Source organism: Colias philodice, chromosome 21, assembly GCF_061535455.1.
Source record: "Colias philodice isolate Cphi_HAF_F1 chromosome 21, ilColPhil1 Martin Lab GWU primary, whole genome shotgun sequence".
Lineage (NCBI taxonomy): Eukaryota > Metazoa > Arthropoda > Insecta > Lepidoptera > Pieridae > Colias > Colias philodice.
In genome coordinates this window covers 1,808,189-1,929,592 of record NC_143106.1, presented here as the reverse complement: position 1 = coordinate 1,929,592, position 121,404 = coordinate 1,808,189, and the positions used below count along the sequence as shown (strand labels likewise).

The following is a 121,404-nucleotide window of genomic DNA, read 5'->3' as shown; positions in this document are numbered from 1 at the left end:
ACCGCCAAACAAAACGGACGTCGGTCGATCGTTATCAATGGCGATGGCGTCGGATGACGTGGCTAATACTGAAAAAAGATTAATAATATAAATTTTAGAACTCTACAAAATTTATGATATGACTGCATATGTCTGAATGAATCCCTGTCTTTTGAATATAATTTTGCCCATTATTTTCTCTTCGTTTTCTTCTTTTCAATGGTTGTAACTTGTACTTGTACTTGTACCAAAAGAAGCCTTGAACTGAGGTCTACATGTGAAAAAAATACAACATTCTAACCACGAATTTATTACGAGAAATAGATTTTCAAAGAATTCGGTTTGACTTTTAATGAGATTACTATGATCAATGCTCAAAATATTCACAAAAAAAGGAGATTAATTTGTATTAATTTGATATTATTGAATTGTCTTATAAATCTAAGATATTTTTTTGTTCAGTTAATTTATTACATATAAAGATTGTAATAAATTAACCTTTTACCTACATATAATAATATATTGAAATATCGACTATAACTAACGACTAAAACATAAACAAAAACTTGGTAATAGATAGTATGATATATATAATTTTATCTCGTAATAACTTCGTGGCTAGAATGTGGTATTTTTGTCACATGTAGAACTCAGTTCAAGGTTTCTTTTGGTACTAAACAGAGCTTCTACTAACGCCTGCATATAATATAAAAAAATAAAAACGAAAATCAGTAAAAATTACAATACTTTCGCCTCTATCGACAATATCGAAAATTTCAAAAGGGATAATTTGCGCCTTTAATCACTTCATATATTAGCAACGTAATAAATTATCTAGTCACTAGTGTATCTATTTTTTTATACGAATTTATTTAGCTCAGTCGGCCGCGAAAATTCCAATATTTTAAATGTTTTTTTAAAAATCGTAAATTTAATCATAATTTTTAAACAAAGAATATTTTCTTTGTGCGGCAATGCCTGGACGGATAGCCGAAACCAATTGAATATTGAAACTGTAAAGGCGAAGCTGCAAATTAATTAAATGTAATTTTAAATTATCGTGCAAAGATTTTTATACATTCGCTTTAGAAAATGAAGAGCTATTAAAAGCTGTTTCTTCCAACAGCAAATATAAATGCCAAAAATAAATTTTCTCTATTTAACATTGCTGTTTTAATTATCTCCCGTAAAAAATAACTAAAACTCGTATTTTTGATGCTGTTAACCCTTAAATCCTGGCATCTTAAATACTGGCAACCCTAGGTGCGGTGCGGTCGTGTGGCGAGTCGATCGCACCGCACGAGTACGGTGGTCCGGTCGCACCAGTTCGAACGTCTGTTTATAACATTAGACTCGAAATGAATGACCATAGATTATAGAAATTCAGGAATCGTTCTTTACTTTATTACAAATACTCAAAAAAGTGTTGATGCTTTCTGTAGTAAATCACAACCACCATCAACTAAACATCATTTTTTGATTATTTATACGTGTGTAACAAGTATAGTATCACAGAAAATTAAGACAATAGTTACATTTGTTTCACTCAGAAACCAGAAAACTTTTAGAAAGGACTGTCTACAGATGGATGTGTTCCGTGGTCAAGAAAAACTTACAACCTGCATAATCAGCTGTCAGTGAGATAGATCATCTGTCCCTGTAAATATAAAAGCTAAAACAATCACAACACGTTTTGGACTTATAAGTGTAAATAATGAAGTGAATGAGTACATTACAATGTGACCTCGACGCTGTTCTCAGCTGGTCCTGACGTGGGGAAGAAATGGGATAATAACCTATCAAGGTGTAAGGAGATCACAATGACCGGGCTCCCGTGAGGCCACGAGGAGAAATCGTGTACAGAAATATAAGTTTAAGTGAAAATGTCTGGTGACTTCCCATTCGCGGCGAAGATAGTTAGTCCATTGAAATGTAACGAGAAACCATGGGATTTGTGGGTGAGCGAAATCGGTCACTTGTCTCCGAGACGAGACAACGATGGAACGTTTACGACGCCGGCGGCGGTGGACAGCAAGAGCTCGTCCACCCGCCGCGTCCACGACTCCCATCCGTACAAGGTGGCGGAGCGGGGCCAGGCGCGCTATCGGCGCGCGGGCCTCAACCGCCTGCGGTACGAAAGCATGAGCCTCCATGGACTGTTTCCGCAAATGGACAATTTAAACGCTGCAGTGTGTCACATGTGCGGAGAAATAGTGAAGTGTAGTGCAGTGTACAGACATTTACTTGAATCCCACACTGGTGCTGAGCCAATCCTTCCACCTCCACCTCCTACAGTTAAACTAAAATCGGCCCCCGGTCGAAGTAGGCATAAGAAGGAGCCACCACCTCCCGTTCCTGTAGATATCCACCCCGTAAAGATGGAAACCTCCCCAGTGCACACGGCAGCCGCTCCTTTATCTAGGATAGTTTTGCCACAACCTGATTTACAGTACCTGGAAGAAGCGAGCACCTCTTCAGCGATAACTGGTGAGGTGCAGATAAGCATGGAGAGCGGAGAGTTACCTGTTGTCAGTATACAAGATACGGAGGATTTACCACTGGGAGAAAACCTCACTGATGACATTTTTGCAATAATGAACTCTGAAGGCATACAGAGTGCTGATGACATCACAAATGCTGCAGACTGGAAAAATATAATTAAGGATATACATGACATAAATTTTCCTACGACTAGTGAAACTATGCAATCACAAGACTTGTATGCAGCCTCATTAGATACATCACTAACTGGTTATACAATATCAGACACAGATTTATCAAATTTATCATTTCCACCGAACACATCTCCCATGTTATCGACGGTCGTAGACAATGTACAAACTGCTCAAGCTTTAAAGGCTCCGGCGACGCCGAGCACGAAGGCGCAAACGCGCAAAACGAGTAAAACGAAATTTAATCTACGAGAATACGATCCAAACAAGCACTGCGGAGTAGTCACCGCCGAGAACCCCAAGCCTTGCACGCGGTCACTCACGTGCAAAGCGCACGCTCTTTCGCTGCGGAGGACTGTGGAGGGCCGCGCGAAGCCCTTCGACACGCTTTTAGCAGAACATCGCGCCTCGAGGGATGCTGCGGCTTCGGGGAACACGTACACCCCTCCGGTCACTCACCCCCCGCCACCGGCGCCCGTAGTCACCCCTGCGCCAGTAACGACAGTTCCTGTCAACCTCCCACCGCTCCTAGTCAATACTTCAATAGACCTCGGCACTTTCAACGGCTTAACGACTGAGCAGCAAGTGAACGACATCTACGCGAGTTGGCTAAGCGTCGAAGATCCCGTGTTACCCGATACGTCAAGCATCACATCTCTCCTCAGCCAACCACTGCCCACTGATTCTTTTCTGTTACCGGACGACGCGGATATCCCCACGGACGTACCTATACTAAGTATAGCACCGCCAGCGCAACCGACTCCTCCTGTGAAGGAAGAGAAGCCGGAAGGTCCGCCGCCATTGGTGCCGAGCGACGTCTGTTGGTACTCCTCGTGTCCGCGGCCGCTGGCTCTCTGTACCTTCAACGCGTCTCACGCGGGCAGTGCAATAACTTTAGGCAAGAAATTCGCGACCGTCCGGAGTAACATAAAATCGTCGTTAACGCGGTCGTCCAAGGCGTCTGGTGTCGCGAACAATTACTACAGCCAGAGCCTGTCGTCGCTGTCAAAGACTTTACATATGAACAATGCTAGTAAAACGAACAAGCCAGAAGTGCGCAAACTAATAGTGACGTGTAGTTCAACTAGTGGTGGTAGTAAGGACGTGCAGCAGACGTTGAGTGATCTATTCGGTGGTGACGTGCGGCACACTTTAAACGGACATTTGGGACACTCGGAGCGCAAGCCTCGCGCTGCGACTATCAAAACCGCCAAGCGGCCTTCCTCAGCAGTGCTCGATCTGGGTTTCTCTCTAGATCCGCTCTTAGCTGACGAAAAATGCTGAACAATATAAGCAATCACTGGTTGTGTAGTCACATAATTGTATATTTATTTTTTTTTGTAAAGAATCGAATCGGACTGGCATTGTAAATGTTGAATAATCACGAATTTTGTCCCCCAACGGAATTTAAATGTTATGATAAAGTTAAATCTCATTTTTCTTTGAAAAACGAACTAATGTTTGTATTATTTTGTATATTATTTATAAGATTTTTTAAATCGGTCCGCCGACGTGAATGTCGGCGCGTCGACGAACAATTATGAAATAGATAATGCAGAATGGTTGTATTTTTTCGATATGACATAACTCATTGTTGATACTGAAATGAATACTGAGAAAATGGCCTAGGATTAATGTTTAATGTGATGAAAATTTCCATGTAAAAATATAAATATTATTAAAATTAAGTTTATCCATAATAGTAAATTGCCTCCTTTTGAAAATACCTCAGTAACCAAATTGTTTTAATTAATGAAAACCTTTAATGGATTTGACATTGTTAAAAATTTCCCACTGTTTTGTGAAAGTTGTTTACACAGTGTTTGTTAGCGAAGTTGGTCGCGTATCCGATTTCTTGGAACCAATACTCAGTTACAACACACTTCATACATGATTGTGCAAAAGGATTTTATAATAATTTTCAATACATATATTAGTACTGAATTACTGAGCTCAGAATGATACAATTTTTACTAGGAAATTAAAAAAGATGGACGCTTATAGTGGTATTTTCCCTCATTTGTTGTTAATCGAAATATAATTTTTACATAATCTATTTACACACTCACTTTATTTTCTTCTGTATGTTCGCATGTACAACACAACTGCTGAACTGATATTTTTTTTATCAATTTGTTTTTTTTTTCTTCTATCTAATTTAGTAGCAAGATATTGCCTGTACTTAGGTACCTATATTTTTCCTTTTACTTTTCTGGAGTCAATAAGCTGTGTCCTAAACAGTTTTTTTCGTCTATGTCTCTAATAAATATTTTCTGATGTACCTACACAATTAACAAGCAAATAATAACATTTATTACAGTTAGTTTAAAATCTAGCTGCAAGATTTTTATTACTTACATTTTATTTTATTTAGATGGAAAAAGCTCGATGAAACGCACAACTTCAAGGCGTGGCCGTGGGTTCAACTCCCACGAATTGTTATTGTGAGATCAGATTCTATCTAATTACTAATTAGGCTATTATCCAGAAAATGCTTTTCACTTAAAAATACAAAACTCAACAGCAGGCAAGTCCTGTGATGGCGAAGGTGGGTAGGCGGAGGGAGAGTAGGAGGTTCCCTCAGGTATCGGAGAAGTATACTGACTACTAGACTGTATTTTTATTTGGGTTTGTTACCTCAGAACTTCCGACTGATTGAACCGATTTCGATGATTATTTTTTTAAATTGAAACTTTCGGTTGGTCCTTTTTAAATTTGATGCAGTTCTGATCATTTCAAGGCGGTTTAAGCCTTGTATGAAAAAAATGAGCCGCTCATTCGCCTGAGCATGCTCAAGTGGATACAAGGCGCAATATTTCGTCAATGACTATTTTATTAATGTTTGGTACTTGGATTGGATCAATTTGGCAAATGAAATAAATCGTAGTTTTATGTAAGATTTCAATCGCGTTGTTAATATTTTTTTCCTGAACCAATGTTGCTATTCAAGTTCATTTCGTTAAATTCGATTCTGGCTTTTCACTATATTTGCATAGAAAGACATAAAAAAATGTTGGTCTAGAATCCTAAAACTGTTATCTATATATAATAATATGTGTTCTTGTAAAACACGGTGTTTAACAAATAAATAAATAGAAACTTCAATTTTATTTAGGTACCTATATCAATAAATGTATGTAATGTATAATAAGAATCATATATAGGTACCTACCTACTTAATACAAACATTTCATCAAAAAGGAGAAAATTAATTCTATAGAGAAGAAACGAAATGAATTCTGGAAGGTTTTCTTTTTAAAAATAAAAATATCAACGTTGATGCCTCAAAGCGTGCCAAAAAATAGACATTCATACATACGCTTGAAAAACATAACCCTCTATCTGGCACAGTTGGGTAAAAATAAATATTTTCAAGCCTAGAAAACATTTAATGAATGTGAAAGATTGTGAGGATGTGTGTATGTATGTACATACACATGTGTGTACATATGTGTGTTCTCCTTCACCAGAAAACCACTGAATGGAATTTGATGATACTTGACGATGATGTAGACTGTAGCTTATGTACCAATATAACTGAATACGCACGGCACCTATTTTTTATTTAAAAATTAAAAATACTATTCTAGAAGAGAATATTTTTAATTTTAAAATATTCTGAACAGTTTGTTTTTTTTTGAAGGCACTAATCTCAGGAACTACTGGAACGATTTGAAAGTTCTTTCGGTGGTAAAAAGCCACAGTAAATAGCCCATTTATCGAGGAAGACTAGGTACAAGTTTTTTCATTATTCAGTATTATAATATCATCCCGACCTACCAACAGGAGCGGAGCAATGTGGGTAAAACCGCGGGGCACAGCAGCTAGTATTCTATAAAAATTAAGTATAGAATATATTTTAAACTAATGTCAATACAATGCGATTTTAATGCATTTAACATTTTATTTAAAACACAAATTCAATCATTAAAAATAATTCCGAATTACAAAATAATCCATGACCATTTATTTATATATTTTCCTTATTGGCATAATCTTTACGTAAGTATCATTGAAGTTAGTAGGTAGAAAAATAGATGTAATCCTGTAAGATATTCAAGACAACATCTGCTGATTGTGTTTCTAAAATAGTTTCTGTATCTTTCAAATGCAAATGTAACACACACAAAGTTCAAAGTTTACATTTGATACTGCCTTTACGTAGTTAGGTATATCTAATTTAATCTTCTTCATCACTACATAGTATAAAACAAAGTCGCATTCTCTGTCCCTATTTCCCTATGTCCCTATGTCCCTTTGTACGCTTAGATCTTTGAAACTACGCAACGGATTTTGATGCGGTCTTTTTTAATAGATAGAGTGATTCAAGAGGAAGGTTTATATGTATAATAACATCCATTAAATAGTGGAGAAGTACCGTTATTTTTGAGGTTTCTAATGTGATGTCGTAAATAATTACATTTCTTCCGCTTACATTGCAAACGCAGGCTGAACCCTACGAGTTTTATCAAAATAATGTACTAAGTATTGTACACATTGAAAAGCTCTACAGAAAAGTCCGCGATGGCATATGTCTATCTCTTATGGATAACCCACAATAACTTTTTTTGTCATTTACTTTTTACGACAAATAATGGCTAATTTTCGAAGCGATTTTAACCAATACAGTATTAATCCTTAACGAATAAAATACCTTGAATACATTGTTCATTTAATATAGATCTATATGGCCCTTTACACCGTATGATTTAAGTGAATATTTTCGAAGATATTACAGATTTAAAAATTGCGGGACGTACCGTTTGCGGCGGTACCGGCCGGCCGGGCCGCTATGTTTTTATATACAACGTTAAAAGTTTTTCTGTAGTGTATTTAGTATCAGCATTGCACCCGCGCGAAGCCGGGGCGGGTCGCTAGTATATATAAAAATGAATCGCAAAATGTGTTGGTAAGCGCATAACTCGAGAACGGCTGAACCGATTTCGATAATTCTTTTATTATTATATTCCTTGAAGTACGAGGATGGTTTTTATGAAGAGAAAACGTAAATATGTACCACGGGCGAAGCCGGGGCGGACCGCTAGTTTCACATAAAACTTATGATTTATGAATTGGTTTTGGATACCTACGATAGTTAAAATTTTTGTAGTCATTTGACCAGTTTATTGGAACAGTGGTTAGTGTAGTACGTGAGTGTAGAAACAAGAAGCCCGGGGTTCAGTCTGGTAGAGCACAGAAGGCTGATCAGTGATCACATGCTTGTCCCTAAAGACATTCGATCAGTGAACTGTAAAATAGATGTGAAATTTCTGTCCTAAGCCTACAAGGCGTGCTACGTGTGAGCTTATGATGTAGCCATCCTCTAAAAATGCAATAAAATGGGGAATGAAACTTTATCCCATTCAGAACATTTATTTTGATCTCGCGAGCGAAGCTGCAAGCAACAGCTAGTTTATAATATTTTATATTATGAGGATAAAATATGATAAGTGGTTAGAGCAACCAAAGATTCCTCGAAAGTCGATTAACACCGAACAATAAAGCTCAATTATAGGATGCAGCTGCTTTGGTTTAATTTTAATTTACTCCTCTTTTGTTACTAAGTAACTACTTAGGTAGTTATTTATATTGATATTTATATTGACGATCTAGGGCTACCGGCTTTGCCATTTAAAATAAGTATAGGTACTTAGTAGCTACATCCACTTGGCGCCTGGCGGTCATAATATGAGGTGATCCTATACCATTTCTTACTCTTTCATTGGTTGTTATCCTATCCTTAGTGACATATCACACTAGCGGATTGCGAGCGGTTTCAAAGCGGAGCGGGTGCGCAACGAATACGTTGCGGGCGCGCAACGAACACGCCGCGGTTGCGCAGCGAATTCGTTGCGGACGCGTCATTTTGTATACTCTCGCACAAAAGCCAGCCCTTCCGCCTTGCCTAACTTCCATTCAATATTTCCATCGTTTCTGTAGCACTCAATTTTTTAACCGTACTGTGGAAATGCACTTACTTAACAGTTAACTAAAGATGTAATAACAACTGGAGTTGTTAAAAAAAGGTGCTATAAAATTGAATTACTAGGACTTTTAGAATGTACCATACATTCCAAAAGTATGTAACGACTGACCAGTATAATCTCTCCCATAGCAACGTATGTTATAAAGAGATTTTGTGAACCTAATTATGAGCAAAGTGATAGTGAGTTGCTGGTTGCTTGATAAAATTTTCTATTCACTGCTATTTATCTAATAATAAGATAGCCCTGTTTTAGTTAAGGAGCTTTAACATTTATTTCACTAATGAACTTTCTTAATGAGCAATTAAGTTATCTGATTGCATTTCGACCAAGATTTAATAGATAAAACAATACCCTAAACATTAACATGTTATGAAACTCGTAAAAAATAATGATCTCATAATTATTATACTATCACAAGTTATAAGTAACAACCAGCACGGATTCCATTTTGTTAATGAGTGTACATGACTGCGACGTAAACGTTGCGCATCTGCCACGCGTCCGCAACGAATTCGCTGCGCAACCGCAACGTATTCGTTGCGCACCCGCTCCGCTTTGAAACCGCTCGCAATCCGCTAGTGTGATATGTCACTTAATCATTTCCTTAATAGGTATTATTATGCGGGAAATTTATTAGAATGCATGGATATTGGTTTTTAATGGTTCGTTGTTGGTTGTTGCTCTTTCCCGGAAAAAATATTGAGCGATACTTTGCAGTGATGTGTTCTATGTTTCTGCCATAATACATTCAGATAATACTTAACACTGTATTGTATTTCAGATACATCATGTAAGTACTTATTGCCCGCGAATGAAACCGCGCGTCACAATTATTCGTATTATAGTGTATGTGAATATGAGAACTATAATCAGATAACTAATGCGTTATTGAAAACGTTGTTTCAGATGTATTATGATATTGCAATTTGACTTGCCATCAATCTTCGTATTGACCTAGATCGCGATTAGTGTTGGCCCGAGGCATTAAGTTTGTAATTGGTTATTGGCTATATGCTGATTTCAACAAGTTTACGTTACTGTACATACGAAACTGGATTTTAAACACTTTGTATGACTCGCCAAATTTAAATTCATTCAATACTAATACATACAATAATATATACTTTTTTCATCAATTAAGAATGAGAATCTCGATAAGTCCGTTATTTTTTATTGTTGAATTAGGATTACTCATCATATCAATACATATTGGCCTAAGGCCTTCCTTAACGGGTCTTTTTATGATGTGTTATTTTAACTTATTGGTTTATTTTATGGTGATATATTAATTGTTAGCTGTGACATAAAATATAAATATAACGGGGAAGTTTTGATTATAATCTTACTTCTTAGACAGAGATAGTATTCTCTGTCTACGATTAAAATACTTGGTAACTCATAGAATTAACGAAAAGGGGCTTCCTATAGGTGGTAAATGTTATGACGATTCAAAAGTGCTTTTATAAGAAATCTAATTTAAAAGCGTTTTATTAGAGGTCCTAGACTCCTAGAGTATTCGACCGTAGTCTTGCTTATTCGAACTCAATTTATGATGATGAATCGAAAGTGATAATCAACCGTTTGATGTGTCATCGTGCTACGCGATGAAACCGGAATATTTCTGGGCATCACATACAGGCTGAATGTTTACATTAAAATTCGTGTAGCAGTTTTTATAATTAAAAAACACATAAAAACGAACAGACAAACCGTAAAAAGATATATTACTACAGGTATATTAGTTGATTTAAAAAAATATGTTACATATAGGTATCAAGGGTTGATGATAAAATAAAACAAACAAATTGATAAGATTTTTTATTAATAAATATATTCTCTGAATAACTACATTTATGGTTAACATAACAAAGCACAGGATGAATATGACAACTTTTTAGTTATAGTACGATTCAAACTTAATGGCGGCTCGGAAAATCGTATGATGCGCAAATTTTAGATATTAGCGGGACGATAAGGGACCGCACTCGCACCTGCACCACAGAATACATAATAGTAGCTAAACGCTACAGAACGGACACTCTCCGCCTCCCGCCAAAATTAAACACTTACCTCACCCCGCACGATCACGCTATAGATGGTCCGCATTTTTCCGTAAGGACGATACGCAACGAAGATTGACAACATTAATCAAATTGACTTAAAGTAATTTTATTATTTTGGATTTGTGATTATCGTTTTTCGTAGAAAATGGTTAGATATTGTGCTGTTTACGGAAGTATTTCAACAGAAAAACGCGAATTTCTTTACGCTAGTCACAATTAATGTGCGAACCCTAAAGCGTTAACACACACATTTGCAGTCTCTACAGTGTGACTGTCAAAACGATAATTTTGTATGGAATGTCCGGGGTGTGCCTACACCTAACTTGCGAGCCGCCATTAAGTTTGAATCGTACTCTACCTATTATAAGCTATATCAAGCAGCAAAAAAAGTTATAGTAGAATGAAATCATATGGACAAAAAGTGAAGCTAAATATTACCATATATCAATAATTCGTAACTTTTTATAGAACAGTTAATACAATAAACATGTATAATTATGAAAGCTCTATTGCAATAAAGTATATTGTTTATAACCAGGATATTTTTAGAATTTGGACTATCAAAACCTCCTCACTTTTTTTCTACAAAACCTTAAAATATAACAAACTTAAATAACTTAATCAATATTATTTTTTATTCGGCTTTATTTTAACTCCTTTTGTCTTCGACTTCACTATGCCTTTGAATTGTTTCGTTGTAACAGCCTTTTTCCTGTAAATAAAGTCATGGAGTTAGTAACAAAAAAAGATACAATATATGTAATAGTTTAAATAATCTTGTTAGTACGATATTTTTAAAACTTTATAATCCTTTCACAGGCATTGATATAAGAAATATTTTCAGAGAAAGATCGACAGTTTAATTTTAGTTCAAAAGATATTTAAAATACTAGATGTAGTCTACTAAACTCCAAAAACCAGTTCGAACTCGATTTTTTGTTTTTATGGCATTCAATTGCTCTATAAATATAAAATTTTAAAGAATAGAAAAAAATTGATCACTGCGCGGGATTCGAACCCGCGTCTTTCCGCCATTCCGGGGCGACGCCTGGACCAACTCGGCCGCCCATGGATAGGTTTTAACGTTTTTAAAAATGATATAATATAATATGTAATACCTAACATCACTACATAGTATAAAACAAAGTCGCTTTCTCTGTCCCTATGTCCCTATGTATGCTTATATCTTTAAAACTACGCAAAGGATTTTGATGCGGTTTTTTTTAATAGAACGAGTGATTCAAGAGAAAGGTTTTAGTATATAATTTGATATGTTTTAGACAAAGCGGGCGAAGACGCGGGCGGTAAGCTAGTATATATAGTATATATGTATTAACTTTTCACCAAGTGTAAAAAATTTAAAATTAAATAAATATACCTCTTATTAAGATTCTTCCTCGACAGCGGTAGATACGCGTACGGCTCCGGTTTTCCCTTCTTCTTAATATCTCCCTTCGCTTTCTTGGAGCGGTAATCTGTTCCTACAGATGTTACAGATGCTCCTGAACCAAGAGGTCTGGAAAAAATAATATATTGTAGGAAATTAAAACGGGTTAAAACACGTTTTCTATATCATAGATCGAATTTTTTGTGAGTATTTGAAATGCGAGAATGTGTTTTAAATACTTATGAATGTAAATATGATATGTATAGCAATAATATAATAAGAATGTTTATCCATTCTTTCCGGCTTATATTTAAAAAGTTTGGAACAATTTCAATTGCATTTGCAAAAATTATAAACAAAAGAAAATTTTACCAATAAAAAATACAATTTTTTGTTCATAACTTTTCTTTATTTCTTTTGGGCCTTAAAAATAATTTAATAAGTAAACACTAGAAAATAAGAAATACGCGATCTACAACAAGATATTTAATACTTTCTTTAAAAAATTGCATAAGTTATCTTTTAAAGTAAATTCATCAAAAATTATAATATAAATTTGTTTACCTGTGTATACCCTTTCCTCCAGCCTTATATTTCGAAGCCACAGTGACAGTGGAAGCTCTACTTCTATTTGTCCGTCCGCTCTTTATACTTAGAATATCATCATAACGTCGTTTCGTGCCTGGTTTAACTAATTTCGACGGTTTCTCATTATCTTCACCATCTGTGGAAAAACAACAATTATTTATGTGTAAACATGAAAGTACTATACAAAAGAAACTTAATCTACTTATTAAAAGGAAGGTAAAATAAGCCGAAGCAGCGTAATATGAAATATTCATTCAAATTAACACCTTATCTCGTGGCAATAAGGTCCAAAGTGTATTGTAAAAAATATCTTAATACCTAACCTACCAACTTAACTTTAAAATTAACCGATTAAGTAACATTAAAATTATTGTCTTAAATCAACATTATATACCTATATTTCTAAGTTAATAGCCAAGTTTGGCGCAAATTAATCCTATGTAGTAAAATAGATAATAAGGAGATAATAAAATTACCTGTATCATCAGTATCACTGTCTATATCACCACTGGGCTTGGGCTCATCATCACCATCATCACCGAAGTCATCATCAGCTATGATCAACCTGCCATCGGGCGCGGTACGGAAGCCGCCATCTTTCTTCTTTTGCGACTTTTCTTCGATCGCGCGTTTCTTCTTTGGATCCGTAGCTAAATAAAACGAAAAAATTTAGAATAAGTTGGAAAAAAAGTCGAATCTGATATTTTGTGAACATGTTGTCTGATTTTTGTATTTATGTAACACTGATATTTTGTTATTTCGATGAAAGGCAACAATATTTATAGACCATTATTTCTTGACATAAAGATTTTTTTCGCTTTTTTCACATTTATTAGTGATGAAGTAGATGGGCATTTATTATCCAGAATGGCAACTATTGACCTAATTAGGTAAAATTTACAAACATGTTGATGGTACTTCAAAACTTCTTCACTTGAGAAAAGCTTTCTCAATAGTACGAAAAGTATCAGTTATTTTATAATATGTATATATAAATTATAAATCTCGTGTCACAATGTTTGTCCTCAATGGACTCCTAAACCACTTAACCGATTATAATAAAATTCGCACACCATGTGCAGTTCGATCCAACTTGAGAGATAGGATAGTTTAAACATGTAGGTACCACGGGCGAAGCCGGGGCGGACCACTAGTTTTCCTATAGAATTTAAAAATGTATCTTCCATCAAAATGTAACATACCAGTAATCTTCCTAGCGGAAGAAACATCAGCCAAATCGACAATATTCTCCGGATCATCTTGAATCCAAGCCTGGTTTCTGCCCTTTTTGGCCTTCGCTTTAGGTCTCTCTTCGTCCAAGTACTCCATCTCTGAGTCCGAGTCCTTAAGAATGTCCTCTAGAGTCTTGGACGTGCCTTTCACGGCTATGTCCGTTTCGGAATCGGATTCCTGTTCTCTGTAAAGGTTTTTGGGCAATGCAGTATGAATAAATGGTTATTTTTATTTGTTAGAAAAGTGTTCATTAATGGGAAAAACTATGCTTGTTATCCTTTGATCGACTTTTTCTAGTTCTTCTATGGTTGTTAAAAGGTAGACATTTTTTTAAATATGAAGTTAATTCAAGATAATATAGCCATTATCAAACATAATCAAAATCACAATCCTGATTATTAAGGGTATTTAAAAGTAGGCATAGGAACTATGAGTCCATATAATGACCAATCGATATTAAGACGACAGTTTTTTTTTAATTATAACTTCAGAAGTATCATTTCAACTGTTAGCATCAAAAACTTTTGTTAAATTTAAATTTAATAACTTTTGTCCTCTTAAAACCCAGACCCATAATATCACCAGGTTACTAAATACATACCTTCCTTCCTTCATTCTCTTCTTGCGATTATCCATTTTCCTTATATTCCTAAGTCTACGCAACATAATTTCATCCTCCCTCGGTATAAGCTTCTCAATGGTTTCCGAACCGAACTTCCTCGCCATACGAGACAGGAAATATCCGATTTCCAAACGTGAATGACGCTTGCAATCCTCCGACATTGTGGATAAGGTTTTGAACAATAGCGGTAAGCTGCCGGAGAGAACTTCTGTGGGGAGCACTTTTGTGTATACCTGTAAAAATTGTTATAAAAATTGGAAAATATTTTCTACGATATTGGAAATCCAACATTATTCACGGCATATTGATATTTTGTTAAATATCGCTTATAGAATTCATCACCTGTCTATTTTTCCTTAATTGAAGATTTTTTTAACAAACTCGCGAAACTAAAAACTTAATATTCATCATACATACACAATTGCCAGTGGACTATAGTCTTAAAGGGATTGTATTAGAGTTCATTCTACAGATTGCTTTTTATCAATATAACTTTTCACACATTCATACAATCTCTATCTCTTCTTACTTCTACATTTATTACAGCAGCAGATACATAAATTCTACATTTCAACGCCACAAAAAGACCCAAACCTTCAAAAAACTCATAGCCGCAGCCACAATCTCCCTATTCCCGTTCATCATCATTCCAGCCATCATCTCCAACAACCCCTGGACCAGTTCCAAGCCCATTTCCTCGGAGAAATTGTATAGAGCTGATGATAATGCTCGGATTGTGGCACCAACTATACGGGGAAGGGGTGCGGAGAGACCCGATTGTAACATATCTACGAACGCTTGCATGCCTGGGAACGAAAATGTTATTTATTTATTTTTAAGGTTCACCAACAGGTGTTACATTTATTGAATCACATCGAGTACTATTTCATTGAATTTCTTATATATTCATTGCTTATTCAAAGAAATTTACCGAGAAATGCGTCGTAAATATTAGTTTTTAAAACAATTGGCAATTTATTTATTTTTTTATGTACCTAGCTAAAAAAAAGAAAGAGATGGATAGATTTTTTACGAATATTTTTGTTCTAATTACAAGGTTTACCAAAAAAATACCTTTAATTTATTATTTATACTTTACACATAAGATAATACTCATATTACTGATGCTTATTATACATAATTTTGAAGATTTCATAAATATTTTTAGACGTCAAAAACAAAAAAAAAGACCTGTCAAAGAAAACTCACCTCCATCCTGTCCCTTCAGTATATTCCCGATCGCGGTTATAACACTAAACGCACATTCCCTACACTTAGTGTTGATGTCTTTAGTGCATATAACCGATTCGGCTATAGCCGATTTGATGAGTTTACTTTCCGCGTTGAGATTCGACGATTGCATTGTTATTAAGTGTTCTATGCATCTGTAATAAATGTTAATGTTTGAAATATAATTTGAATCAAAAAAGGTTAATTATTATTATGAATATACACTAAAATCTAAAAAAAGCGCGTGTTTGCCGAGCACACGTGTCAGAAGTGAAACTCCTTTAGCAAGATTCAAAGATATCAAAATCGTCGTCTTACTCGTGACGTGACATTATTGCCATGACGCGACCTTGAAATGTTACTCTCAACGCACCTAAAGAAATTTCACTAAAAAAATATAAACATTCTTTCTTCAAAACTTTTTTATTGGATCTGCATATTGAATTGAAGTTGTTAAAATAATATTAAACTATAGAAATTGAGAATAATTAGTTTGAAATAATTTTACACACAGTTAGAAAAACGACTAAATAATTTTCAATATCGCCCATAAAAAATAATTTATAGAGCCTTAATTTACTATTTTTCTAAGCTTTTACACTAACCTTAATCTAGCCGCCTTGCTGCTATCAGCCACTTTATTGAGAGACGTCATCAACAGTTTCTTTATTTTCTTATAATTCGACTTCAAAAACTCTTGACAACTATCATTATCACTTTTGAAGATCTCTTCCAATATCCTGTACGCTTTTTTGTGTTCCATTTCAAGCAATTTCGCTTTGTCCTTGTATCGTAATTCTTTTTTATCCTTATCATCTTCATGATTCTCGTCGTCCATTTTGTCTTGGTTTTCTTTTTTAGTTTTTTTATGTTTTTTCGGGTTTTCCAATACTGTTTCGCATAATGGGTATACCCATTTGTCGAAAAGATTAGCAATTTGTTCGCTACTTTGGTAGAGTACGAGTAGACGGATTATATCGAGAATCGATTCGCGTTGGAAATGATTGTTTTCGGAGGTCTCTAGTTGTTGGAGCGCGTTTGTGAATAGCTCTTCGCGTAATGATTGATCACATATTGTGAGATATACCTATGAGAAAATTTGTTTTTAGATATTTGAGATATTTTGTACAAAACATTATAGTAGAGTAATATGTAATTGTGATACATTTAGTTAATAAAAACTTTTTAACGTTTTTTAAATTATGTCATGATAAAATTCCATTAAATAGCGGTTTTTATATAAGGATATTAACTGAAAACTAGAGGCATTGTATTAATTCTGCCTACGCATGTAATTGGCAGAGTTTCTAATGAACGATACAATAAACTTTGAACATTATTGCCACGAAATAAGGTTTTAATTTCAATAAATGCTAATACATCTGAACATTTTTTGACGACCTTTTAAAGGTGATTAAATTGAAATTATAAATGCTATAATCTTACCTGTATAGTCTCCAAAGCGGCTAGCCTCTGTCCCTCTGCCGTGCTCCCTTTAGCCGGTGACATATAAATATTCAACAAAATCGGCACATAATTCTTAGCGAATCTCCCCAATTCTGCCTTATCTTCATCACTATCTACAGAACACGCGATCAACTTCCTCAAAGCCGCCATTACAGACAGTCTAAACTCAGGATTATCCTTTAAAACACTCCCCAAAACTCGGGCAATCACTTTAAAACTGTCCTTAATGTCTTTAGGAGAATTACAGAAACTGGGCAATAAGGCCCAGAATTGGTTGCACAATAGATCGTAAGTATGAGAGCCTGGAGTATCATTTGCTTCGGCTAGTTCACGGGATTTTCGCCGACAAAAAGTGGCCAATTCTAGAATATCAGTTGCAAAGTATTTCAGGTTGGAATTGGTTATTTTTTCCTTCATAACGGGTAGTAACCAACTTCTATCCAGGTTTATTGTCTCTCCGTTTCGTATGGGAATGATTTTCAATACGAATTCTGGTCCTAGGGATTTAATAGCACATCCTGTAGCGTATTCAGCTTCTTTTTCGTTGAAAAAGTTGTGACTTTCGCGGCGATCGTTCAGTTTCTTTAGCAATGGTCCGAGAGAGTTTGCTACTTTTTCATTTCCGATCTGTAAAGACACTTTAGTATTAATTGATAATACTAAACATGGTAATAAAAATATTCACAAAAAATACACACGCTATAGAAGTATTGACAGAAAATTTGTCTTGTACAGAAAACTTCAAATATTTATATTCAAATTCTACAATGCGACAGCACGGAACAAAAGTTAAAGTGCAAGCGAGAGCACGATATTGCAAAATTATCTTACTCATATGTCCATCTCACTCATATTCTAAGAGGGATAGCATTTTATTCAACACCAAAGTGCGTGAGGGATAACATGAGAATTCATAGCGAGATAACATGATGACTATAATAGTAGTGTAGAAACTACTCTCCAAACTAGTGTTAAATAATTATTTTTCTTTATTTTTACGATTTAAAAGCACTTCTCAAACGAATTCAAGTAAAATAAAAAATATGGATTTGATACATTACCTCAAAACAAACAGCTATAGTTAGAATAACATGTTTGATCGCCTGGTTGAACGGATTATCGAGACCCGTTCCGATTGTTTTAAAGATGGCGTCGATATGTGACTTGTGTTTTACCAAACATTCCTCCGAGTCTAGCGCCGGCTTCACGCAGTCCAGAAGAATTGCCTTAAAGATAAAAGGAATAAAGAATTAATAATTGCTCGTATAGCGATATCTAATTGAGATATAGGTAAACCAGAATCTGATGGCAAATTGGGAAATCAAAATTTTGAGTGTGCAACCCTAGGGAAAATGGACTGAACGATCTTGATACTGCTTATTTTTTATTTTGTCCTCAAAATCATTAGGCACATTACATAAGTGAACAATACTGTACTTAATAATGAGATATCCACTTAATATTATGTAGGTACATAGTACATACTTATATGTATAATATACATATTACTTTTATCTATGTAATACATATTATTATTTACACATACCTATATTTGTATATTCATTATCATTATGCCATGTAAAAATATGGATGTAATGATAATGCAGATCAAAACTAGATTGCTAATAATTTTTTATAAAATAAAATAAAAATAAAATAAAACTATGTTTATTTTCGTAAGTATTAAAGACACACACATTATAAAATTGACTTGGACAGCTTGGACTTGACGAATAGCCGTATTGGAAAAAAATTATATTGTAATCAACAAAAAATATTATAATTACCTACTTATAATATTTTTTATTTTAGGTATCAAAACGGGTAAGTCCAATTTACCAATAAAATATTCAAAATTGAAAATTATGATGTGTTTGACCCTTCTGCATCGAATGTTTTTCTATGCACATTATAAACAACTCCTCTTGCTTGTGATCGCAGCGGCTTTTTCGACATTTTCGAAGATTTTTTAGACAAAATCCTAAAAATTATTCATCAATTGCAAAGAAGACAAATAATTTGACAACCAATTTGATAGTTGTCAAATAAAATTGCCATATGAAAATCTTTTATTTCGTAAATATAAATATGCCATCAGATTCTGGTAGACCTATACTAACTAAAAATGTATGTATATTAATTAGGTAGTGTTGAAGTAATATGGTATTATCATAAATATTAAGATTTTCAGAATCTTTTGTAGAAGAAAGCTTTTATTATTGTTTTTAAAATGGGTGTGGTACAACAAATTATTAATTAAATTTTATTATTATAGATTATTCATAAACACTAACACAAGTTGCCAAAAAAAAAAAGACGGGTTGCACTCCGGGAGTGCCGGCAGAAGTGAAAACTTGATTATTAACGTTCAGCATGTTTGATATTTTGGAATGGTATCCGTCTTACGTATTGAATATAAGGTCTAAAAAAAAAACATCCGTCTTACGCTTTTTCGATCAGGCCACGTGTCTTGACGCGAGTTTAAGATTTTATACCCAACGCCGCTAAAGAAGTTTTCACTTCAAAAATAGTTTTAGGGTTCATACGCACTATGCGGGTAGCCGCATTGCGGGTAGCCGTCCGGCTGACCGCAGGATGCGGTTGCGAATGCGGCTAGCCGGACGGCTACCCGCAATGCGGCTACCCGCATAGTGCGGTTGAAGAACCGTTGCGATTTGCGGTCATGTCAATCCATTTCAAAGATGAAAATGGAAGAAGTTGCAGCTATTTACTACATTTACACACGTTACGTAAAGAAGAAAAGCAAAGAAAGAAGTACTGGGTGCATCCTTATTTGCGAACACGAGATGAGAGCAAGCATTTTGCAACCACGTGCACACACTCACTCAATTGCGGGCAGCCGCAGACTGAACCGTACAGTGCGTATAGCAACCGTCCGGCTGGCCGTCACTCGTGACGTAGCTCTCCGAGCAACCGGAGCGGTCTGCGGGTAGCCGCATCGCAGTGCGCATAGAAATGAATATTACGTACATAATTGTGCTTGCGGTCAGCCGGACGGCTACCCGCAATGCGGCTACCCGCATAGTGCGTATACGCTCTTAAAGTTTGACCAAGAATAGATATTTGTATTTTACAAATATGTTATTACACATTTCTTATGTTCTCTATTTATTAGTACATAACCATCAAATTTTAGTTATTCTTTTACTTAAAAAAAACAACTCACTTTCAGTGCGTTGGTAGAAGCTGCGTTAACTTCAGCAACGTCCGAGAGCCACAGTTCCGACACACAAATGCCGACGAACGCTGGCAGGTTTGGTATACACAAGTTTATATCGAGACTGGAATGAAATAATAATAATTATAGTTATGATATTTTAGAAACCCTTTTCTATTAAAAAAATAAAATTGTCTATGGTTTATTACAGAGGATTATAGAAATGTAGCTTCACAAAATTCTTGATGATATTGCAGTAAAAAAAATGTGTTAAATATATTGTACTCATAATATATTTATTCTTAGGGCCGATTTTTCAATGCTTGGATAAAATTTATTCGTCGAATAATGTATAAAACTACCATTTTAAAAACGTATTCTAATTGCCCGTATTTGACAATTTACGAGACATTTTAATATTGTCGTGTAATACTTTATTGGACGGATAAGTTTTATCCAAGCATTGAAAAATCGGCCCTTAAGGTAACAAAAAAATAGAATTAAATTCTGTTATGTTCAGTTTAGTTTAAAAAGTTAAGTTTTGTTAAAAAATTCTTCAACAACATATTTATAAAACTTTATATGTATTCATAAAAGCGTTAGCCGGCAGTCTAGACGCTATCGTATCAAAATTGGACAAAAACATTCGAGTTTGAGTTGGGCTACATACCCAGCAAGACATCCATATCCCTGTTGCAGTACTGTAGCCCACGCCAATATTTGCCCTGTATCATTCGCAGGTGGTCTGGCCGCCATTAACGCTCTGTTCAACTGTATCGCAAGGTTTGAGGTTATGTTTGACGATTCTTTGGGCGTTGAGAATAAAGCGTGCAATGTGTGGAGACAGCACGTTTTTATGTATATATTGTTGTGTGTCATTAGTGAGAGGATCGCTTCACAGGTTGTCTGAAAAAAGAGAAAGAAATATTTATTAATACATTTTTGGTAGAATTAATAATTAAGTTAAGGATAAGAATATGTATCATATTTTATGAAAGGTGCCATGTATTTTTTTTACATTTTGCATTTTATGTAGTAATACTTTGTCTTTTTATGTGAAGTTATTGTTAAAGCAAAACAAAACATATCTGGAAGTTGTGAAAAACCTTAGTTTTATGAATTAAAATATTCTAAAATATGTTATTCAATAAGAGACCTTATATAATTTTAATAAAGAACACTTCAATTAACAAACACAACAGTAGAAAAATTCAAAACATTTTTTAATGCAGACGTGATAAACCTTAATATCAACACAATTTATTATATTTTAGTATTTACCTTAATATTATCCTTACTGAAAGCTGGCAACACATCGCGCAGCATAGCTAGTGTGTGCAACACAGTCCTGTGTCCTGAGAGCAAGGCTTCCGGTTTGATTCCTTGGAGAGAGTATTCCGCTACACGATTTGCGGCGGGATGGAGTTTCACCTAAAAGTTATTATATTATTGTTTATATATGTTTTACAATTAAGTGTAAAAATTTTATCACACTCTTAAAATGTATATTTAAATTAAATTAAGCTTTTAGACATTCGTATTTATCGTTTTCTTTTTACAAAGGAGAATGACCACGGGTGGTATCGGTAAAATTTTAGTTGTGTCACGTATTCGTGATATTGTTAATTCCTATTTGTATTTATAATGATCATATTTATCACTATTAAGTCGTAATTATACCGAATAAATAGAAATAAAAGTAAAAGTTTTTGTTTTGACACAAACATATAATATATCTCTCTCTCTATCTCTCTTGCAAGCGTCCTGCGTCATATGTCATAGTTTCTATTTGAAATGAATGTTCAATGAATGTGTTCGACGCATTGTTCGACGTCATTTATTTTGAAATAATGTTTATTACGATTTTCTTTTCACATTTGTCTTGTAAATTAAAATATTACCTATGTAATAAATGTAAAACTTATCGTTCATCGTTAGTTTAAACTCGATAAAGTATTTTTTGAAGTGTTGAATAAAACTATTGTTTTATTTTTATTGTTGCGAACTGGGGCTTATTTACATAAAAACTTTAATCGTTTCTAAAAGTACTAACATCAAGCTTTAAATTGAGCTATATTTCATCTTGACACAATAAGTTTGATTGCGATACCAAGTGCCATAGTCACTTGGGCAATCTCCTTTGTTAAATTTAAATAATAATTCTAAATTAAATAGGTTATATTGAATTTGTTTTCACTGAATAATAATTATAAAAGGCTTACCTTATTCTTCTGATCTTCTGACGGAATCATAAAACAGCTGCCTCGGAGGATTGATGTAATTCCATGTTGGGCTGCTTTTCGCACCTATAATTTAAACATTATTAAACCACAAAATAATTTAATATAAAAAACTCAATTGCAATAAAAAAATTTATTGTTTGAAAATATTCAAAGCATGTAAATGTTTTTGAAGTGACGACGACGATTTTGGTACCTTTGAGTCTTGCTAAAGAAGTTTCACTTCTGACACGTGTGTTCGGCAAAAAATTTTTTACTATCAATAATTATACCGACACATACCTTTGGCTTCGAATGTATAGTAAAAGCGAGCACACAGTCAAACACTTTCATTGTCGACGAGTGCCCCCAGACCGCATACTCTTGCGCCCTCAACAAAACCGATAAACAACCTATAGCACTACGCAATAAGGTCCCGTTTTCAGAATTCGCATTCTTTTCCAATATATCCATGAATATCGCCGCAGAATCTGAGAACTGTTTACGTAATACTGCTTGTGGGACGGATTTGATTCCCATTGAAAGCAGGGATAATGTGGCTACTAGGCTTTCTTCGCCTTCTGACGATTTTAGAGTTTGCATCTGGAATAATAAGGAATTTTTTTATTATGTATTTCAAGTTATGCTGCACGGTCTAACGCTTATGACTAATTTTTGGTATATAAACTACATCACCGCCCAGTATCAACAAAATTTGTTTAGTCATTTTTGCATGAAAAAGTAAAAACATCCACACGTGGACGAACCAGCCGGCAAAATTAAGTAAATCTTTCTAATTAATTTTAGTTAAAAAAGAATCTTATTATATTATATTGTATTCATTGCAAACATTTTTCAACAATGTCAAGCAGTTTGTTTAAATTGAAAAGAGAGACATAATCTTGAAATATTAGTGATTTATAAAAAAGAAATCAAATACACATTAATATTAATTCAAAATTATCCATTTTTTTCTACTAACCAAAGCTGCAAAATACTCTGTAGTGGTTTCCTTGCCCCCTTGTTCTTTGATAACTTCGGTAACTGCGGCTAATACAGCTAACATTTCCTTGTGTACTGCATTGTTTGAATCGAACCTTGTTAGGAGTCTGGTTTATGGAAGAAAGCAAAATAAATAATGAGCTTTGAACATATTAATATTAATAGTGTATATGTTTATTATTTATTATAAGCTTCATATTCTGTATAGCTTGGAAGTCACATACATCAAAAGTAAAAAGGTAACTGATAAAAATATAATTTAAGTTATCTTTAATCTAGAGATTTGTATTTGAAATAAATTTCCAAGGAATAACTAAAAAACAACCTAATCTAATTTTATTAGCTATTAACTAATAAATTAAAGTATCTTAACATGTAGTTAAAACTCTAAATATAGCAAATCAATATGAGAAACTGTGAGTAAACTAGAGAATAATTCTAATAAAAAGCAAACTCACTTGCTAAAACTAATATTAGAGCACTGACTCCAATCTGAGGCAAACGTCTGAAATGTTTTGAACGTTCCCGACTTCTGTGAGCCAGTGTATTCTGTCTCTGTGTCATCATCGCCAGTACGCACTGACATACTTTCAAACTCTTTAGCTATAGTCAGCTCATCGTCAACTTTCTTGTTATGACCGTAGAGGGTCATATAGTCATGCTTCTGTAGCGCTTGTTGAGTTAGTCCTGAGTTACCTGATGAAGTTTGAGTAGTTAATTTAAATACCAGTATTTAGACTGATTGTAATTTGTATTATGATTTGTAGATAATATAGGTTTAAATTTTTAAATATTACTTTTTGCTGTTAAGTACTCGGCTGCATATTACATTCGATGTCCCCGAATTTCATTATTTTGTGCTGTTTAATCGATAGCTGGTAGTGGATTTTCTTAACAAACTGCTTTTCTTTTCCATCAAAAATGCGTAGTTTTTGTGAAAATCGAAATTGAAAATGATATTTTTTAAGGTTATTTTTGTACTAAAAACGCAACTTAAAGTAAAATCTTAAGCCATTATAGTATAAAAATGTCTAATTATCACACTCACACGCATTATTTTTAAATATATTTACGTACCTATTACTTTATTTACATATTACAATTTATTTTGTTAAAATAGTATTTTAACAATTTAGTATAGCCAAAAATCGTTCCATATATTTTTGTATTCACAACAAGCCACAGATAACACAGATTAGTTAATATGACGCAGATCACAGATTAGCAATACAAATATACTAGCTTATCATAGAGTATAAATGATACATTTTAATTTTTAATGTTTTTTTATAGCTCACTTGCTTCAGTTTTTAAAATCGATTAACTTTTACTTTTAGTATTCAAATAGGTAGCGAGGAGCGAAGCGACGAGCGTGTTAGGTTAACTGTTGAACTGCCGCACGAGCCGAGCGAGCGAAGCGAGCGTGCCGCGGCAGCGGCCGGCGAGTGCCAGAAGCGACTTTAGGGCGATTCCCACTCAAACAAAAAAAAACTACGTAGGTTTAAACAACCTGTTTGTATTTTATTTATGTATCGTAAAATTTTTGTTATTATCAAATGCTATCTAAATTAAAATTACGAAGTGTCTAGTCGTCCGCTAAACGGATGAATAAAATAAATTAGTCGTCCGATTACCGGATGAATAAAATAATTTAATCATCCGATTACCGGATGAATAAAATAATTTAATCGTCCGATTATTCGGATTACTAGATAACCTTTTAACACTAAAGCTAGTTGGGTTGGACTAAAGCAAAGGGGCCTCAGGACTTAGAAAATTTTTGATGGAGTTGGTGCATTATAACATCTATTTATTATTGTTTTATCGTAAAGATTACGCTAATATAAGCATGTTTTATAGGAACAACTTTTCTCTAAAATCAAAAATGGCCGAGATATTCGTCCTCAATTCGTTAGGTTAGGTTTAGGTTAGGTTAGCCTTTGGGTTAGGTTAGGTTAGGTTTCTTAAAAAAAAAACTACACAGAAATAGGAGCCCCGCGAAGCGGGGCTCCGTCGACGCCCAAAAAAAAATCAAGTTTAGGTTAGGTTAGGTTTCTTAAAAAAAAATACACAGAAATAGGAGCCCCGCGAAGCGGGGCTCCGTCGACGCGCAAAAAAAAATCAAGTTTAGGTTAGGTTAGGTTAGGTTTCTTAAAAAAAAAACTACACAGAAATAGGAGCCCCGCTAAGCGGGGCTCCGTCGACGCGCAAAAAAAATAAAATACTTCCTCCCCCCTCTCCTCCCCCCACAAAAAACCTATAATACGTGCGGCAGTTCTCTAAAGAATTATCGGACGATTAAATTATTTTATTCATCCGGTAATCGGACAACTAATTTATTTTATTCATCCGTTTAGCAGACGACTAGCGCTGTCCTTAAAATTATTTTTGACCAATTCATTTTAAAAATCACTTTCGAATTATATTTATTATCTACAATTGTGAACGCGTCATTTAACATTTATTATCTATAATGGCATGTCGTAAATACGTGGTAAATACAAACTTACATTTTTGGTAATATAATTTAAGAAATTGTTATAAGTAAATAAATTAATAATACGGCATTATATTTAAAAATATTGCCTGTGTGCGAGATTACTAGAAGTTTTAATACGACAATGGTATAAAAGTGTCGTTTTTAGTACAATAATAACCTTAAAAATAATAATTTTCATTTTCGATTTTCACAAAAACTACGCATTTTTGTTGGAAAAAAAAAGCAGTTTGTTAAGAAAATCCACTACCAGCTATCGATTAAACAGCAAAAAATTATGAAATTCGGGGACATCGAATCAAATATTTAACCAAGTACTCAATTGAAATTATATCACACTTCTATTTGGAAGATATCTAGTACAAAGATATCTGATAGATTTACTGCTACTAAAAGCACAGGAAGCTAATACAACTCTGTATAGCAATAGGAAAATATAACAACTAGGAAAACTGTATTTACTAAAACTACAGCTGTTTATTATGACTATTTTTTACTCACTAAGGTTCTCCTGGAAGAACCGGGATTTTGCCATTTCCCGGTATTTCTGGGTTTTCGGGTTTGAATTCGATGACTGACCCTTCTGCCATCTTTTCCCCTTTGAGGAACCTTTTATTTTGGATCTGAATTTACCCATGGTTTTTATTTCATAGCATTTAAATAATCAAAATATAACACACACTTCACACGTGGTTTTGGTTATGTTGAACGAACTGAAGTTAGCTGATATCGTCACATGTTTGTCAAATGTCAATGCCAAAATCCAGGAATACCAACATTACAAAAAATAAAATAGCCTAGGAGCCGGCTCACATTTTAGATACTTAATTTGTGGAAACATAAACTAATTATGGTTAAATTAATAATTAGAAGAATCGATAAAGGGATAAAAGTGTGTTATATTTACTATTCATTACTTAAAAAATTCTTGGTATAATTAAAATTCTTAATGAACATAAATCATTATTGACGTACTGTAACGGAACGTCATTATAATAGAATTTTTTATCATAAATTTTTCTTCATTCATCTCAAGTAACATTCTTGTTTCATTGACGTTCCCCTTGTTTGTAAATAATAACCGCTGAAAATAGTACGCAATGTGAAATGCACGCATTCCTCAGCACAGTGAACATTACGTAAACTTTGCTATTACACCGTATTCGTATTAAACTGTGTTAATGTAAACCTAACCTATCGGTGTGTGATTTGTGAATATTTTTTGTTTTATTTAGGAAATGTGATTGAATAATGCCGCCCTTTAGAAGGAAGAAAGCTTCTAAATCATTTCCTGTGAAAGTGTGTACATTAGACGCTGAATTGGAGTTTAATTTAGAGGTAATTTGTTAAATAAATCGAATGAGTTTGTGTAGTGTTTTTAAGGTTCAAATTAGGGATCTGTTAACATGCATAATTATCACAATAAGCTTGTGTTTGTGAGTCATTCAGTGACCCTCAGGTCAACTGCTACAAATTTGCACATAACTATACACTAGTCATGATAAAAATGTAACATTATTTGAATTTATATGTGTACATTTTTAAATGTTTACATAAATAGTTATCCAGTAATAAATTGTATTTCTTATTTATGTTTGGAAATGAGTAGTATCTGGTTTATTATATTTCTATTGTACAATAGTTAAAAATACTTTTACTTATAAATATGTGCTTATACTTATATAAAAAATGAACTGAATATTATTTGATATTAATTTTAAAACATATAATAATTCAACTGAAACACTGACCATTTAATAATCATAATTATGTGAATTTTAAAGTATCTGTTCGTAACTGGTTTCTTTTAAGTTTTGTAATATTCATGCTTGACAAATTAACAAATTATGAAATTTGTCTTTAGTGACTTTAAACACAATCAACATAATTATTTCACTAAAAATTATTTGTTACTCAGTCCTGTTTTCGTCTAATGTATTGGTATTAATATAATTTTAACAATTTTAATCATTTCATAGTGGCGAGCAACAGGGAGAGATCTATTTGACTTGGTGTGTAGAACAATAGGGTTGAGGGAAACATGGTTCTTTGGCTTGCAGTTCGAAGACACAAAGCACTTTATCAGTTGGCTGAAGTTGGATAAGAGAGGTAATTTTGGAATAAATTTACACATTTAATTCGCTATTTTTATTATCAATCATGTTTATTTATGTATAAGTAGATGACACATGCAAAATAATGTTGTTGTAGTATTTTTCATTACATTGCTCTACTATTAATGGTTGTAAAACATGTTAATATAGTCTACAGTCATCCCTAAAAAATTACCCAAAACAAAAATAATTATTTCAATAAGGTAGTAGTTTATGAGATTAGCATTATCAACCTACTAAATAAACATACTCTTCAGCTTTATGAGTACACTTGCCCCATGAAAAAGGGATTAATATTGCCATGTCAAAATTTCAAATTCAACAGCAAGAAATATAAAGGCAGATTGGTACACCATATACATAAATAAATTAGCTGCTGAACTGAATGGGGCACTGTGAGATTTTCTTGCCCGAAGAGAAATAGCATACCCGATCTTGCGATAAGATTCGCAGACAAATGATGAGCTTTGCGTCACTGGATGCAAATCTCAGTGTATAAACATATTTACAGATGAAAATCAGAGACCATATTAGAGTATTGTTTACATAAACAGATGGCTAAGTTGCAGTATAGAAAAAAAAAATAGCCATGTCAAAATTTCACTTTATTAATCTTACAAAACTTTCAGTGCAAGACCAATGCGTCTCCCAAATGCCGGGTACACCGTTCATGTTGCTATGCAAGTTGTACCCCGAGGATGTTGCCGAGGAACTAATCCAGGAGGTGACGCAGCACCTGCTGTTCCTGCAAGTGAAGCAAGCGATACTGAGCATGGATATATACTGTCCCCCGGAGGCGTCTGTGCTGTTGGCTAGTTATGCTGTACAGGCTAAGGTTAGTCCTTTCGTGTGTTTTTTTTTTGTTTTTTTGTGATCTGCAATCAGTCGCAAGACTTTAATCAGATGAGGTGACTTAAATAAAATTAGGTAGGCCTTTTGTGGATTTGATTGAAAATTTGTTCGACTTTCATGGTTTTTAGGTAAATAAAGGAAATAATATTTTTTTGTGGCAGTGGTCAAAAAATAAGTTATTATTTCGAGGTGTGATGAGATGATTGTCACTTATAATTTTGGATATTATTTTTAATTTAACAAGTGGAATTCATATCATAAATCTTTAAACTTCTATCTACGATTGTAAGTAAATTTCAGTGGTAGTCATATTTTTTTTATATATTTCGTTGATTTTTATATACTTGCAGTAGTCCTATAAATTTATTCAGCTACCATATTAAATTCTCCTATAATTATAAATTACAGTATGGTGACTATGACGAAAGTGCATACAAACCGGGCATGCTGGCCAGCGAGGATCTGCTGCCGCAGCGAGTCATAGATCAGTATCAGATGACGCCTGAGATGTGGGAGGAGAGGATCAAAATATGGTGAGTGATACTTATTTAAAAAAATAATTGAGTGATATTTCAGCCATGTCAAATTTTTGCGAAAATGGGCGAATCTTTTGCCTCGGACCTTCGATTCTTTTTGGATACAGAGCTAAGGTAGTCCACTATAGGCAGTAAATAACTTAAAGTTTAGTAATTAAAGGCTTATTTATTCATTATATTATTTTCGCTTGCTGTAAAGTATTCGAAGTGTCAGGATAAATAATAAAATGAATGATAAATATACTCGATTAAAAAATCGTTACATGTTAAAGCCCTTATGAAGTCTTTAATTTCTAAATATTTAATACTCCCTTAAAATAAAACAAAAAAGAGCGTGTGTGCCGAGCACACGTGTCAGAAGAGAAACTTCTTTGGAAATATTCAAAATACCAAAATCGTCGTCTTACACCATGACGAGACGGTATTGCCATGACGCGACCTTGAAATTTTACATAAATTACTCTCAACGCGCCTAAAAAAGTTTCACTTTAAAATTTAAAGTTATTTCGAAGATTTAAAATTATTTTTTACTTGGAATATTACAGGTATGCCGATCACAAGGGAATGTCTAGAGATGAGGCTGAAATGGAATATTTGAAGATCGCACAAGACTTGGATATGTATGGCGTTAATTATTTTGCTATTAATGTGAGTTTTGGAAGTACTACTATTTATAGGATTGATAATTTTAATTTTTTCAAGTTTTTACCTTGTTTTCTTTCATCATTACAAAAATTATGTAAAGATTCAAATATTTACCAGATTTTTTCTCATTAGTGATAATTAGAGACATTTAAAAGCAATAGGTACGGTAAAGTAAAAAAAAAATGTGTGCGTGTACTAGTGTACACACGTAGGAAGTGAAACTTCTTTATGACCTTATTTTTCAAAAAATAATTTACTATATGCAACTTTACAGAAATACGTCGAATCACGCGTGGTAGGGATAAGAAAAAGATGGCGCGTAACGGAAAAATGTCACGCGTAACGAAAAAATGTTACACTAAATTTTTTTCCAACCCCGATAAAGAAGTTTCACTTAAAAAAAAATATTATTTGGACTTTTCTTCTACTTTTTTATTTTTTAGATGAATTATGTATCATGATTAATTTTTCAAAGACCAAGTATTACTATCATTATTTGCTTATTTTTTCCAGAACAAAAAAGAAACGGACCTCTATTTAGGAGTGACAGCGCTCGGTCTCAATATATACGAAAAGGACAACAAACTAACACCAAAGACAACTTTCCCCTGGTCAGAGATAAAGCACATAAGCTTTGATGATAAGAAATTTGTTATCAAATTCGTTGATAAATCCGCAAATAACTTTATTTTTTTCTCACCGAAAGGAATGAATAAGTTGGTAAGTCATTGTAATTGAACCATTTTTTATGCAAATTTTTGTAGTGAAACTTCTCTAGGCGTGTTGAGGGTAAAATTTCAAGATCGCGTCATGGCAATACCGTCACGCCATGGAGTTATGGAACGATTTTGGTATCTTTGAATCTTGCCAAAAAAGTATCACTTCCGACACGTGTGCTCGGCACACACGCTCTTTTAAATACATTTGTTTTTTTCCGCCTCGCACTTTACGAAATGTGTATTATGTAGTGGTAATTATATAAAGGTAATTTTATTCTTAAGCAACATAATATAGTACTTTTAATAATAATAAACATATATTTCCTCAAATAGACGCTATTCGTAAAAAAAGAGGGGAGGGGGGAAACAGTGCAAGTATTTCTTTATTTATTTTTTAGTTTAGACCGTGGCTCATAATGTTAAGAATAACAAGTATTCAAAACGTTGGGATAATAATATAATAATAAATTGCGTTTAAAATCCGTTAAGATCTTTATTTCCAAATACTCGCGTAAAATTAACACGAAAAAATATCATAAATCAATGGTGAATACAAATAAATTGCTGCCATTTCTTATTTTTACCTATTATTGTTATATTACAGATACTAGACTTGTGTATCGGCAACCATGATCTGTACATGCGTCGAAGGAAGCCGGACACGATGGAAGTTCAGCAAATGAAGGCGCAGGCTAAGGAAGAGAAATTGGTAAGTAAGCATTCTATAAAACTCCAATTCTTTACTGAAACTTCTATATTCTCTATTAGAATTGCATGTAAGCATTATTTTACATACATGCTACTTGGGAAATCATATTACAATTTTCTGTATACTTACTGTTTTGCTACTTGTATTATTTTCCAACATGGCAATTGGTAAAATTTGCAATTAAAGTCTCGTCAGCATGATTGAAATTCAGCATATTGACAGATAACAGTCAATCAGTGAATTTCATAAAATAGTTATTGAATACACTTTCTGTCTTTTTTTTAATAAATCATCACTACATAGTATAAAACAAAGTCGCTTTCTCTGTCCCTATGTATGCTTAAATCTTTAAAACTACGCAACGGATTTTGATGCGGTTTTTTTTTTAATATATAAAGTGATTCAAGAGGAAGGTTTTAGTACCTTATATAATTTATAAGGTTTTAGACAAAGCGGGCGAAGCCGCGAGGGTAAGCTAGTTAAAATATATTTTTACGCTTGTATTCAAACTTGATTATAGTTTTACCAATAGAAATGATCTTTTGCAAGGAATTTTCAGTGCACTTATTTGTTTAGTTTAAAAATTAATATTATTTTTTTCTAGCGTCGCCAAATAGAGCGCAATAAGCTAGCGCGAGAGAAGCAGCTGCGTGAAGCAGCGGAGAGAGAGAGAGCCGCTATGGAGCAGCGGCTGCTTCAGTACCAGGAGGAAGTGCGGCTGGCTAATGAGGCGCTGGTGAGTGAGAGAGAGAGAGGAAAAAGAGAAATACAGATAGGACGGATTCTGATATAGGAAAAAATGTGTACGTGTACTAGTGTACACACGTAAGAAGTGAAACTTATTTATGACCTTATTTTTCAAAAAATAATTTACTATATTCAACTTTACAGAAATACGCCGAATCACGCGTGGTAGGGATAAGAAAAAGATGGCGCGTAATGGAAAAATGTCACGCGTAACGAAAAATGTTACACTAAATTTTTTTCTAACCCCGATAAAGAAGTTTCACTTCAATAAGCCGATAACATCGACTTCGCCCGGGTAGAAATTTAAGCCATTTGTCTTCTTATATATAAAAATGAATCGCAAAATGTGTTGGTAAGCGCATAACTCGAGAACGACTGAACCGATTTCGATAATTCTTTTTTTATTATATTCCTTGAAGTACGAGGATGGTTTTTATGTAGAGAAAACGTAAATATGTACCACGGGCGAAGCCGGGACGGACCGCTAGTATTTTATAATATTCGTTTAGAGTGGTTTTCACATTAAGATAAATAGTTCTGTGTTTTAAAATATAAAAAGTGAAAAAGGAACATGAATAAGTGGGAAAAATGGAAAAGTCTTTGTTGACAGAAATTTGCAGATTCGCTGTAGTTCTTGCTTATATTGTTATCCTTATTATTTTATCTGTAATTTTTTTAAAGTGAAACTTTAATTACATCGTCTCAAACTGTTTGGTCTGTGTAGCGCATGTCGCGTGTATCGCTACTGTAAGTAGGTATACCTACTCGGCAGCCGACCGTCACGCGACATGCGCTACACAAAGCAGTGTTCGGAACCGTTCGAACAGTTTCACTTTTACCGTGGTTTCATAAAACCACACAACATTTTTATTATTAAATACATATGTTACGGCTTGTAGAAAAGAATCACACTCTTCTAATTAATTAATTTAATTAACTTTTTATCTATAAAAATGTTCACAGCGTCGTTCAGAAGAAACGGCAGAACTTCTAGCTGAGAAAGGGAGAGTTGCGGAAGAAGAAGCGTCTCTCCTTGCACAGAAAGCGGCAGACGCGGAGAGAGAGAACGCGAGACTGCGGCTGTCGAACATACGGACTGAGGAGGAGAAGGTTAGAGAGAGAGAGATATATATAACATAACGTGAGAGAGAGAGATAACATAAGGTGAGCGAGAGAAAGATAACATAACGTGTGAGAGAGAGAGATAACATAACGTGTGAGAGAGAAAGAGATAAAATAACGTGAGAGAGAGATAACATATTGTGAGAGAGAGATAACAACGTGTGTGTGAGAGAGAGAGATAACATAACGGGAGAGAGAGATAACAACGTGTGAGAGAGAGAGAGATAACAACGTGTGTGAGAGAGAGATAACATAACGTGAGAGAGATAACATCACGTGAGAGAGAGAGATAACATAACGTGAGAGAGATAACATCACGTGAGAGAGAGAGATAACATAACGTGATAGAGAGAGATAACATAACGTGAGAGAGAGATAACATATTGTGAGAGAGAGATAACAACGTGTGAGAGAGAGATAACATAACGTGAGAGAGAGAGAGATAACATATCGTGAGAGAGAGATAACATAACGTGAGAGAGAGATAACATATCGTGAGAGAGAGATAACATAACGTGAGAGAGAGATAACATCACGTGAGAGAGAGAGATAACATAACGTGAGAGAGAGATAACATAACGTGAGAGAGAGATAACATAACGTGAGAGAGAGAGATAACATAACGTGTGTGTGAGAGAGATAACATAACGTGAGAGAGAGAGATAACATAACGTGAGAGAGAGATAACATAACGTGAGTGAGAGAGATAACAAAACGTGAGAGAGAGATAACATAACGTGAGAGAGAGAGATAACATAACGTGAGGGAGAGAGACAACATAACGTGAGAGAGAGAGAGAGATAACATAACGTGAGAGAGAGATAACATAACGTGAGAGAGAGAGAAAGAGATGTGTTGTGAGATTTAGTTGTTTAGGGAAACTTAGGGTAAGAATTAAAGCGGAAAAAAAGCGAGACTGCGGCTGTCCAACATACGGACTGAGGAGAAGAAGGTAAGAGAGAGAGAGAGAGAGAGAGAGAGATAACAAAACGCGAGAGAGAGAGAGAGAGAGAGAGAGTGTTTTGTTGTTTTTATTTGCGAATAAAAATAACGGATTTTAGAACGTGCTTTCAGTTAGATCAGATTCAGTTTTGTATTTTTTTTATTGTTTATAAATATTTTTTATTTACTCAAATGAAATATCATAGAATCGATCATAAAGATAGATATACATACCTATATCGGTTATTGTAGGTAAACCCAATTAAAACGATGATACCCGTTCAGGTACCATAAGAGCACTTCTTATTGACTAAAAACAGATAAGGGATATAATAGCGTATACTATTAACAATTTATAAAAAAAAATGTGTGCGTGTACTAGTGTACACACGTAAGAAGTGAAACTTCTTTATGACCTTATTTTTCAAAAAATAATTAACTATATGCAACCTTACAGAAATACGTCAAATCACGCGTGGTAGGGATAAGAAAAAGATGGCGCGTAACGGAAAAATGTCACGCGTAACGAAAAAATGTTACACTAAATTTTTTCCCAACCCCGATAAAGAAGTTTCACTTCAAAAAACAAACACTAACTAATAAAATCCAAACTATTCCAGGTACATCTAGAACGCAAGACGCGTGAAGCAGAATTCCTCACAGCACGACTCGTAGAAGAGTCAGAGAAAAGAGCGGCAGAAGCAGAAAGACTTAAAGCAGAATTATTAGCCGCTAGAGTCGCGGAGAAGCAGGCCAAGGAGAAGTTACTCAACTTCTTGAGTAGGAACTCTACGGGGTCACTGCCACCAAGTTCGGTTAGTTTAAACATCCATACTAATATTATAAATGCGAAAGTAACTCTGTCTGTCTGTCTGTTACTCAATCACGCCTAAACTACTAAACCAATTTTCATGAAATTTGGTATGGAGATATTTTGATACCCGAGAAAGGACATAGGCTACTTTTTATCCCGGGAAAATGACGTAATCCGGGAAATCCCACGGGAACGGGAACTATGCGGGTTTTTCTCTGACTGCGCGGGCGAAGCCGCGGGCGGAAACCTAGTGCTTTATAAGTGAAGTCCCATGTCCCCTAGTGGGGTAAGGGACAGATGCAATACATCTGTTTTTTCTTTGGGGACAAGTAGGTGATCAGCCAGACCGAGACATTTTTTTTTCTTCGTCTCCACCGGGAATCGAACCCAGGATCCCTCGGTGCTACGCTCACGTCAACCACTGTACCAAGGGGGCGGGCAACACGCTTTATTAGCTTAACTTGTATGTTTGTATGCAACTAACTCCTTAGACTCGATTTTGACTCACATTAAACGGACTAGATTTATTTAAACTTTACACTTATGAAGGATCGATTACTATTTCATGAGATTATCTTATTAATGCGTGTTTTATAGTTTTTTTTAAACTGTTTTTATATTTTTTTGTTAGAAATTTTCCATTTTGAACCATTCACGTGCAATAAGCAATAAGACTTACGATCTCACAAAATTGTTTACATAACTGCCAATAAATAAAGTGTTCATTTGAATGAATGTTTTTTACAACACTGTTCCGACATTGTTTGACGATAGGCGATTGTTATTTTATATTATAGTACGTCAGCGATCATAGTTTATCCCCTATCTTGATAAATAATATTCAGATTATAAATCCATAAAAAATCTTAAATTTCCCATATTATTTCCAGACATCAACCGTGCCCCTCTCCCTCTTTCCCTCCACGTGTTCTCTACCGGCAGAACTAAGTGCTGGGGCTAATTCTACCACCACAGAGTTAGTTTTGCACAACGGGGATAGTACGGAGACAGAACTTAACTCGTACCAACTTGTCCCGGATGACCCGGACCCGCATATACATAGGTTGTCCCTGGAAATTGAGAAGGAGAGGTAATATACCATTTATATTGAGTGTTAAGTGAAATTTTGTTTATTAAAAATTGTTGGCTCAGAATAATGAGGATATAAGAAAAAGGTACTTAAATAGAAATATATTTTCAAACGATCATGTCACGGACAAATTGATATTTTATTATGATAATTGTTAATCACAATTTTAGGATCGTATTCGCCCCTAATTTCTGATCGTGACCCTGATAGCATAATTGACGTATTTTTTCATATATTATGTGTCATTTAACATACTGATAAACAAAATAAAACATCCAGAAGCTGTGAAACTGGCCATAAATTTGATTAAATGTTCTACTTAATATTATTCGAACCCTTCTTTTTTTGCTTAATATTATTCCAACCATTTTAACATATTTTGTCCATTCTCCAGGGTGGAATACCTAGCGAAATCAAAGCATCTGCAACAGCAATTAGACGAACTGCGCTGTGAATTTTCCGTGTTACGAGTGGAACAGCAGCCCGGAGCCACCCTGGACAGACTCCATGAGGCACAGGCTCGAGCTGGTGATGACAAGTACTCCACGCTACGGAGACTGAAGCAAGGATCCACGAAGACCAGGTTGGCCTTCTATGAGGAGCTTTGAGGTAAGATTATATGGCTTTCTGGGTCTTTTTCTAGGTCTTTACGAGTTTGAGCTGGTGATATGTATAATAGCTCCAAGATCAGAAAATGATGAAAGTTTCCAATAAAACACACCTCTATAAGAAGCTGTGAGGTTAGATTCTTGTATTTTCATTTAGGACTTCTAGTTTTCTCAGACAAACATTTTAATTAATTTTCTCTATGAAGTTTGTAAATAAGATTTGCAGTTGCAATTTTAGAATAAATGTAAAATTCAACGGCAATAGTTTTCAGCCAATAACACATTTTTAATATTTTTTTCTTTTCTGGAAAAATTTATCCAAAACCTTCCAAAAATCTATAATCATTATAAATAATATTTCAGGAACGCAGTACAATATAAGACGTCTCACAATTCCGCATCATTCGCCGCTAACATTAGCTCTAAGTTATACTGTATATGCCTATTATATAATAGTGAAATAATAAGTGTCTCAAATATTCTATTAAGTTAAGCCCGATGACAATAATTTTATTATATTGATTTTATTTTAAATTTTCTATTGGTATATGTTCTCTTATTATTGATTATTGACTTAGAAAATAGTAGTTTTGTTGACAAATACAATATGTAAAAGTAGACCTAGTTAGACATCATGTAATTTTACGGTTTAAGACATTTATTTCTCAAAAAGATTACATTTCAATCACTTACAGAGAAATAATAATTTAAATCACAAGAACATCTCACACAAATATTATGTTGTCTCCCTCTGCAAGTATCTTGTCTATCTGTACTTCACTAATACTTCTAACATTAAACAACTAGATACACAATTCTTTACAAAAACCTTAAACAATCCTCAAGGGTTTGTCAAAATTCTAGTCGAAAGAAACAAATGTTAAAGCAAAAACGAACTTATTTCTATTTATTTAAAGTGTATTCGCAAAATGTACTAAAAAATACGTGTGGCACTCGAGGACTGCCGCGGTAAAGCTATTGCATAGCATCGCTGTGCCGGTTGGAGTGGGGGGTGTTAGGTTTTTTCGTTACGGAATTTTTACATTCGGTCGCGGCGCTCAAAGCCCGCGATAGAAGCAATGCAATAGCTTCAAATAATTTTAACGATCTAAACTAGTTGGTGAACATATATCAATATAAATTCAACTTTATTTCAAACCATTAAAGTCGATTTTACAACGCACATTTTTCGTTTGAGAATATTTTTTATCAAGATTGAGTATCTAGTTGTTAATAATGTAATTTCCCTATCAGATTATTGAATTATAATCAATATCTACAAATATTCTTATCTTATAGATCTACATCCAACATTCAAACTTTTTTTAATACTTGACATAATCTATGCAGCTTGTCATGTCACCAATAATTTGTGAGGATGTATTTGTAAATAACCAATAATCAAAGATAATCAAAACGTTAAACGCTTCTAAGGGCGTATTCAGAAAGAAAGCTTGAAACTTATAAGCGCTTATCGGCGCTTGTCATGTTCATATATTATCCTGCGCGGGTTACCAGCGCTGACAAGCGCTGATAAGCGCTTATAAGCGCTTATAAGTTTCAAGCTTTCTTTCTGAATACGCCCTAACTTAAAACTAAATGAAGCGATATGATTTTTTGATGGAAAAACACCCTACAGGGGAAAAAAAAAGGTACTTGGCCAAATTTCTTCCGCTCGTAGTTCGTACATTATATTTATGAATATAACTTCTGTTATTATACTGTTTTATCACAATCAATAAATTCTCAAAAATATAAGATTAAATATATATTCTACTCTCTTTAGAATATATATTTACAGAGAGGCGCATAATTCTTTTTTTAGATAGTTTTAAATAAGTATACAATCGTTAAGATTGCCATATGTATTAATGTGATACCATATTGGTTATTTTTATACGTTTCGTTTATATTTTTATATGAAAGTAGTTATGAAATAAATATTAGAATAGTTTTCCTAATTTTGAATAGATAGTATTAATTCTTCAACATATAGAAGTACATAAAAAATACTGTTCCTATAATACCTTAATATATTTATATTATCTGCAGGTATTTTAGATTAAATAAATGACTGACATTACAGTGCCTATGCCTGTATTTATAGAAAAGGTTTAATTTCGTCTTTGTACTATATGCTCTATATAGAAACTCTTAAAAAATCAATTTCAATCATTTCTTTCTATTTAACAAAAATAATGAACTTCAAACACGCGAAACAACATTTGATCTTACTCAAAAGTTATGACAGTCTTGCTTCCAAATTGAATTTCTAAAGAGTACAACGTACAAGAGTACAGCATAAAGATATTTTAATTGTATCTATTTGATCTCATATCATCCACTTTTGTTAATAAACAAAATATAATTCGGAATATTAATATAATATGGTCATTCGAACAAACTCTTACACAGAGTTATAAAATTTTCTCAATTCTTTTTATATATTTTTACAAGAAACTTTTGAACAGAGCTTATTCCAAAAACTATAAAATTATACTAATGAATTGTTTAAATTATAAATGTCTTTTATTAACAATTTTTTGTATGTAATCATGTTTTGGCTTACCTTGGAAAAATACTTTGTGTAAATTATTTTAGCTCTAGTTCGTTTGTATACCTTTTGTGCCTTATTCAAATGGAAATTGTACTAAATACTTTGACGTACAATAAACAATTAGACCTACAAATACATTTAAAAGATGTCCGCAGAAAAACTCTGCTTACGCCTGTATAAGGCAGAGTGAATGATACGTCATTCTTCGAACATTACTATGTATATTTAAAACATGGTTTTATATTAAACTAGCTTACCGCCCGCTTTGTCTAAAACCTAATAAATTATATACTAAAACCTTCCTCTTGAATCACTCTATCTATTAAAAAAACCGCATCAAAATCCGTTGCGTAGTTTTAAAGATTTAAGCATATTCCCTATGGAAATAGGGACAGAGAAAGCGACTTTGTTTTTTACTATGTAGTGATGAATGTATTATAAAACATCGATTGGATATATTCTGCCGACCTATTATTGGTCAATTATTGTGAGTTTGGTTGTTTAAAGTACGTCAATGACTGTATATTATGTAAGTTTGTGTGATAGCCTTTTGATATGCAATGCACACTGCTGTCTACTTACTAGTACTACTGTTGCTTCAGTAAAAGGATTCTGGATATATTGATATGACGTTTGTAAACTAGAGAGCAATTATTTATAACTAGCTTTCTGCGCGGCTACGCACGCTTTGTAGAAAACTTTACAATTTATAATTAAAATATTATTTCAGAACCGCTCTATCTATTCAAAAACGCATTCAATTCCGTTGCGTAATTTTTAAGATTTAAGGATAAAACGGACAGACAGCGACAGTGTTTTATAAGTCTATCTAGTGATAGTGTTGCATATCAAAAGGCTATCAATTTTTTTTATAGATTTAAATATCTCTTGAGAAATGTAATACCTGACGTATTGTGATGTAATAAAAATAAATGTTCAATGACGTGCCTTGAGACATATATTTAGAAGCTGAATTTTGTAAATAAATATATTTATGATTTTTTATTAAACAGTTGTTTTATTTACCGAGTTCTTCATTTTTCTATAAATCCACAGAGCATATTGATTTTGAACTTATGTTCTGATTTAATGAGATTTTGGCTAGGTTGTAGTAGTAGTAGTAGTAGTAGAGTAAGATGAAAGATCCCAGAGCCGTAAGACACCACTTATTTTCAAAAGCATATTACTTTCGTTTCACAGTAGTCTCTAGTGTACTTTTTAATATCTGAATGTTTGTGGAGCTCTACCAGTGACACCCACGCCACCTGAGCCAAAACTTTTATCAGAAGCTTTAATATCTAAGCTTTAATAATAAATTAACTTAATTTCTTTTTAAATGTCTGATTTTTTTATGTTATTAAGATAACTATTACAATGTTATATTTATTCAGTCAGACAAATTGCAATGACCAAATATCCCCTAAACACAAAAATTACTCAACTGTGAGTATGAGCGCGAGGGCACATGAGCATGCGCTTCAGAGTAAATACATATTTGAAAAATACTTAACTGCTTTCAATATATGCTTTAATATCTATTTGATTAACACAAAATTTATTATTATTTAAGTAATAATTAATCATTTTAAAATTATTTATTATATTGCATGTATAGGGAAAAATAAACTAACATACTAGACCCGAGTTACCATGGATGTCTCATTCCATCTAAAAGGCATGTATAGTGCTCTCGCGCTCATACTCATGGTTGAGTAATTTGTGTTTAATAATGATATAAAAGTTTTGGCTCAGATGGCGCGGGTGTAGAGCTAGCGGTAGAGCTCCACAAACATTCAGATATTAAAAAGTACACTAGAGACTACTGTGAACAGAAATTTATATGCTTTAGAAAATAAGTTGTGTCTTACAGCTCTGGGATTTGGACTATAGGTTCTCAAAAGGGTCCAAGTATTTCATAAATGTTGAGACTAATTATTATTATTTGGCCATCTATGATAAAATCATTTTTTAATTAAGTTTAAGTCCATTGAATAGATAAGATTATTATAAGTACCAACTACCAAATAAAACGACGACAAACATTCAACTTTTTATTAAAAAATTACATTTTTAATAACAATATTATTATATAAATATTTGTGTACTTGTTATATATACAACATTAAGTATCTATTCCTAATTTATATTGTTATCTTGAATTGTTATGTATTTACATTTTGGAATTGCGATTACATTATTATTCATTATTTTACCCATCTATTTGGCTTATTGTTATTTATTACAGTCAAATATTAGCGTTACGGTTCAGTTTCTATGATTCTCTAAGGGGGGGGGGAGGGGAGATTTTCCATAAGAAAATTGATTCAATACTAGAGATTTTAATTGGTTCTTCATTGAACACAATCTATGGAGATGCTTCTGAGTGCAAAAGGCAATATATACTTATAAACATCCATTTGTCACAAGCATATCAATTTTGTGAATACATTTCCTTGATAAAAGCAGATTTTTTGTAATACATTTATAACACTCCTGCATATATTTGGCAGTGGAGTTGCTCATTCTTCAGAAAGCTTTCGTTATATATTATTTTATATGAAGCTCGCATTTTCTACATCACATTTTGATGTACTTTAAATCGCAGCATAAATTAAAAATGGTTAATTATCATGAATAAATCTTAGAATACATATATAAACTGACGTAGAAGCGATGTATGCGGACTAACTAGCAGATAAAACTGTTCCGCATTAGACAAAGATAGAATATACATTTAAACCGAAAGAGTTAGCAATGTGACCGACTAAACGAAACCAAGCTAATTAGCTGACTTCAAACGGAACGCGTTTTTACGTGTATGCCGCTTCTACCTCAGTTAATACATATATGTATTCAATGGAATAAATAATGTATTTGTGATGATAAGTGAATTATGTATCTTACTCTATTCATTCTCTTTATTGTTGTGTGCTGTCTGATCACGAACACAAATTAATTTTAATTAAAATTATAACAATCCAATTAATAAATATTATCTATATTGACCATATAGAAATTGGCATGTGCAAATCACACAAGATTGATAAAAATATACATCAATAAACATTACATATGATAACATAAAATACTGATGTAAATACATGGGGTGTTTTTATATCAAAAATAGGGTTCCACATCTCAATGACTTGCTAATATAATATTTATAAATAATAAATGAGGAATGCTCATATTAGAAATCTATCTGATATAAATACACCCAGAAATTCAGTCCATTACAACACAATGTTCATGCTTTATTATAAAGCCTCTTATAGCTAACATTTGTACTGCTATCGCAGAACTCGTTCATGATTATCCTGCAAAGGAATAAATGGAACATCACTATCAGGAGTATGATTGATACCCAGAACAGTGGGTTTAGTCCTCCTAAGCTGTGGCCATGCTTATGTAGTGCTATGACGTGCGATTCATGAGGTGGAGCTTCGACAACCTCATGTACATGTATCGCGTGTTTTAGATCCTCCATATGCTGTTTATCGGCTGTGATATACAAAATAGATGTTAACGGTTCTGTCAGTTTCACTGGGAAGTATTTTCTATAGGGCCCGAGTTGAACAGCGGAGTCTAAACAACCCGCGTCACATGCGTAATAAGTTTTGTCTGAACGGTCCAACGCTACAAAAATGGCGGCTTTGTTATCCTCTTGCAAAATAACACTTATGTTCACGTGCGTCATGTTTCCATAGTTAACACGTCTAAATAGAAAGTCTCTATGAAGTTTTGATGGATGAATGTTGTACTCGAGGTGTTGGTTACTGAATCGTAAGCTTCCGAAGCTAAGAATCATCGCTTGGTTCACGCCACTCGCTCCTGCTTTGAGCAGGTTGTGACAACCCTGTTTCTCCAATGTCAACATCCAAATACTAGCCACATTATTCAAATTCTGTAAAGAATTCAACGGCTTCCACAAATTGAATGCGTCTAATGTCGAATAGCCTCCATAGCAGCCTTCTGAATATGTAAGGGTGCGGAGTATTTCTGATTTTGTTGCAGGTTTTATGTGTGATTCGTGTTCGTAACTTCGTACTTGCGACATAATCGCGTATATGGTTGCATTAATTCTATCGCCATTTATCACACCCTCGGCTTTAGAATCTGATATATAAAACCCTGTGTCCCACAGGCCTTGCCAGACTCTAGCGTGGTTATCTCTTAATGCGCGAACAGCTGCATGATCATTCGTGAGAGCAATTACTTTCTCCATTTCTGCAATAGCCTTTTTTTCAACCAAATCTTTTTGCTTTGCATAGTCTGCTTTTTTGATTGGTCGACTGTACTGTACTGTTGTTAATATCATTATATCTAGACCATCCCTGGCCTCAACTTGCACTTTATTACTAAGTTTCCTACACACTACAGAAACTGCCATAACATTGTCACTGTCAGGTAGAGAGATCATTCCAGTAACTACTTCATATTCTTTGCTGTCCACTCCCTGGTGTAATTTTATAGTTTGTTTCACAGAAGTAGGCCAATCAGATAACCTTGGTACTGTCATGTGTAGTGTTTTAGCAACATTTAATGGGTTGCTAATTAATATCTCTTGAACAAACAGAGACGGTATTGTCCTATGTGCATAGTATTGATAGGAAACCTTTATACCTGAATTACTGCACTGAAATCTGTGCACAATGCCTTTTTTATAATCAACCAATGTTGATTCTTTCATATCGTAATCATCGATAATGTATAGAGGATGATAGTATACCGGTAGAGATAAAGTACGTCCATGTTTTATGTTTAAATATGAATCATGCTCCAATGCCATACCTATAAGTCCATTCCCAACATAAGGCACATAGTTGTGGCTAAGAGACGATAGAGTAGCTGCTGATTCTAGTCTTAAATAAGCGTCATATTCGTTTAAGGCATCTTGAAAGGGATTTATAAAGTTTCGATGACATACAGACTGGCTGCTCGCTAAAGAGCCTTCACCACTAAATAAAGAGTTCAATATTGTCGGTCCAAGGTATAAAATTAAAAACACTAAAACGAGAACTAATATAACTAGCTTTTTTCTAGTCAACGGACCATCTGTAAGTCTATTTAAGCGCCGAAAAATTTCTCCGGCTCTCCGGCTCAAATCACTATAGTTTACGGGTCGCTCCATTATAATAGCCTCAAAATTTGTATACAGTACAATGAAATACAACTTGGCGAACACAGTCTTCAAGTCAGATCGTTAATTATCATTATAAACAAGATATCATATTGTTAAAACATTTTATAAAATTGCAATTGTCTTCACAATAAACTTATCAGCAAAAACATAGACAATTTTGACAAGTCGCCTGATGACAAGTCAAGTGATTGTTACAGATAAAAAAATATTGTGATAACGTTAAATAATAGAGTAGATAATTAATATATATTTTTTTAATTGGAATATTATACATTATACAATGCTAAGAAGAATTTTTAAACCAATTTTAAACGATATTTTAGCACAATCTAGGAGGGCAACGAACTTCAGCTCTGGCCTCTGAACTGCACTGAATATCCTCGCTCTTTATTACATAAAATTTAATTTCAATAAAAGTAGAAGAGTACTAGGGTACTAGAGAATAGAGTTATAGGTTAGCGCTCCCAAAAAAAAAATATATTTCACATTTAATATTTTTCATGATAAGTAATCTTGTTTCTAAAGTATTATGTAATGGAGCGTTTTGAAATTTTCAAGTATTTTTATATTAACTCCTCCTAAACGGATCGATAATGGCGTTATAAGGCGCAGTAACGTAAGCAGTATGCAAGACTACAAATCCCTACACCGACGGTCGCGGTGGGGCACCTCTATATTAGATTGCATTTTCTCCTGAATAATATACAAATCTTCATTGAGATTTTAACGTGATTGAAATTTGTTATTTAATACAACTGTAGTGGGAAAGGCGTAAATAAAAGACCATTTTGTTACATTAATACTTTATTTTACCTTAAAACTGAACTATCACATGTAAGCGATATTATAATAAATATAATTTTAAAAACAATAGCACCTCCAATTATTTTTATATCTTAATGTAATGTATGTATTGCTTTGAATTGAGATTCGATTTTAAAATACAATAAAGAAATTTAAAATATTATTAGAAATACAATAAATATGATTATAAATACAAAAAACATTAAAACAGTAGGTACACAAAATGTTACCATGTGTATATGAATATAAAAACATTTAAATGTTACATACAACATTACAAGCATCAAAGTCACATAGTTATATAACTAAAAAGTTTAGGTACTTATTTATTATGTTAAAAAGTAGGCAAATTTCTTGAAATAATTTCTCATAATTAAGGCCTGTTCAAACTGCTATAGGGTACCTTAAAGACTTACCTTATAAGATAAAGGTACTCGATTAGAGTCTCTATAATATAGTACATAAGAGATTTAATCGCGTGCCCATCGGGTTACCGCTACCCACGGCGGTAGCGGATACTGCTGTAGTTTGAACAGGCCTTTACTTGGTTGTATATTTTCTAACACTGGAATGTGTTCCATAAAACCATTTGTAAATGCAATTACAATATATTATGTAATAGACAAAGTGTAGAACTTTTTACTAGGAACTAATAACTTAAGTTATATAAATAAAGATGTAAAATATAGAATGATGAAGAAATAAGGAATGTTTATTTTTTTTTATTTACGTATAAATTCATGTTGATATCGGAATCCATATACTGATAATTGTGATAACATTTGTTCAAAAATATTTCATGATAATATCATTTTAATCAACCTCAAAATAAATCTTCCGCAAGGAGAGTTTAGGAATTTAATACATTTTATTATAAATATAATAAATAATTTAGTAAAAACAGAAAATTGATATAAATTAGATTTGTAGAAATAGATTTTTATAATACTTAAATTTATTATATTTATTAAAGTTATATGCTATATTATTTAGGCAATTATTATTATTGTGAGGAATTAGAAATGAACTGAATTATTAATTCGTATTTGTGCGAAAACGTAAGTATAAGCGAGAAAAAACTATAGTATAGTAATTTGCCAGTATATAGACAGAATATTTGTATTTTAATAAAAATATGGTACCCACTTGAGTTACCCAGTTCATTCCATTCATATAATATTATAATTTTAAAATCACCACATTCCATAAAATATATACGTGATATATGGAACGGAGTAGATTTTGCACGCCTCATAAGCGAAGCGTTGAGGTGGGTACTACTGTCACTTCGCGCAAAACATCTGATTTTTCAAACTTAAAATGTCTTTATGTATCATACATTACACTTGTAAGATAATACATACACACACATATTAAGAAAAAACACTATTTTTAACGTTCATGATATTTTTGATGTCATTTTTGTTATTTAAACTAGTTAAAAAACAGTTTAAAAAAGTTCTGTCTTGGACGTCCGTGTGTCTGTATGTGCGGATCCTTTTTCTTGTTAACACGATAGCGACCGAAATACTTTACTAATCGAGTCTTTTTTTTTCTCTTACGCTTGAGTATGCTCAGGAATAGAACCCTTTCATTTTTCAGGGTCTGATTCGATGTGGTTTAATTGTTATTAAATAAACAAAAATAATAAATAATAAATATTTATTAAAAAAAAATTATGAGGCGTGCACTTTTGGATTTTCCAAATTATATTTTATAAATACCCTCATCAGCCTTATAAATTCGATCGGTCAAGTCTGAATGTCTTCTCCGATGTTTTATTGCATTCACTCTCATGTCAAATAATATTAGAATGAAAGAGACAGGTTTAATGTTAAAATGCAGATTCTTATGCCGCACTCAGAGGTCAATATATTAATATATTTTAAATATTTTGAGGGTAAACATCACACCAATATGTAAATGAGTCCGATCACAAAAAAATATTACAGGTTATGTTTATTTACGTAAAATAACTAAATTGTGACATTGATTTGTTCGTGATATCTGTACAAAGTACTTCCTAGATAATTAAAAATTTCTGAATGCGGCAGTTAGGAGTCAAAATTATGAAGTAAAACACTATACACGTATACGATTCTAAACGCACAAAATGCAATGATGTTATATGTAGAAAGGTATAGATAGATAGGCTAGAAGCGAGAGCGGCACGTTGAAATGTAGCTAATTAGCCAGAATAGGCTCTCTTTTTCTTGAATCATGACATCTCTCTTTGACGTCGAATCGAATGTGCTTTTGTTAAGATCGAATGTTGTTTTGGTAACCTATCTAAACCTTTTTACTTTGAAAAATTGAAAAAATGTTACAAATGTTACAAAACTTGTGACCTACATCATTAGTACTTTTTATAGAACATTCTAGAACAGTTATTAGTACTTTTTATAGAATATTCTAGAACTTTCTATTTACTCTTTCTCCAAAAGCACAACTTCATCTTCCGAGTCCGTTTCTGACGGTGGAAGATCCTCTTCATCATAATACGGCTTCCGAATAATATCTGGTGATAAATTGTTTAATAATCATTATTTATTTATTTATTTGATTACTCTTTAATAAAACTATACATGGGAAACTTATTGCTAATTTATACAAAACAAAACAAGAAAAGTATAGTTTATTAGGCGGCCTTATCACTAAAATGATCTCTTCCAGGCAACCTGGGAAAAAAGTAACAAGCTTACTGAAATTACGATGGTAGGTAGAAAAAAGGCAACTAACAAAAAAACAAAACAAGATAAATAATAATAATTACAATAGATATACAGATAGATATGTATATAAATAAAGCTACATATAGATATGAGATATATTACTCACATTTAAGCCCATTATTGTATTGAGATAAAGGTACCCTATGTGTAAATGTAGTTTGAAAGAGGATATTCACACACACACACGTATATGCACATTCTTACGAATAGAAGCACGCACGCACACATTTAAGATCATGAATTTAATTTAATTTACTTTTTATTTGAATCTACTTGTTTAATTTGAATTCATCAATTAAACAAATAAATACGAACATCTGAACAAAGAGTTTTTAAGTAAAATTTTATTGAATACAACAAGATCCTATCTCGATGAATGGATTATATATCAGAAAAAATAATCAATTCAAAGCAGTAGTTTTTTTTTTCGAAAATAAATAAAATTCATCACCAACCATAAGCTCCATCATCACACAGCGGTCTCTTATCATCAGCCGGTAATTGTGTGAACAGATATTCCCGTCTCGAGTCTTTTCTTTCGCGGCAGGTGAAACACCAAGCGCCTATCGTCACTACGAACACGCCTAGGATACCTGCGAATTGAAACCTTATTTGTATAGAGGTAAAGTTGAAAATCGAGTAATCGAGTATTTTAATTAATTTACCATTGTATAGAAGAACAAAACATGAAAATATGCAGTAAAGCATCACATAGATCAGTACGATTGGATCATAACAACGCCTCTTACATATAAAGGCACTTATTTATATTAAGTTAAGGTTGATAATTGAATAACTAGATTAGTGAGATTTAGTGGTCAAATTGATATTAATGGAATAACAACGCCATTGCGTTTTATTTATTTGGAGATAAGGTTGAAAATTGAATAGCAACGCTACTTCGTTTTACGCTTTTAGTATGATATTTTTGATGCCTCAGACTATCAAAAATACAGATTTAAATAATAATTTTTCATACCTGCAACCATAACAAACACAAGTCGCGGCATTCCCAGCACTTTATCATCGGGCTCCAGTTTGAACAAAACATTGGGCGTCACGTTCTCGCTGCTGCTTATCTGTATTGGTTAGAGAGAGATCGATATAATATTTATATGAGGATAGATGACCATTTTATTTCATATCAATTATTTAGGGACATATTAGTACATATGTAGATTGTATTAATAAATTTAGGATAAATTAAAATAGATTCCATGCCACAATGATGCCATGATAGACCTTAAAAAGTAAAGGTTTATTTAGTAACTGATAAATTAAAAAAAAAAGTAAAGATAAAATTCAATCATTAGAAAATATACATTAAACACCGTTAAAAAAGAGCGTATTTGGCGAGCACACGTGTCAGAAGTGAAACTTCTTTGGCAAGATTCAATTATCCAAACCAAAATCGTCGCCTTACTCCATTATATGACGGTATTGCCATGACGCGAAATTTTACTCTCAACGCGTCTAAAGAAATTTTTCTTCAAAAATGTTTAAACTATCTTAGCCCTAAAGAAGTTTCAGTTCAGGAATACTTAAACTATCTTACCTTAATATGCCGACTAGTCGGTATATACCCTTCGCTATCTGCCACAATCCTGACCTCATGTCCCATATATGTCACGGGTAATGTGACCACGAATCGACCATTTACATCCGTAGTGTTTGAGGTTAGGGGTCGTTTTGATTCTAGCGGGTATACCGTCAGATCGGTGGGTAGGGGCAGACTGTTGTGGTCTAGAGCTAACCCTGGAAATAAATAAATTGGATTATTTGGATGGACCGCGTCTAATGGAAGGTAAAAATGATGAACGAAAAACTGACAAAGTTAAAATATGCAAATAATGCAACATTGAAAACGTAACAAAATTATAATTGACTTAATAAGTGGTCATAAAAAGGACTTAATTCAAGAACTCGATATTTTTCATTCATGTAATATTTGATAATATAAAAAATTTCGAGTTTGAGTTCGAGTTTTTCCATGCCTCACAGATTACAATTGAATATGCGAAACTTCAACAACACACCGAGTATTTTTAATGGGCTATTTTTTAATATATATCGAAATAATTTACTGCCAGTATCTATATTCAATAAGCATTCCCTCCACAGGACGCTCATTTTCTCAAGTTAGAAATTACTTTCTAGACCTACAAATAACCCTTAACCACTTAAAACTTACCAGTTACATATACTTGGTCCGGATCATTCTGCAACTGTATCGGCTCCAGCTGTCCCGGTATCGGATCAGTGTTAATTCGCTTCATAATAATGTCCTTCTGTTTAACTACTCCTTCCACTACTCGCCATTGTAACATCTAGAAGAAATTATAACCGATATTGTAAAAAGGTTTTTAACGATTTTGTGCAAGGAATTTTTCATATTATCCACGGAAAAATAAAATAAGTCATTCTCTAGCTCTCTAATTATATCCAAACACAAATACATATTACACTTAAAAATCGCTCCGTTGTGAATTAAAAAAGGCAAATATGTTGTCATTTTTATGACATTAATTAAGGACATAATATAATGTCATATTATAGTATACATATAAGCATTTTCAACTAATGACGTATCAAATGATAGATATGTATTTTAAAACGACCACGGCCGTTTAAAAGCCCCGTTCTTTCACTTTCACGCATAAAATATCTCGTACGCTCACACGTGAGTCAGGCAATTACCTGACTTTCGTATTACCATATTTTTGGAGCGTGTACAACGTGTAAATCTGTAACTTAGTATCGATATTTTTTTTTATTGGGAATAGGGATGCGCTTGACCACAATGTTAACTGATGTTAAGCTGAGATGTTGTCGAAGAACGCGCTTCCCTAGAAGGTACCTGTTCACTATTCTACTGTTCATAAATAAATAAAGTAACACCCAAATGTAAAGACGCTATAAAAAAAATTGGTTGTCTGTAAAGTCGGTTTACTGACGACAGTTGAACGTGACAACGTCCGATTGTGCTTCTTTGTCACTCGTTCCGCGCTCTCGCTTGCACTTCAAGCCTTACATGGAACGCCTCAGAGCGAGGTAACGCCGCATGAGTCATGTTTTTTCGTGCGTGCAGCCGGCTCTATCGAATTATAAGACGTTGTCACGTCAAAATAGAAATAATAATAATCACCTGATCATGATACCCATGGCACCGCACGATAACCCGATAGTCCCCCGCCGGCAGCAGCGCGCGGTACAGCGCCATGTTGGCGGACACGCGGTACTGCCGAGATGTGCCCGCTATAGCGAGGCTTGCGCCCCGCATTGCACCGCCTTCTTCGTTCTTTATGTAGCCTGTTATACCTGGAATTAATTTGTGAAAAAGTTAAATAAATAAATATAAAAGGACATTATTACACAAATCGACCTAGTCCCACAGTAAGCTCAATTAAGGCTTGTGTTGTGGGTACTAGGCAACGATAAATATAATATTTTATAAATACACAGATAGCACCCAGACCCAAGAACAAATAATTGAGTTCATCACACAAATATTTGCCCTGACCGGGGATATACCTAGTTGGATCGAAGACAACAGAAATACTGAACTAAGAGAAAACTCGAATATTCAAGAAATTTCAAGCAGGTATGGAGACTGGCAGACGAATATCATAGCTCCGAAAATTTTGTCAATAGTTTGGGAAGAGCAAATCATCATTTAGAACGGCGATTTTCAATATTGAAATAGCACTAATTATCGCCAACCTCCCAAAGGAGAGTAGGAGACGATTAGACTGATTTCACAATTTAGGCGAATTTAAAAATTTCAAACGAAATTTCATAATTTAAACATTAAAATAATTTCTATAGTTTAACTAGCAGTCCGCCCCGGCTTCGCCCGTGGTACATATTTACGTTTTCTCTATGTAAGAACCATCCTCGTACTTCAAGGAATATAATAAAAAAAGAATTAACGAAATCGGTTCAGCCGTTCTCAAGTTATGCGCTTACCAACACATTTTGGGATTCATTTTTATATTATAGATAAATAATTCAGAGTGTTGAATAGCGAGGGCAATCAAATTCTACAAAATAAATCTTTCATTACCTGTGTTAGCCGATTCGATAAACTTCATAATTCCCCTCAAATTATCTCGCCACACCCAAGCGATGTCCTTATTCGACGGCATCTTACAACAACTGAGCCCAACAGAAATCACTGGAGTATTGAATCTTTCGAACAACAAATCTATCAAATTCCCATGAACTACATTATTTCTAGTTTTACATTCATATCGATCTACAAACGCCCTATTATCTCTGTATCTCTGTGCGAATTTCTCGTTTATATTCTTGGAATATTCTGGAAAAGCGACGTCTTCTGTCCCGGAGGAAAGTTCTAGAACTAAATCGAACTTCTCGCTTTGCAGGAGACTGATGAATGCCTTTTCCCTTGTGTAATTCGATAGTGGATTAGGATCCTTCTTAGTTAGGTAATTGTAGACACTGTCACCAAATTCTTCTTCCAATACTTCCACGTCACACTTTTCTGTTCCGTCGAAGGATTTCAGGACTTTCTCGTAAAGGGGATCTAAGTTAGGTATAAAGTGGAATACAGCGTTTTTGAGTAATCGCCTGTGAATTGGCTCCCCAATTTGATATGCGGTGGAGAGATGACGGGCGAAGTTTAAGAGCATTTCTTGACCTAGCGGCTGAGAACCATAGAGGTTACTAATTATTCCGATGTGGAATTTCGCTTCTTCTGGTGCACCAGCCTGAAAATTGTGAGTCACATATTTTAAACGGATCAATGGTTAAATAATATCCAATATTGGTACGATAAATAGTAACTGTCTTAACAGTATTTCGACTAAATTTGTACAACTAAATCTAATCTACCTTTGCGAACAGAAGTAGTTTAGATAACTTCTTATTAAGGTATAATGTATAATACATCTCTAGAAGGACCAAGTATATTACAATACTATTATAATATAGAATATAGATCACATAAAAAGGATAAAAGTCTTACATCATCAGTAATCTTCAACTCATGTAACGTAGCCGTCTTTAAACTATCTCCAGCTCGAAATTCCGCTATATCCGGGAATCTATTCTCCAACTCAGCGAGTGCTGCGTACATCTCAAGCGGCGTGTGGTACTGCGTGTTCACTATGTTCTCTAATACTCTATGAATTGAAAGGTTTGTCTATGGTAACTTGTGGTGAAAGGTTTGTTTATGGTAACTTGCGGTGTTTGGAATGATAATGTTAGAATTTGGAATAGTGTAGGCTAGTTTGTCGACGGATGTGATATTTGAATTTAGAATTGTATGCTTGTTTCGATGGATAGGTTAAATCACCACATTTGCACAGATTAGATGGTATAAGTTTTGTAATGTTAGAGGATGATATTTTTCTATGAAATTTTTAAATAATGAAAACTTTTAGAAGGATATAATACTCCGATAATAGATATAATATTTTTATCACATTTGTGTACCATTGACCCATATGAAAAATATTGAAAGTAAAAGTTTACTGAATATGACATGTATGTCCATTATAGAAGAATTAGCTCATAATATATAGATTCCTATAAAATTGAACTTCTTATTTTCGAGTCTATTCAGTATAACGATTCGTTTTACCTTCGGATATATGTAATATGATTTTGGAATTTGTTTCGAGGAAGTTATTTCAAAATTTGGTCGTCACTACTTTAATCAGTTATAAATTACGTCAAAATACAACTTTCCCTAAGGAAAATGAATCTTTATACTCGATAGAGAAAGAACGATAGCAGGGTTAATAGTTAGTACATGCAAACAGTTAGCGAAAGATAATCACAACACAAATGATTGCAATAAACATTTATTATAAGAAAATAACAGATAAAATATAATATAGAAATAACACAGATCACAACCAATATTAATTACAAAATATTAACACAAATAGCATGCCAATTATGAGATCGATTCAGTCGAAGAGGGACGGAATACGTTTTTAATTTAAAATTTAAAAATACAATAAAAAATATAAATTAAGTAAGAAATTTAGCCTCAACACAGACAATATAATACACGAATACAACATTTAAAGCATAATTATATTAAAAACTGTCTATGGTCTATTTCGCGCCATTTTCATTTGTCAATAACCATGATAACAACCATCATTTTCTATCTATTTATATTTTATTACAAAAAATAATAATATAAAGCATAATATGTAGAATATAAACCCTTCACCATTATTATTAATTAAATATATTTATGAGTTGATTAACCAACACCAAAAAGCGAATAGTAATTGAAGTTTCAGATAGGAATACATATGCCAGATAAAATTGTTAGATTATAATAGTTATTATTAAGTTTAAAAACTGGTTTACTAAAAAGCGCTCATATTAATTATTATTATTAGTATTAACAACTTGATTTTAATGTGAACAACATCAAAAAAGACAAGGACTTCTGAATTTAAATCACCATATTTTGCAAAAGTATCAAAAATATTTTGTTAATAAGACACTAGGGGGTAATTTATAAAATCGTAGAGATCAAGTTATTTGAGCAGTCTACATAGATGACTAAAGTTCTAAATAGAAGGGATATATTATATGAGCTAAATTCATTAGGCTCTATGCATGCAAAATAGAAATATACAAAGAATTAACACAGATCAAAATGAACCTTATAAGGTAGATAATAAGGATGAAAATACTGTTAAACAACCAATCTACTACTTTTAATATATTCTACGCATTTACCATGTTATATTTTGGTCAAATGGCATATGTAATCCCTATATACCCTTCTTAAAATGTATATAGTTTTTAAGACGGGTTACATAGACATCAGCTTAATATAGAATGAATATAGAAGACTTAAGAATATAACCAGGTCCGTAAGTAGAATGCCAATTAATTTTTGTGACTTGAAAATATTTATATTTTTATGTGAATCATTTTGTGAAATATAATTATTAATTTATTAGGACCTGCCTCCGTACTACGATGTCTTAAAGCAGTATTATTAAGTGTGGAAAAATGACAGAGCTATCTATATATATATATAGGTCGCCTAGCGCCATCACTTTCACACACTGGAAACAATACTGCTTAAAGACATCATATTACCCCTTCAAGACGATATTAAAATTGAAATTATACTATTAAGGCAAGATCTATAAATGTTTTAATTACTTAACGTTAATAGTCAATTTTATATTTAAATCATAGAAATCAAACATATAACTAAAACTTGCCTATTATTTTTAAGCTATACAGACCTTTTCTAATTTTTATGATCTGAACAAAACATTCTTTAAAGTCAATTTGCAACAAATCCATATTTCTTATTATTATTTATTAAAATTTAGATTTATATTTTCAAGTCACACACCCGTTCTGCACTCACCGGAAGTCGTACGCGGATGACCAATGTTGCGGGTCGTCTGGCATTAGGGTGAAGTTCACACTGACAGACCCGTTCGCTGGGACCGTCACTTGCTCTGTTATGTTTTCGTATCTGTAGAAAAAATCGGATCTATTTAATCGAAAAATAATTAATATGCACATATTATGCGGGAATAATTTAATTGGAACACAGTTTATATATTTTTTGTACTTTTTGGATAAGTTCTTTTACTCTTTTACTCTCTCACTAAAGAACATTGTTGTACTTATTTTGAAGTGAAAGTTTTTAAGGCGCGTCGAGAATAAAATTTCAAGGTCACGTCATGACAATGCCGTCAAATGCTTTTAATAATTTTAGTTAGTATTTTAGCCAAAGAAGTTTCACTTCTAACACGTGTGTTCGACACACACTCATCTGCATTTTTTCACACTTTTGCAATATTTTTCATTGCTGCTTCGCCTAATGATCGTGATAATAGCGTGATTTTATAAAACACTAGCGGTCCGCCCCGGCTTCGCCCGTGGTACATGTTTACGTTTTCTCTACATAAGAACCATCCTAATACTTCAAGGAATATAATAAAAAAAGAATTATCGAAATTATTCAGCCGTTCTCGAGTTATGCGCTTACCAACACATTTTGCGATTCATTTTTATATATAAGAAGATATAGCCTCCTCTATCCAAACTACCTACCTGTATTTAAAAGAAAAAACAAAGTTTTTTTCAATTCTAATTATTCTTATGAGTACTTGTTGTGATTAGCGCATTCCACAAAACAAACATCATCACCATCATCATCATCAGCCCATATACGTTCCCACTGCTGGGACACGTGCCTCCTATGAGGGTCCTGGGGGTACAGGCTATAATCCACCACGCTGGCCAAGTGCGGGTTGGCGGATGACATATTATGTCATCAAACTTTTGATTCTTCGACATGTCGGTTTCCTTACGATGTTTTCCTTCACCGTTCGATCAGTGGTGTTATAACTAACTCACTCACCCGTCTTTGCTCGCGGTGATGTTATACGTGCCGGGCACCAGCAGCCGCCAATAGTCGCCATCTTTGGCAGACTTCACGTTGTGGTTTATACCGGCCACGCTTATGGTCACGTTGGCCAGTCTGTGACCAATGTGACTGTGGACGAATCCGTGGACTCCGTGGTGCACCTGAAAGTATTTTTAACGGGTTTAAAACACGTTTAAATTAAGATTTTTTAATTTTAGGATGAACAATTATAATGACATAAATAAGATTCAATTCTCCATACATTTACGTCAGTTATAGTATAACTTCGGAAAGATTATGTAACGCACCAAAATTACGTGCATATGCATATCAACTAAATTAAAAGTTTATTTGAAAACATGTAAATTTCTGCCTTGTATGCTTGGTAGACAAGCATTGTATTATTTAAAGGCTTTAAAAAATTTAAAACGTCATTCATTCATTATTTGACAGCCGGTGTAGTCACATATATGTATAAAGAACATTTAGAGATAAATTTTCAAATCGAACCAGTAACAAACAAAACCTTCAGCTTTATAATATTACTAGCGGTCCGCCCCGGCTTCGCCCGTGGTACATATTTCGCAATAAAAGATAGCCTATGTTCTTTCTCAGGGTCTAAAGATTATCTGTGCCAAATTTCATCAAAATCGGTCCGGTAGTTTATGCGTGAAAACCATACATACATAATTACAAACCTTTCCTCTTTATAATATTAGTATAGATAGTATAATAAAGTTAGATATCATGATGATGAAAGTTCTTATTTAAAATATCCTACCATTTAACTTTATTGAAGTATTTAATTTATAAATGTACGATCATTTACGCCATTCTTACCTGTTCAATGAACGCCAAAAGTGCGTCCTTATTATCTTCCCAGTAAGACGGTAAATCGCTTGCAGGCGGGAACTTGTAACAGCCGAGTTCTAAAGTTATTTCCATGTCATTTGTGTGGAGATAATTCCAATCTTGCATACCACCTGATAGAACATACCTGGGGAATATGTGTAGGTTTTAACTGTTAAGTGTATTTTTCTATAAATAAATTATTATTATCTAACAATATTTGAATATGTATGTAGACTTAAGTTTGATCTCAATAAAAGGCTTTATCATTATTAAGTATCAATATTCATACATCTATTGAAAATGGTGACCCATGTTTTGTATGGAAATTTCTCAAAACGATTGGAGTAGGCAAACAACCTAAAGCCTCGTCTACGAACCTGAATATCGACCAGTTAAATACACATTTTTCCACTCCTCCCGTTCTGTTTGACAGTGTCGATAAACAGGCTACCCTTGATTTCCTTTCTTCCTTACCTCTTTCTTCTAAACAACCTTTCAACATTTCACCTTTCACCGAATGCGATGTTAAGAAGAACATATTATCCATATCTTCTAAAGCTGTCGGTTGTGATAACATTAGCCGTGCTATGATCGTTCCTATCCTTGACATCATCCTTCCTACTATCACCAACATCCTTAACCACTCTATTTCTTCCAGCACATTCCCTGAAGTTTGGAAAGATGCAAATGTTATCCCACTCCCAAAGAAGTTGAATGCTAGCTCACTGTCCGATTACCGTCCTATTTCCATTCTCCCTTTCCTCTCTAAAGTTCTTGAAAGACTTATCCATCACCAATTAAGTATCTTCCTAAACTCGAATTCCATACTCAATCCTCTACAATCCGGTTTCCGCCCCGGGCATAGTACGGCTACTGCTTTAGTAAAAATAACTGATGACATCCGGTTAGGTATGGATAATAAGCAGCTCACGTTACTAACTTTGCTTGACTTTAGTAATGCATTTAACTGTATTGACTATGACGTACTTCTGAGTGTGCTGCGTTCTATTAATATTTCTGCTTCGGTGTTAGAGTGGTTCCGTAGCTTTTTGTATGGTCGCCGGCAGAGGATAAAGCTAGATGAATCCATTTCATCCTGGAGTTATCTGACTGCAGGTGTACCACAAGGCGGCGTCCTCTCTCCTCTTCTTTTTTCACTCTTCATTAACTCCATTACGAACAACATCTCATCCCGGTTCCACATGTATGCTGATGATCTTCAGATTTATACGCATTTTCCTCTGTCTGATTTGCCTACAGCCATAAACTCAACTAATACTGATCTCGATTTTATCGTTAGGTGGAGCAAGCTGTACGGCCTTAAAATTAATCCCCACAAAACGCAAACCATTATTATCGGTAGTCCGCAGTTCATGTCTAAAATCGTGTGGGATAATTTACCTTCCATTTACGTTGACAACACTAAGATCCCTTACAGTCCGTCTGTCAAAAATCTCGGTGTCCATATAGACCTTACACTTTCCTGGCATGAACACATGAAAAATGTCAGTAAAAAGTTATTTGCGGCATACCACTCCCTTAAGCGATTACGAAACTTTCTTCCGATTCCGACCAAAATTTTGTTAGCACAATCACTCCTTCTCCCTATCCTCGACTACGCCGATGTCAGTTTCTGTGACCTTACTGAGATACAGCTCGATAAGTTTGAGCGATTTCAGAACTTGTGCATCCGTTTTATCTTCGGGTTGCGTAAGTATGACCATGTCTCTGCTTATCGTCGCAGGCTGAAATGGCTGCCTATCAGATATCGCCGGGATGCTCATGTGCTGCATCTGTTGTATGGAATATTATTCGATCCCAGAACCCCACCCTACTTAAAAAACAACTTTGAGTACGCAAGTAACCACGGATTAAATCTTAGATCCAGTGATACTTATCTCCTTAATGTACCCATACATAAAACTAAATTTTTCAATTCCTCATTTACAGTGAAGGCTATTAGACTATGGAATGACTTACCAATAGCTATACGCAAAGCGAGTTCCATTGATGCTTTCAAAAACTTGCTTTTTAATTACTACATATCTTTAATTAAGTGATGACCTTATATATTTATGTATTTTCTCTCATCTATTAGTACGTATTATACATATTTATTTATTCTTTATCTTTTTATTGCTTCAGTGCTTCAGTATACACCACCTACCTGTATTCGTTGTTTTTGTCATTGCTTTCCTTGGTTGGGTTACCTGGAAGAGATGGCTCTGTAGCCATAAGGTCGCCCATTGTGCAATTTATGTGTATTCTATTTTATGTAATGTCTGTAATTTGGTGTGTACAATAAAGTTCTCATTCATTCATTCATTCATTCATTCATTCATTCATTCATTCATTAAGTATATTTTGAAAAATTAGCGAATACTTTATTTCTAGAAAAATGAAGAGAATATATTAAATTTGCAACTTTATTTGAGAAATTGAAATTTGACCGGTTTACTTTAAGGTATCCTCGTTTATTCTCTTTGGAAATTGTTAACAAGCAACATACTATTTTACTATTTATTTTGTAATATTCTTACCATTCAGCACCATTAACAATTCCTTCGGGGAATCTTTCAAGGCTCGCTCTAGAGCACGGTTGTCCGAGATGCATTTTGTGATGAGTCTATTAAAATATATACACATGTTTTAAGCTATTTCATACATACTCTGTATATATTTAGACTTTTTTCAGTGACATATCATACATTAGTAAATAATTGAAATAGTTTTAAAGTGAAACTTTTATTACATCGTCTCAAACTGTTTGGTCTGTGTAGCGCATGTCGCGTGTATCGCTACTGTAAGTAGGTATACCTACTCGGCAGCCGACCGTCACGCGACATGCGCTACACAAAGCAGTGTTCGGAACCGTTCGAACAGTTTCACTTTTACCGTGGTTTCATAAAACCACACAACATTTTTTAAATAATAATTTAGGAGTGTTTGTTAAATTTCTTTTATTATTTAGTTATTATATAGAATAAAGTTACTTATACATAAAACAAAAAACTTCAAACATTTGTGCAAAAAACCACGAATTTAATATTTTAGTTCGTTTTGTTAACAATATATAAATTCAAAGTAACTCACATCAGAATAAACATGCGCCAAATGAACGAAGACATCATTATCCGGGGTGAGATTCTTGATCCCATCCTGGTTCACCGCATTCCCATCATACGGGTAATTGGCAACTAAAGAACCGCCGTGAAGATTGGCTGATAGTACAAACGGTATGGTTAGGGACCAGTTCATGACGGCTAATGTTTCTGGCTCTGCTATCTTGTTCTCCTGAAATTTGGTAATTATTTGGGATTAGGAATCCGTCAGACCGCCTCCTTGGTACAGAGGTTGACGCATGAGCGTAGAACCGAGGGGTCCTGGGTTCGATTCCCGGTGGAGACGAAGAAAAAAAATGTCTCGGCCTGGCAGGACACAGAAGGCTGATTACCTACTTGTCCCTAAAGAAAAAAAATCGATCGGTGAAACAGATGTAAGTATGCATAATACATCTGCCCCTTACCCCACTTGGGGACACGGGACTTCACTTTTAGGAATTCGTCGAATTTCGATTTTACTAGTGTAACAATAGGAAATAAGACAAGGCTCGCGCCATTAGTCAATACAGACCCAAGCTGGGACAATAAACATAGTTACTCATAAAATTTTAGTGTACTTACTTGAGTCATTCCAAACTGATCGGGGAAGTTTCTGTTCAAATCAACATCGTGACCGTTGTTCCGTCCGTGCGTACTACCGTAGTCCTCTGTAAGCATTATTTATTATTTTTTTCAATATACACTTGTATAAATTAAAAATGTTTTTGGTTAAACGGTACAATATAGCTCGACAGTTTATTTCAGTTCTAGTTTATAAAAAGAAGACATACAGGTTGATGTTTGATTTGTCTCATTGTCTGAATACTTCAATGGAAGCATTCTAAATTCCTTTAAGACTTTTCATACATGGGGTATCCAAGAACTTGGGATGTTAAATATCAGGATAATTTATAGTTTTAATAAGAAAACTTACTAATCCTCGAATGTTCGTATCCATCAGGGTTCATTGATGGCATTATATGAATCCTGGTAGAGTTTAAAATCTTCTGAACCCTGTCATCTTTGTTCACATATTGCTGGCAGAGGTACTTGGCCAATAGGAGTAGCATTTCACGACCTACTACTTCATTACCATGCATATTTGCTACGTACTTGAATTCGGGCTTGCCTGGAAAGTAGCGAATAAGATTAGTTTAAGATTCCATTACTTGAGAATGTAATATTTCTTTTACTAATATACTAAATGCGAAAGCTCTTTCATGTCGCAACGGAGCAATTTTATGGAATGTTTTTATTTTGTGTTTGGAGATAGCTAGGGGACTAGAGAGTGACATAGGCTACTTTTTACATCTCATTCCCATGGAAAGATCTATTATTAATTACAATGAGCATTTTAATCACTCCGAAATTCAGAAATTCCAATAGATGACGCTATTTTAAAAATGTAACATGCAAGTAAGGCCGCATGCAATAGCTAGTAAGTAGTAACATTATAAATATTAAAATAGACCGTCAATATGTATCAAACAAATACTGCTTCTATAAATTCTACAAATCTATTTAGGGCCGATTTTTCAATGCCCAGATAAACAGCTTGATAGACTTTATTCTTCAGTTAACAAAATATTCAATTTTTCAATAGACGAATAGGACTTATCTATCCAATAACTACGTTATTTGAGGAATAAATCTATTTGCCGCTCCAACGGCCAGATAGCGCGCTATTCGACTGTTTGCGTTTGAGTTGACAACTGACGCGTCAAATTTGAGATATTTTCGTATGTCATAACATAGAGCGTAGAATTATTAACAATTAAACCTCTTTCTATATAATTATTATCAATTAAAATCATATTGAAATTGATGTTTTTGATAGTACTGATGACCATGCCATTGAAAATTTGCCGAACGCTGCCTTTAAGTATGTCGTTTCCATCGTAAAATATATAAATTGAAACACAAATTTAACCAAACTCTTTACTCGAATCAAAACAACAATCAACAATCATAGAAAACAAGTGCACTCCTGACGTGAGTCATAATGACGGTTGTTGACAAATTGCAAGATTTGACTCTATCCCGCTCTAACCTGACTAATTTAATATGTTTGTTTCGCCACTCCGAGAGCAGTGCTGCCAATATGGAAATATTTGGTCAGATAGTTATTCATCAAATAAATCACGATTGAAAAATAGGCGAGCCGTAATGAGTTAGATAAATAATTGAATAAATCTATTCGAGGGGTAGTTATTAGACTGTTTATCTCGCGATTGAAAAATCGGCCCTTAATGGATTATTAGGTTAGAATAGGTGCATTAAAAATATTTGTAAAGCTTACCTTGTATCTTTGATTTCGGTAGCATGCAAAAATAGTCACAGATTGAATATGTCTCTCAACATTTACATTAAGATCAGAATAAGTGATAAGTTATTCCATCAGTTAAGTTAATTCTATTAGAGCCAAAGTTTCGCCGGGTTGACCCTAGATAACAAAAAATAGCCTATGCTGCTCAATGCAGATGCAGAGAGAGAGAGAGCAAAAGAAGTTTTAAAATCGATAGAGTAGTTATTGAGACTATTCTTTACATACAAATCTTTCTACATAATATTAGTTTAAATAATTACGCACCGGGTATATGTTTTCCAGGATTTTCCGTCACCTCCAGGACATACAAATCTCTTCCTTCTACAGACTTCCCTATACTTGTCAGCCTGGTTATGTCCGGGTACTTTTCATTGAGATCCTTCAGGAATTGTACCATTTTCTCGTAGTTGTGATGAACGAAGTCTGGCGAAGAGAGACCGTCGATTGTGTGACGCGCCTTTCTTTTAACCTCTGAGGATTTGCCATTTATTTTTTCGAATGCTTTTCGAACGTTATTTTAATTTTAAACTCGTATCAAATACAGTGTACTTACAAGGATAGATATCAGTGTGTAAGAAGTTTTAGGAAAGTTAACTTCAAGTTGTTTTAGTTAAGAGATAAGAAATTTTTATGTTAGTTAACAAGGAAGTGAAAGAAAACTACACATAGTAACTACGTAATTGTGTATATTGATAAAATATTTACATTATTAATACAATGGCAGTTTTTTTACAGTTTTAGAAGTTTCTATATACAATACATAGGAATAAATAGTGCATCTAGTGATAATCAAACACCTGTCCTTGTCTGTCATTGTTTATTTATAAGAACAAGAGAGGGACAACGCTAATTTTGTTAGTTTTTATTATAACTCATTCTTTCTTGCTTCATATATTTTATACATTGACTAGATTTTGTGTGTTTACGATGGTTACAAAATTTTTCTAAAATTTCTAACGTATATGAAACTGTGTTTATTTCTATTTACATAAGGTAGGGTAAAAAAGGACACAAATAAACAGAAAAGGCAAATCAACAGAGGTTACAAGAGGCTTACAGAAAAAAAAAAGGATTTTTGTACGGACAACAAAAAAATACATTACATCTACAGGACAGATAAAAACCAACACCACAAAAGAAAACCAGAAGGAACGATTGGGGTTAACATTTTACACATAGAAATCTATTGTTAAATTATTCCCAAGTATTTCTATTTAATAAAAAATGTAAATAATTAAAAATACTTGGAATTAGTTCAAACAATGTGGTATAGTGATTATTGTCATGAAATAAATGCAATTTTAATGTTACCATCACCAAATCCACGTTTCACTTAAAATAAAGAGCCAATTTTTATGCAAAAAGACACACAACCACAATAATATCAATAATTAATTAACATATAAAATTCGATTTACTTTTATAATTAATTTTAATTACCGTAACAAATCTACAAACATCCATTTTCCTTATCCTATATTATAACAAGATAATATGGATAAGAATTATTTGCCGAATTGTGGCCGAATACATAATCTAATTATTTCTATAGTTTACCAATAATCATTTATATATTTGTATGTCTACCCACACCAAAGCAAGTTATACCATATGTAGTATATCCACATAATAATATTATTTACATATTTATGCGTTATTTGTCTACTTTCTTTGCTGAAATTCTATTATTTATTCTTATATGAGGAAAATTTTGCTATAAACAAATTATTTCGTTAAAAATACTTGCTTTTTCTTAAATTTTTGCTACTATTAATAATCATAGGAAGTACATGTTAATAGTTTTCACTAAAAAATAATAAGTAAATATTAAGTATGCCAATAATATATAGTAGCAATCGTTTTAAATTATATCACAAATTATTACTACCTTAAATTCACATTTTTTAATTGGAAGAATTTATACTTATAGATATTGAGCAATATATATTCAAATATTTTTCATAAAATTAACATATTATTGTTTTCTTTTTTTATCACGCATACTTACATATTTTTTAGGTAAAGCATTATCTTGTATTATAATTAGAGCTTTTTATGTGACAATTCATAATATAATAATTTAACAATAATTAGAAAAATTGGGCCAATTAATTTTATACTTAACAGTTGTGAACGAATGTAGTTAGTAAGCAATGGTTGAAATAATGAACACAAGCCCCAATTCCTTGAAACAGTAAGTGTATTTCCCTTATAAGATATTAAACTATATATTATAGCTAATATAATTATTTGTGTTAGTCACATCCGAGCCCCTTTAACACTTTGAAATACACTTCGATATCAAACGACAGTCGACACTCAACCCAAACACAACAAACATAAAGTTTATATTCGTCTATCACGTTCACTTATAATATTTATCGAACAGCTATGTTAGTATTAGGAAATAGGCAAAGGAAATTTTCCAGCCAAACTACCTTCCACTTCTTTACCATACTACCCTCACATAAAAAAAAACTACCAATCCACATGTTTCTTTTGAAAAGTAGCTCCACCAACATCTTACAACCCTCTTGTTATCAAATTTTTTCGCAAATTTCTAACAATATATCCTCAATTAAACCAGACATCCCACCAGCATTCAACACGATTGTTTGAATGTACCTTCAAAAAATCACACAACGAAAATTAGCCCACATTAAAGAGCAATCATATGATTTTTCCTTCACCGATCAACATATTTTTCACAAATTTCCATCTACCCTCAAAATTACATTTCAAAATTAGCCCTCTCAAAATATCTTTTCAACAACCGCCTCCCACTAAACTTCTATGACCAGTATTAAAGAACCTATTTTTCACTCATTTTTACGAAATTTTCCATCTACCCTCACAAAGTCTACCCCACTACGCCTGTACAATCAGCACGAACAGCAGGTGCAGCAGCAGCCAGCAGTGTGTGAGTGTGACCGCCGCGTTGTCATGGTAACGGAGCGACTTACCGTCGGTCAGCGTGCGCGGGTGTCGGTGTACCGTCAGGTTCAGGGGTGTCGGTGTGTCGGTCACTTTTATAGTGATGGGTGGGGGGGTGGAGTACCTGGAATATAAATAGGTTATATTTAATAAAAATAAGTCTAGTACTAAAGTATAAATAAGCAAATTAGAAATAAATAAATTATACTATTTTTTTCAAATCCAATGTGGTTCCGAACATGTTAAAGGTAAAGATAAAGAAACAATACATTGAAAAAAAAAATTAGTTCAGTTCGAGAAAAAGAAAGATAGAAACAACAACAAAACATTCAACAAAATTGATCTGAATGAGATTGTCTCCACAGTTAATTTTTTATTAAAAAAAATTACACTGCCACGTACTGATCTATATAGGCAGATATTAAATTACTTATTCAGTGCCGAGTGCGTAAAATTAGAAACAATACTTGAACATATAACGGTAATTAACAGTAAATACTTACCCAGCAGCAATTGTTGTGATATTATATTCTCCTGGCATTAATAATCGCCAGTACGCTCCATATTTGGTAGTTCTTACGGTATGACTGATCCCATCCACTTTTATTTGTGCATTCTGAAAGTAAATTTTAACATGATAATTTACTTTATATAGTTTATACATTGAGTGTGTTGAATAATAAAGTTACAACTAAAGAGCGCTTAGTTGCTTATCATAAAATCCCTCAATCTATATTAATATTAAAAAGAGGAAACGTTTGTAATTATGCATGTATGTATGGTTTTCACGCATAAACTACTGAACCGATTTTGATGAAATTTGGCACAGACAATCTTTAGACCCTGAGAAAGAACATAGGCTACCTTTTATTGCGAAATATGTACCACGGGCGAAGCCGGGGCGGACCGCTAGTATATGAATAATGTTGAATTATCTTGAAAACACATGAGCATATTTTACCATTGAGGAAGATATACAAATCATCATATCTACCAACACTTCGAACTAATTTTCGACCTTAACATCATGATAATAAAGCACACTTTACCTTAACAGGGTTCCCGCTTTCATCCAGCACAAAGCCCCTGACTCCCATGTGGGTTTGCTCCATGAATGCTAGCAGAGGTTCTCTATTAACCCTCCAGAACCTTGGCAGTTCCTTCGCAAAGGGATACTTGCAGCAGCTCAGTTCGAAGGTCACTTCGAAACAATTTGAATGGAGGTAGTTGAAGTCTTGCATGCCGCCTGGAAATTTGCATATTATAGTTTAAATAGAATTGTGCTTTTTGACACAGAATCATTATTTATATTTTATGATTTACTATGAAAGGCTTATAATTTTATAATTTTTATTAATTTCGGTATTATTAGCTATGAGTTAAGGATTAAAATAAGTACATATGTGATTATGAAAATAGGCAACAAATAATGGATATGTGTTTTCATAACACGTATCTTTTAATTTGCAAACATTATATTTTATCAAGTTTACGTCGATAGCCATGTCCATGATAGTTATATTTTTTTATCCAAAAAACATTTTTTTCACTTTTTTTCTACAAAAAACTTACCCTTAACAGAGTACCAATAAGCGCCATTAGTCAGACCATTATTAAAATGTTCCGGCTTGCACGCACTACCCCCTTTCATATCTTCATGTCTAGATGCGTATACGCTCGCCAAGTGTTTGAATATGACGTCATCGGGCGCACGATTCTCGACGCAACAGTCTTGGTCGAAACTGAAAAAAATAAAAGTTATTGTTATATAAATAAGTTTGAAAATAGAAAATGAATTGATGCAAAAATTGAAAGCCGATTAGTTGCAGTCATTGTAAAGTTATTAGTATAACAATTTTTTGGGTTTATTCTAGCAAGTCAAAGGTATGAAAGTAATGTATAAAAATACGTGATTTAATCCTACAAGCCAGTTGCATAATAATAATCGAAATGAATCATATCTTGTTTCTCTGTTTAAATTTGTATTATAATGGTTGTGTTTAAAAAACAGTGATAAACAACTTGAAACCTCTACAACCACTTTATATAAAAAATCTTCAATAGCTTCTTGTTCTTGCTTGCGTTTTCGTAACTAATTCAACAATTGTCAATATTAATGAAATAATTCAGTTCATTCATAAGAAAAACACAACACTTAAAATCTTATTACCATACCTAGAATCATATGGATAGCTGGCCACCACAGCACCACCATGTAAATTAGCCGACAGCGTGAACTGTTTCTCCATGAGCCACCGCATCATGGCCGCAGTCTCCGGCTGTCTCCCCCAGAACAGGTACTCCTCATCGTTCGATTTGTTCTTATCGTACTGGTCTGGGAAGTCGCGGTTCAGGTCTATACCGTTCGCGTTGTTCCTGCCTTTGTAATCGTTGGGAGATTCGCAGGAACCTTCCTGAAAGTGGGGTTTTTTGGATAAGTAAAATAGAACAATACTTTCTACTTATAAAAAAGAGCGTTTGTGCCGAGCACACGTGTCAGAAGTGAAACTTCTTTGTTAAGTTTGTAAGATACCAAGAACGTCGCCTTACTTCATGATGTGACAGTACATATTGCCATACCTTAAAAAAATAGAACATCAAAAAATTATAACAATTAAGATTATAGTAGCCATTCCATGCTTATGCAAAAGTCTGACAAACTGAAATATTTGTTTAGAATCTGGTTTTGCAGACATTATACTAAAAAAATACGTCATATTTACGTGTACATTTTTAGGTATAGAAATAACACAATGAACTTGTACTAGTAAACAATACAATTTTCATGGCTAGATCTATGTGATAAGACCCATTGTTTTTCAATATTTAGCGAGTTCATTTAACTTTACAGTAATTATAATGAAGCATGTAGTAGAATTGTTAACAAAAATAAAGAAATATACCACACTAGAGTCTAGAGTACCCTATACCTAATTAGTTTTATTACATTTTCTACTAGCATTCTATCTTTAGTCAGACCACTTCCTTCGCGGTTAACAAATTGGTTGAATGTATACAGAATATCAATGAGTGAAATGAAATCAAGTGTAAATATGCAAATAATAAAAGACTCATGTAAGTACGTCAGTTTTAACTCGAGAGCGGGTGAACCAATTTTCCGCTTGGATAAGGGTGCACTCACACACATCAGTCACCGTCACGGCACGTCACCGGACAGGATTAAAAAAAAATATGTATCAATAGTTCTAGTATGACTCTATTCCCACACGACAGTCGCCGGCACGAAATCTATCAGTGACGTCCCCGGTCAGGCACGTCAAATAATCTTTCCATACATGTATCATACTTTTATCCCCACTCACCCGGTGCCGTCACGTCTCAGTTCAGTCAGCGTCGTGCTACCGTCAATTGCTACATGTTCTCTAGCGTGACGCACGTCTAATCACTCACTAACCTGATGTATGTGTTCAATGATTCAGTCAAACCGGCGACGTGACTGACGGACAACATGACGGTGACTGGTGTTTGTGGATACGTACACAAACCGTCACCGATCAGTCATCGGTGACTTGACGGTGACTGATGTGTGTGAGTGCACCCTAAGGAAAATAAATCTATACATTTTTGTAAAATAACAAAAATATTGACCCGGGGAGATCAAGCGAGCGAGAAGCTAGTGATTACATACTTATAAATATACTAGCGGTCCGCCCCAGCTTCGCCCGTGGTACCTACATGTTTAAACTATCCTATCTCTCAAGTTGGATCGAACTGCACATGGTGTGCGAATTTTATTATAATCGGTTAAGTGGTTTAGGAGTCCATTGAGCACAAACATTGTGACACGAGATTTATATATATTAAGATTTTTTCTATTATTTCACTAAAGCAAAGGTACGTAACATAGACAAGTCACAATTTAAGGAAACAAATGAACAAAAATTATGCTACATTATCTATTATATAAACAAATAAAATGACTTGGGGAGTTACCTACAATCTTTGATAATCCCTGATCTTGTTTACACATTTTTGTTACATACACATAATTAATTTCTTACGTCATAGTATCTTAAATATCATATGACTGAGATTTGCAACTATAAACAAATGTATGAGTCATTACAAAAACAATTTTTGTAGTTAATATTTGCAAGTCAATACAGTTACAAATATGTAATGTTTGAATTTGTTTGAACTATAATAATCTGCAATATGTTTTAAGATTTGTTTTGTGTGTTTGGAAGTTATTTTTTTTATAAATTTGAAATGAAACCTGATCTAATTCTTAAATAAAGTTAGTTAACATTTTATTTGTAGAAAGGACCAACTCAAAAAAACAAACGGTAGAAAACTCATATAGACACAAATAAATAATTTATTTTTAGAATTGCAAAACTTTCTTTTTATTTGAATTAATTAACTTCCTGTTCTCATGTCATGAGAGACCATTTTATATTTGTCCTCATTTTATTATTGAAATGAGCTCAATTTTGTTTTTCTTTTATAAGTTTAATATAATTATATATTATAAACAGTAGCGGTCCGCCCCGGCTTCGCCCGTGGTACCTACATGTTTAAACTATCCTATCTCTCATGTTGGATCGAACTGCACATGGTGTGCGAATTTTATTATAATCGGTTAAGTGGTCTAAGAGTCCATTGAGGACAAACATTGTGACACGAGATTTATATATATTAAGATGTTCATATTTACTAGTATATGTATAATAATTATTATTTCTATCAAAATAAACATAAATAACAAAACTATATTTATTAAAGGCCAGTAGTCAAAGGTCCTTGATAAGAAATTGCAGGCAAGTGACCTCTTGTTGATATTTGCAGTGTTTACATATTGTTCATACCTACATTTTCATACATTAAAATCTAGCTAACACTCTATGTAATTTTCCTACATATAATTAAACTAGATTTCCGCCCGCGGCTTCGCCCGCGTTTGCAAAGGAAAACCCGCATAGTTCCCGTCCCCGTGGGATTTCCGGGATAAAAACTATCCTATGTGTTAATCCAAGTTACCCTCTATATGTGTGCTAAATTTAATTGTAATCGGTTCAGTAGTTTTTACGTGAAAGAGTAACAAACATCCATACATCCTTACAAACTTTCGCCTTTATAATATATATTACATAAAGGTTTGCAATAAAAATAAACTGTAAATCATAAAAAAGGTTGGTTCAACTGCATATTTTTGGGTTCTAAATAGAGAATCTAAAACACCTTTATTTTCTGTAATTCAAAAGTTTATTTTTAGAATGCATATGACATGAAAAGGATAGAAAAAATATAACAATGAAAATGCAGGAAATTCATTAGATATATATATAGTTAATCAATATTTTTATCTAAGGTGTCAGTATCTATACAGGGTGTACCAAAAAGTAGTGATGAACGGAAGCTGAGAGGTAGAGGACCTAGAGGGCTATCCGAATCACCCCCATGTATGTAATGCAATTTTTCGTATTTTCGGAGTTATGACGTTTTTTTCAATTTTTCACCTATCGCCGAGTACGATGATATTTTCACTCATGCTGACGTCAATGATTGCGGAAGATGCTTGATTTTTTTTGTGTGCTAAGCTGAAAGATAGGCCAATTCAGTATGGTAACATTTACTATCGCTAGATCTTTGAATGGAATAAAAAAAAGAATTAAATGGCAAGAAAGATAAAATTACCCAGTATGTTCACCACTTCAAGGGCCCGTAAAAAAATAAAATCACATAAAAAAAGTTTTCCGTTTGACTTTTAAAAACTTGCTCTATCTATCAGATAGCTACCCTGAAAATTTCATTTACTTATTCAGAAGGCTTCAATAGAAAAATTTAAATCTAAATGTGGTAAGTGCAAAAATTGAATTAACATGATGATCATTAAAACCAATAAATAGGTGTTTAATTACCAGAAATTTTTAAAATAACCCCGCTGTTGCTCAATGCAAGTGCGACATCACCGTAAAAAGTTGTATTTTAAATGTCTGAATGCCCTTTTATCATTTTTAATGGTTTCTTCTGCTACTATGAATTTCCGGGTTATTTCGTCCAAATTGTGGCATTCTCTCAAGTAGCCGAGGTCTTTTTAGTATTCCCATTGAAACAAATCAATGGGGTTTAGGTCGAGGGACCGTAGAGGCCAGGCTTTAAGGCAGGCGTCACCGGCGCATGCGCAGGCTGCAACGACCAATCCATCTTTCAGGGTATCTTTGCCCTTTAGCCTGGCCTGCACGGTCTCCGGACATAAACCCTATTGATTTTTTTCCGTGGGGATACTACAAAGACGAGAGACTGCCACAATTTGGACGAAATAACCCGGAAATTCATAGTAGCAGAAGAAACCATTAAAAATGAAAAAAGGGCATTGAGACATTTAAAAGACAACTTTTTACGGTGATGTCGCACTTGCATTGAGCAACAGCGGGGTTATTTTAAAAATTTCTGGTAAATAAACACCTATTTATTGGTTTTAATGATCATCATGTTAATTCAATTTTTGCACTTACCACATTTAGATTTAAATTTTTCGATTGAAGCCTTCTGAATAATAAAATGAAATTTTCAGGGTAGCTATCTGATAGATAGAGCAAGTTTTTTAAAAGTCAAACGGAAAACTTTTTTATGTGATTTTATTTTTTTACGGGCCCTTGAAGTGGTGAACATACTGGATAATTTTATCTTTCTTGTCATTTAATTCTTTTTTTTATTCCATTCAAAGATCTAACGATAGTAAATGTTACCATACTGAATTGGCCTATCTTTCAGCTTAGCACACAAAAAAAATCAAGCATCTTCCGCAATCATTGACGTCAGCATGAGTGAAAATATCATCGTACTCGGCGATAGGTGAAAAATTGAAAAAAACGTCATAACTCCGAAAATACGAAAAATCGCATAACATACATGGGGGTGATTCGGATAGCCCTCTAGGTCCTCTACCTCTCAGCTTCCGTTCATCACTACTTCTTGGTACACCCTGTATAAAAAAGGTATTTCATTTCTGAAGATACTGATAACCTACTTATTGGCTTAACTATATAGATTAAAAAAGATTTAAAAACCATTAACTTTCTTATATCATAAATTAAAAAAAAATACTTACTAAAATGAAGTGAGATTCTATTTGAAATATAAACTATATTTTGTTGGATAAAATTTAGAATATGGACCGTCGAGTTGGATATCGGCGATTTTATAGCGATAAGATAAGACTCTGAGAAGTAATTTTACGAAGTTTCAACTTGTAATAGAAGAAAATAATTGTGTTTTATTATATTTCCTCTAAAATATAAACATAGTAACAACGCACAAAGTTACATTAAGTATTTTAGTAAAGATAATGACATTACACAAAACACTAGTTTACATAATTATAGCCACATCAGCAATGTAGCTGCTCGGCTATTAATTAATAATTCAGTTCAATTACATTTCATTCTAATTCAATTTAAGTTAGTAATTCTAACAATAACAATTATGGGTAATGTAACACACATAAATCCATTACACAAAAGATGAACAGTCACATAACCAAATCTGTCAACCCCGACTCCACGTGGTCCTTCCGCTGTTACCCCTAGAGTGTATCTAAGGGGCGCGCGGGACGTGGCTACTCGCAGTCCACTCGCAAAAAAATAGAACACGCTTCTATTCACTTTACTACACAGCCTACTAAACACTTGCACTAAACAGTCGCTGTCCACACATAGTCACACTAATCACCTGCACTCGCACTAATCAAAGTGTGAACCAGCCATAAGTGCAGGCACCGTACGAGCCGAAGCGGCTGAGGCTGGTCGCCGAAGGCGACCAAACAGCCGAAGCTGCGTAGGCGAGTTAGGTACCTGTACTTAGCTACGCAAGGGTGATAGGGCTGCACTTCCCGCAGCACTGGAGCAGAAGCAGAAGCAATATAGTGAAACTGGAGGGAGTTTGGGAGTGGAGGGAAGGGAAAGGTTTATCCTACCATCCATTATTTGTAACTTTAGGCCCAATTATAACCTCAAACTTTGACCTTGAATATCTCAGGAACTACTGGTCTGCGCCGGTGGGGGGTGGTACCTAGGAGTTCCTAGGAGAAGGAAATCTTTGAGCTTCTTATTTTAAAAGAAAGGATTGATACATTTTTAATACTATGGATTCTTCTATCATATTACTTTAAAGAAGCCAATTGATCATATTTTATAAGCTATCTTACCTTGCTAGCTTCAAATCCATCTGGGTTCAGTGTCGGCATCAAATGAATATCCGTACTGTTAACAAGTTTCGTTATTCTATCATCTTTGCCGTAATTGAGCAACAAGTACTGAGCCAAGTAAATAACCAGCTCTCGACCCACAGATTCGTCTCCATGCATATTCGCGACATACTTGAACGAGGGCCGCTCTGGATGAATCTTGTGTATACCCTCACTAATCTGTATAACTAGAAGTCGGCGTCCTTCAACAGACTTTCCAATCGAGTAAACTTTTACTAATTCCGGATATGCGGTTTCTAACTTATCAAACAGCTTTACCATTTCTTCGTATTTCGTGTATTTAGGATTCGCTAAGAACGGCTCATCCTCATCCTCTATAGATCTAGGCACACATTCACTTATGAGAAAAGTAAATAATAAAAACATGAACTTGTGTTTCGCACCCATTTTGTGAGTTTATACAACGGAATGTTTGACTGCAAACGAAAATTACACAAGTTACAAGAGATAAACACTTGACTCTCTTATCCAGGCGCACATTGTACACGAATGCACAACAGAATTATTGTGTTCCGTAATAAAGCAATGAAAGTTTATTCACGCCCGTCGCGATTCGGACTCACAGCTGACGTGACATTGAATATGACGTGACGTCAGGTTGACTAATAGGTAGATGACATTTTGATTAACGGTACGAGATTGCCATTGTAAAAAATAATTCAAATTGTGTGTTTGGTTTTATTTATTTTTTGGTTGCGTTGTTTATCGTTTCTGTAGAAATCTTAGAGCATTTAACAAATCTTAGAGCATTTAGACAATAACAGTTTATAGACGAAAAAATAAAGTGTGATTTTTAATATCTGTTAAGTGGTTAAGATATTTTATGCGTGTCATTCTTCATCGACGCTCAAATAGTTTCTTTTTTGTATATTTCGATAATTTCTTGTAATCATTTATTTAACCATTTACTTTTTCTCACGCACTTTATGACATGAATTGACCGTAGTCGTCGAAATAGACTATATTAAACAAATAATCAGTTTTAATTTTGTAACAACAGTGGATATTATATTCCTTTTTTTTTAATTACTCCTGATGAAATCAAGCAAACAGGGGTATGTTAGATTTTAGTGCATGTACGTTTGTTAATAATTGTTAGATTAGGCTAAAAATACGCTAAAAAGCATAGTACATAGTAACTCAATACTAAAAAGGTGGAGATACAGGAAATTGTTATCGCGTTTCAAACTATGCGAGACCAAGAGACGTGTAGCATATTTTTAATTGTAAATAGTATTATACGTTTAGAAATTAAAGATTTTAAACGCAATGATTGCATTATATTATTTTCCCGACGTTTCGCACATTTCGCATCACGTTTAAAATCCGTTTCTTCAATCTTAAATTTCTAAATGTATAATACTCGCGTAAAATCAAACACTAGAAAATACTTTGTAAAGAGAATATTTAAATACAATTGTATTTGGTATGATAAGGAAAGAAAACACATTCTAAAAATTAAATGGCATATATTTCGACTCAACTTATGACATCACAACATAAATAATTGTGCATATTTAGTATTTCACATACAAGGAGCTTAACCTAGCAACACATAAATATTTTACATAACAACTTCAACAAAATTATACATGGAAACATTACTGTAAGCCTGAAAGACTTGTCTACACTACAATATAAAAGTTAATTGAACACAGACCATAGGCAATATAAGACATAATAGTGGTAGTTATAAGCCATAATATATTATTTTTCTAGTGACGAATTTACAGAAATTGAACGTGGTACAAATTGTAACAAGCCAATCATTTACAAATTTGTGTGTGTGTGTGTGTGTGTTGACTTTCTATCTACCACTGCGGGAATATAACTATTAATTGTAATTTTAATAAAATTAAGTGTCAAGTTACCAACAGGCTAATCAGCGAATAAAAACGTTGGAATTTTAAAATATTTTAAGGCTTACAAATAATATTATTGATTAAAGTTTTCTGAATTTCATGAAAATCCAATCGTTAGTTAACGAGACACTTTAAAACTTAAACGTGTTAAAATCTTATGTAAGGTACTTTCGTATTTGGTAAATCGTGGGATTTATAGACCAATATCTCACATGGGCACTGATGCGATTTGAAGTCTATATCTTAGACATTACGGTTCAATTCTTAATGAGTATCTTATTATAAAATAAATATGGCGTTGCATGAAAATATGTGCGTGATATTCTATTTTTGAAAATGTAATTTATTTTTCATGTGCACATGTGAGTTGCCAGTCTTAAAAAATAACTAAAGTCTATAATCTATATAGTCACTAAAAACCTAGGTATTTCCTATTAATTGGCGTGGTCGGTATGTTACATGTTAATTTTAACCGATTTATCATTAAAACACGAGAATTCATTTAAATATTCATACAAAAATATGTCTAAATTCAAGGCACATGCAACATTTACCCAATCGTTTATTATTCGCCCGGAAAATGTTTGAAATACATTCAGTGAAATTTTTTTGTGCATGTTTCTTTAATTTTGTAATACTATACAAGAATTTTCCGCTTGAATACCTTTATACGTTAATTGTGAAATCTTATACTGTTTTTAGTATTCAAGCGTCAATTGTTGGTAAAGACAAATATTGATTTTGATTTTTATCTGTCCTTTTTTATCACAGGACTGGCATTATCATAGAAAAACTTATAAAAGAACGGACGGGTGATATATACTAATACTATTAGAAAAACGAATTCTGGAAATTAACTGTCCTTATCGAACAAGGAGCATAATATTATGCATTTTATTATTCACTGCCCTGTAGATATTTGCATATATTTTACATGAGTAAGAATCGAACCCGGTATTATTATAACGCTCACGCATTAACCAAAGCACCTAAAATATCGTCGAAAAGACATTTAATACAAAAATTTGTGCGTCCATTACATATTCCGACACTTAGGCCCCAATACGTTTTATAATATTATGAATACTGTATATTTTATTTTGTTTATGTGACTTCAAATTAGTGTTCAATCTTTAATTATACCTATTAGATGTGTTTTTATTTACTTTTAAACATTTATTTTCCAATGTGATTGGTTTCTGCTATAAAAAGCGCGTATTTTTTGTTCATTTTTTAAAGTGAAACTTTTATTATATCGTCTCAAACTTTTTGGTCTGTGTAGCGCATGTCGCGTACGTATCGCGGCTGCCGAGTAGATACCTACTCGGCAGCCGCGATACGTACGATACATACGACCGTCACGCGACATGCGCTACACAAAGCAGTGTTCAGAACCGTTCGAACAGTTTCACTTTTACCGTGGTTTCATAAAACCACACAACATTTTTTTTTGGCTTTTCGTCTTATATTGTGAATTATTACAAAAACAAGAAACAAAAACCACATACAATATAATATCTGATAATTGGCAAAACTCAACTATTTGAAGTCACATTAAAATATAATTACACTAATAATACTTATATTAAAAAGCTATAATACACTTGAGCAAAACACTCTTACACGCAGACGTACAAAAAATAAATAAATATATTACAAAAAATAGGCACTTAGGGACATTGACATTAATGTATACTTGTATAGTTAATAGTATACAAGAAATTGTTCTTAATAATTTAAAGTTTATAAGATAGTAATTGTGCGATAGTATATTAAAATCACAATACTGTAAAGAGCTCATTATTTTGCAGTCTTTTATCAATAGACGTTAATAATAATTAAACAATGTCAATAGTTACAAACACGTTTCGTAAGGTACAATTTTAATATATTTACGTTGAAAAAAAGTTTTCTAGCTGCCAAGTGCCAAGGCGTTTTAGAACGACTATTTGTAAGGACATTGTTCAAATTTTTACTGAAAAAAAATGGCGGATTGCTTAAATGTCATATTGACAGTCATGAAAAAAAACCTAATTTTCACTATTTATGGGAACTTTGAATCTATATTACTCGTTCCTACATATTTTTTTTATTTCTATGCTATGTAGCTCAGAAGAAAAATCTAGTGAAAAACCTCACTTTAACTAAAATAATAACAAAACTATAATAAACCTGCGGAAGCTGCCATTCGATTACATAAGAAATAGGAGCGAGATAGCAATCGTTGGGCTGTCAAGTGCAAGTGAGACGGCATGCTATACCTACAACTATGCTTTTCTATCGTACGTTCATTTTTCGAAAACCCAGAATCAGATGGAATGTGAAAAAAAATCTCAAAATTTCGCTATCATAGTACCAACACTACGCTACATAAAAAGCACGCTGCCAACATGCAAAAACTCCCGGTAACTGTCAACACTGACGCTGTCAAAACGAATATTTCCTTAGAACCAAGTGAACGAGATCATTTTATAGGAAATGTGACTCCCAGAAGATGTTAGCGAGGACTCCAGCTATCATAAGTGAGAAATAGAGGACAACCGCCGCCCACCATAACCGCTTCTCCCATTTTCGCTTCTCAAGATTGCGGAGTACACCGATACCGACGAGTAGACCTGGAATATAATAGTTATTTTTGATGAAATATCCAAAATATGGCTTAGAATTTCGTTTTGAGTGACCTCTGAATGATGCGTCACTTAACCATATATTACTCACTATTAAGAATCTCGAATTTGCTGAAAAAAGAATTATTTTTTTTATTTATTTATACTTATTCAGATCTACCTTTTTGTCAAACTTAAGTTAGTTAGCTAAATACATTGAATTGTAAATTGAATTTTTTTTTGTTATTATTTAGACATTTTACTTTCAAACCATATACATAGAATAGTCGATTTTTTTCTACTCAAAATGAAGTGGCAAATAATCCACTATTCCATTTCTCAACAAATATTCTAGAAAATTCTCACCAGCAACAGCCCCACCCAAATGCGCCACATATCCAATATTCTGCTGCGTGTGTTTCCAATACCTATCGTATACAGCTGTTCCAACATCCACAGCCGCTAGTAACACGAACACGAGTAGTTGGATTATAGCGAACTCCATTTCTGACCAGTTCTGGAATGTTCGAGAATAGTTGTAGATGCAATTGCTGGTGATGTGCACATTTTAAAATTATTATTTAGGAAGACAGGAAGATATCCATATTTGCCAAAGTTACAAATATGAAGTAAGGAATTTTGTGGTGCTCGAGTAGTCTAAGTTTATTTTAGATAAAATCATGTTAACCCGCTAATATGTTGCAGTGCACAGGAGAATATTAATAACACGTTTGCTTTATAATATTTAGAATGTATGCTATGTTTTTAGAATAGCCAATGTAGCCAAGCCGGAGAAGCAAACTATTTGTTGTATGAACCAAAAAACATGTTATTATTTGAATTTGTACAAGTACTTACAGCATACGTATTATTTTCATAATTTACTAGCGGTCCGCCCCGGCTTCGCCCGTGGTACATATTTACGTTTTCTCTACATAAAAACCATCCTCGTACTTCAAGGAATATAATAATAAAAGAATTATCGAAATCGGTTCAGCCGTTCTCGAGTTATGCGCTTACCAACACATTTTGCGATTCATTTTTATGTATAAGATTTATTTTAATGCTATTATGTACTATATTAGAAGAGCCCATTGTATGTACAGTTGTCATTAACTAATTTATTTACGAGCTTGTTATTTTCAGTGCAATGCAAACAAAGTCCATTCAGAACGATGGTCGTCAAATAGTTTCAGCACTTATTGTTTTACCATCAAGGTTATTAACAACGGAAAATACACTTCGTATGGAATATGCTCGGAAATTTAGCATTTCCTTTCAATGACGGACCTTCAGCTATATCGATATGTATTAAGAAAACCCTAAACTCCCAAATACGAATCCTGTAGGCCATTCCTGTAAATTCGCCGTGCCGAAAATGGAACTAACCATAATAATAGTAGCTATATGCGCCGTAATCAAGGCATAAACTCCTCCAGAAGCACCAGCAAGGAACACTTTAGGGTCAGCCAAGCTAGTTGCTAGCGATCCCGCCGCCACCCCCGCGAGGTATACGAGAACCACGCGCCACCATTTATGCACCATCTCTAGTGGTACCCCGAGAAATAGCTGCACCAATAGGTTGACTAGAAGATGTACTACGCTGGAATAAAAAAGGCATATATTATACGAGGGTAGAAATAAATACTAAATAGCACCGATAATACTCTATTGCTTAATGATTGAGATCCCATTTGATTGGTAGCTATTTGATGGCCTAGGATTATGTGGAATGTGGATTTATTTTTAGAAGCCGTGTGTAGGTTTGATCGATCGGAAAATAGAGAGAGAGGAATTTTGCAAACATGTTTGAAATGTAAGTTTATAGATATTATTTTAATGCTGGCAATAACTGACCATAACTAGTAGCATTGATTAGGCAAGCGGAATTCCTTATTGTTATTAAAGAATTATTAACACATGAGAACGTTATTTGTACAATAAATTCTGTACGAAACTATATGCAATATGTGAACCTTATTATTTTCATTGATATACATTCATAGATTCCTGTAAGTACATAAATGAAAACTACGATTCATTACAATTTACTATTACTATATGGACTTTAGATACTCACTTAACATGCACCAGCATATACGTCAAGAATCTCCACGCTTCATGCCTCTTCCTCGGGTTGTAGAGAAACAGTTTCGCGATCGGCCCAGTCGCCGCCGTCTTGCCCTGCGCAGCGTCATAGCAAAACAGGACGATCTCCACAAGAGATATGATGATCATGGACACCGCTGGGGGCCAGCAACTGTATTCCTCTTCGTAGGTGCCGTCTGTGTATGTGAATACTCCCTTGCTACGAGTTCGGACTGGTTAACGCAACACAATCGGGACAGGTAAAGGGATAAGGATAAGCGGGTGGAATCAAGGAGAAGAGACAATTAATGGGGTATTGTTAAGTTTTAAAATTGTTAAACGTATGCGGGTAATCACTTGTTACATTGGACATACATGTTGTAGGAAATAATTAGAGACGGTTTAAATTACAACCGCGTTAAATAGTGGGAAGGCATATTTGAAATGTTTATAATTGTTAAAAAGTTTGCAACAGCAGATCATAAATAGAGCACGCGCCATGAGTGTGACCAATACGGAATAACAGGACGCATTATTCCAATTAGGCGGTCGCGTGTTGAAAAGGGCAAATTGTCGTATAACAGGATAATTGTAGTAGAATAGTAATTTCAATATTTCAATGGACATAAATAGAAAAGACCATAAAAATTATTAATGAATCAGGATCGCATTAACGATTGTTTAGAAATTGATTTAAGGGCAGGGGTAACAGGACACAAACAAACAAAACAGTAGGAAAGGGGAGGAGAGAAAAAAATTGTGTTAGTAAAACTTATACTATGTTAAGATAAATACGGAAGGCACCACAGCATACTATTGCTACGTAATCTCTGTAATACCTTCCTCAATCGGATAATGGGGACACTACAATAGTAGATGTCCTTGGACAAGTAAATGACAGCTTATTAGCGAATGTTATTATGTATGCATCACGAGAAAGATCTATCCCTTCACCTGTTTACCTTTGACCGTGAACATCACAATTCCACACATGCAGTTAATGATATGGAGTTTATGTCATGACTTTTTAAGATAATGAGGTGGAGCGTTTGAAAAACCGCCGACATTAAAATTTGACAAAGATGAAAAATGAAAATTATCATACCAAAATAGTCAATTATTTTTTTAACGTAACGCAGAACCGTTCTGAAGGACCACTTGCAAGCGTGCTTGCCACTGTTCTTACATGTTCTCAACCACATTTTTTATCACAATTGGCCCACTACCATATCCTAAACGTCATATTTCTTGGACACATCCCCTGCTACGACTGAACAATTAAAAGTCCTCTTAATCTAGACTTAAGAGTATCTAGAGGATCTATCGACTATCTGAGTTCTCTCTGGCGTTGTTTATCAACAAACGGCACGTGCATCTCCAGCCAATAGTATCTGATACTAAGTTAGCGAATGGACAGTGCGTTGCAAGGGCCACTGGCGCCATGGAAAAGTTAATGCAATGAGTTATGAGATACATTTATTGCTTGGATATATTTCTTGAGACATTTTTTATTAATTGAAATTATAGTTAACGTTTCATTATAAGCAGAAGCATATTATGTTAATTTACAGTGAAACAAATGCTTCTCATGCTAGTGAGTTTTAGCTTCGTTTCGTAATCTAGAAATTTCTGGGAAGTTACAGGATGTTTTATCCTAAAGTATTTTATTTTCCTTTTTTACGTATATTATTATCACATTTTTGCTAGTTTTCGGAGCGCCTTATACGACTACCAACTTTATCATTACGCTAATTTAAAGTCACCTAATATGTCTTTATCAGAATCACACTATGGAATATAGCCATCCATTACTTTCAGATCTAAACAGGATAATGAGCCAAAATTGACCGCTGTGACATCACTGCCTCTGTTTGCTTTCAAACGTCAGGTGTTTGACCTGTTTAGATTTCAGTGTCAAAGCATTTACGATCAGGGACCAAACGCGTGAGTGGAACATGATTCACGAATTGGGACGATATTACCATAACCTTTAAATGGAAGATTTGGAATTAAAAATAGACCTATAATTCAGAAGACATGTTTACTTCACAATGGGCAAAGTGAATGTGGGTGGCGGAAAGCCTTGTATCCTACTCTTCGAAGTTATTTTCTTTTGGCCGCGTTAGCCTATTGTATTTTATTTTTATTTAGTTATAGGTCGCGTTAAAGTAAAGGTATGTTATATGGTTATAGTCTATAGGTTATTCAGATAGTTTTCAATTCACGTGGTATATTTGCCTTTTTACTAACATTCAGCACTCAATATTTGTGACTGAATCTAAATTAGCATATTGATTTCTTAAACACGTTATAAGTGTGTATTCTCTACAATCAATGGATCTATATTGAAGTCTATTTTTAGCTACTGTATACACTTTCAATGTCCCGCAAATTCTACCGCAAATTGAAAACCATGTCTACTCATTGAGTGTAATTCAATGATATGTCTCGTATTTTCTGATAGATTTAACGGTAAAATTAGTTTTAACTTTTAATTATAATTTTGTAGCACTAGGCCTTTTCACTATGGGATACTCAGTATGATACAGTATATAAATCCATTTTTATTGCTCTTTTTAATATATTTTTCTCGTTTTTGATTTTATACATATTTATATTAACCGTATATGAAAGATCATCAGGTGACTAATTGTGTTCAAATATTGCTAGGTAACTCAAACTCAAACTCAAACTCAAACATTTATTTATTCAATTAGACTTCTTCTAGAAGCACTTTTGAAACGTCATTAAGTACATATTTTAACATTTACCACCGATTCGGAAAGCAGTATCTACGGAGAAGAATCGGCAAGAAACTCCATAGTTGCTCTTTTTAATCATGTCAGATTTACAATTTTACAAATTACATATGTAATAATATCATAATATTATATTATCATAATATGCCAAAGAACTGTCCTGTGGTTTTTACGCGACAACCCTCCATGGGTTTTTATCTTCCATATATTCCTTAATACTGTAATAGGCTCTCTTGACAAGTACATTTTTTATATAAGATTTAAATTTAGAACTACTTAACTCTTTAATATTATGAGGAATTCTGTTGTAAAAGCGTATACCTTGGCCCATAAATGAATTTTTAACTTTAGCTAGCCGGAATAATGGCATTTCAATTTTATTTCTGTTTCTTGTGTCATAACAATGTCTATCTCCTACTTTTGTGTGTAAGTAAGCGTTATTATGTACATATAAAATATTATTAAATATATACTGCGACGGTACAGTAAGGATACCAGTATTCTTAAAGAGATCTCTTAGTGAGTCTCGAGCACGCAAATTATATACAGAGCGTATGGCTCTTTTCTGTAATATAAATATAGTTTCTATATCTGCAGCCCTGCCCCATAGCAGAATTCCATAGGACATTATGCTATGAAAGTAGCTAAAGTAAACCAATCTAGCCGTTTCTTCATCGGTGAGATGCCTTATTCTTCTAACTGCATATGCAGCTGAGCTGAGCTTAGCAGCGGTGGTGGTAACATGGGCCCCCCATTGAAGCTTCTCATCTAATGTCAAACCAAGAAAAACAGTCGATTCCACAGGGTATAATACCTCCCCGTTTAAAATAATATTCCTTTTCACCTTTTTTACATTTGGGAGGATAAATTCTACACAATTTGTTTTTTTTGTATTTAATAGTAAATTATTAGCATTGAACCAATTGGATATGCGTAAAAGAGCAGAGTTTACTTCGTCAACATTTGTGTCATGTCTATCCACATTAAAAATTAATGAGGTGTCATCTGCAAACAGTACTATTTCACACATATCCTGCAAATAATAAGGTAGGTCATTAATATACACTAAGAACAAAAACGGTCCTAAGATAGATCCCTGCGGAACACCTATGTTAATCGGCGCACCGCGAGATTTCTCTCCATTAACGACAACGGTTTGTACCCTGTTCTGAAGATATGAAGCTATGAGATCCTGAGCTAAACCTTTGATACCATAAAAATTTAGTTTCCGTAATAGAGTGGAATGTTCTACACAGTCGAAAGCCTTAGAAAGGTCGCAGAATATCCCCAAAGCATTCTTTGAATTTTCCCATGCTTTGTATATATGTGACAAAAGAGCTACTCCGGCATCAGTTGTAGAGCGCCCCTTTGTGAAACCATACTGTTTGGCGTGCAGTAAACCATTTGTTGCAAAATGACTATTTAATTGGTTTAAAATTAGTTTCTCGAAGACTTTGCTCAAAGTTGGTAATATGGAAATTGGCCTATAGTTATTACTGTCTTCTTGGTCACCACTTTTAAATAAAGGAATAACTTTGCTAAACTTTAGTAAATCAGGGAATATACCACAGTCGCAACACTGATTAAATATAAACGCTAGTTGATTGGCAATGTTTTCTATGATATTATTTACTAAATTTACAGACATACCCCAGAGATCACAGGTTTTTTTTAAATTTAATGTTTTAAAGGTTTTAACAATTTCATCAGCAGTCACGTGTCGCAATTCAAATAATTTGTTACACTCAGCAACGTGATCCCTCAATAAAGACTCTGCAAGCGCTGAAGACGAATTTAAATTCTTAGTTAAACTAGCAGGGACACTACTAAAGAAATCTTCAAAAGCAAGCGCAACATCAGCACTTTTGTCAATGACCCTACCAGAGTTGACAAGTTTTATGGTACTATCGTTTGATCGGATTTTGCCCAATTCACCATTAATAATTGTCCAAACCGTTTTAACTTTATTGTCAGAGTTGCGTATTTTGTCTCTGATATACAAACTCTTGGCAGTGAAACAAACTTTTTTAAATGTTTTTGAATAATTTCTAACATAACTAAGAAATGACAAGTCTTTGTTATATTATCTATCTATCGTTAAAACTATTACTACTATTACCTATCGTTAAAATTTAAAGACCTTGTAATAATTATGGGTAAACCGAATTTGATACGCTCTCTAGATTTAAAAGTTGATATAATTTAAAGTACCTAAAGCTACTAGAAATGACCATTTTTAGAAATGCAACAACTTAATAAAGTAATAAAAAAAATTATATATATTAATTTATTTTTGCAAAATCGTAAACAATTTAAATTTTCAAGTGGAAAACGTATCAAACGTTCCTATGAATCCGCATAGAACACTAAATTATAGACTTATCTTATAATACCCACAAATTACATCAATTAATCTAAAAAAAATTACAAACTGCAAGTGACAGCCCTATTAAAGCGGCGCGGGCGCAGCCGTCCTATAGCAACTCAATCTTCTTATCGCGTGACATCACTGAAATATTATATACTATCACTGATATAACCCTTATCACTCCAATATCACACTTGTAGTACTTGTGAGTGTACAAACATTTAACGATTTCGATTATCCTTATTCGATAAGGTTTTTAAAGTATAAAATCATTTCACGAAAGTTTCCTTATTTAATGTAGGAATGAGTAAATTGATGCTAGATCAAAGTTAAAAAGCCGCTATTAAAAATTCATAAAATGAAAAAAAAATGCTCCATTTTGACGTTCCTAATTCCTATATATGACCTTGAATAGAAATATTTTTCATTAATAACAATAAACTAACAATCACAAGGATATATTGTATGCATTAATCAACAAACGAGTTACACTCACATGTTTGCATTCCTTGTACATTAGGGTTGTCATATGCGAAAATAATATATTGTATTAATTCTTTAAAGTTTAAACCACCAAAACAAATAAAAGTAACACATTAAATTTATTTTAATAAGAGAAACTTAATTTTTTGTTTACTTATTTCACTTATAAATGGAATAAAACGTAAAAAATAAATAGGAATAGAATTATTTCTTAAAAAATTATTTAATATTTTGAATAGTTCCCAATGAAACATAGTAACACTTCGCAAATCGCAGTACAATTTAGGAAAAAATCTTTCAATTTAAAAACCTGCAGATGGACAACCCTAATCCCTGCAAAACTTGCAACACTACATTTTAAAGATTTTAATCGTGATTAACGTGGACGAACTAATTGAGTAATTAATTACAATCTTGAGGTAATACCGATTACATATATCTTTTCAATTTCAGACGAAAGTAGAAATAGTTTATGGTTAATTTTCTAAAGAAATTGAATTTTATTCTTTAGTTTGTAAGACAAATGGTTTAGGTAAATTTGATACAACCCTAATGGTTGACCAAGGAACCAGGAACGGAGCATATATTAATTAATTAATTTATTTATTTATTAATGTTGGAAATAGTCGGAAAAACGAATTTGCGGGTACAGATAGTGATAATAAATAATAGGAAGTTACATATCCCGGAAAGATTAAAAACTATTAATGCACATGTATAATAAAATATATAAACAGAAATATAAACTGGAATAATTTATGTATCACATCCGTATTGTATGAATCCAATTTTTATGGAGAATGCCTCATTTGTGATATTATTCGGAATTATCTTTTAGGGCATAGATGGCTAAATACGCTTTCTATGAATAAAATAAAATTGTGAATTAATATTGACTGAATATATACCCACATCTTACAATAGTTTGAGTGGTAATCTATATTATAAAGCTGAAGTGTTTGTTTGTTTGTTTGAACGCGCTAATCTCAAGAACTACTGGCCCGATTTGAAAAATTCTTTCGGTGTTGGATAGCCCATTGATCGAGGAAGGCTATGCTGTATATCATCACGCTTAGACCAACAGGAGCGGAGCAATGCGGGTGAAACCGCGTGGCACAGCTAGTGTATAATATCATAGAAATCTAAATAACAAGACACTAGAAGTCGTAAGCGTGCGTGACCTTGTCGCCACTCAGGTGATTTTCACATCACCAGTGCATTCGTCACTGTTCAGTTGCTCTGGAGACGTATGAGTGTATACATGGTGTGTTTCAGCAATTCCCATTGCGGAAATTCTTCCACAAGTTGTAATTATACTTATAAAGGAATAATATTTCATCGGAAAATATTTTTTTTTAGAAATAATGCTGTTTTTCCTTAAAATTATAGAATATTTACAAGTATTACGAGTGTCACCATAGTAATCGAAATAACAATGAATGACACAGTCGACCATTCTTATTATCACGTTTGTTCGTATTGGAGCAAAAAGTCTCATATTATACTTAGGGATGTTATTCTAAAATAAACCGTCAATTCGTGCGTTAGGATACATATTCAAAAGCTTAATTTAATAGATAAGTTAGTTTTCACTAAAATCAAGCTGTCCAATAAAAGGCATAGTTTACATGTGTGTACTGTTTAGCTTTCGGTTTGAATGTGTTGATTTTGGCGACAGCGGTTTTCATACGAATTATGACATTATAGCACTTCTATGTGTCTTGTTATTTAGATTTCTATGGTATAATATACTATACAACTTTGTAATATAGTATAGTATATACGTGGGTCGAAAATAGGCAAGGTTTGTGACATAAGATGTTGTGTGACGCATTTTTGTTTTGGGAAAGCTTAGCTGACACCCCCGCTAAATATTGAAATTATGCTTAGGTACTGCTTATGTAGCAAAAGATGGTTTTAGAAACTGGTCGGTCAAATGCTTAAAAGTTTTAAATGTTCATTTGCATCTAGAAAGGTGATTGGTTGTAGCCCACGGGAAGCTCCTTTCATAATAATAAATAGTTGGAAGCGATAAGTGGAGGAACATTTTAAACTAGGTATTAACGAATCTAAAGTCTATACACTCTGTTACTAATATGTTATCTATTTGTCTGTTTCTAAAGCAGAACTAATGTACAATTTATCGAAAATCCTATATCCATTTAGGAAAGTAATAATTAACCTAGTTAATGAGTGAAAAAAACCTCTTATCACTACACAGGTACAAAAATGACTCACACGCGCTTATCAAGTGTCCAGCAAGGTCACTGGGCGCTATTTATTTACTTTGTAATTATAATAAAGCCTCAGCATTATTAGTAATTGATTAAACAAACGCTTCCTACACTTGCTAAGAATGTATTATTTTTAAATTTTCCAAAGCATCCTTAAGTTGACGTAAATTTTTTGGGCTTTCCCGATTTTAGGTGATTGTCGTTTTGTTATTGGTTTATATTTAAGCATATCCCTAAACAATTTTATCTTATACTTTGCTACCACTTTGATACTGATCCCTTTAAGATGAATGAGCTTTTACTAAAGTGTCCTATAATCATCATCGTCTTTGAAAGAGAACTATAGCTTGCTGATAAACCAGAACTTATCAACATGAATGAAGATGAAGACTGCTCTTGTAAAATTGCATGAGAAACATTGTGTCTAATCTCAAGGACTATTTTTCAACTAAACAGTATACATTAAGCCGTGGTAAATGCTGTTTAAATTATTAACCCAATCAATAGTTCACTGACCGCACTAGTTAACGCTTCGTGTCCCGTAAACGGTCATAACGTGTAATACTTGTTTTTTTGCAATCGATTCATAATAATAAATGTAAACAATTTCATATTATGAAAAAGACAAGGCGCGTTATGAAAGTAGAAATTCATAAGGACGCATAGCAAGTGCAAGACGATTACAATCGCAGCCTTTAAAAATAAGCGACACTGCAGGATTTTAAAGAAAGAGTTTATATAAGAAAATTGAGAAACGGGAGAATTTGAAGCATTTATTCATAATTATAATACCTACAATGAATTACGTTCTAAAAGATTAAATTTACCCTAAAATTGGAAGCTGTTTATGAATGAGCGTAAGAAATACTGACTGTCAGGCGTCAGCACCTGTCAGTGAGACGTTCGCTTACCTACCTTATTTCAGGCAATTGATGGCAACTTAATATAATTATAATATGTACATCGATTAGTACCATTAGCAAAAAGCATGCAACGAAAATATGCTGATAATAATTTGCATCAGATTGCAGTCCGTTTAGAATTATACATCCAAGAAATAATACGTTCAGTCTTTAGGGTGTATGCAGTGTTGCTAGCTACAAAATTACCTAGGTACTTTTAAATTTGTAGGGTATGTGTTCAGTGAAGAACTTCATACCATCTTTCAACCAATACCCGCGACTCATCATTAAAGCGTCTCGGCGGAACACAGTATATTAGTTCCTCATATACTATCTATGTTAAGTGTTGCCAGCTATAAAGCTATTTACTTGCACATCAACATCCCTATCCTAAGTGTGTGTTATACAAAATTTGCGTCATTCACTAGGTGCATTCGAGGTTAAACAGTTTACTCCCATGTCACGTACTGTTTGATAAATTTAACTAAGTTGGGTAATGACGCAAATTGGTATTTCAATGTTTTTCATAATATACACGAGATTATATACAAACTTTACCTAAAGGTTATTTTTACTTGGTCTTATTTTGTAGAAATAATTTGAGTAAATCATAATGTATGTCGATTTAACTACCTATATACATATTAAAGTACCAAAAGGTTAAACTGTCATAGAGCTAGATTTTCGTAACGATCAATTATTCGAGAAAACTAAAACGAATAGTATAGTATTGATTTGGACATAATCCAACCATAACTTATATTTACTTTATTATAAGTTCTAGCTTCGAATGGTTTAGAAATAAATGTCCAGGAGGAAGTCGATATAAATATATAGTTTATAATGATACGTTCTTCAATTTGTACCAATTAACGAATATTTTATGTATTAATTTCTTTTGTCAAAGTTATCTATTTGCGCCTTAGATCATTAAGTAATGGATAACACTCGCAGGCGTTTCCCCTTTTGCCGAGGTATAAGATTATTCGAATCGAAAAATCTTATGCTTTCATAAAAACTACTTGCGTAATCGATTACAAACACTCTGCGTATTCGTAAAACATTGAAAGGACGTCTGCGACTGCGAGTGCTCCGCTAAAAATGCCGTTTTGCACTGTCAAGTCTTGCAGAAGCAATTCAAACATGTCGAATATTAAAAAAGATGGAATAACCTTTAATTTGTGTATATTTTTTTATTTTTTTAACGTACATTTCTAATTAAATGCAATTTCTAATAATCGTCGATGTATCGTTTAGCGATATGATCAAGACAAATAATCGAGTCATGTTTAGAGAGAGAGAGAGACGAGACTATCATGGAAAGAAAATATACAAATTTAATCTTTATTAACTAAGAGATAAAGTTGAATTTAAAACGCGATAATGAACCGCATTCCTTACGAGACTATCTTTTAAAGAAATACAAATTTAATCTTTATGATACAAGTTATAAAGTTGAATTTAGAACGCGATATTGAACCGCACTCCACACGAGACAACTTGGAATGAAATACAAATTTAATCTTTATCAACTTAGGGATAGAGTTGAATTTAAAAACTCGTCGCTTAAAAGGTCGTAAATTTTTACGACTTTCGTGACACAAATTATTTTTGTGAATGTGTGATTGTGTTTCAATAGTGTGAGTTACCCTCCCCGCACCAAAATCAGCAGAAAGTTTAGTTAGAACATTTGCCAGCGTACTCCATCCATTATTTAATGATCTAAGATTTGCGCACAAAACCTCTGCAGAAGATTTTAGGTAATGATCCCACATGAACGAATGAATTTCTTCAACATATGAATTGAATGAAACAAATAGCAGTCAACCATAAAGAACATAGTTTATACAGACCACGACAAAAATATTCACACACATAGAGAATAGAGCCACAATCTTTTAACTCTTGAAAAAGACAGTTCGATTTTTTTATATTTCCCGCTCTTAAGGATTCGAAAAAAACTAGTTGCTCTTCTCTATTCTTTATGTTTATGATACGACCAATGACAACACTCAGATAACAAAGCGTGAATTTTGAATTTCGAATGTATGGACACAGGCCGAAAACACACAACCAATGACGTAGAATAAAAAATAAAAAAGTACCGCCATCGGACGCTGACACTGGCCGGAAGCCTGACCACCGTTCTAGATTAAAAAAAATAGCTGTCAAATTGTTGTATTTACCAAGAAGCTTATATCTAATACACTGGAGATTGCACTATGACCATTAACTTGTCACAAGAAAATATAACCTTGAATGACGTCAGTGTTGTTTTTTGTCTCTCTCTGTGGGTGACCACACTGGTTTGTATATATTCAGGATTTTTCGAAATAAAAAAAACTAAAAATCATGGTCTATAAATAAAACGACATATTTTTAACAGTATTTATAGTATAATATTACTGGTCAACTTACATGAATAATTATCATCTTTATAGGTACATACCATTTTAATTGGTAGAGAATGATAGTTTTAAATAACGCTTGATAACTTTTGATCTCATACTACGATTTTTTAATTAAAATGAGTGCTACACACATTAAAACATCGTTTTGGTTACTCAAGCTTCAGTCTAAAACTTTTCAATATTCCAAAGGGAGAGTTGCATCGCTAGTGTTGATGTGTGGTAACGATATTACAGTTCTCAGAAATTCGTATGTCTTTCAGGAGCTGTACTTACGGTTACTAATGGTTTCATGGTGGTTAATTATAATATAATTAAAATTACTTTATCAGTTGAGACGCAGTAACAAGAATGTGGTAAATAAAAAGGTATAGCACTTTTCAAAAGGTATTTTTTTTCTGGACCGTAATCCTCAGGCTTAAAATGCAAACTGCATATTCTGGCATGTTGATAAATTTTACCCTTGATAGGCACTATGGACAGCCATTTATTTCTTTTTATTTCATTTTTGGAAAGCTGAAATACGTAAAACAAAAAAATATTAGGTTAAAAAGTATAAATTTCAATGTAAAAAAGAACAAACCACAATATGTGAGTGCAATACCGATGTCGTGTGTTGTTTCATTACTAGTATAAAAATTTTTAAAATGGTGTTCTAAATGTTCATCATAATATTGTTTAGCAATATATTATCGTCGCTATCCGTAAAAGCCCATCATCATGGTTACCTTACTTGTTAAATTTGTTTGTTGAAAACTTGTTGAAAAATGATGAAAGTATTAGGAAAAGAACTTATTTAACATGATTGCTTAGTAAAAAGATGATATATTTGACGATTTTTGCCATTAAAATGATTCTAAACAGGTAAATGCATGAGTATTGAGGAATATTGTAAATAACGTAAATATACACTTGCCTGTGAAATTATAGGCCAGAATTTGGTGTCCAAAAACTTCTGCAATTTTTCACAATGCTATACATTATTAATATTCGGAAAATATTTATTAAATACGCAACAATATTAACTTAAATATTCGAAGCGACGCAATTTTTTTGACACTTATGTCATATTGTCAAAGTGAGAGTTGCTACAATTTTATTATGGTAACTACCCATAATCAGGGAATATCGCTTTTTAATAATTGGTTCAGATACTTATTTTATTTAGCATAAATAATAATTGTCTCATCCAACAATGCTTCTGAATGACGTTGTTGGCAATTTATCAACAAACTCATGTACAAAAACTAAGCTTTTGCACAGAATATTACAGCATACATAGTAGCCTTGGGAAAACTTCGTATTAACAGTGGCAATACCAAGTTAGGTGTGAAAGTGATAGAACACAACAATTTTCTTGTTACACGTCAAATGTTCATACCGAAATCTCCAGTGTATAAGATATAAGCTTCTTGGTATTTACTCACTTTACTATTTACACAAAAAAGTTTAGTATACCTAGCGTGCTATTAAAGGGAGCCAGTTACACGACTTCTGATAAAGTCACTGATAGCTTAAAATAGGCTATAATTAATTATTATTTGAATTAATTAACTAGGTTATAATAATACATTTTGACCTATATTTTCATACATTGTGTTATTCTGACGGATAAGGTAAATATAAATTAGGTATATAGACTATATTCAGAAGTGGTGAAACTAGCTAAAATATTGTAAACATACTATGTTGAAATGAATTAAGAGAAAAATTTATAAGATTATTGGAGATTTTTACAATTTTTTTCATACTTTTGAAGCGTAAGTCACATTCTGGCTAAATAATCATGCGTTTTGCATACATGTTGAATTAAATGTTAATTAAAATTATATTATTAAATCAAGATGCATAGGTATATTACAGGAAGGGAAAACTAGTACATATTTACAGAAAAGAAAAATCAATCGTTTCTATTTTTAATCTGCGGCACAATTTAGGACTATGACATATTTTTAAAATATCTAGAATTTCTACGTCATCGCCAAAATAAAACTCCTGCGTGATTACTAAATTCTGAATCATCATTGCAATCGTATTGTATCGTCAGAGACAATTCAAATACATAAATTTAGTTTAAGACCATACATGCTGAATTACCTTCTCTATGCAACTACATTTTTTACCAAAATTATTGTCCATATTATTTAAATTTCTTTCTTTAATCTACTTGGCATCGTTATTGCAATTAATAATATTGGTTATTATTCACACACTAATCATTCATCTACATCTGGCAACACTTAGTTACTTAATACATACCGGTAGTATCAACGGGGTCTCTATGCGGCACAAGACCATGTACATATCTCGCCACAAAATGTCCGAACACCGCCTTCAGCGCTGGATGGTGCATCATCTCCACGAACTCTGAGAACTCCAGATAACCAGAGTTATCCCGGTCGGCTACCGACATGATTTTCTCTACAACATTGTCTGGTAGGTCATGGTCGTATTCCCTCGATTCGATTATGTGCTTCAGTTCTACGTAGGATATCCGCCCGTCGTTGTCTTTGTCATACTGAAAAGAAGGTATTTTAAGTGGCTAGTTCTAAAATGTTTTGAATGGAAAGCAGGTAGCTTGTAAAGAACTGTTATAAACAGTAGATATGCAGTCCAGAACTATTTATTATTTTTGAGTTGTATTTATATATGTGAGAGAATCATAACAGAGTAGTTGTTATGTGGCTATACCTTCCTATTATAATGTACTCTATTGTGTACAACATAATGTCGATATTGAATTGATATGAAATGCATGGGCTTACGGGCCATGCTATGGTTTATATTCCTTGAGTCAGTAGCTCGATGATATAGTCTCGGTACTACCATCGACCGCGCAAGGTGTGCGCACTGAGTCATTATTTAATATTATTTCACATATCTACCTAATTATAATTAATTATGGAGAGTTATTTAAATTCTCCGACAGCAGCGGTGGGATCGGCACTTATTACCCCCGATTCCAATAAGAATACTACGTTAAACGATGCAAATCTGCAAGTGAGTGAAACGAGTGATAGTGTTAGTGAAGTTCAAGAAGAAATAGATAGTGTTAATGAGGTTCGAGAAGCACCAGAGTTTCCACCAATAAATCGTGAGAATGTTAACATAACAACAACATCATGTGTTGTGTGTGGGTTTTCCCAATAAAGCATCATGTCGTGCGCATCCCTGTTAAAAGAAATGGCAGATACGCTTCCCGAAACGAAATATTTTGTTTCCGGGTCTAACGCATAAGTAAGGAAGATAAACTATAATGATGTTTACATACCGATGTATGACCTGAATGACAGCGAGTTTACTGCAGTACAATGGTGTGACGAAATAGACTATCATCGGATTCCTAGACCGACTACGAAGCCAGCCTTCCTGTGAGGACATTATTTTTAACGTGGAAAGAAATTAAGAAGCGAGAGGGAATACCTTTTTCGAGATATGGTATGGTAAAACAGTGATCGAGTTTCAACATACATCGAGTGCTCCACTACAAAGTTGGTGCTAACCGACCGGCTGCGAAGGGGCTGGAACTACGCGAATATAGTAAATTCGTGGTAGAAGGTATTGCAGATGACCAGGTATGATCTGATTTATTATGATACACGCCGATTGATTTTGTGGGTCTTGATAGACATTTTGGCACAAATCATTTAAAGCGTCGCATGTTGCAAATTGTTTGCTATAACTGTGTGTTCACATGTCATTACAAACGTGACTGTAAACCTCGCCCGTGAAACAAAATCAGTTAGTTTAATCGATAAGAGTAACAAAGGCCCGCTCAATATTTAAGAAATAGTACAACAATGCACTTATTGTCATAAATTGGTCACATAGAAGAGGTTTGTTTTTCTAAGCCACGGGCGGCATGCTCTTAAAGAAACAATACCTCCGTTAATGTGTGTTTACAGCACGATACCCCGCTTACAGTCACAGACGTTACCGGCGTTAAGTTCAAGTGCCTTATTGACAGCGGTTCCGATTGTTTTTTTTTTTCCTTTGTAAAAGGATAGCCGATAGCATGACCAGGCCTCTAGAGTTCTTATACACTCGCGTAACAGGAATTGGCACTGTATCAACCTATTCATTCGCCCGTTCAACATTACCCATATCTGTTAATGATGTAAATAATATTTACTAAATATGAGCTTTGGTTATTGTAGACTCTCGAGTACTTCCTGGGATGGAGTAACAGGTCGAGATGTTTTTACTAGAGCCGGACGTAGTTTGATTATGGATAACAATGGGCTCAAATTATCCGTGAATTTAAAATAAACAATATTTGTTATTGCGGACAATAAATTTGAATCTATAGACACGGATTTAAATGATTTTAATGATGTTCATCGTGTGAGATCCATTATTGAAAGTAAAGCACAAATTTTGTGAAATGGGAATAAGACTTGTGAATACAACCCTAGCACAATCTACAGTTCTTTCATAATTAACATTGATAAGGTTTTGTAATGCCCTTGTTGTTAACCAAGGACTAGATAAATTACGTGACTTCATAGCTACTTTTTATAATCAACGATGTTCTCGAGTTTTCAAAATCATAAGAGGTTACATTCTTTTGTTTAAAAAGAGTATTGAAAGTCTCGCATGCGCAGAGTTTTCATTTAATTGGAATAAATGCAAGTTGCTGTTGCAACATTGAATAGGTATTCACCACAAGGTTTCATAACATCGAACGGTAGACTTGTCAGATAAAAAAAAAATAAGGTTCTTGCTGAAGCATTATTGTCAAAAGAACGTTAAAGTTCGCGAAATATTTTAGAATGATAAAAAAAAAGATTTCTGCTTCTTTATTAACGATTTTCGTACAAATCTCGTTGTCGAAGTACACACAGATTCCTGTTCAATAGATTGATAGTGGTTCAGTTTTCCTACAAGAAAGTAATGATCAACTTAAAAGTCGAATATTATCAAAGAATCACTGACACAGAAAGTTGTTATCATAGTTATTAAATAGAGTTTAAATATTTAAGAAGACCTCAAGCATAATCAATTAAGTGTTAACATTTTAAAATATTAACAGACTGAAATAGTCTCAAAGCATCATGTCATAAGTAAAAGATTTTCTCCTCGTGTTCATAGATGATGGGCTTACATACAAGTTTTTCATTTTGATGTTGGTACCTACGCAAGGGTCCAAGAATACCGCATGTAGATTTTATTAGTAGAAACTAGTTGTCTCCACATAATGTTCAATTTGGGCAAAAAAAAAGTAAAGATTCGCGACGACTACAAGCCGAACATAAGTTGTTGATCCGAACATAAGTAAAGTAATTGAAGCTGATAAAATGATATTACTGATTTAAATTTAAGGTGTCACATATTATAAAAAATGCTTGCTGTATAAACATTTTCTTTTGTTTGGTGCAAACGAAGTGTTATCATTCATTTATTGATACAATCATTTCATGATTATTTGAAACATTTTAGTTTGGAAAAACCTGCAAACTTTGTGTACTTAGTTCGTTAGAACGTACATTGAACGTTTTTAGATTGCAAAGTTAATAAAAGGCCCTCTAGAGCTAGACAGTTGACTTGAAATCCGATAGAAAATGTATCAGAACCACTTCATACATTACCATCGATACGAATGGCACTTACGAGTAGCGGTATAGCTTTATAGAATGCGCATTGGTAATTGTTGACGCATTTACTGGTAAATATTGTCACCTAGCTCCTGTTAAAAATGTGTCTCCAAAAAAAAAAGAGCATGTTAAGCGCTTTGTTTTTGTTATCTTATTTAAGGCGCTGAAAGGAATAGTAGCCGATCAAGCTACGTCATTCGCAGGTAGCGAACTCATAGACTTGTATTGACAGTGACCTTTTGAGTTTTACAAAATTACAAGCGGGATGAGTTGCGCTAACGGGTTATTTTAAAAGGTTTATGTCTGTTCTTAAGTTCATTGTTTCATTATCGCTGAAAATCATGAACGTAGATAATGGTATTCTACAGTTATTGGCGAAATTCAACTTACTTTGAATTGTATTGTATGAAAGAAACGCACAGCACAGGCGACAGCCCATTGCAATTGTCTATAGGCTGCAAGTCCACCGCGTAGTCATGAACGTAGATATTGGTATTCTACAATTGGCGAAATTCAACTTACTTTGAATTTTGTATTTTATCAAAAAGCTTAACACAGGCGACAGCCCAATGCAATTGTCTATAGGCTGCAAGACCACTACGTTATAATGATTTAGTACGAGTGTCAACACTTTAAAAGTTAACCTGTTTGAAATTAGAAATAACGCAAAAGTCAGGATGGACGAGCATTTGAACGTCTATAAGGCTCGTATTGAAAAAAAAAAGGCATTCTGTTTAATGTTGATATTGTGTTAGTAAGAAAGAAAAGCCGATTGTAACATCAATATTATTTTACTTGTTTTGGCGGTCATTTATGATTATTGAATTGTCTCAAGGTAGACTATGAAAATGTGATATCGTCGGTAGTGGTAAATGGATGATGGAAGTCGGTGTGACTTTAGAACCTGGTTCAGTCCTCGTAAATTAATTATTAGCTGTTAATCTGCCCCGTAAAGTGTTCTTATTATACCTAGTATACATCAAGGTATAAGTGCAAGGTGGTTTTGTGTATTCCTGTAAATACACTAGATACTGTCGATGAAGATGTCACTGGACGACGATTTGATGGCGTGTCATACGATGTAAATTACTAAGTTAGGAGAAAAGTTCTCCAGTCCATACAAAATAATCTCAACTTTGCGATAACGAGAGGTATCGAATCGAGCCTCAAACTGGAGGTCATGCTCAGTACATATTTGTGTCAAGAACTTCCAAATTTATCTAAGCAGTTGGAAAGTGAGCCAATGAATAAAAATGTATTCCATAAAAGTTACTCCTTACTTCCAGTAATTTGCAAGTTGCCTGGCAGAGATTGCTGTGTAGCAATAAGGCCGCATATTGTGCAAAATATTTTTACTTTATAAGTTTGTACTAGATTTTCTTACATTGTTTTGTACAATAAAGTATTGTAAAAAAATAAATACTCCGTATAATTTTATTTTTGTTTTATTTTATTATTTTTACCTATTTACTTCCTCGGTTGTTACATAGTTCCGTATAGTTAATCTAAGTATTACACAAAAGTTTCATAACACACATGCACACCACACTTTAATAGCTCAATAATAGCTCTGTGTTTGACATAGCAAGGCGTGTATGTCATATTGTACATTGGAAGCTCCGCGCTTCGTGTAGTTGTGGGTAGCGCTTGCGCTCCTTGTGATCACAGTACATGGCAGGCTCCGCGCTGCATGTAGTTCCAGATGTTATGGGTAGCATTGCGCTCCTTGTGATCACAGTACATTGGAAGCTCCGCGCTTCGTGTAGTTCCAGTTGTTGTGGGTAGCTTTAAGCTCCTTGTAGTCACAGTACATATGAGGCTCCGCGCTGTATGTAGTTCCAGATTTTGTGCGAAGCATTGCGCTTCATGTGACTACAGTACATGTCAGGCTCCGCGCTGCATGTAGTTCCAGTATTTGTTCAGAGCTCTACACTTACAATATAATACACACACACACACACCAGTACATGGCAAGCTCCGCGCTGCATGTAGTTCCAGATGTTATGGGTAGCATTGCGCTCCTTGTGATCACAGTACATGGCAGGCTCCGCGCTGCATGTAGTTCCAGATGTTATGGGTAGCATTGCGCTCCTTGTGATCACAGTACATGGCAGGCTCCGCGCTGCATGTAGTTCCAGTTGTTGTGGGTAGCTTTAAGCTCCTTGTAGTCACAGTACATATGAGGCTCCGCGCTGTATGTAGTTCCAGATTTTGTGCGAAGCATTGCGCTTCACGTGACTACAGTACATGTCAGGCTCCGCGCTGCATGTAGTTCCAGTATTTGTTCAGAGCTCTACACTTACAATATAATAAACACACACAATACATTCAAAGCTTCGCCTTTAGGCGACAGTAGCAATTGTTGATATCGCCGATGATGACGATGATGAGTAATAATTTGTGAGTCGGCGTGAAAAGTTACAAACCGTGAAGGGAAAAGAGTGAATACAACAAATGAAATGCGACGCAGAAGTAATCTCGCAAAATTACTTGTCGAATTGTTCGCGCGAGAACGCGCTCGTTGTCAGAATGGCCGTGTGAGAGAATCATAACAGAGTAGTTGTTATGTGGCTATACCTTCCTATTATAATGTACTCTATTGTGTACAACATAATGTCGATATTGAATTGATATGAAATGCATGGGCTTACGGGCCATGCTATGGTTTATATTCCTTGAGTCAGTAGCTCGATGATATAGTCTCGGTACTACCATCGACCGCGCAAGGTGTGCGCACTGAGTCATTATTTAATATTATTTCACATATCTACCTAATTATAATTAATTATGGAGAGTTATTTAAATTCTCCGACATATAAATGTACAAGAATTAAAGTAGAATATCTAGGGGATGTAATTGATTAGTACTTTTCATCCGTAGGCCACTATTTAGTTACAAGCAGGAGTTTTAAGCCGTGTAGGATAAGGATTGTCGTTTTGCGTTAAAAAGCTACATTTATTCCTGAAGAAACGCATAATGAAGTTTGGTATTTGGGCACAACATATTTTATGATATAGTTTTCTTGTTTTGTCTAAGATCGTTAATGCTGGGAACCATGTATACATTTTCTTTCTCAATATAACCTAAAGAGTACCTAACTACATTACAGAAGATTGAGATCAAATTTTTCAACGTTCGATAGGCGGCATGTGTAGCTTATCATTTATCAACAGGTGATGTATCCGTTTATTTGCCTTCCCGTGTAAAAAGGGGAATAGCATGCGAAAAAATAATATCGGCGTTAAAATTATCAATTCTATTTTAACCTATTTCAATATTATGGTGCATTTACACATTCGTGTGTGTAGCGTGTCGATTAGCTAAGCGAATAACGAACACACAATATGTGTAAACAGCACACTCGCTATTGTCCTGCGATTCTCGTATTCCGGTTAGGATTGGGTTTTCAGATTGAATTAAAGAGAAGGCGATCATATGTGAACGATGGTTCACTTTGATATTGGTACACGAATGTTTCGTCGAATTAAGAGGCGAACGAGAATGTGTAAATGCACCATTATGTTTGGCTACACGTATGTAACAGGGAATTCTGACTTCATTCATTGCTAATCCGTCACTGTAACTCGGTCAATGGCTAACCGCATACCGCTGCTCCACAAATATTGACTGATTCGTTCATTGTTTATTTTGTGTGTTAGCGCCGATAACAATACGGTTTGTTTTCATTGGGAGGAATTAGAGTGCTCTATATGTGTCTATTGGGCGTTCAATGCCTCTTTTAATGTGTTTTGTGTACGTATTGCCTCTTTAAATGTGTACATATGACACTATATTATTGTGATTTGTATATCTTTTTCATAGTGGACTACCGACAGCTATAACTCAAACTGTAAAAATATCGATTATAACTACGAATTACAACTTAGTACTCAAATTAAAATTAATTTTTAGTGAAATTTTCTTGTTTTTTCTGACCGTAGGTAACTAGGTATCGTATAAATTATCATCAAATTCTGGTAGTCTTGGCAAGATTGGGAAGATTGACCACTTATCTTTGTTAGAGAATTTATGTATCATCAGAAGAGCTTTGGCCTTTGATCATCCGCTTAGCATTACAAACTACATAATAAAATCTCAAATCGCATTAAATTTAATTGGGTTCATACTTTATATCTTTTAGTATTATTCTAGTAGTAATTTTACATTTGTTTATGTGAATGAAGTAACTACGAATTTGTTCATATTTTTTAAACCACTAGCGACCCGTCCTGTTTTCGCACGTGTGTAATTAATTATGCATGTTACCTATATCTTAAAAAAAAATACCTTCCTCTTGAATTACTGTCTATTAAAAAATACCGTATCAAAACACGATACGTATTTTTATAGATCTAATTGTAGGTAGCATTGTAGGTATACAGGGAAAGACAGTTTGGTACATAAATAAATACCTATTATTTTTTAAGGTCTTCAAGAAACAAGTATTAAGTAGATGTAGAATTCGTGAGGCAGATATTATAAGATAGGTACAAAACCAAAGTCGTTGAGAAAACCATATTATTTTAAAATGCTAATCATACATGATGTCAGGAAATACCGGTGTAAAATCAGTCAGTCACCATAGAGGTAGCTAACATTTTTCCTCAAAAATTATTACCAATTTTTATATTAATGAATTGTTTAATTAATAGCCTTTATTCCTTTTATCTCCTAGTTATTCTGATTTTTGTCCTTGAGGGTAAATTGCAATTACTTATTTGATATAGATGCGTGCCATATCTTCTATTTCAATATACCTACCTACATAAAGGTATGTACAAGCGTTGTTTCTAAAAACATCATGTTTTTTTTAATTTAAATACTTAATTTATACCTCAACATTATTAATTACAATAATTATTAAAATAAAAGATAGAAACAAATATAAAAGAAAAAAAAAGACGTGTGGCATTCGGGGACTGCCGCGGTAAAGCTATTGCACACTGCACAGCTGATAGCAATTAGCAATAGCATGCCTTCAAGCCACACCTCCGTGCCCGTCGGAGTGGGGAGCGTGAGGTTTTTTTCGTTACGAAATTTCTCGATTCGGTCCCCGCGCTCAAGGCCCGCGATAGAAGCTATGCAATAGCTTAAAACAGAAATTCACAGAATGTAGAGCATGAATCCATACTAATATTATAAATGCGAAAGTAACTCTGTCTGTCTGTCTGTTACTCAATCACGCCTAAACTACTGAACCAATTTGCATGAAATTTGGAATGGAGATATTTTGATACCCGAGAAAGGACATAGGCTACCTTTTATTGCGAAATATGTACCACGGGCGAAGCCGGGGCGGACCTCTAGTGAAAAATAAATCAATAAGTATAATATATTATTGTAGGTATTATGACGATATTTAAACAACACATAGTTAATAAAGAGAAGGTAATGAATCATGGCTTACACTTACGGAAAAAATTTAGAATTCACTTATGACTCACACCAATACATTCTTCATAGCTTCATGTAATATATTATTTTAGTATATGTATGTGTGTGGTTATCATGTTGTATTATAAACTGGGTTATAACCTAATTAATTATAGGAACTAAAAAATGAAAAGAAGATCAATGTCGTAATTTTTGTAAGAAAAAATTAAAAAGTTTTTTTCCATTTTAGAGGGTTAATATTTTGAATGAAATTTTTACTTTCAGAAGAATCATATTTTAATTTGTAAAATTATTTTGTTAATATCAATGATTTATTTATTTTAATACTGCAAAAACGATACAGTGCATTTGTAATTTTGATATAAGTAGTACCTATACCTTACGTTTCAAAGTCATAAATATTCTAAAATGATCCTGTACATGTTTAAAGTGACAAAAATTGGAAGAATGCAGTGGTTTCATAACGGTAATATCCTTTCATCTCTTGTGAAATGAATAAACAGGAAATCCCGATCCTTGTAGAGCGAGTCGAAATGTGTTGTTCCGTTTTGCCGCCACTACAATTACCTACTCAATGATAAAGCTTGCTATAATCCATACTAATATTATAAATGCGAAAGTAACTCTGTCTGTCTGTCTGTTACTCAATCACGCCTAAACTACTGAACCAATTTGCATGAAATTTGGTATGGAGATATTTTGAAACCCAAGAAAGGACATAGGCTACCTTTTATTGCGAAATATGTACCACGGGCGAAGCCGGGGCAGACCGCTAGTAATTTATACTTTGTATTGTTACTTCTTGATGGAACTGATAAAGCTTGCTGTTGCTTGTTACCTTACTTCCAATTTACAAGGTACAATAACTAGTATAAAAACTATCAGATGAAATAATTTATTTTTATCTAAATTTTATAGAACATCCATTACATTAGGTAGGTATCAAAAAAATACGCTACGAATAGAAAACCTTGCGGCGTTTTGGGAAAATATGTTAACTAGCTATTTGCCGTGGTAGACATCCAGTTTTTTTTTTTAATATTTGCTAATACATGCTTATCTAGGTATGCGGAGACAAATCTAATAAAATGTAATAATATTATTGTACGCGTTCAACCTTACGCTTTTCGGTTATATAATGGTACTACAATTAGAATTTTCAAATTAGATCCCATGATAATAATATAAGAGCCCACGACGGCCAGACTTTCCTTTCTTTCGGAAAGTTGAAAGTTTCTCTGTATATGTCTCCTATACAGATAAGAACGACCAGCGACTATCAAGTTTGGGTTGTGGTTACTTTGGCAGGAAACAGGTAGTGAAGGTGTATAAAATAGTACCTAACTTTCAGTATAGTTTAAAAGCTAAATTTTGTATATGTTACTTGGGGACCTATAAAAAGACATTACCTTAAGAGCCAGACAGTTTTCATGGTTCTTACATCTAGCCAGACACATTTAAAAAATAACTAACATATCATCAAATTCACATAACTACCTAAAAGCGTAACAAATATGAAATAACCCACTAAAAACATTAGTTAACTATAATTATTAAAAAAATAAAAGTATAATATATAAGTAATAAAGTTATTACTTATCTTTTACTTTGACTTATGTTGATGGAATTTCACGTATCCCGATGATTTTTTTATTGTGTCATCGAGATACGTGAAATTTCATCAACATAAACCCCCGTAAAAGATAAGTAATAACTTTATTACTTATATATTATACTTTTATTTTTTTAATAATTATAGTTAACTAATGTTTTAGTGGGTTATTTCATATTTGTTACGCTTTTAGGTAGTTATGTGAATTTGATGATATGTTAGTTATTTTTTAAATGTGTCTGGCTAGATGTAAGAACCATGAAAACTGTCTGGCTCTTAAGGTAATGTCTTTTTATAGGTCCCCAAGTAACATATACAAAATTTAGCTTTTAAACTATAATGAAAGTTAGGTACTATTTTATACACCTTCACTACCTGTTTCCTGCCAAAGTAACCACAACCCAAACTTGATAGTCGCTGGTCGTTCTTATCTGTATAGGAGACATATACAGGGAAACTTTCAACTTTCCGAAAGAAAGGAAAGTCTGGCCGTCGTGGGCTCTTGATCTATAAGCATTTGCAAAAAAAAAAATTGCTGGATCTTAGCATTATCAATCATCACACATCCCAATGTCTTTAAAGCAGAGTACCCTTAGAACGTCAGTCATAATTTATTTTATAGGACTCGGTACATAGGTGACATTGTTTTAATCTGCCTATGTAGTTACTTATTTAGAAGGTTACTTTGTAGAAGATACATTTGCTTTTCAATAAGTTTTACGAGTTAAATTGTTTATTGTTTGTTTGTCTTTTAAGTTAAGCTGCTATTTATAATTCTTTTTGTACATAATATCTATGACTGAGTGTAATATTTTATTCGTATTTGTATTTCATGTGTAAATTGGGTAATAAATAAAATTGAAAATATTAATACTTGCAGTTAATAATAATTAATAACTTGATTACTTTTATTAAGGCTGAGGAATTGAAACTATTCAAAAAAATCATAAACACAGTACAGATCCGGTCAGACGAAAATACTATAGTGAACCAATAAAGAACAAAAAGAAGTTATCACCACTTATATTTAAAATTTATAATGCTTCTCTGTTGATAACTCTCTTACGAACTTTTCAAAGAGGATCATATATTTTACTGTTTGATTTAGTGGTTTAACCATTAACTATAGTGTACTAAGATATTGGCAATCGGCCAAAACCCACTGTACACGTTACTGAAATAGAATTAATAATCACATCAATTGTTGTACTTCTGTTTTAGATGTTTATTTTACTTCAAAGTTCTAATGGGCTTGACATAGGATATTTGTATGGTTTTAGAAAATTTAATATCAAATATATATTCAAATATTTATATTTTACTAGCGGTCCGCCCCGGCTTCGCCCGTGGTACATATGAAAAATAGATGTTGGCCGATTCTCAGACTTACCCGATATGCACAGAAAATTTCATGAGATTCGGTCCACCCGTTTCGGAGGAGTATGCAGACTAACATTGTGACACGAGAATTTTATATATAAGATATATTCAAATTTAAGGACCTATTGAAAAATGTTTAGCTTTTAGCTCACATTTTTTAAAATAATATTAGCTTATTATTTGAAATTTGAATGTTTTTCACCTAAGAACAGATTTAAGAAATTCAGAAATTACCCGGTAGGGTACCATGCTACTGAAGCTATGGGATCCAAGTACCTAGTATTAAAATAAATATATTCTCATCTAATAATGAAAAAATTACATATACTTGGTTATGAAATTATATGCACATAATTCTCAGATAGTAAGGTATATCTCTTGATGATAAAATATGAAGTATGATTAATTAATTTAAAATATAATTTTATAGTAAGATATTTGTGTAGGAAAAATTGTAAATATTTATTTATTTATTATTTATTTAATGAGGGATATATCCGAGATGGAGAAATGGACTAAGTTAGTAACGGAATGGTATCCAAGAGATAGTAAAAGGAATAGAGGTAGGCAAAGCAAAAGATGGGAAGATGAATTTAAGAAAATAGCCGGTCCTGTATGGACCTGCTTAGCAAAAGATAGAAATATATGGAAATCTTTAGAGGAGGCCTTTGTCGACAAACAAGCTGTTTCTTATAAACATCCTGTTGCCGATATTATAAATAAAAATTAGAATACGTAGAATTAACTTAGTTTTTAAGAAATTGGCATGTAATAATTTAAGAAAAGTAACAGCAATATTTTATTTTATTTTTATTATTTTATTTATTATATCCGAGATGTATGAAGGATTTATACTATATTCACAAGTTATTAAATATCTCATTGTAAAGTTTGCTTCTCCTTGTAACAATTTTTAATTAAAATCATACTAGTTTTAATAACCGTACACTTTTATATTATTCATTCGCCTAGACCTAGAGAAATAAAATAAAGTGTGGATTGTTTTATTTTTTAATTAAAGAGTTGAAAATATTGCAACTGAAATGTTCTTTTTCCCTGATTCATTTCTGATTTATTTGGGTAAACGAACACAAAAACACATTAAAGTATAAAGTATAAACCCTACATTTCTTTCAAATTAACGCCGACAAGGGAAAACTTTCACTTCGTGAGAACAAAGTCAATACATTCGACATACTTTTAGAAGCAGATAACTTGTTTTATATTTTCCAAATAATTGATCATACCTTGTTAAATATTCTCCTCCAGTACAAATCTGATCTTGTTGGTGTTAGTGGTATAGATACGTTGGTTTCCCGTTGAACCGACTGCATTTTTACCCAAAATCTTGCGAAGAACTAGTTATTTTAATTTTCTGTCTCAGCACATAACAGTATTTCGGATCACTATTAAACGTACATGATCGATTTATTGCAAGCAAACGATAAGATAAGGTATTTCTGGATAATATCCTGATTATTTTTTGTATCCGTGTTTATATTTCTGATAACGCCGCAAACAATTTACGACTTCACAGTTCACACCACAGAGCAAGTAATATAGGTTCACACCTACACCGACACATTACCGTTATCCAATCACTCCGACAGAGCAGTAAAAATATATAGGTACAGACAGATGACAGAAGCGACCTCGGGTAGCGACAGACTATACAGCTATATTCTATAAAACATTGACAGATAATATAGACTACATAAAAAAAAGAGAAAAAAAAAGACGGGTTGCACTCGAGTGCCGGCAGCGGGCAGAAGTGAAAACTTGAGCATGTTTGATATCCATCCGTCTTACCAAAGAGTACTATAATAATACGTCTTACGCTTTTTCGATCAGGTCACGTGTCCTGACGCGAGTTTTGATTTTATACCCTTAGTTTATAACTTTATACCCATTACAGAAAAAGTGCTCAACGCCGCTAAAGAAGTTTTGTTACCCGTGACAGTGACATAAATGAACATTTTGTTACTAATCTGTGGGATTGTTAATAGTTACTATGGCGACAATAATTATAGAGTTGTTTGTAAACAAAGTTAATGTCGATTGTCGGTGATTTATTAAAAAAGTTTCAAAATAAAATGCTGGGAATTGTATACAAGTAGTATCTAAAAATGACAGATTTCCTAAAATCAAACGCGAGTTCTGGTGTGTACTGGTTGAAAGATCCCCTACAAAATATAAAATTTAAGTAAATATCTTTCATATTACTTACTGGCCTGAGAATATACTTATTTCAACAAAATAAATTAATAGGTATTGGAAACTAAATTTAGTCATTATTATATATTTCAGGATTACAATAAAGCCACGTGAAAGCATAATTTTACTACCGAAATTTGAAGATTACTCAAATACATCTCAAACACAGAATTTAGCTAAAGCTGATGGGAGCGCGACAAAAGAATATGTTTTTGCATGGCAAGAAAAAGTATTTAGCCAGTATGAAATTAAAAAGTACTCAGATATCCATAACTGTATTTCAGAGTCGGATTTAAGCCTCCATAACAAATTAAAACAAAATAATGCTTTACCACAAAAGCTTTTCACACATCTCAATGAAGATTGTTTTATGCCATTGCCCATTGTTGAAAAAAAAAGTTATGACACTGGGATTCCTTTTTTGAATTCATGCTTGGAGCAGTTAAACTTAAATGATAAGATAAGCAGCACTATTGGAAATGAAACAAATTCCACAAGAGATTTGTTTTCTAGTCAAGAAAATGTGATAGCAGGTGCTGAATGGACAGCAATGCATATAATGTATGATAACTCAAAATATGATGAGTAAGTGAATTTATTATATTAATTTATAAATGTGTAACAATCTTCTATTTCATTAAACATACGGGATTAAAAATATCTTCTTCAATTTTATATTTTTACCGAATCTACTGGACCTATTGCTATAGATATAGAGTATTGGACCTATTGGGGACCTATAGAATATATTATGTATAATGGGGGAAGACAGGTGTGGACCGTTAGTTTAAAATATTGCACCAAACAACATTATTTATTATCTTTATATTAGGCCATTCATCCTTCATATGTTTAAACATTGCCCTTTCACATATTTTCATTTATAAATCATTCTTCTTTCTTTTTTCAGTGATGGTAATATAATATACAGTGATGAATGTATATTACTATCCTTATATCATAACCAAGAACACAATTACCTGATGGTGTCACCTGATATTAACAATTTGTCGAACCCTTATAATATAGAGGGTGCAACAGGCAATCTGCATTTGGAATATTATGTGGGAATTGATTTTGGTGTTAAGGAATGTAGTGAAGAATTGGTTGATTTGGTAATATATTTTGTACTTCTTTTTATTATTAATATTTATAGCGATATTCTGTGATAATTAGTAACTAGGTATCTTCTGCATGTTGCTATGTATTTTTTTTATAATATAGAAGAATATAAGGATACTATCAAAGTCAAAGCTAATGGGTTTTTAGTTAAAAATTACTTCAAATAATAATTATTTTTATTTTCTAAGACCAGCTGCAGCAGGCAGTTATTTGACCTCGGTTTAGTGTGTTACAAGTTAAAAGTTTTTGGACCATAAATTTCTTACTTCTCTTATCTCTAGTATCAATTTTTATATTTTCAGCTGAATAAACTATACAAGAAATGGCAGAAAAAGCAAAAGTACTTCATGCCCTTTGTAATGCCGCCTCTGGGAGGCAAGAAGGTGTTTATAAACTTAGAAATAACGTCAGCAATAGAATTTGAAATGGATAATATTTATATTGAATATCACATTAAGGTGAGATAATTTTTTTAGACACAATACAACAAAAAACTCTTATTTACTTATTTCAAGATGGCAACAGGAAACATTTATTTTACATTTATTTGAAACCTATGAATTAAGCTCCTTTTAAGCTCCAATTAAGAACCTTATTTGAATTAAGCTCTCCGTGCGATTAAGAGCTTTTTGTGAAAATTAAGCTCTCCATGCGATTAGAGCTTTTTGTGAAAATTAAGCTCTCCATGCGATTAGAGCTTTTTGTGAAAATTAAGCTCACCGTGTGATTAGAGCTTTTTGTGAAAATTAAGCTTTCCGTGCGATTAGTTTTTTGTGAAAATTAAGCTCTCCGTGCGATTAGAGCTTTTTTGTGAAAATTTTGCTTTCCGTGCGAATAGAGCTTTTTGTGAAAGTAAGCTCTCCGTGCGATTAGAGCTTTTTGTGAAAATTAAGCTCTCCATGCGATTAGAGCTTTTTGTGAAAATTAAGCTCTCCATGCGATTAGAGCTTTTTGTGAAAATTAAGCTCTCCGTGCTATTAGTTTTTTGTGAAAATTAAGCTCTCCGTGCGATTAGAGCTTTTTTGTAAAAATTTAGCTTTCCGTGCGAATAGAGCTTTTTGTGAAAATTAAGCTCTCCATGCGATTAGAGCAATTTGTGAAAATTAAGCTCTCCGTGCGATTAGAGCTTTTTGTGAAAATTAAGCTCTCCATGCGTTTAGAGCTTTTTGTGAAAATTAAGCTCTCCGTGCGATTAGAGCTTTTTATGAAAATTAAGCTTTCCGTGCGATTAGTTTTTTGTGAAAATTAAGCTCTCCGTGCGATGAGTTTTTTGTGAAAATTAAGCTCTCCGTGCGATTAGAGCTTTTTGTGAAAATTAAGCTCTCCATGCGATTAGAGCTTTTTGTTAAAATTAAGCTCTCCGTGCGATTAGAGTTTTTTGTGAAAATAAAGCTCCGTGCGATTAGTTTTTTTGTGAAAATTAAGCTTTCTGTGCGAATAGAGCTTTTTGTGAAAATTTAGCTTTCCGTGCGAATAGAGCTTTTTGTGAAAATTAAGCTTTCCATGCAATTAGAGCTTTTTGTGAAAATTAAGCTCACCGTGCGATTAGAGCTTTTTGTGAAAATTAAGCTTTCCGTGCGATTAGTTTTTTGTGAAAATTAAGCTCTCCGTGCGATTAGAGCTTTTTTGTGAAAATTTTGCTTTCCGTGCAAATAGAGCTTTTTGTGAAAATTAAGCTCTCCGTGCGATTAGAGCTTTTTGTGAAAATTAAGCTCTCCATGCGATTAGAGCTTTTTGTGAAAATTAAGCTCCGTGCGATTAGAGCTTTTTATGAAAATTAAGCTCTCCGTGTGATTAGAGCTTCTTGTGAAAATTAAGCTCTCTGTGTGATTTGAGCTTCTTGTGAAAATTAAGCTTTCCGTGTGATTAGAGCTTTTTGTGAAAATTAAGCTCTCCATGCGATTAGAGCTTTTTTGTGAAAATTAAGCTCTCCGTGCGATTAGAGCTTTTTTGTGAAAATTTTGCTTTCCGTGCGTATAGAGCTTTTTGTGAAAGTAAGCTCTCCGTGCGATTAGAGCTTTTTGTGAAAATTAAGCTCTCCATGCGATTAGAGCTTTTTGTTAAAATTAAGCTCTCCGTGCGATTAGAGTTTTTTGTGAAAATAAAGCTCCGTGCGATTAGTTTTTTTGTGAAAATTAAGCTTTCTGTGCGAATAGAGCTTTTTGTGAAAATTTAGCTTTCCGTGCGAATAGAGCTTTTTGTGAAAATTAAGCTTTCCGTGCGAATAGAGCTTTTTGTGAAAATTAAGCTTTCCATGCAATTAGAGCTTTTTGTGAAAATTAAGCTCACCGTGCGATTAGAGCTTTTTGTGAAAATTAAGCTTTCCGTGCGATTAGTTTTTTGTGAAAATTAAGCTCTCCGTGCGATTAGAGCTTTTTTGTGAAAATTTTGCTTTCCGTGCAAATAGAGCTTTTTGTGAAAAATAAGGCTCTCCGTGCGATTAGAGCTTTTTGTGAAAATTAAGCTCTCCATGCGATTAGAGCTTTTTGTGAAAATTAAGCTCCGTGCGATTAGAGCTTTTTATGAAAATTAAGCTCTCCGTGTGATTAGAGCTTCTTGTGAAAATTAAGCTCTCTGTGTGATTTGAGCTTCTTGTGAAAATTAAGCTTTCCGTGTGATTAGAGCTTTTTGTGAAAATTAAGCTCTCCATGCGATTAGAGCTTTTTTGTGAAAATTAAGCTCTCCGTGCGATTAGAGCTTTTTTGTGAAAATTTTGCTTTCCGTGCGTATAGAGCTTTTTGTGAAAGTAAGCTCTCCGTGCGATTAGAGCTTTTTGTGAAAATTAAGCTCTCCATGCGATTAGAGCTTTTTGTTAAAATTAAGCTCTCCGTGCGATTAGAGTTTTTTGTGAAAATAAAGCTCCGTGCGATTAGTTTTTTTGTGAAAATTAAGCTTTCTGTGCGAATAGAGCTTTTTGTGAAAATTTAGCTTTCCGTGCGAATAGAGCTTTTTGTGAAAATTAAGCTTTCCATGCAATTAGAGCTTTTTGTGAAAATTAAGCTCACCGTGCGATTAGAGCTTTTTGTGAAAATTAAGCTTTCCATGCGATTAGAGCTTTTTGTGAAAATTAAGCTCCGTGCGATTAGAGCTTTTTATGAAAATTAAGCTCTCCGTGTGATTAGAGCTTCTTGTGAAAATTAAGCTCTCTGTGTGATTTGAGCTTCTTGTGAAAATTAAGCTTTCCGTGTGATTAGAGCTTTTTGTGAAAATTAAGCTCTCCATGCGATTAGAGCTTTTTTGTGAAAATTAAGCTCTCCGTGCGATTAGAGCTTTTTTGTGAAAATTTTGCTTTCCGTGCGTATAGAGCTTTTTGTGAAAGTAAGCTCTCCGTGCGATTAGAGCTTTTTGTGAAAATTAAGCTTTCCATGCGATTAGAGCTTTTTGTGAAAATTAAGCTCTCCATGCGATTAGAGCTTTTTTGTGAAACTTAAGCTCTCCGTGCGATTAGAGCTTTTTGTGAAAATTAAGCTTTCCGTGCGATTAGAGCTTTTTGCGAAAATTAAGCTCTCCGTGCGATTAGAGCTTTTTGTGAAAATTAAGCTTTCCGTGCGATTAAAGCTTTTTGTGAAAATTAAGCTCTCCGTGCGATGAGAGTTTTTTGTGAAAATTAAGCTCTCCGTGCGATTAGAGCTTTTTTGTGATAATTTAGCTTTCCGTGCGATTAGAGCCTTTAATGAAAATTAAGCTCTCCATGCGATTTTATGCGGTTATCAATTCGGCCGGTATATTTTTTTTTATGTATGTACACCGATTACTCCGAGGTTTCTGAACCGATTTACGTGATTCTTTTTTTGTTCGATGCGGGATGGTGTCGAATTGGTCCCATAATTCTTTTTTTTCGGATAGGCCCAGTAGTTTTTATTTTATGAGCATTTTTGTCTGTACTCGATGACTAAGTTGATATGTAGCAAGTAACTTTGATTCACTTCCCGGTAACCGATTGAGCTGAAATTTTGTATACGTATGTAAATTTGATAGCGATGAAACATTATCATGACATGAAGCTGATTTGATGATGGAATCGGAAGGTGGCCATAGGAACTCAGTAATATATTGACTCAACTTTATCGAGTTTGGGCTCGTTTGATTCGTGTTGAAAAATAAACTAAAAAGTATTTAATAAACTGCGTTAAAAACAACCGACTTCAAAAACGGAAAAGTAAGAAATAAAAAAGATTTGATATTATTAACTACTACATAATATTATTGTACATATTTCGCAATAAAAAGTGGCCTATGTCCTTTCTCGGGTATCAAAATATCTCTAAGTATACCAAATTTCATGCAAATTGGTTCAGTAGTTAAGGCGTGATTGAGTAACAGACAGACAGACAGAGTTACTTTCGCATTTATAATAGGTATTAGTATGGATTGATGACTATATTTACTAGACTTATATTTTTTGTCTATCAAATCCAAGATAAAAACTTAAAGCTAGAGTAGCGTCTATTCCTTATTGACTGCTGTGCTAATTAGTGAACCCTAATATTAAAAACAGATCTACAAACTTTTATTCATTGACTAAAATTATATTTTATTATGAACTAGCTGCTCCGCGCGGTTTCACCCCCGTGGCTCCACCCCTGTTGGACGTAGCGTGACGATATATAGCCTATAACCTTCCTGATAAATGGGCTATCTAACACCGAAAGAATTTTTCAAATCGGACCAGTAGTTCCCGAGATTAGCGCGTTCAAACAAACAAACAAACAAACTCTTCAGCTTTATAATATTAGTATAGATTAGTTTCAGAAATGGCACTGTATCAACATTTTGTACAAAAACGAAACATCTAAACAAATTACATAATATTTGATTTAATTTAAAAGAAAAATATAATTAATCGTAATTTCCATAGATTCCAGATAACATTCAATGCAAAAACGACCTTATTGGGCGTACACACGTGGCACAGTCGCTTGTAAGAGAGAATGGTCAGATTTGGCTATTTGGACACACTGTTGATCTAGAATTGGATATTGCCACAGGAATTGGTTAGTTATATTCGTCTATATATTGTAATTTTCTAAACAAATTGATAAATAAAACAGAATATAAGAAAAAACTTCCAAGTTTGGTATTATAGGTCTGGTAAAAACTAAAAGTGCGCATTGCATACAATAATGTAAAGAACAATATTCTAAAAGGTCATTACTTATTATTGTCGAATATGTATTACCTACTTGTTAAAATATAAAAATCAATTTAGTACCAAATCTAGTTATTTGATTCTTATTTAAACCGTCATTGTTTGCTTTCTTTATTTTTTTTTAATTTCAGATCCACCTCCACTAAAAATATTCTTCGAAGTCATATCCCAAGACTGGTGGCGAAGACACAGGACTGAGGGGTATAGCCATCTCGCTCTAACCTTACATCCCGGTAGATATAAGGAACAGCTATCCTGCTCTAGGCCAGAGGAATTGAATAAAATAGAGGCAGAGAGCAGAAGATTCTTTGTTGGCGGATGCCATTTGATTGAGGACTTGGAAGTTTTAGAGAAACCTCAGTTATATGTAAGTTAGTTGTCAATAATTTTAACTTGTCACTATGGTGTAGTGGTTAATGTTTCCATAAACCCATGAGATTACGGGTTCACAAGTTTTACGTTGCGTATCTTTTTGACTAGAAAGGAAATTGATCAGTGAAACAGATGTTAATTGTATGTTCTCAAAATCTATTTATTAATTTTTTGAGAAATAAACTTTCGCTTATAAGCAGTATGTAAAGACATTTATGGTACTTTAATAATCGCAACTTATTATCTATAAAAATCGTTTCATAAATTTCAGGCTCGCAACTTTAGAAACGTGCCAACCGGTACGATATCAGTCCACTGGAGTACAATAATCCAATCTCAGTCCCCTGGTCATCATTCCCCTGTTCCTATAGCATCTGGCACGGCGCTTTTACAGGGAGCTGATGCGGTTTTAAAGCAATATAAAAGAGCTAAAGCCACTTTAGCAGCGGCTACAAGAAATATTCGAGAGACAGGGGACTTATAGAAGTTTCTAGAGCCTTGGTAGGAATACTATTTTCAGATTCCATTTGGCTAAGTGTGATTTGTATTAAACATATGGTTGAATATTTTTGAGAAACGAATGTAAGTACAAATACTATCTGTAAATGTCGAGTCTACTTAGAATCCTGTGTTGTAGGTGTTATAGGAGCAAGTGTGAGTTGCACTATATATTTTATTACAGAGAGTAAAGATATTATGCTTTGCGAAATCTATACATTTTTTTATATATCCATATTCAAACTGAACTGTGCATTTGTTTTTTATTGTTAACAGATTGCTCAAAATGAAAATGTGTGAAAACTGAAATTTATTTAGTCATTATATACAATAAGGGTAGCCGGTAGGGAAAGGTTTGGAAATGAAACAAATAAAATCTAGTCAAATTGTATATTCACTCAATAAACACATGTGATACTTATTAGTTATTGTTATTTTATTTCTACAGTTCCACATGAGGTAGCTATTAGATTTATTGTTATGAAAAGTTCTTCCTTTTACAATAACCACCAAAGACAAATTAATAATAATTGTTGACAGATTAATTTATACAAGCTATTCTACATAAATTATAATGCCTTATAAAATATCTAACTCTACCCGTCTGACATATGCAACGCAGCTTACCGTCTCGATGTATTTTATTATTTATCTTGTTTTACCCGCCGAAGTACCATGGAAATATAAAAAAAAGACGTGTGGCACTCGGGGACTGCCGTCTGCCGCGGTAAAGCTATTGCATGCTATGCCTTCAAGCCACACCTCCGCGCCCGTCGGAGTGGGGAGCGTGAGGTTTTTTCGTTAAGGAATTTCTGGATTCGGTCCCCGCGCTCAAGGCCCGCGATAGAAGCTATGCAATAGCTTAATAACTGTTCTGAAAATACTGAACTGTTCCATTCTATTGACATTGATTTTTTTTTTTAATTTATCGTATTTGATCCGCCAAGTCTATTGACATTGTTGTTTTTTTATTTATCCTCTATCCAACGAAACACATTTCTATTGGCCTCTTACAACATCACGCATGAGTTCAGTGACAGCAGCTATCCGTCTCGCTCTCGCGCGCCTTCTATCCATAGCGCGTGTCACTCGTCCGCTTCTCGCGCGTTTTATCGCGTGTTGCGTCGCGAACATCGCTCGCTTCGCCGCGTCTTGCGCTGCAAGTTCGTGCCGTTGGAGTGATGTCTCCCAGCTGCTGAGCGCGTTTGTTATGGCTACACGCTGTTAAATAAAATTTATATGAACCATACGTACATATAGTTTAGATAAAAGGTTGTTTTAAATTTTGGATAAATATAAAAAACACAGGAATATCGCTAGCGCGATTGGAATGTTGTTAATCCTCAAAATTTATTTTTAATGTTAATTGAAAATAACAAATTGATTTCGATTGAATCATTAAGTATCTGGACATATTATTCTGAAATATTTTGTGTGCTAGTGCATATGCATAATAATAGAAATAAAGTTAACGTTGAAAGACCGGCCTAATATTCGTATTTCAATTTTTTTTTTATTTATTTATGGAAATAATTTTATTTGTTTCAATAAGATCATCATACCTTAGAAGCATCTCTTAAGATGGCGCAGCGACGTTGCCGCGCATCGTCCTCCTTCCTCTGCGCGTGCAGCAGCTCGATGCGGCGCCGCAACGTATCTGCCGCGTCGAGCCGGCAACGCCGCTCCATTGCTAGCTGTATGCGCGCTTCTTCTTCCATTGCTTTGTCTATTAGTTTTGATATCTGAAAGGGAAATTTATTGTTTAAGGTATTATTGTCTAGTCAAGTAATATTTCAGGACAATTTTGACACACGGCACGATCTGATCCCATACTAAGCTTTCGCTTACAAAACAACAACATACCTATATAATTAAAAAAAAAAAATTAATATCTACTTATATAGATAATTAACACCCAGACACAGAGCAAACATCTATGTTTATCACACAAATATTTGCCCTGGGTGTGAATCGAACCCACGACCTCTAGCTTGGAAGGCAGGGTCACTACCAACAAAGCCATCCGGTCAGTCAATAAAAATATGAATGTAATAACAAAATAGCCTTTTATTTCCCGAGCATTATAATAAGGTATGTACATACATATTATTGAACTGTATTAAACTGTACATTTTTTTTATACCCAGGAAAACAAATTTGATCAAATAAATTCGACATCTGCAATCCATGCCGCCTAAAAGGCAGTATAAAGTATTACGAATGGTCTAGTTACTCTTTAGTTACTAGTCTGTAGGTATGTAAAAGTTAATATGTAGTGTTTATCCTTCATACGTACCTTCTTATCTTCCTTCCAAGCCCTCAAGTCTGCGCTCCTCTGCTCCTTATACCTGATGCAGTCCAACAATTGTCCCCTCCTCGCTTGCTGTTCCGCCATCTTCTGGAACGTTCTGTACTCGTTCATGCTCCGCTCTTGCGCTCTTTTCTCGTGTAGATACCGTTTGTATTGTTCTGATGTTTCTGCTTCTACCTAATTGATAAAATAAAGTATTTAATAACTGAAGTGAGCAGATTAGAATTTTACATTCTTTATTTTGCAGGATTTTCTGTTTTAACAAGCAAAATAATGATTTGAATATATGCAAATAAATTGATAGAATGTGTCTACTGAACGTCGAGTGGCCTATCTGTTCCTTTGGTTTTTTCTCCATTCAAATATAGAGTAATGAGTAATGCGGTAAATTGAATGTGTGCGTGCCAAAAGTGCATATTTGCTACATGAACATCTATGCCAGAAGAATTTATTTACATGTATATGTAAATAAATTCTTCTGGCATGGCATGTATATAATTGTAATAGTAATTAGTAAGAATTTAATAGTCTGGTTAACGATGATCATAAAATTAACCTTTGCCACATTTATCGGGAGACATATAACTACCTGTAGAGTGTTTTTACTACTTACAAGTTCCCTCTCTTCCTTCTCTTTCAGCCACATCTTCTGGAAGTACTCCGCCAGCTTCTCCCTCTCTTGATTCTCTTCTCTCTTACGGGCCAGCGCTTGCAGCAGTTTGATGTCTCGTTCAGGAATCGACAGGACATCACTACTGGACGCATTTGTTGCGTCATAATCCAACGTACCAATGAGATCTGATGTTGTACTGTTAACTGTGAAATACGGTTCCATATTTTAATATGATTTTGCAGGTGCATAATATTTCGTCCTATAATAAGATTGAATGTTGATGTGTAAAATTTTCGACGCCTGCCATTTAATAAATGCAATTATGTTCTGCTGAACATAATATATGCTGCTGCATAAGGTGCATGTTTATTTTAATAAATAACTTTTGTCTTTTTAAAATATTATTTGTAATCATGCTTCTATTTATAAGGTATCTATTGGAAATAAAATATTTATTTTAAATACATGAGTTTTATTTAATTTTGAACCGTATCCTCATATAATTCTTACACGCTCTACAATAGACTCTACCTTCAAAATTCAGCAATTCATTAGTTTGGCTTCATCAAAAAATTACGAAGTAAGTTGTCGTTCAACAGAATAGCTATATAGTAATATTGGCAATCATTACAAAACTAAGAAATTAGTTGCCTTTATTGCGTTGTGATATCTTATTACTCTACAGTCTACACTCTACACTGAGAAGAAATCGTAAAATTGTCTAACGTGTCAAAAGTGCATTCAAAATTAAAAAAGAGTGTGTTTGCCGAGCACACATGTCAGAAATGAAACTTCTTTGGCAAGATACTACAATCGTCGCCTTACTGCATGACGTGGACTTACTGGATGGTATTGCCATGACGCGACCTTGAAATTTTACTCTCAACGCGCCTAAAGAACTTAAACACTTAAAAAAAGTAGTTAAACAGAATACAAACCACTTACTATAAGAAATTCGTCTCGGTGAAGCCTTCCTTGGAGACACACAGTGCGAGCGACGTGGTGACTCTGTAATAATTTTATAACAAAACACCATTATGGCACTTCCTTATTTATATATTAACGTGGGAAAGGTACATGTAATAACTGCACTTGTCTCGTACAGAGCTATCTTACAAGTTTAAAATAAATAAAAACCTAAAGTCTAAACTATCTAAGTATTCTAAAGCATGACTATAGTTCAGCTTTCTTGCGCTGTCTGAGAATGGTTGCTAAGACTGTATCGATTAAATGTTGTGTAATAGGTTCTTCGAGTTTATTATAAAACTTTTAATAGACACTGCTACATAATGTGCTTTCTGTACTCAACATTACATGAGAGGTTTTTAGGTCAAACGTTTTTTGAAATGATAACACAGAAGTCGGTTAAAAATGTTATAATCCTGACCAATCAACGCGCAGTATAAACTTTTCTGATGTTCAGGAATATTGTTTATATAGAAAATCCACGGAACAATGTTCAATATTCGATTAAAGTTTACTTTATGGGTTTAATTGTTTTTTTTTTTAATAATGTGATTACCAATCCATTATTTTTACAGGTGGAATATAAATAATGTAGAGAACATTACATAAATAAAGCGCTGCCTGCTGATACCTATTCATTCTGTCAAAATGATACCAATACAAGAGGATGTTATCAACGCGTTATCATTCTTTATCAGTGAAATATATCACACCTACGATATGCCAGTTTGAATTCTACCGCAAGTCGGTGATGACGTGTACACAATGGAGTCCAACAAAAAGGTGTATAAAAGGCCTGACGTGTTGAGGAAGTTAAATGCTGAAAATCTGCAGTTAATAGAACGCGGTTTACTTGGCGACCTACCTGAGAGATTTAAACCGCAACCACCTGGCCCCGTACGAGGCCAATCCACAGACCTAGCTGTCCCCAAAACACATGGACTTCTTACGGCTTGTTTGCCAGTGCCAATGCTCGATTCACCTAGCTCGGTAAAATCATTAAATCTAGACGAAGACAAACCTGTATCACCCTTGAAGAAAACTTACAGCTTTCGGGAGAAATTTTCAAGAATCAGCTTCTTTGGCAAAGACAAAACGCACGAAAAGCCGAAATGGAAAAGCATCGTTGAAGAAGAACGAGATAAGGCGGTAAAATCAACTTTATCTAGTGTGTCAGAACAAAAAGAAGATAAGTCAGATCATGAGTTAAAATCGAATAAACGTTTTTGGTTCTTTAGGAACAGGGAATTAGTTGATAAAAGAGAAAAGTCTACGCGACCTGTGTATACTCGCAGTAAGAGTTTTGAGTTTCTACCGAGAGCGGCTGCAGACTCGGAATTGCCTTATTCTAGGAAGACGTCCTTGTCTAAAAATCAATCTTATGCATTCGGCAGTAGCGATACAATGATGGATTCGTGGTCATCCAATGAAAGCTTAGAACAATTAGCCAATGTGTATTACGACAAAGTCGATACGGTACATTTGAAGAGTATTCGAGAATTGCAAGATTCTGATCACAACTCGAGTATATCGACAGCGACATCATCGAGTGGTCTGGTAGTGAACATCATGAAGACGGATTCCGTCCAAGACTTATTGGACGAATTCCACAAAGCGATAGATATGTTTAGTGAAAATTATCAAAGTGATTGTGAACCGTACACTCAATCGTACACAAAGTTATCAGTGGAGGAGAAACGTAAGAGTTCTTCATTTAGTACGTTACCATCACCGAAAGTAGTGCAAGTGACGAAAATGAGTAAAGTGGATGATGATTTTAAGACTGAGTTATCTAAGATGATAGAAGTGAGACGGGCAAGTGAGAATGTTAGAACGGTTAGACGTGGTTCAGTGACTGATTGGTTTGTTTTGGAGGAGAATAATCCACCAGCAGAACCAGTAGTTACTGCAGTTAGTGAGGCAAATAAGTATAGAAGAGCGCAGAAGAAGCCAATGCAACGTGTTCGAAGGATCAGCTCTACAAAATATGTAAGTGCCTAGATACATAACCACTCCTTCTACATATTATATATGCGGTCTATAACTACATTATCAATGATACTGTATTGAATTATTGTTATCTGATACTGTCTTATAGTTACGTTCCTGCTATTTTATATTTACTATTTAATCGTGTGCAAATGTTATTATATGTTATCGTCGTCTGTAATACTTAATTATTTGATCAATTCTAAAATTTTATCTCTTTATTGCATGAGTGTTTTTTTTTAAACATTAAAGCGAGAGACGCGGCTCCTAATCTCATCGCATGATGTTCATCTTTACCGCTTTGTTCACAGATTAAAAACTGCATAACTGCCTGTTTTTTGTGATAATCTGATTATATAGTTAGTAAAAAAGTATAGAGATATATCAGC

The 121,404-nt window shown here is 33.7% G+C and overlaps 8 protein-coding genes across 14 annotated transcripts; 3 read left to right on the top strand and 5 right to left on the bottom strand.

Moving 5' to 3' along the window:
• Positions 1-1,374: 1,374 nt before the first annotated feature.
• Positions 1,375-4,652, top strand: LOC149478686 (uncharacterized). The gene has a single exon (XM_089708425.1). It carries the CDS (start codon positions 1,863-1,865, stop codon positions 3,933-3,935), a length of 2,073 nt encoding a protein of 690 aa, XP_089564551.1. The 5' UTR covers positions 1,375-1,862; the 3' UTR covers positions 3,936-4,652.
• A 5,817-nt stretch (positions 4,653-10,469) lies between these two features.
• Positions 10,470-26,842, bottom strand: LOC149478685 (RRP12-like protein). The gene is made up of 19 exons (XM_089708994.1): positions 26,626-26,842; positions 24,086-24,323; positions 23,608-23,734; positions 22,929-23,228; positions 22,629-22,712; positions 21,688-21,837; positions 21,077-21,312; positions 20,416-20,530; positions 18,290-18,454; positions 17,208-17,855; positions 16,367-16,848; positions 15,741-15,916; positions 15,126-15,337; positions 14,511-14,764; positions 13,879-14,093; positions 13,153-13,326; positions 12,653-12,812; positions 12,080-12,217; positions 10,470-11,413 (listed from the first exon to the last, which is right to left on the bottom strand). Exons 1-19 carry the CDS (start codon positions 26,759-26,761, stop codon positions 11,329-11,331), a joined length of 4,095 nt encoding a protein of 1,364 aa, XP_089565120.1. The 5' UTR covers positions 26,762-26,842; the 3' UTR covers positions 10,470-11,328.
• A 324-nt stretch (positions 26,843-27,166) lies between these two features.
• On the top strand, positions 27,167-38,374 carry Mer (ezrin/radixin/moesin family protein merlin). The gene is made up of 13 exons (XM_089708656.1): positions 27,167-27,462; positions 28,104-28,233; positions 28,868-29,073; positions 29,499-29,623; positions 30,172-30,274; positions 30,785-30,991; positions 31,595-31,699; positions 32,304-32,435; positions 33,410-33,556; positions 35,131-35,325; positions 36,215-36,414; positions 36,809-37,023; positions 37,386-38,374. The coding sequence occupies exons 1-12, from the start codon at positions 27,376-27,378 to the stop codon at positions 37,020-37,022; spliced, it is 1,851 nt and encodes a 616-aa protein (XP_089564782.1). The 5' UTR covers positions 27,167-27,375; the 3' UTR covers position 37,023; positions 37,386-38,374.
• A 3,243-nt stretch (positions 38,375-41,617) lies between these two features.
• On the bottom strand, positions 41,618-44,876 carry LOC149478683 (uncharacterized protein KIAA2013 homolog). The gene has a single exon (XM_089708427.1). It carries the CDS (start codon positions 44,708-44,710, stop codon positions 42,827-42,829), a length of 1,884 nt encoding a protein of 627 aa, XP_089564553.1. The 5' UTR covers positions 44,711-44,876; the 3' UTR covers positions 41,618-42,826.
• Positions 44,877-47,809: 2,933 nt separating this feature from the next.
• On the bottom strand, positions 47,810-74,676 carry LOC149478682 (carboxypeptidase D-like). 4 transcript variants are annotated; one of them, XM_089708634.1, is made up of 23 exons: positions 74,031-74,676; positions 68,036-68,274; positions 67,433-67,602; positions 66,910-67,106; positions 66,364-66,476; positions 65,890-65,984; positions 63,191-63,397; positions 61,535-61,729; positions 61,183-61,268; positions 60,593-60,793; positions 60,040-60,125; positions 57,488-57,644; positions 56,642-56,808; positions 55,637-55,747; positions 53,246-53,402; positions 52,322-52,988; positions 51,404-51,576; positions 50,450-50,585; positions 49,814-50,013; positions 49,238-49,337; positions 48,714-48,851; positions 47,935-48,044; positions 47,810-47,900 (listed from the first exon to the last, which is right to left on the bottom strand). In XM_089708634.1, the coding sequence occupies exons 1-22, from the start codon at positions 74,475-74,477 to the stop codon at positions 47,953-47,955; spliced, it is 4,134 nt and encodes a 1,377-aa protein (XP_089564760.1). In that variant the 5' UTR covers positions 74,478-74,676; the 3' UTR covers positions 47,810-47,900; positions 47,935-47,952. The 4 variants fall into 4 exon arrangements, with proteins under 4 accessions (XP_089564760.1, XP_089564758.1, XP_089564761.1 ...); XM_089708632.1 differs by having other exon boundaries at positions 47,810-47,922; positions 47,957-48,044; XM_089708635.1 differs by having other exon boundaries at positions 47,810-47,922; positions 47,957-48,044; positions 63,191-63,349.
• A 2,717-nt stretch (positions 74,677-77,393) lies between these two features.
• rho-4 (rhomboid-4) lies at positions 77,394-107,321 on the bottom strand. Of its 4 annotated transcripts, none has more exons than XM_089708668.1 (7): positions 107,029-107,321; positions 94,060-94,318; positions 91,498-91,539; positions 80,639-80,879; positions 79,948-80,161; positions 78,925-79,075; positions 77,394-78,567 (listed from the first exon to the last, which is right to left on the bottom strand). In XM_089708668.1, exons 1-7 carry the CDS (start codon positions 107,113-107,115, stop codon positions 78,422-78,424), a joined length of 1,140 nt encoding a protein of 379 aa, XP_089564794.1. In that variant the 5' UTR covers positions 107,116-107,321; the 3' UTR covers positions 77,394-78,421. The 4 variants fall into 4 exon arrangements, with proteins under 4 accessions (XP_089564794.1, XP_089564796.1, XP_089564797.1 ...); XM_089708670.1 differs by having other exon boundaries at positions 80,639-80,843; XM_089708671.1 differs by lacking the exon at positions 91,498-91,539.
• A 412-nt stretch (positions 107,322-107,733) lies between these two features.
• Positions 107,734-115,551, top strand: Mks1 (Meckel syndrome, type 1). The gene is made up of 7 exons (XM_089708919.1): positions 107,734-107,984; positions 108,089-108,580; positions 108,906-109,110; positions 109,420-109,575; positions 113,976-114,111; positions 114,398-114,633; positions 114,910-115,551. The coding sequence occupies exons 1-7, from the start codon at positions 107,908-107,910 to the stop codon at positions 115,120-115,122; spliced, it is 1,515 nt and encodes a 504-aa protein (XP_089565045.1). The 5' UTR covers positions 107,734-107,907; the 3' UTR covers positions 115,123-115,551.
• Positions 115,552-116,055: 504 nt separating this feature from the next.
• Positions 116,056-119,246, bottom strand: LOC149478679 (uncharacterized). The gene is made up of 5 exons (XM_089708954.1): positions 119,006-119,246; positions 118,061-118,263; positions 117,433-117,624; positions 116,699-116,878; positions 116,056-116,357 (listed from the first exon to the last, which is right to left on the bottom strand). The coding sequence occupies exons 1-5, from the start codon at positions 119,094-119,096 to the stop codon at positions 116,136-116,138; spliced, it is 888 nt and encodes a 295-aa protein (XP_089565080.1). The 5' UTR covers positions 119,097-119,246; the 3' UTR covers positions 116,056-116,135.
• Between the last annotated feature and the right edge of the window lie 2,158 nt (positions 119,247-121,404).

Excerpts from the sequence above, each read along its gene's own strand:
- LOC149478679 (XM_089708954.1), bottom strand. The coding sequence starts at position 119,096 with ATGGTGTTTTGTTATAAAATTATTACAGAGTCACCACGTCGCTCGCAC. Across the intron at positions 118,264-119,005 it reads ACCGAGACGAATTTCTTATA|TTAACAGTACAACATCAGAT; the intron begins GTAAGTGGTTTG and ends CGTATTTCACAG. Across the intron at positions 116,879-117,432 it reads CTTGGAAGGAAGATAAGAAG|ATATCAAAACTAATAGACAA; the intron begins GTACGTATGAAG and ends TTTCCCTTTCAG.
- Mks1 (XM_089708919.1), top strand. The coding sequence starts at position 107,908 with ATGACAGATTTCCTAAAATCAAACGCGAGTTCTGGTGTGTACTGGTTG. Across the intron at positions 107,985-108,088 it reads CTACAAAATATAAAATTTAA|GATTACAATAAAGCCACGTG; the intron begins GTAAATATCTTT and ends TATATATTTCAG. Across the intron at positions 114,112-114,397 it reads GGATATTGCCACAGGAATTG|ATCCACCTCCACTAAAAATA; the intron begins GTTAGTTATATT and ends TTTTAATTTCAG.
- rho-4 (XM_089708668.1), bottom strand. The coding sequence starts at position 107,115 with ATGCAGTCGGTTCAACGGGAAACCAACGTATCTATACCACTAACACCA. Across the intron at positions 80,162-80,638 it reads TATATGCTGGTGCATGTTAA|CGTAGTACATCTTCTAGTCA; the intron begins GTGAGTATCTAA and ends TTTTTATTCCAG. Across the intron at positions 78,568-78,924 it reads TTTGGGTGGGGCTGTTGCTG|GTCTACTCGTCGGTATCGGT; the intron begins GTGAGAATTTTC and ends ATTATATTCCAG.
- LOC149478683 (XM_089708427.1), bottom strand. The coding sequence starts at position 44,710 with ATGGAGCGACCCGTAAACTATAGTGATTTGAGCCGGAGAGCCGGAGAA.
- Mer (XM_089708656.1), top strand. The coding sequence starts at position 27,376 with ATGCCGCCCTTTAGAAGGAAGAAAGCTTCTAAATCATTTCCTGTGAAA. Across the intron at positions 27,463-28,103 it reads AATTGGAGTTTAATTTAGAG|TGGCGAGCAACAGGGAGAGA; the intron begins GTAATTTGTTAA and ends ATCATTTCATAG. Across the intron at positions 30,992-31,594 it reads CGAAAGGAATGAATAAGTTG|ATACTAGACTTGTGTATCGG; the intron begins GTAAGTCATTGT and ends GTTATATTACAG.
- LOC149478685 (XM_089708994.1), bottom strand. The coding sequence starts at position 26,761 with ATGGGTAAATTCAGATCCAAAATAAAAGGTTCCTCAAAGGGGAAAAGA. Across the intron at positions 20,531-21,076 it reads GGATATGGATGTCTTGCTGG|TCTCGATATAAACTTGTGTA; the intron begins GTATGTAGCCCA and ends ATTTCATTCCAG. Across the intron at positions 13,327-13,878 it reads TTCCGCTAGGAAGATTACTG|CTACGGATCCAAAGAAGAAA; the intron begins GTATGTTACATT and ends CGTTTTATTTAG.
- LOC149478682 (XM_089708632.1), bottom strand. The coding sequence starts at position 74,477 with ATGGGTGCGAAACACAAGTTCATGTTTTTATTATTTACTTTTCTCATA. Across the intron at positions 68,275-74,030 it reads ATGGATTTGAAGCTAGCAAG|GAAGGTTCCTGCGAATCTCC; the intron begins GTAAGATAGCTT and ends CCCCACTTTCAG. Across the intron at positions 66,477-66,909 it reads AAAGCGGGAACCCTGTTAAG|AATGCACAAATAAAAGTGGA; the intron begins GTAAAGTGTGCT and ends ATTTACTTTCAG.
- LOC149478686 (XM_089708425.1), top strand. The coding sequence starts at position 1,863 with ATGTCTGGTGACTTCCCATTCGCGGCGAAGATAGTTAGTCCATTGAAA.